The 141,494-nt window shown below is 33.2% G+C and overlaps 17 protein-coding genes, 2 long non-coding RNA genes and 2 pseudogenes across 23 annotated transcripts; 8 read left to right on the top strand and 13 right to left on the bottom strand.

Moving 5' to 3' along the window:
- Window positions 1-3,366: 3,366 nt before the first annotated feature.
- LOC126663078 (allene oxide synthase) lies at window positions 3,367-5,140 on the bottom strand. Its single transcript, XM_050356398.2, has one exon. The coding sequence runs from the start codon at window positions 5,062-5,064 to the stop codon at window positions 3,502-3,504; it is 1,563 nt and encodes a 520-aa protein (XP_050212355.1). The 5' UTR covers window positions 5,065-5,140; the 3' UTR covers window positions 3,367-3,501.
- Window positions 5,141-14,218: 9,078 nt separating this feature from the next.
- Window positions 14,219-18,744, bottom strand: LOC126673567 (protein FAR1-RELATED SEQUENCE 5-like). The gene is made up of 7 exons (XM_056104835.1): window positions 18,719-18,744; window positions 18,334-18,414; window positions 15,629-17,672; window positions 15,477-15,539; window positions 15,341-15,409; window positions 15,128-15,256; window positions 14,219-14,353 (listed from the first exon to the last, which is right to left on the bottom strand). Exons 1-7 carry the CDS (start codon window positions 18,742-18,744, stop codon window positions 14,219-14,221), a joined length of 2,547 nt encoding a protein of 848 aa, XP_055960810.1.
- A 2,977-nt stretch (window positions 18,745-21,721) lies between these two features.
- On the top strand, window positions 21,722-24,024 carry LOC126664705 (uncharacterized). The gene is made up of 5 exons (XM_050357217.2): window positions 21,722-21,930; window positions 22,064-22,094; window positions 22,201-22,542; window positions 23,294-23,634; window positions 23,715-24,024. The coding sequence occupies exons 1-5, from the start codon at window positions 21,847-21,849 to the stop codon at window positions 23,931-23,933; spliced, it is 1,017 nt and encodes a 338-aa protein (XP_050213174.1). The 5' UTR covers window positions 21,722-21,846; the 3' UTR covers window positions 23,934-24,024.
- Window positions 24,025-24,238: 214 nt separating this feature from the next.
- On the bottom strand, window positions 24,239-25,899 carry LOC126664706 (octanoyltransferase LIP2p, chloroplastic-like). The gene is made up of 4 exons (XM_050357219.2): window positions 25,542-25,899; window positions 25,193-25,457; window positions 24,937-25,087; window positions 24,239-24,624 (listed from the first exon to the last, which is right to left on the bottom strand). The coding sequence occupies exons 1-4, from the start codon at window positions 25,670-25,672 to the stop codon at window positions 24,275-24,277; spliced, it is 897 nt and encodes a 298-aa protein (XP_050213176.1). The 5' UTR covers window positions 25,673-25,899; the 3' UTR covers window positions 24,239-24,274.
- Window positions 25,900-27,760: 1,861 nt separating this feature from the next.
- LOC126680897 (uncharacterized) lies at window positions 27,761-29,935 on the top strand. The gene is made up of 5 exons (XM_050376170.2): window positions 27,761-28,920; window positions 29,009-29,086; window positions 29,189-29,288; window positions 29,377-29,510; window positions 29,607-29,935. Exons 1-5 carry the CDS (start codon window positions 28,567-28,569, stop codon window positions 29,814-29,816), a joined length of 876 nt encoding a protein of 291 aa, XP_050232127.1. The 5' UTR covers window positions 27,761-28,566; the 3' UTR covers window positions 29,817-29,935.
- A 645-nt stretch (window positions 29,936-30,580) lies between these two features.
- On the bottom strand, window positions 30,581-32,594 carry LOC126676479 (probable E3 ubiquitin-protein ligase ARI8). The gene has a single exon (XM_050370701.2). The coding sequence runs from the start codon at window positions 32,416-32,418 to the stop codon at window positions 30,742-30,744; it is 1,677 nt and encodes a 558-aa protein (XP_050226658.1). The 5' UTR covers window positions 32,419-32,594; the 3' UTR covers window positions 30,581-30,741.
- A 3,024-nt stretch (window positions 32,595-35,618) lies between these two features.
- On the bottom strand, window positions 35,619-45,320 carry LOC126659519 (exocyst complex component SEC3A). Its single transcript, XM_050352812.2, has 25 exons — window positions 44,993-45,320; window positions 44,450-44,520; window positions 43,821-43,901; window positions 43,580-43,647; window positions 43,324-43,426; window positions 42,619-42,767; window positions 42,081-42,198; window positions 41,710-41,814; window positions 41,243-41,344; window positions 41,023-41,160; window positions 40,420-40,548; window positions 40,245-40,325; window positions 40,071-40,145; window positions 39,746-39,919; window positions 39,515-39,662; window positions 39,337-39,401; window positions 38,602-38,772; window positions 38,435-38,514; window positions 38,015-38,096; window positions 37,834-37,931; window positions 37,624-37,732; window positions 37,464-37,532; window positions 36,196-36,261; window positions 36,026-36,115; window positions 35,619-35,945 (listed from the first exon to the last, which is right to left on the bottom strand). The coding sequence occupies exons 1-25, from the start codon at window positions 45,165-45,167 to the stop codon at window positions 35,835-35,837; spliced, it is 2,658 nt and encodes an 885-aa protein (XP_050208769.1). The 5' UTR covers window positions 45,168-45,320; the 3' UTR covers window positions 35,619-35,834.
- Window positions 45,321-46,796: 1,476 nt separating this feature from the next.
- Window positions 46,797-49,225, bottom strand: LOC126673582 (uncharacterized). Its single transcript, XM_050367785.1, has 2 exons — window positions 48,728-49,225; window positions 46,797-48,665 (listed from the first exon to the last, which is right to left on the bottom strand). The coding sequence occupies exons 1-2, from the start codon at window positions 49,223-49,225 to the stop codon at window positions 46,797-46,799; spliced, it is 2,367 nt and encodes a 788-aa protein (XP_050223742.1).
- A 4,707-nt stretch (window positions 49,226-53,932) lies between these two features.
- Window positions 53,933-54,268, bottom strand: LOC126673591 (uncharacterized). The gene has a single exon (XM_050367798.1). The coding sequence runs from the start codon at window positions 54,266-54,268 to the stop codon at window positions 53,933-53,935; it is 336 nt and encodes a 111-aa protein (XP_050223755.1).
- Window positions 54,269-57,195: 2,927 nt separating this feature from the next.
- LOC126667063 (uncharacterized) lies at window positions 57,196-60,415 on the bottom strand. Its single transcript, XR_007638067.2, has 2 exons — window positions 58,216-60,415; window positions 57,196-58,103 (listed from the first exon to the last, which is right to left on the bottom strand). It is a non-coding gene; the product is annotated as an uncharacterized LOC126667063 (long non-coding RNA).
- An 851-nt stretch (window positions 60,416-61,266) lies between these two features.
- On the top strand, window positions 61,267-64,128 carry LOC126666919 (uncharacterized). The gene is made up of 3 exons (XM_050359837.2): window positions 61,267-62,546; window positions 62,628-63,074; window positions 63,151-64,128. Exons 1-3 carry the CDS (start codon window positions 61,448-61,450, stop codon window positions 63,993-63,995), a joined length of 2,391 nt encoding a protein of 796 aa, XP_050215794.1. The 5' UTR covers window positions 61,267-61,447; the 3' UTR covers window positions 63,996-64,128.
- On the top strand, window positions 64,033-67,171 carry LOC126673597 (serine/threonine-protein phosphatase 7 long form homolog). The gene is made up of 7 exons (XM_050367806.1): window positions 64,033-64,183; window positions 64,230-64,330; window positions 64,410-65,164; window positions 65,241-65,340; window positions 65,418-65,813; window positions 65,888-66,277; window positions 66,369-67,171. Exons 1-7 carry the CDS (start codon window positions 64,033-64,035, stop codon window positions 67,065-67,067), a joined length of 2,592 nt encoding a protein of 863 aa, XP_050223763.1. The 3' UTR covers window positions 67,068-67,171.
- A 748-nt stretch (window positions 67,172-67,919) lies between these two features.
- Window positions 67,920-76,064, bottom strand: LOC126666973 (uncharacterized). Of its 2 annotated transcripts, XR_008789790.1 has the most exons (3): window positions 68,493-75,911; window positions 68,324-68,368; window positions 67,920-68,175 (listed from the first exon to the last, which is right to left on the bottom strand). It is a non-coding gene; the product is annotated as an uncharacterized LOC126666973 (long non-coding RNA). The 2 variants fall into 2 exon arrangements; XR_008789789.1 differs by having other exon boundaries at window positions 68,324-76,064.
- A 2,482-nt stretch (window positions 76,065-78,546) lies between these two features.
- LOC130015168 (uncharacterized) lies at window positions 78,547-79,893 on the top strand. Its single transcript, XM_056104836.1, has one exon. The coding sequence runs from the start codon at window positions 78,547-78,549 to the stop codon at window positions 79,891-79,893; it is 1,347 nt and encodes a 448-aa protein (XP_055960811.1).
- A 2,638-nt stretch (window positions 79,894-82,531) lies between these two features.
- Window positions 82,532-86,500, bottom strand: LOC126666928 (probable E3 ubiquitin-protein ligase ARI1). Of its 4 annotated transcripts, none has more exons than XM_050359849.2 (7): window positions 86,035-86,499; window positions 85,933-85,965; window positions 85,578-85,854; window positions 84,672-85,152; window positions 83,899-84,447; window positions 83,576-83,703; window positions 82,532-82,856 (listed from the first exon to the last, which is right to left on the bottom strand). In XM_050359849.2, exons 1-6 carry the CDS (start codon window positions 86,176-86,178, stop codon window positions 83,580-83,582), a joined length of 1,608 nt encoding a protein of 535 aa, XP_050215806.1. In that variant the 5' UTR covers window positions 86,179-86,499; the 3' UTR covers window positions 82,532-82,856; window positions 83,576-83,579. The 4 variants fall into 4 exon arrangements, with proteins under 4 accessions (XP_050215806.1, XP_050215814.1, XP_050215825.1 ...); XM_050359857.2 differs by lacking the exon at window positions 82,532-82,856 and adding an exon at window positions 82,942-83,148 and having other exon boundaries at window positions 86,035-86,500; XM_050359868.2 differs by lacking the exon at window positions 82,532-82,856 and adding an exon at window positions 82,943-83,139 and having other exon boundaries at window positions 86,035-86,500.
- A 1,490-nt stretch (window positions 86,501-87,990) lies between these two features.
- Window positions 87,991-90,071, bottom strand: LOC126666964 (30S ribosomal protein S9, chloroplastic). The gene is made up of 2 exons (XM_050359905.2): window positions 89,609-90,071; window positions 87,991-88,442 (listed from the first exon to the last, which is right to left on the bottom strand). The coding sequence occupies exons 1-2, from the start codon at window positions 89,945-89,947 to the stop codon at window positions 88,155-88,157; spliced, it is 627 nt and encodes a 208-aa protein (XP_050215862.1). The 5' UTR covers window positions 89,948-90,071; the 3' UTR covers window positions 87,991-88,154.
- Window positions 90,072-94,704: 4,633 nt separating this feature from the next.
- On the top strand, window positions 94,705-96,859 carry LOC126666954 (type IV inositol polyphosphate 5-phosphatase 11). The gene is made up of 7 exons (XM_050359893.2): window positions 94,705-94,803; window positions 94,904-95,048; window positions 95,132-95,262; window positions 95,789-95,865; window positions 95,957-96,082; window positions 96,180-96,367; window positions 96,447-96,859. Exons 1-7 carry the CDS (start codon window positions 94,781-94,783, stop codon window positions 96,777-96,779), a joined length of 1,023 nt encoding a protein of 340 aa, XP_050215850.1. The 5' UTR covers window positions 94,705-94,780; the 3' UTR covers window positions 96,780-96,859.
- A 1,559-nt stretch (window positions 96,860-98,418) lies between these two features.
- On the top strand, window positions 98,419-104,371 carry LOC126666946 (protein DA1). The gene is made up of 12 exons (XM_050359876.1): window positions 98,419-98,918; window positions 99,285-99,416; window positions 99,687-99,777; window positions 100,420-100,618; window positions 101,527-101,647; window positions 101,795-101,878; window positions 102,091-102,210; window positions 102,313-102,525; window positions 103,329-103,391; window positions 103,501-103,619; window positions 103,713-103,771; window positions 103,857-104,371. Exons 2-12 carry the CDS (start codon window positions 99,303-99,305, stop codon window positions 104,162-104,164), a joined length of 1,491 nt encoding a protein of 496 aa, XP_050215833.1. The 5' UTR covers window positions 98,419-98,918; window positions 99,285-99,302; the 3' UTR covers window positions 104,165-104,371.
- A 50-nt stretch (window positions 104,372-104,421) lies between these two features.
- On the bottom strand, window positions 104,422-106,483 carry LOC126667047 (lysM domain receptor-like kinase 4; annotated as a pseudogene).
- A 442-nt stretch (window positions 106,484-106,925) lies between these two features.
- LOC126667053 (putative pentatricopeptide repeat-containing protein At1g19290) lies at window positions 106,926-112,152 on the top strand (annotated as a pseudogene).
- An 18,524-nt stretch (window positions 112,153-130,676) lies between these two features.
- LOC126666948 (probable galacturonosyltransferase-like 1) lies at window positions 130,677-132,450 on the bottom strand. Its single transcript, XM_050359880.2, has one exon. The coding sequence runs from the start codon at window positions 132,297-132,299 to the stop codon at window positions 131,214-131,216; it is 1,086 nt and encodes a 361-aa protein (XP_050215837.1). The 5' UTR covers window positions 132,300-132,450; the 3' UTR covers window positions 130,677-131,213.
- Between the last annotated feature and the right edge of the window lie 9,044 nt (window positions 132,451-141,494).

The raw sequence follows: 141,494 nt of genomic DNA on the forward strand, positions 1-141,494 counted from the left end.
ACCTTCAAGTCTCTGCAGCTATCCGTTTCATGTTCGTAATCGTCGTGAAATTTGCAGTACTTTCTGGTGTCTCTTACCTCTGCTTTCATCTTTGGTGGCCATACCACGTTTTTGACGTTTTCTTTGATCCACATGAGGACATTAGTTCGGTTGGTGTTTAGCGGAGTGAAGTTATTCTCGTCATCTCTGAGATCATATCTCGATTCATATCTTGTCTGGGGGGCGAATCGTCTGTTTTCTTCGGGTCTTCCTCTCCTGTCATCAGGTTTGGACTTGGTTTTTTCTCTGGATCTCTCTTTTGATTCTTTTCCTTTTGCTTCCTTTCCGCGAATCGCCCTTCGCCCTTCGTCTAACTCGAAGTATTTCTGGGCTATGCCCATTAGGTTCGAGAAAGTTATGGGTTTATTGACTAGCAGCTTGTCCACCAGTTTTCCGAATCGCGTCCCTTCTCGCAATGCTTCTGTCGCCATGTCGACGTTCAGGTTGTCTATCTTCATAGCTTGCTTGTTGAATCGTTCGATGTAGCTTCGCAGGGTTTCTCCTTCTTCTTGGATGCAGGCTCTCAGGATACTGGTAGTGGTTTTAGCTGGGATGTTTGTGAGATATCTGTTAAGGAACTCTGTTGAAAGCGAAGCGAAGCTTTTGATCGAGCCTGGTTTTAATTTGTTATACCATCTCTGGGCTGTGCCCGTGAGTGTGGTAGGGAAAACCCTGCAGAGGATGGCGTCTGATACGCTGAGTAGCCCCATGGTCGCTGTGAACCTAGAAGTATGGTCTCGGGGGTCTCCTTCCCCATTAAAAATTGGCAGGATTGGCAGCTTCATGCTGTGCGGGATGGTTTCCTCCATGATCTCGGGCGAGAGGGATGATCCTTTCAACCTGAGGTCGTCTATATCCAATTCTTCAGATTTTAGTTTTTTGAGTGCTTTGGCGATCTTCTCTTCTAAATCTTCTTCCACCACATATGTGGCTTTGCTTTTTTGGGGTGTCTCTGACGATTCGCCCTCTCCTTCTTGGTGTTTTTTCTTAGTTTGCTCTTTCCCTGCATCTCTTTCTTGTCGCTTGCTCCTTGGCGGGGCGTCTTCTTTTTCCTTCTCCCTTCGTTCGTCTCTCTTTGAATTCAGGCCGCTCCGGGCGTCCTCCTGGTGGTGCTCATTTCTGGGTGTCTCCGGCGATTCCTCGTTAGATTTGTCTCCGTTCGGACTTTCCTCGTCGCTGGTTCTATTTTCTCGTTGGTTTCTTGCTTCGTTTCTTTCTCCGTTTCCTCTGGTTCGGGGTTCCTTGCTTTTATTATTTTCTGCCCTTGTCTCTCGTCGGCCTGGGTTTGCGTTTTCTGTTCTTTCTCTTCTTCTGGGAGCTGTAGGGCTGAAATTTTCCCTTAGGATTTTCATAGTTTCTTCGTGCCTGTCGTTTGTTCTTTTGGCTTCGCTAGCCAATCTGTCAAGATTTTCCTGTACTGATTCTAGTATCTTTTTCAGTATTTCGTTGTGTGGATCTTGTGCTGCTGCGTTTGGTGCTTGTTCTCCAGTGCCCAGATTGAAAACAATTGGGTTGCTTCCCCTTATCGGATTAGTTTGGTATTGGGGTGTTGAAAAAGAGGGCCCTCCGGTACTGCTTTTTTCCCCGGAGTTGTGAAGCCCGTCTTCCGTCACGTTGATTATCTCCGGAGTGCTTTTTGGGTCCATTGGTTGTTTGTCTTTCAGGTTTACTCTTTCAGAAGTCATCTTCTTCAATGAGATTTGTTTTTGAGTTCAGAAAAGCTCCTTCTTTTGAAGTTTAGTTAAGCTTTTCCCACAGACGGCGCCAATTGATGGAGTCTGCCTTCTGAACCGGTGAGTAAGACCTGCAAAACAGGGTAGAAGCTAACCGGACGGTGGTTGTCCGATTAACTCTCCGATGCTAAAGTCAGTCTAGAGCTTTGAGCAGCGTTTTGAGTATATGAATGTAATTGTGATTCTAGGCATACCTCGTGCTCCTTTTATAGTAGTCGAATATACCTAGTAGAGTTGTATTAGGCAGGTGAATCCTACTTTATAGGGATTCGGCAATATCGTAGAGATTCTCCTGATTTGTCGTGATCTACCTTAATCTGATAAGAGTCCTATTTAGGAACGTCTTCCTAAATAGTCTTATCTTCCTAAAGTAGAGCTTATCCTTCCATATGTAGTGTTTGTGTCCGAATAGGACAATACTTCCATACTTAGTCGATTACCCGAATCCCGGACCTGACGCGCTTTCGGCGGATCATGTGGGATTCGGTCTTTGTAGGCATATCTTCGAATCTCTAAGGATTCGGTCTTTATTAGCATGTCACCGAATCTTAAGAGATTCGGCGTCTCCTTCATATCTTCGGATCTTCAGGGGGAGTCCGGCATCGCCTGAGAGTGGATCTCCTGCAACTCGGCTCCATTATACTTACAATAGGATTCGGTATCCATCAATTACTCTATAGATGAAGTTTTTTGTGTTTTTGTTGGTTCTATTTTGAAAGCTTTTTGAAAAATCTTGTTTTTTTAGATCGTTTGTTTTGCATGTTAAAGATCTATAATCTAAACAAGATTTTTTTCAAGCCTTTTTGACTTGCATGTCAAAATTTCTTGTTTAGATGATGATTTATGATTTTAAAGCCTTAAATATTGAAGTTTTTCTTCAATATTATATAGCTTAATTGCATAAAAAATCACAAACTTTAGCGTGTTTTGCAAAATTAGCATAAACTTTCAATTTTGGCAAATTAATACACAAACTTCTGATTTTTGGCAATTTTAGCACCATCAATTTTTCGTGAAAAAATGCTGATGTGTACACCGGAATAACCACTATTCCGGCGTACACATCAGCATTTTTCTCTATTTTTTTGAAGGAAAATTGATCAGAGCTAAAATTACAAAAAATCAAAAGTTTTTGTATTAATTTGCCAAAATTGAAAGTTTATGTTAAATTTGCAAAACACGCTAAAGTTTATGATTTTTTACGCCATTAAGCCTATTATATATTATTTGGTTGTTTTTATTTTATATATGGTTTATATAGTTGGTGATTTTCTAATTTTTTGATTCAACTTGAAGGACATGTGTTAAAAGTTTGAAGTTTTAAAGAATTCAATCGGTTTATCGGCTTAATCGATCGAGATTCAGGTTAAGATCCCCGTACCAACGGAACCTTGGTCATCGTTGTGCGTCATGATGGCATCTTAGCGGAAATTTGGCTTATTTTTTTTTTTTCGATTATTATCTTTTACTTGTATTTTTTATTGTTTCATATTTAGTTGTTGAATTAGAGTTTTTGAAAGATTATATAGTTACTTGTTGTTATATGGCTTTTACTCTTCTACTTTGATCTTTTCTTCAATGAATATATCTACGGTTTAAAAAAAAAAAATTATTTTAATATATAAAAATTACATCACCAACATTGACTTCAAAAAATAGAAAGTAAATTTCCAGCAATTATTACACTAGACCTTCCACAATTTTGGCTGAATTTAAAATGCCCATTCTTCTAAAACGTTGCTCTCTTCAAGGACGTAATTGTTACAGAAGCACCCAACGCTGACGTAGCAATTTCAATCTCGAATGAATCATATCGCCGGAAAATTTCAACGACGAAAAGTCTAGACATTAAGACGACAAAATCTTTACCGGCACATTGCTTGTTTCCAATGGTGGGATGCTCCGTCTCAGGCCCATTAGACCAAAGCACATGCTGCAATAATTTCTCTCCATCGCCGACGAATCTGTCGGCAACATACTCTTCGGGTCGGTCAAAAATCTTCGGATCTTTGGTTGCAAATGGTTGGAAGCCGAATATCATTTCCCCTTCTTTAATTTCAAACGCCGCGTCATGACTTTCGATGATTATGTCCCGTTTAGCCTTCCCGTACTGAGTTGGCACCGGCGGGTCGATACGGAAAGCTTCATAAACAGCTGATTTCATCAGAGGCATTTGTTCAAGAGCGGCCATCGTGATTTCTCCACCGTTGGCTTTGAGTACTGATCTGATCTCTTGGGCTAACTCGGTGTGGAGCTTCATTCCGGCTCGGCCGATCCATTTCAATATACTAGGGAAGAAAATCTTCATGCCACCGAATGTATTGAAGCAGGTAGCGAAGAGGAGATTGTGGCAAGCTTCCTCTCTAGCAATACCCATTTTTTCTGCTTCGTCGAGCAGAGATCCGGCAGAGGAAGAGAAGAAGTCGTAGAGGCGGCCGTAGTCTTTCTTGTTTAGAAAAGCGGGTAGACGGAACGTGTGGATGAGTGGCTCCTCAATAAATGCAGGTAGGCCAACAGAGAGAATCGGAGCGAGTTGAAACCCTACCCATTTCGTAATCAACGAAGGTCCGTCAGTTCCAAGCTTACCATCGACTGGATTAACACCAAAGTAACACTTCCCCAAGAAGCTAAAAGCAGCCTGGTCGCCGGGATCGTTAAAACTGACCTTGCCTTTGGATGCTAGATCCTTCTCGAGACCATCGAACAGTTGATTGTAACTCGCGGCGAACTCAGGGATTACATAATCGCGACGAGACTTTAAAAGATAGAACAAGAATTGCTTGAGTTGGGCGTGTTTTGGTTCAGATGGGTCAAGATAAGAAAGAACTCTGTAACCGCCGGTGAGATCAGTAGACGGCATGTAAGTGCCGGTGAAAAGATCTTTCTTTTCGACTTTGGTCACATCGAATAGTACCGGAAAGCTCTTCCCGTCGAGAACAATAACCACCTTTGAATTGCTAGAGATAAAAGGACCAGGTGGCATGTTAACTCTGTACACGGTGGACTGGTACTTTTGAACCCTGGATTTGAAAAACTCGTCTCTGCCTTGATTATAGAAATAATCAAGACGGTCTTTAATGGCACCGAAGAATGGAAGGCCATAGTCACCGGGGATTTTACGAATGGGAAGCTTGGGGGGTTCTGATGAGGAAATAGAGACAGGTGAGTTAGAAACAGAGGATTTTTCAGATACTGAAGCAGTGATGGGAGCAACAGAGGATCGGCGTTTGAAGGGCTTATCGGAACTTTGAAGTGTTGGCAGGAAAGCAGAAGGCAAAGATGAGGAAGTCATTTCTGATTGCTACAGAGAAATTTGACTTTTAAAACTAAGCTTTCGGTGGTGAGGAAGAGGAAGTGGTAGGGAAGAGAGAGTTAATAAGTTAATATATAGTGGTGGGCTGGTGGCAAGGTCTCAAAAGTTTGTGGGGGGTCAACAATGTGAAAGGCATGCAGTTTTCGTTCAGTGGAAAAGTATAAAATAATCAGAAATTCTTAATTACAGCACGGAACATATGGCTGAATAGGTGAGATTTTCTCAAAGAAAAAAGGTGAGAAATGTATTACTATACATTTTTATTAAATCTACAAAAATCTCTCTAAAATTAATTAATTAGTGATAACGGATTATTGTAAGGGCGAAACAACCTCTACAAGATGAGATGTCACCAAGTCCAACAAATACAATAATCGAGATACTAACAAATGAGATACAAACATATAGATGATAGATCTGCCAAGGGCACAACTACTGACACTCAGAGTAATCGAGATATTCTTAGACGAGACATTCTTAGACGAGATATAAACACATCTATCCTGCAAAAATTTATGATGATTGAGAGACAGATATCGAGGTATGAATTTCACGTGTTTGGTATTCATGTTATCACAACAAGACTTACTATCAAGGTATAATCGAGCCGTGTTTTGTATCCCTACTACGAAATATGAGGTTCGTACCTTTACTGCTGAGATATGAAAAAGATCACACATTATTTATTTGACAGGAAAAAAGAAACCACCAAAAAATTTCTATATAAGTCACATGATGATGAAACCCTAAAGGACCTTTTTATCCTTTGAGATTATTTTTTTCTCTTCCTTCTTCTTTCTCTTATAAAAAAAGGTTAACTTGGACGTCAGAGCAAACGCCAAAGACCCATTTCTAGTGTTCTTTGAACCTTTGTTAGTATCTCGAGGGCCTAATTGTTCACTGATTTAAGACGTTTGTGCCATATTTGAACCTTTCTGGACGTTGAGGGCTTACTTGATCTTGAAGTCAAACCTTAAAAGCATAAATGATCCTTTTCCCTTTATAAAATTTTAAAAAATAAATTTAATATACCAATAATATGGCTGTCATATAAATAATGGCCGGAAAATAGTTTGGGCTACAAAATACAAAAAATGAAAAGGTTAGAATTTATTTCATAACATTTTAAACATTAGACCTAAATTGCTAAATAATTGAAATATTAAAATTTATTTTGCCATATCCCTTTCTTAACCTACACACGGAAGGGGATTGTATAAATTTACCAATTTTTTCTTACTAGTCGTTGCTTAATCGAAAAGTTCTATAATCATCATAAAATAATTAAAATTACTAAATAGGGTATTATTAAAATTTATGGATAACAATTAGCCAATTTGATTTGAAGGAAAATGAAAAATTTGATTTGGACAAAAATAAAGCTTAACTATTTTAAAATTCATATATTTTAGCGTGTTTAGCAATTTTCATGGTGTGGTTATTTCAATTGAGCACACGAACATTTGGGTAATTACGCCATTTACTCAAATACAAAAGTACATTTAAGCCCTGACAGCCCATAATAATATAATAATAGATCATAATTGTGACTATAAGAAGTAGAGGTGGCCACGGTTCACAGTCCAGCAGTTCCGGTTCGGAACTACTAGTCCAATTTAAGAAAAAAATAAAACCAGCTTTGAACCGTCTTTAGACTGTTTTCTAGCGGTTCGGTAACGGTTTTATTTACGATTTTATATTTTTTAACATATTTACAACTCTTTTTTTTTTACTAAAATTATATTTTTTTAAATTTCACAAATACCTTTTTTTACTTTTTATTGATTTATTTTCTTTTTCTATAGATTTTTTTGGTAAATTTTTTTCTTCGTGTTTTTTAGTGTAAATATGGTGTATTTGTAGTGTATCTATTGTGTTTTTTTTTGTGTAACTATGGTTTATTTACAGTGTAACTATGCTGTTTTTATAGTGTATCTATCGTGTTTTTGTAATATTTTTATGGTGTATATCATAAAAACACTACAAATACACAATAAACACTGAAAATACACCATAAACACTGAAAATACACCATAGATATACTTGAAAAACAACAGAAATACACAAAAAACATAGATAAACCAAAACAATACCAGAAATACACTATTAATACACCATAAATATATTATAACGTAAATACACTATAAAAACACTGTAAATACACCATAAATCATTCATTGTTATAAAATCAGTAGCATCAATATAAAAGAAAAAATCTATGAACAAAAACAAGACAGAATAATTATATGAACATTATAAATAATAAAATAATAAATCTACAATAATTTATTACAAAATATTTAAATCATCACAAAAAATCTAAAAAATTACAAAAAATATGAAAACGATGTCGAGAAATTCATAGCGCGAACGGAAAAGCGCAAACGGAAGAGAACAGAGAGACGAACGGAAAAGCGATCGGAAGAGACGAGAAATTTACCGGAAGTAGACGAACAGAAACGCGAACTGAAAAGCGAACGGAAGAGACGAACGGAAAATCAAACGGAAAAAAGAAGAAAAAAAGAGAGAGTTTTGAGAGAAAGAGAGAGAAGAAAGAGTGTGGTTATGTAAAATTTTAAGAACAAACTATCAATTCACCCCCTCAACTTGGCACGAAATATAAAAAAATCATTTTGAACGGTTTTGGATCAAACAGACCCGCAACTTGGCAAAATCGAACAAATAGCACCCTCACTCAGAGAGTGTAACACGCTCTTTGGCTTTGAAAGATAAAAAGTTTAAAATAGTGCTTAATATATTTTTTCATTATCTAAATTAATACTTAAAGATTTTTAATTTTCAACGCTTCCCTTACATTTCAATACTTAAAAAACAAATTATTTTTTATGTAAAAATCAAAGGACTTTTATTGACTTTTTTTACATTTTGTATCCATCAAACCCGCCGCCGCCGCCCGCTGGAGGAGCAGATCAGTCTGCTCCTTTTCGCCTGAGAAAGAGCGATCTGCTCCTTCTCAAAGGAGGAGCTTGCTCCTCCTCCGACGTCCGGTTTCAAGTGGGTAGTGGCGGTGGGTCTTGGTAGCGACAAGTTTCAGTGGCGGTTCCAGTAGTCGATGGTAGGGGTGGAGGCAGTGTGTTAGCATTTTTTTGTTGAAAACAAAAATTAAATTAGTGTTAATTTAAGATTTAATTAATATTAGTTAAGATTATATAGAGTTAATTTGGATTAATTTTTTTAATTAGGTAATCCACTCTTCTTTTTTGTGTTAGAAGGGTGAAATTGATCTGTTTTGTTAAATTTTGGGTTACATTGATCCGGTTTTGTCAAGTTGCGGGTCTGTTTGATCCAGTTTCGTCCAAAATGACTCATTTGATATTTCGTGCCAAGTTGATGGGGTGAATTGATCCTTTCAAAATTTTAACCTAAAATGAGATAAAACTTATATATATAATAGAGTATTTTTGTAAATATTTTTATTATTAGTGTAGAGTGAAAATTATAAAAGATAGTGTAAATATGACAAATACTTTTTAAAATAGTGTGTTTGACAAATAATGCTATATTTGATTAGTTATATATAATATATATTATATGATATATTTAAAAATAATATATATATATATATATATATATATATATATATAAGTATTTTAAAATTATTATTATTTTAAAAGGTTGGAATCGGACGGAACCTTCAGTTTAGAATCAAAAGCCGCCGATTTCGGTTTAAAAAAATTTAGAACCGGTCTGAAGCTGATCTTTGCTCGGTTTCAAACCAAATTTAACCCGGTTCAAAGTTTGATCAATTTCGGATCAGTTCACGGACTGAAGCAGCCCATGACCACCTCCAACAAGAAGAATGCAAAGCTATCTTTTCGTTATTTTTCAATTTATTTTTGGATCAAATCCTATCCGTTTATCGTTTTCCAATAAAATCTCGAAATACAAAGACACGTATAAGGAAAATATCACTTGGCTATTCCAAACAAATTTAATATAAATGAACGGTCGCTATAGTGTATGGGAATTCAACCATGATATAAAAATAATTATATAAATGATATCTTTATTTCATGACCTAATCACTACTATTTGTAAACTATTATTAGGGTCGGTACATAAAATTCATTTCCAATAACTCATCCTATTATAATAGGATATGGGTGTAAAATAAACTATAAATAAAATTAAATGGACATCAAATCAATAATTCCAAAAAATTATCCTAATGGTGGGCCTTCAATAATTAATGGATTAACGAGCTCTACATTTTCATTAAATTAAAATAATTCAATTATTCAAAGTAAAGATCATGAAAAAAGATAAAAGAAGATTTGATAACAATAAAAAAAGGATAAGGTACAAAAATAACTTTTTTTTTACTTAGTCTCTTTATATTTTCTCAATCCCAATTTGAACTCTTATATCTTTTTTCTTAACAGAAAAAATACACGAGTTAACGGAAACATCAATTTCCATTAAGTAATGCAGCGTGCCACTTTTTTCCGCCACAAGACTTTAAAATGGTAATGTATTTTAATAAAAAGGTACAAAAATGCCCTATTGTTTAGTATGAGTTTCATTTAGCCACTTAATATTTTCCGGATCTCAATTTTAATACTTTTTAAATTAGATGTCTCTATTAATAAATATGATTTTGAATCAATTTAAGGACTTTTGGGCATGCAAAATTCTGATTTAATTAAAATTAGTCATACAAAATAGACGGTAATTTTTTTATACTATTAATTTTTACCAAGTCGGAATTTTATTTTATGTACAGAAATAAACAACTAAAACCATCTCGATAAAAAATAGTCTTATTGAAATATAATTTACTCGTTAAAAAAAATAAAGTACGGTTATTAAAATAAAAAAATTACATAACTAATTTTAATTAAATTGGAATTTTGCATTCCCATAAATTTTTGAATTATTAATTTTTTGTCTATCTAATTTTTTATTTATTAGTAATATAGTAATTTTTTTTATTTTAAATAGCGTACTTTGATTTCTTTATTTTAGTAAGTAAATTAAAATTTTAAATAATTTTATTTTGCACACATAAATACCGTACTTTATTTTGTAGTTGTTTATTTGCATACAGGAAAAAATCATGATTTAGTAAAAAATAGTTGTTTAAAAAATTTGTCATCTAATTTTTTAAAAATTACTATTTTTTTTACTAAATTAGATTTTGCATGGCTATAAATCTTTAAATTGATGTCACACCATATATACTAGAGTAGACATTTAATTCGGAAAACATTAAGGTCAAAATTTGAGATAAACATTAAGTGGTTAAATGAAATTCGAAATAAACATTAGGATCACTTTTGTATCTTTTTACTAAAAGACATTGTCATGTTGGAGTCTCGTGGTGAAAGAAAGTATAAATAAAACAGGAGAAGATTAAGAATAATAAAATAAAAATAATTCAAAAGCGGCTTACCATTTACCTTTTTAAATCAAAATAACTCGTGCAAATAGAGCTTAAAATATTGGAGAAATAATCTCGAACAAAGATATTTAGACTAGTATTTTAAATTTTGTTATTTTAAAAATATTATGAGCTAAATGTGATCTTGTTTGTTAAGCAGTTTAGCTAAAAAAGGTACCCTAATTTTATTTGTTAAGATTTTTGTATGTTCCTCTCAAAAAAAAAAGATTTTTGTATGTTAACTAATTATGTAGTTTAAATTTTGGAAATATACAATGAAATTTTATATACTATAAGTTATGAGAATACATTTTTAAAATTAAAATGAAAAGCGTAAGCCGAATGTTACAATTCAATTCTTGATTCACTAATATCAAACATTTCGATTTTCGATTCGACAACTAATGATTCAAACATATTTAACAATTGTAAGTTACAGATATATAGAGAATACAACAAGAATTTTAGTCCAGACAAACTCTAGATAACTGTTTTTTGAAATCATTTTATGTGATCTTAATTTTGACGGACTCCATCACCAAAAGTGAAGTAAGAATAGAAAGAGATGGGATTTAATGACAAGAAGATTGGGGTAGTGAGAAATTATTGAGCGCAGAGCTAATGTCATGGTTATTAATATTCCATTCGGTTTATAATATTTGTCAAATTTGACCATTTGACATATATTAAGAAAATATTTTAATTTATATATATTTTTACTAAATTATTCATATTGATTACTATTATTTTTGTGTTTTATTTGTCTTTTTAACCTTATTTAAGTTATTTATTATTAGAAATAAATTTGAAAAAATAGCAATAAATGTTTTTTAAAACTTAAAAATAATAAATATTATAAATTAAAAAAATTGCAAATGCGATAAATATTATGAACCGAAGAATGTAATTTGTTGGTAACTAGTGGAACAAAGAGATGTTAGCTGGCAATGGAAACAGCAAATCAAAGCTCAAACAATTTTTCCGAAAAGATCATAGAGCAAATCAAGAGCTGGAGGAGCAGGCCCGGCCTTAGGCATAGGCCACTAAGGCCTATGCCTAGGGCCTCCAATTTTGAAGGGTCTCATAAAAATACGGGATCCTTTAAAGAATATTAAAAATTATTAAATATATATATTGAAAATGTGTAGTTATTGAATTTTTAGTGGTATGTATTAATTTTTGATTTTAAAAATTAATTATATACTTTAATAATTAAAGTTTTAAATTTTAAAGGGCCTCATATTTATCTTAGGCCCTTCAAAAATATATATACTAAACCTTTCAATATATATTCGGTCCTTTTAATAATAAAAGTTATATGCTTAATTTTTAAAAATTAAATAGACCTCTTAATAATACGTATATATGTTTGACTAATTCCAGTTAGAATAATATTTAATTTAATATAAGTTTTCTTTTTAAATGTACCTTTCAAAAATTTAGCAATGATCTATTAAAAACATGTTTTATAAAAATAAAAAGTGAAAATGAATATATTTTTATGAAAAAATAAAATAATTTTTTTTTATAAATACTTTGATGAAAATAGATATCTTGATAAGTAGTGTAAAAAAGTCGTCTAGGGCCTCATCTCGTTTAAGGCCGGCCCTGGCTGGAGAAATATTCTTTGATTGGAAAATGCAATGGATTTTAGTTGAGCATTGTATCAGCACGTGTTTCTTTTAATTTTTGTTAACAACGTGGTTTGACAAAAATGTTCCATACTCAATTTAATGATATTGAATTTATATTTTATATACTCATTCTAATTCATTTAATAATCTCTCCAGGTCCCATTCCTCAAAACAAACCCTAACACCTTTTACTCCTCGTACCGTCAGCCATGGTAGATGGATTTTGGCAAAAATTCATCTCCTATCCTCTAAATTTTTCAAAATTACAATAAATAAATAGTTTTTCACCATATATTTTAATTGTTATTTCTCTCCTCATTCTTTAGAGGTTTTATCTATTCTATATGAATTTTATAAACTCTATATAAGTTGTTTTCTTTTTCAAATATTGTTTTCTTTTTTAAATAGGGAGTTTCACAAGATATTTCCTCTTAAATTTTACAAAAAAATTTAAAATCTACAATTCGATATTTTATGTTCTTTGAGATCGCTTGGTGGTTTTTCGTTTAGAAGGTTATCATAACAAGCGTGTCGTCAAAGTTTGAATTTTCTTGTGCTTCCGTTCGCGAGATTAGCTTATAAATTTAATTTCTATAGCTTGAATCATATTTTTGTTGTATTTTTTAGATTTATAAACTTTAAGTTATTTAAATTTATTTTTAGAACTAGACTTGTGATATTCTTGGTGGCTGACATATTTAATTGTCAAATAGCCTGATATGCGTTAATTATATATCTAGCCCGTTTTTGTGGTTAGATCTGAAAGTCTAGTAGTTGATTTATGAGCTTTTTATACAACATACTGTTTTTTCTACAACATTTACTTTTATACCATTCTTTTTAAATTTTTACATTTTATACCAACTTTTTTTTTATAATATGTTTTTAAAAAACTTTACTTATTATACTAATTTTCATTTTTCACCATTTAATTTCATTATTTTTTTTCACCACTGTACTTTTTCACTTAATATTTATCATATATTTAATTTTAACTTTTTTAGATTTTGACTTTTTTGACAGTTGACTTTTTTCGTCAGTTTTAATATCAACACAATATCAACAACATTTGATAATATTAATTTTAAATATTTTTTATACTGATTTTTACTTTTTAATATTTTTTTATCTTTATTTTTTGTTCATATTTAACCAGTATCTGTTATTTACCACATATTTAATTTTTTTTCATCTATGAACATAAAATTCACATAAAATCAACAAAAAAATCAACATGTAATAAACTAATTAATTTAAATTTATAAATCTTTTTTGCGCTAATTTTTATTTTTTTCAACATTGTTTCAATTTAATTTTTAGTTTTTTATTTTATTTTACGTACAATATCATCTTTGTTGCTAACGTTAAAATCACTTAAACATCAACCGAAGATCAACACAATATCAACAAAATATCAACACTGTAATATTACAATAATTTAATATTTTTATTACCTTTTCACAAATGCTAAGATCAACAAAATATCAACCGAAAATCAACAAATAAATACCAATAATTTTATTGATTTGCCATTTTAATGATATTATTATTGCTGAGAATTGATCTTCCAACAAAATTGGGAACAAATTAAAGGACAGTGCATTTATATCCAAATTCAAAGTTCAAATCAAAGACACATGTTTACAATAGAGGATCTACATTCTGTTGCTATCAAAAGTTTGCAGATGCATCCTTGAACCTCGTCCCTCATTCCTCCTCTTAGTTAATAGTTGCATATTGTCACCTGCTCGATCATTCTCTTGAGACGGATAATCTATCAATTTCTACTTCACACGCAACAATTTTAGGTTTCTTTCAATGAATAGAATCAAGTACTCTGCATAAATGGAACCAATTCTCAGGTCCTCACCCATTAACATGAGAAGTAACCCATTGAAGCCCGATTCATGAGTCATCGTAGCAAAGTGGGTATGGGTCAGGTTGGGAAACGACCGAACAACGGCGACATTAGCCTCGGCGGTCACCCACCAGCCTCGACGTCAACCGATCTCTAGCCCGCCAGTTTTTTAGTTACCACTTGGTCGACGAGTCGTCGGTTGTCTGATTTCTGGATTTGATTTATTGAAGAAACTTTCACCTATGACCATGAGAAGGAATCAGCAGCGGCACCATCTAGAGTAAACGGCGGCGGTGGAGAAGGAACCAGCAGCGACGGAAAATAAGCCGAGCGATGGCGTAGTAGAAGCACGAGACACATGTCACCACCACTCACCTGCTACCGCCACAAACACCACCACACTCTCCTTAAATTTTAAAACTGATAATTTAAACTAAAACTTACAAATCAAATTTGGAAATTTTAAGAAATTTAAAACAACACAAAATCAGAGATGGAAACAGCGAGCGGTGGAGATGTTCAGCAAAGAATGAACTACAGAGCGGTGGCAGCGTTGGTTAAAGACTGACGGCGTTCGACTGGTGCAGGCGGATGGTGGGAAATTTTTGGTTGGCGAAGGAGGAAATAGTGGCAGGAGCCATGTAAGAGTGAAGAGTAAGAAAAAGAGAAGCATATTTTAGAAGGAAATGAAAAATTGAAACTTATTAAAGATGGAAGAACAAAATTTTCCTGCTATACTTTTTTGCAGGAACTCCTGCAATAGTGGCCTAAATTTTGCCACGTTACTATACAATTTGTTTATAAAAATGGCTAAATGACCATTCAGTTTTGGATAATTGTCCAGTACATGCCAAATTTTAGATGTTTGATTAATTAACCATATCCTTTTAATAATTAGACAATTTTTAACACCCAATATTTATTGTATTAATAACATAAAACTAATAAATACATGTCACCATAAAATATATATTAAAAGCAGAAAATAATTTTACGCTTGAACATAACTTAATCAAAAATAAAATTTTAAAATTTATTCGATCCTTTTCCTCTTGGAATCTGCAATTGCATCCTATAAAAACAAAATTATAAATATAAATAAATTATATAAATAATATAAATAATTTAATTTTTTAAATGATCAAATACCTGAAGAAGCTGAGTATACGAGAATTGATTTTGATTGGAAAATGTATAAGAACAATCATTATGTGATGAACTTTCTATTATCTCTTGAGTAGTAATAAAGTCTTCACATAAATATTTTTCACTTGATTCCTTCAAGTAAAAATAAAATAAAAAATTATTCAAATTATGAATCTATAAAATATGTCTTAAAATAATATCACAATATGCACGTACCTGAGTAGTATTTTCCAATACTTGTAATTCGACGTTCAGATCTTCTTGATCATAATTGATGCATTCATCCTAAAAATACATTAGATAATAAATTTTTATTTTATAAAAAAATGATATAATATTATATACTTCTTACATCAATATTTTTGACGTCTTCCTTCTTTTCTTTGGACTTGTTAGTAGAATCCATACCGCCATCCTATTAAAAAAATAATAATTTAATATAAAATAAAAATATTTAATATTAAATTATATAAAATAACTCTATATTTTATATATAAAAATTACCTGTGATTTAGATTGACGTTTAATTTTTTTCTTTCTTTCTAAAGCACCTTTTATCCTATTACTTGGACGTCCAACAGTCGCTTTTTTCTTGACTTCAGATATAATAGGAGAAAATGTTTTGTTATCTTTTGAATTGGACAGATTAGATGGATCATTACTTACCTTCATTACTTGTAAGTCTTTTAATAATTTTTTGAAATCTTCACATGCATGCTCATACATATCCTCACTTTCTGATGCAAGTGTCAATATTTTTCGAAAATTATGACTCAAAGATGAATATCTTTTTCCAATTGACTCTTGCGGACTACTTCCAACCGCAATGTTACAATTGTCCTCAATCATTCCAATCTTTGCATCTCTTGTCCATCTCTTCAAGATGTATTGTGGTGGAATCTGTTTAATATTTTTCTTATCAAGGATTTTCAAAGTATGTGCGCATAAAATTCCCACAAAAATAAATTTCATACAACTACATTTAACTGATTGTGTTGATGCTTCTAATGTGACCAAATGTTCTTGATCCTTTCTACCACACTGGACTTTATAGCTTGTAATATGTTCAGATTTGTCAACTTTGTACATAATACAATCTAAAATCTTCATATATTCATCTTGAAACATCTTAAACACTGTTGGAGTGTATATTTTTGAAGCATGTCTTAACATCTCTACATCAGCTTGTAAAATTGGAACCCTCTCTCTCATTTTGAACTCTATTAACAACTCTTCATATCGTTTATTTGACAACAACCTGTTATAATTATCAAAGAAATGCATAAAGTTATTCTTTGCATCCAAGTATTTCTTGAGGACATTATTCATTGACTCACTTCGCTGAGTGCTCATCATATCAGCTGTAAACATATGCCGCCCATATACCATAGCCCATTTTTTCCTTACTTCAAAAATTCCATTGCACCATTTATTATCAGTAAGCATATACTTATCTAGCATATCATCCCAAGCTTGAAGCCATTTGTCTTCCTCTTCATAACCATATACACAAGAGCTAAAATCATATGCAAATTGTTTTGATGAATGAAAAACATGACTTAAATTTTTAGCAGCATTCTGATAAATATGCCACACACATAATCGATGATGAGTTTCAGAAAACACTTCTTCAATTGCATTGGCCATTGCGGGGCATTGGTCTGTCAATATTGTCCTAGGATGCTTACCAGACATTGCACTGAGGAAGGTCTCAAACAACCATTTAAATGATGATATTGTTTCATCATATAGTAAAGCTGCACCAAAAATAATACTTTTTTTATGTTGATTAACACCAATAAATGGAGCAAACGGCCTACCATACTCATTTGTTCTATAAGTTGTATCAAAACATACAACATCTCCAAAATGTTGGTAATCGATAATTGACCTCCCATCTTCCCAGAACACATTTAATATGGAATTATCATTATCATCAAGTTGCACCAAATAAAAATAAGAAGGATCTTGTAATTGCATTTTATGAAAATAATCCATAATAGCATGACCATCTCCTTTAATCATTTCTGTTCTACGCTTGGCAGATATATAGTTTCTAAAATCACTATCTAAAAATTCATTAAATTCACGACCCCCACTTTGTGAAGTTAGTAAATCAATAGTGGACTTAGTAGATAATCCAGCTTTTGCAGCATCATCAGCAACAGCTTTATGGGCTGATGTGATTTGTCTTTGTGATCTTAACATGTGCTTCATTGGTGTAGGAGTAAGTTCATGGCTATGCTCAGCATTAAAAGAAATAACTTCAAACATACCGTTCGATTTAAGTTGACATGTCATTTGTGCCAAGCAATTGACTCGGGAAATTGGATGCTCAAACTTCACTTGTTCGGATCTTTTGTCCACACCTTTTTGACCTTGTCTTGAACAACAAAAAGTTCTTCTTCTAACCTGTCCATCCACACGATGCACATATTGTTTTCTAACACTAAATCCAAGTTTATGGGCATAACTTTTATAAAAAGTATACACATTCTCTTCATTATCAAATTTCATACCAACACAAGGCTCCTCGATATCCATAAATCTGATGAAAAAAATATTTATTATATCAATTTTAAATCATTAACTGATTGTGCGATCTAAATTTTTTACTTAACACTCATAAATACTTTTTTTCAAAAAAAAAAATTATAAATAAGATGGATTTTCACAAAAAATTTAGTAAATAAAATAGTAAAATAAGGTTTAAAATAAACAATATAATATTTTTGAACTGAATTAAAAAGTTAAGTACATAAAAATATAATGACAGAAATATATAAAATATTAAAACAGTAATAACATACAAATATGTTTAAAAAAAATACAAGCATTACGTTAACAATTTAGAGATTGTATCATTTAAGAAAAATAATCCAGTGAAGAAATTAATAAGATGCATGTCAATGTATGAGAAGGACATATTAAACATATTTAAAGGATTAAAATTGGACAAAACAAAAAGAAATAGGGTATTCTAACTATAAATATTTGAAGTAAATTTGATGGAATGTAAAAATTCTTTCCCGTGGAATTTTTAGCTAAACTTTAGATCATGATTGAGTTTTATAGATTGTTTAAATTTAAAGGTATTAAGTTTATGATCTAATTATATAAAAATATGAAAAATTTATATGAGATTCAAGCATAAAATATTAAATTATTTTAAATTATTATTTATAAATAATAAAAAAAACTAAAATTACCCGTTTTTCAATGCTTGACCTTCAATTTGATAATTGTTTGCTTGACAAGTTGCTTCAAAAGTCGACAAAATAATAAATAATCTGCATCATATGGTATAAATTAATATTTTTTTCTTAATAAAAAAAACTATCATAAAACTAAATAATATACCTGGGTTTTTTTTTCTGATATCGAACAATGGAAAAATTGCTTTAAATAGAGGTGATTTTTGGTTTGGAATATTTAAGTTAGAGTGTTTGAATAGTATTCAAAACCATGTATCCTAATTACAATTGGAACTTATATCAGTATAGAAAAAATAGCACGTGGATATGCTTAATTAACCATCACTGAGTCATGTATTCTAGAAGCACACAAAATTTGGTTAATTGTTTAATTTAGTACATGAACTGTATCGAATAATTATCCATAACTAAATGGTCATTTAACCACTTTTATAAACAAATTCTATTGTAACGTGGCAAAATTTGGACCATTGTTGCAGGAGCTCCTCCAAAAGCTATAGCAGGAAAATTTTATTCAAGATGGAAACCAAGAGGAAGGAGATGGGAAAGAATGGAAGTCTGTATGTACTGTGGTTTAGGAATGAAAAAGTTGTGTACGTATAAATGTTAATTAAACTTGAATGTTGGTTATTTAGATTAAAAAACTCTTGATTTATTATCTATAGATATGAAACCATCATCTGACAAATTATTTAAAAATTATTAAATATAATGTATATTTATTTCTATATCCTTGTTTTATATTAAATAAATAACATCTATTTAAAATAATTTCTTTCAAAAAATATCAATTGAAAAAGGCTAAAAATATTAAAGTATATATATAAATAATAATTACCTATTGAAATGAAATACTAAATGAATTATTTATTTTTGTACTCCCTACATCCCGTATAAGAAAGAATATATTCCTTTTGCACATGAATTAAAAAATCAATAATGACTATTGTTTTTCCTTGTTTTATCCTTATTTGTTAATAGTACTTTCTCCGTCCCAAAATAATAGTAGTCCTGTTCTAAAAACACACACATATTAAGAAATGTAGTTATTATAGTTAAAACATTGTAATTTTTCAATTATATCCCTCATTATTAATAAATGAGGCTTCATAAAACAACTAAAAGTATTAAATGATGACAGATAAACATAATTAAGAGTATATTAATGATTGTTAAAATCTATATGTTGTAGCTATTTTATGGTTAAAAAAAATCAACAAACGGATTTTTCGGCTAATAATCATCGACGGTCCTCGACTTTTACCCTAAGCTTCCCTAAACCCTCTATACTTTCAAAAGCTTCCCTAAACCCCCCAACCTTTGTGGCGGCGCCATTCACGGTCCTTATGGACGAAAACACCCTTACAAAAAAAAAATTTGGCGGCTGGCGGCGCCACGTCATTTGACATGTCAGAAAAAGTTCAAAAAAAATTAAAAGCCTAAAATACCCCTGAAATAAGCCAATCAAACCAAAACCTAACCAAACTAATCAAACCATACTCAATTAAATCTAACCATTCTCATTCAAACCAACCACACTTAATTAAACCCATTCCGATCAACCGTCCGCCTCCGCCGCCCGCCCGCCGCCCACCGGTCATCATCTCCAAAATCTGTTCTCAAGAACAGATTCAGAATCTGTTCTCAAGAACAGATTTGCGAAATCTGTTCTCAAGAACAGATTTGCGAAATCTGTTCTCAAGAACAGATTTGCGAAATCTGTTCTCAAGAACAGATTCCGAATCTGTTCTCAAGAACAGATTGTTCGTTCTTGAGAACAGATCGTTCTCAAGAACGAACAATCTGTTTTTGAGAACGATCTGTTCTCAAGAACAGAGTCCGTTCTTGAGAACAGATCTGTTCTCAAGAACAGAGAACAGATCTCTGTTCTTGAGAACAGATCTGTTCTCAAGAACAATGGGGAAGATGACCGGCAGGCGGCGGGCGGCGGCGGTCGGCGGTCGGCGGCGGATGGCGGGCGGTCGGCGGTCGGCGGGCTGGCGGTTGATCGGGTTGTGCGTGGTTGGTTTGAATGAAAATAGTTAGATTAAATTGAGCGTGGTTTTATTAGTTTGGTTAGGTTTTGGTTTGATTGACTTATTTCAGGGTATTTTGGGCTTTTAAATTTTTTCTGACATATGTCAGATGACGTGGCGCCGCCAGCCGCCAATTTTTTTTTTGTAAGGGTATTTTTGTCTATAAGGACCGTGAATAAGCGCCGCCACAAAGGTTGGGGGGTTTAGGGAAGCTTTTGAAAGTATAGGGGGTTTAGGGAAGTTTAGGATAAAAGTCGAGGACCGTCGATGATTATTAGCCCGCATTTTTCAAATATTTCAGTTAATGAAAATGAATTTTTCAAGTATTTCACTTAATAAGAGTAATATTTAAATTAAAGTAGTGTAATAATAAGGGTAATTGGGAATAAGTAAATGAAAAGGTAAAGTGAACTATTATTTTAAGATGGATAAAAGTGTCAAATGAGATTATTATTTTAGACGGAGGGAATAATACTATAGGTATATACAAATACTAAAATGTTGTTTCATAAATTTAAGGGCTATATTTATATAAGTCAAATTTAGTATATATTTTAACAACTTATTTTATAACTATAAAATGTAAGTTTAAACACGTCTGTGGTATTTTCAATTTTTTATAAAAATAATTGTAAGAATATTAAATTAAATTTAAATAAGTCTTCTTCATAAGTTAAAATTTCATTGCTACATTAAAAAATTTATAGCTCAGCAAGCGAGTATAAAATTGTCACTCAAATATTTTAGAAGTTGATAAATATAAATGTATTTTTTATTTTAATTTGAGATGATTTCAGATGTTGCTGTACATTTAACGAAATTGTTCACCTACATTAAACGAGTAAATAATTAGATGACTTATAAAATAGACACCAAATCCATATTTGATACCAATTATTTTTTGTAGACACTAAATCGATTCCTTCCTTCTTCGTTTATAAAAAAAAAATCCACACCTTATTATTTTTTTGTATGAAATGACTATAACTAATAAATTCAATTAGAGTAAATTATTTTAGTGCCTTTAAAATTTACAGTTTTGTTTATTTTATTTGAATATAAAATAATATGATCTTTTATTTTTATCTTCGTCAATATTTCAGTTTCTTTTTTGTTTATTTTTAATATTAGTTATCTAAATTTTAATTTGTTATCTCCATAACTAACAACTTGTTAGTTATGGAGATAAGATCCGAATTCATAACCTTTTGATGCACTCGAAGACGTATTAACCATCAATGTTAGTCCACACTTGCAAATTGGAGAGGTTGCGCCGGTTAAAACATGTTCATTGAACATATGGGCCAATTTCGGTGAACTTATCTTTTTCAAATTTAGCCCAACAGTACTGCGGTTTTTTTTTTATCGTGACATCATTTAGGGTTTAACACTCAAAGCTCAAAAAACGTTGAATATGGAGAAACCTTAGCCAGTATTGGCTTAAACCCTAACACAAACAGAAAGGACAAAAATGGAGCTTCAATCAGTTTGTCGTGGATTTACACCTCCAAACCTTACATTATCAGCTCAGTGTCTCTCGTGTCGTCGAATAATTGTAAGTACATTTCCTCTAAATTACGTTTGGATTTAATCTTAGTTACTGCCAATTATTTATCTTGTCTTTATTCTCCAATAATAACAATCTCTCTCATTCTCTGTATCTTGTTCTTATATTCAATCAATTTTAGGTTTCTACCAGGCTTGGAAGCTCTTCAAGAAGTATGTTTTTTGTAGCTGTTGATTTGATCATATGAGAATTGATTAGTTTGACATTCAAATTTTCTAGCTGTTGAAACGTAATACTGAAATTGTTATTTATTGGCAGCATATCGGTCTAGCTTAAGCAGAAGAGTCCTAGTTCACGCTTCAAGTTCTAATTCTAGTGCGGACACAAATTTGCAGCTTTCGTATAGGCAAACTTCAGGTGTGCCTGTTGCTAGTTTTGATGGGTTGGAACCATTTAGAGGTAATTCAGGTTCTGTTTCCTTTTGTGGATTGACTCACCAGTCTGTGGAAGCTAGAAAATTGGTGTCAGCACCTTTCAGTGAAGACAAAGGATCATTTCTTTGGGTTTTGGGACCTATCGCATTGTTATCATCATTGTTTGTTCCGCAGTTCTACCTTAACAATGCAATTGAGTCTTTCATCAAGGATGCCATTCTTGTAGGTACTTACCAAACTCATATTTTTTCTTTCAAATAAACAAATAATTAATTAATTTCTCGACCGATCAGTATCTTTGTGTTGATTTCCCTCACTTCTCTAACCTTTTGTTTGCAGATTATAGGGTTTTGATTTTGAGGTTTATAGTTTTTATTGTTGCATGTCAATTTGACCATGATATTTATCTTGTTCACTTTATTGGTATCTCTGACTTCATTGAGATACTACATCAAAGTTGTATTTTGGATTTCAATTTTCCGTATCGAAATGTAAATTATGATAGAAGTTGGACATGTCATGGAGACTTTATTGAGCTACTAAATTCTTGCTAGTTACATTACAATCCCTTACTCGTAAAATTTAGTAAACCATGAAATTCGTTGTTTACTAATAGATTATGCGTTTCACTAGTTTCCTACTTCCCACTAATGGATAGTTTTGTTGCTTGCTAGTTGCTACATATCTTCGCAATTGATAAGGTGGTTTGCTATCTTGATCATTTTCTATATGCAAGCAATCAGAGTTATCATTGGCAAAAATATACAAAAGAAAGTTATTTTTTTCCATCTTCTGGCCTTAAGTGAACTTGAGTGAGGTTTTCAAAAAATGAGAGCTTCTATTGATTGTGTGATACCATACAAGGGATATCCATATAATTTGTTTCACCTTGATGTAAGTGCACACTGCATTGCTTACAATTGCAAATTGTCAAAAAACAAAATTCTTAAACAAATCTGTGTCTGATGAATATGCAGAAATTGTCTCTTCTTTGTTCTCTGAAGCAATGTTTTACGCCGGTGTTTCAATATTCCTGCTTGTAACTGATAGAATTCAGCGCCCGTATCTGCAATTTAGCCCCAAAAGTTGGGGCCTCGTCACAGGCCTTAAAGGATACTTGACATCTGCATTCTTTGCCATGGGCTTCAAGGTCATTGCTCCTCTTCTTGTTGTATTCATAACCTGGCCGGTACTTCGCCTGCCTGCCTTGGTTGCTGTGCTTCCCTTCCTAGCCGGCTGCATTGCTCAACGTATCTTCGAGATTCGTTTGGACCAGCGAGGTTCATCGTGCTGGCCTTTAGTCCCCATTATTTTTGAGGTATACTATGTGTATCAAATTTTAATATTTTTTTTGATGAAACCAGAGAAATGGTTCGATGATGTGATTTCATTTGGCAGGTTTATAGAATCTATCAATTGACGAAAGCTACTCATTTTATCGAGAAATTGATGTTCGCCATGAGGGAGCTTCCTGAATCTCCACAGTTGTTTGAAAGAAACAATGCCTTAATTGTGATGATAGTCACCTTCCAAGTCCTTGGCGTGGTTTGCCTCTGGTCATTGTTGACCTTTTTCATAAGGCTATTTCCTTCTAGACCTGTAGCTGAGAACTATTGATGTTTGTAAAAATTACTATATGTTGTATTCAATGGGTTTCATGCCTAATTAGCATATGCAGAGTATAAAATAGTTAGTAGAGTTGATATTACTGTGTATGATTGTTTTAGCCTCTTGGTTAAGCAAGCAGTTCTGCACAATTTGAGCACCAGCGGTGTTTAAAGATCATTAGTGTCTGCAAGTTAAATTGTGAATTAAATTGCAAATTGTAAGAGGTGGTCTAATCAAATTAGATTCCAGTTTTTTCGCTTTTCTTTGATACTGGATACTAATCATACAGCAATTAGTAGAGAATGGTGCAATTCATAAACGAGCGTTTCTTTAATTATCACAATAATTGCTTAGTCATCACGTAAGCTTTTGATTGTTGTGTTATCCAAAAACTCTACAATAGATGAGGTTTTGTGACAGACATTAAGCTGAAAAACTTCAGAGAACTCCCTAATTAGAGACTTGCAGCTAATATCAATCAACTCAAGATCATCAAATTGATGCATATCTCCACTTCCACAATCAATACCAGACTGTAATTCTTGTAGCAACCCTTTGATGCTTCCAACTCTTCGGTTCTTGATCCCGCATGGGACTATCCAGTCAAACGGCGTCAAATCCGTGGTGACATTTAGGGCTAAACCATGATAAGCTATCCATTGGTTCACTTTTATTCCAATTGCTGCCAGTTTCAAATCTCCTGAAGCAGAAATTTGTACAGAACAATCAAGAGAACAGTAAACATATACACCACTCTTCTACACAAGCAGTCATCATTCTATACATTATGTTTAAGAATGAGAAGTAAAACAACAAGAAAGCAAATCTGTTGGACTTTTATGATTCAACCATTTTTGACTCTTGGGTTTAACAATCAACAAAACTTATACTAATATTTTCTAAAAATCAATTAGAAGCAATTATGAAGTTCGCGGGGAGAACCTCAAGGAACACAAAACATGGGACTATACACGCGAGCAAAACAATCATAACACAAGGAAACAACACATACCGACCCACACTCCAGTCAAACCCTCAATGCGAGAAGCCTGGATAGAAAATGTTGAAGAAAGAACACGAATAACCACCTCTTCAAGTGCCCTTAGGTACCAATGGAGATCCATCTTGTGGTTTCTAAGATTGATAATGGGGTACATCACTACCTACATTGATAACATAACACTTGATTTTAATACTACTTAACCGCATATCCTCAAAAGTTATAATTTTCAGCAGTCAACTGATCAACATATAAGTAGAGAATTTACCTGGCCGGGCCCATGATATGTAACTTCTCCTCCTCGTTCAGTTCTAAAAATCTCAAAAGGAGCATTCTGTATATTGAAATTGAGGAAGTCCAAGGAACTGCCTGTGCCCAATGTATAAACAGGATGATGCTGTAATACAATCAGAGTATCTGGGCACTCTACATTCTTTTCAATTAAAGCCTTTTTCTCCTTAACTATCTCTTTTTGCCAGTTCCATGCAGTCCTATACGATACCAACTCTTTACTCAAATCGAAAAGCTCACACCTGCAAAATTGATTTTTAACTCCTAGCAATGCAGGATACGTGTTTGTGAAAATGCACAAGAGAGAGAACACACAGTGAACTTACGTTCTCCGATCAGATGCCCTGTGATTGTAAACTTGATTGCGCGAGACAATTTTTGGCGAGGGTGCATAGTGGTTGTTTATTGGCCACGTGGGAATTGAGCCAAAACTTGAAATTTCTGATACAAATACCATAACTTTTCTCTACAATTTTATGACATAAAAATCTTAAATTTTTTCTACAATTGGGGGCGAGAGAGAGACAAAAATAAAACAGCCTTTCATTATAAAGCTCAAATGGGCAAGTTTGGAAGTGTGAATTAGCGGCAGCGGAGAAACCAAGAGTAGAAAGCAGCATCAAGTTTTAGTTCATCTAGACCGTTGGGAGATAGACAGCACCCACCGTTAGTGTGATATGGACGGCCACAAATGCAATGGCGGATATTTGGGGCCAGAGCTTTGCCTCCCGCAAGGGATCTACCCGGCTCGAGTGAGGATTAGTCTGAATGTGGAAGGCTTAAAGGTGCCGTTTCATAGTTGGAACCCGTTCAGGACACCTCATGATCAGATCAAAAAAAAAAAACCCTCTACTTTAGCACTTTTATTCTAAAAACTCCTACTCTACAAAAAATTACATTTCCAATCTCTATATTTGTCCGTTAATTTTAAAATGTATTTTTTTTTATAACCGAAAGACAAAAATCACAAATAGAGTAACTGCAAAAATACAAAAAAAATATGAAAATCAAAATTTGGCAAATATAGAGATAAAGATAATTTTTTCGAGTTAGAGATTTAAACAAAATTGGAAATATATAGATGTCTCAAATTGATTTAACCTTCTCCGAACAACAAAAGTTCATTTTTCCCTTTAAAATAGCATGGCAAATAAAAAGATAAATTTGTAGCTTTTAAAAAAGGATTAATTGTAAATTAAATTACAAAATTTAGCGTAATTTGTAATTACGATACGAATTTTGAAATTTGGCAATGTTAGTTACCAATTTTCATTAGACAAACTGAACACCGATTCCAAAATTCGTTTTGAAATGGCAAATTAAATAAACTAAGTTAAAGTTCGTGATTTAATTTGTAACTAACTCTTTTTTTTTTGAAAAGAAGGACTGACCAAGGCCAGGAAAAACAAGAACTAACTCATTCTGCACATACGAGGGATGCTAACACCCGCCATATCTTCTGCTAACACACTTGAGACTCCAACTGGCATATTATCGTAATAAAACAGACCCCTATCGTGGGAGAAACCAAGGCTGGCCATGCGGTCTGCGCATCTGTTACCCTCTCTATGAATGTGACTAACACGAACAGACCAATCTTTAGTCATCAGGTCCGTAATGGCACGGAGGATATTGGCGTTTGCATTCACTTGACAAACTTTGTTGTTGATGCAGTCCACCGCGAGCTTACTGTCCATCTCTAACAATACTTGCTTAAAACCCCTGCTCCACGCTTCCTGTAAACCATCAAGAGCTCCCCAAAGCTCAGCTTGAAGAACAGAGCAGCAACCAATGTTCCTACTATAGCCGAAGAGCCAATCGCCTTTACTGTCACGAAACAACCCCCCAGAGGTAGCGAAGTTGTTAGGAGTTCGGACAGCTCCGTCGGAGTTGATTTTCAGCCACCTTGAAGGGGGCGGGTCCCAACCGATCATGTGTTGCATTTTAGGACTCAAGCCAGGACTCGAGAGATCAGCAAACCTCTTAGCTGTGATGGTATAACTAACCAAATTAAGAATTGAGCAGGCGAGAGAATTCGAGCAACTCCTATCGTTGTTGAAGATAAAGTTATTACGATGCTTCCACAAAGTCCAACAAGAAATTCCAAATGTGATATTCCATCTATCTCCCTCCATATGCTGATTTCCCTGCAAATTAGAAAAGAACCATTCATCAAACGGTAAAGCAAAGAAATTAGAAGCTAAGTTAGGAGGCAAGATTTTCTTCCACACTTCCCTAGCAAGGACACAAAAACGCAGAATATGATCTCTATCCTCCGTGTGACTGCCGCAAATAGCACAGGACGCGTCGTCACTAACTCTTTAGAAAAACATCAAACTCGACAATTTAACTTGTTTATTCTTTTATCTATAAATTGTTCAATAAATTTGCGTCACCTCAGCTTCCAATCATATATAATCATTTTCTAACACCTTATTTGAAAGGATAAAACGAATGAAATTGTCAAATTTGAATACCATCAAACTTTAAAAAAAAATTACTCAATTTTGTTTGCAAACAAAGGTTTTTGTTATAATCAGTTTCGTTTTAAATTTTTTGTCATTGTTTTTGCGATAAGGTCATTTTCGATATCCGAAACTGGGTGCTTACAGGAGACGAATACTACTCCCTAATTTTGAAAGTGAAAAAACTCTGGGTGAATGTTTCTTTATATACATGGACTTTTGACTGCATAGCTTGAATACAAATTGAATAAGGACAAAAAGAAAAATCACATACACATACTAAGCATTTTGATGATCTTGATGGACAATGCACGATTTTGATCGTAAATGACTCTATCGCAAGACTTTACCGCTGGAAATTTTTGAAACACGGCATCCGCCAACTGGGTGGGTAAGGCTTAATTTCTATCTTGCAACTCAAGAAATATTAATAGCCGTTAGTTGAAGAGTAGCAAACCCAAGAACAAACCCTCTTAATTTACCATGTGTGCCTCCTGGCAGCTGGGCGACTATTATTTCGATACCCAACAAAACATTCTTCCAAGCTGTGAGATTGGAATCAAGCATACCCGAGAACCAGTAAAAGGCCTTCAAATTATATACTCTTTCGACACGTGTTCGTCTTACAACTCTTGTGACCCCACACGCCGATTAAAAATTGAATCACGTGAGGTCAAACATTCAACATATAGAAAAATAGTGAAAATAATGCCAAAATCTCCTGAATTTCCCTCCTCATGCAGCGGCGCCACTTTGATGCTTCGAATCTTCCTTTTATACTTCCCCTATTTACAGAAGAACAATTTAAAACAACATTTAACACTAGCTCTTGTGTAAACAAAAACTCAAAAATCAGGCAAAAATCACCAGAACCGGAAAAACAAAAATGACAGCCACAAGAATCTCACGTTCTTTTAGGCCGATGAGTCATCTTCATCCTCCCGGACCAAATTCTTCTTCTGTTTCGGCGGTGAAATGCATTGCCAACAAGTCGCCGGGGTTGGGCGGAGAAAAGATGCTTTCAGGAGATCATGACGATAAAAAGAAACAGAAAGTATCTGTAAAAGCAGCGGCGGCCATTGCAGAGTGGTTGATTACTTCAGAGCCAGTGGTTGTTGATCGGACATTAATAGATCTTGCTTCTTTGCTCGGAATTGTAGGCAATGCGCTAGTTAAGGTATTGAGACCTGCTGTGAAACGAAGGCCGCAGAAATTGCAGGTTCAGATGCTCATTGAAAAGGTACATAATATTTACTAATATTCAAGAATAATATGCTTAATTATTTCAAGAATAAACAAGTTTATATTTTTGTTGTGGGTTTATGCAGACCATAATAGACTGCAGATTCTTTACATTATTTGCGGTCGGAGGATCCTTGCTTAGTTCAGTTTTATGTTTCGCAGAGGTAATTAATATTTTTCCTAATATAGAGGCATTAAACTCTTCAATTTCGGATATTTTTGGTTTCTGGTTAGCTGATACATTTTGTCATACAACATAAACGCAGGGGTGTTTTTTGATTATAGAGTCATATATTCAGTATTTCAGTTCGTTATCTCATCATTCAGATCAAGGACATATAGTGCAATTACTTATAGAAGCCATAGGTAATAATACACTTGTGCTTCTGTTTTTGTTTTATTGGATTCCTGCATTTATATGTTCCTGAACTGAAATGTTTTTCATTTTGTGCAGACATGTTCTTGGTAGGAACAGCCATGCTTCTTTTCGGGGTTGGGCTTTATGCAATCTTTGTGAAATCAAAGAGTTCAAAAGAAAATGGAAAATGGCTGCCAGAATCAAACTTATTTGGGTTATTCTCTCTAAAGGTGACTGTTTCTTCTTTTTGGAGTTGAATATGAAAGAGAATGCACCGTCGTCATATACAATTAATTTACTATTTTTTTTTGTACCGCCTCTTTCAGAGTCTTCCAACATGGGTGCAAGTGGATTCAGTTTCGCAAGCCAAATCAAGAATTGGGCATTCTGTAATAATGATTCTTCAGGTGGGATTGCTGGAGAAATTCAAGAACGTAGCTCTTGTTACCAGTTTGGATCTGGCTTGTTTCGCCGGAGCTGTCCTGGTTTCCTCAGCTTGTTTATTCCTTCTCTCTAAACTTTCTGATGGCATGTAGATAGCAAATAGCTGCCGAGAAGAAAATCAAATATTCTTTTGTTGGTCATCATACATAAAATGTAATATTCTTTTGTAAATGTTGCAACTTGCGATGCAGTCACTACAACTTTGATCTGATTGGTCTGTCTGGTTTTAAGAACTGTACTACTCAATTTTAAAAGGGACGGTAAAGTGAAGCAAATTAATTCATCAAAAACAAAAAGTGTAGCAAATTAGTATCCATAGCTCCGTTTAAGTACTCGTTGCTCATAATTCACATGGACCAGTCCTTTTTCTTTTTTGAATGAGATTGTTGTTCAAATAGAAATTCTTGTATAAACTTAGTTCACTATATAGAATTGTAAATTAAGTATTAATTACAGGATACCAGTATTAGTGAATGTAATTGCCTAATTAATAAATATCACATTAATTAAATATTTAGAAAAAATTAAATTAATAATATTAATTGATTAATCATATTCAAGGACCTATCTGACTGAATGTAAAAAGCTTAAAGATACCATCTCATAGTTGAAACCTGTTTATAACACCTCATGGCATGGCAATACCAAAAATAATATCATATAAGTATTTTAGTAATGAACATTCTTTTTTATATACCAATGTACATGGTTTGTCTGTATTTTTATTGGTCAAGACCCCAAAATATTGATTGGAAGCAAAAAAAAAAAAACAATAATCGGCTGCAATAAGTACAAAATAATCGAAATAGTTAGCTAATTATGAGTTTGAAAAGTTTAGAAATCATAAAATCAAAGATTAAAATAGGAATGATTTGATTATTGGGTTAACATTTAGTATGTACAAATAGTATAGGAGACAAACATAGTTCTTCCTAAAATGAGTATGTCTCCAAGATCAGCATCTCTGTTCTAATACAGAATCTGCATATAAAAATAAGCAAATCTCTATCTATAAATTTAATTTTCAATATCCAAAACACACATCTGGCAGTTTAACACAGACCCTACATTCGCAAAACTGCAACGATCACAGAACCAATAATCTTCAATTTCATCTGTTTGAATCTCATCCGTTGAGCTGCTGCTGCTTGCGCCATTAATGGATATCGAAACCACATCAGACAAACCATTCTCTAATGCTCTTATCAGCTTCTCAAAGTAATTTCCAGTCACAACAGTGAGTCCACGTAGCTCCCTCTGAAACTTAATAAAATCCTTTGACAATCCATCAGATTCAAGAAACTGTTCTAATTCTTTCTCTGCATAATTATGAAGTTTTTCCAATCCAGACTCTGCTTCTCCCTGTAAATACTCGAAAAACTCTTTCTTACCCAACTCAATCTCCGGCAAGTAATACCCATACGCGTAGCTCCACATCAGCACTCGCCGGCATTCAACCACTTGTATCCATGCTTTTGTGATGAATTCAAAATCATTCTCAGGTATGCCTTGTATCTTACTCAGCTTTTTGAAAGTCACATTCTTGACATTCTGGAAATCTGAAATTGCTTTGAGTTTTGATTTTCGATTAGCGTCCCATCTTTCGAAATAATGAGTGTATTTCTCTAAAGATTGCATACCCATTTCCTTTTTCTTGACGACATTATCAGAATATGCATTACACTGCATGTGATTGTAGTAGGGAGCAAGACATAACCAGCAAAAACTATGACTGCAGATTTTACACGTCATGTGCATGCACCCTGCGTTCTTCTCAATCGGTCGCCGGCACTTCGGACACGGCTTACAATATGTAAGAATGTAGTTAACATTTTCAGATTCCGATGAATTCTTCGAAATCCATTTTTTCACAGTCTCACAATCAACCGGCCGGTGACTTTCCTCATCGCAATTCCAGCAAAAACTAGCAAAACAATGGCAAGTAACATCAAAGCTTCCATCTGTATCTAAAATCTCAACTGCATAATCACAGTTTCTCCCGGGACACCATTTAATTTTTCTGCTCTGTTCAACGTATGATCTGACAAGGCATCTCGAGTATTTACTCCGATCATCTCTCGAAACTAATAAATCAATCATATTCTTACCAACAGCAATATTACAAGACGGGTGAGGGCATTTAAGCATTAAACAACCAAGACCGTCGTTATTAATAGAAGTGGTAACATAACTGGACCAACAATCATTACAATAAGAATGACCACATGCGACTGAACTGACTCTTTCAATCGGGTACGATTCGAAACAAATTCCACAATCGATAGATTCGAAATCAATTGGGAATTCTGTTTTATTTTTCTCTAGCAACCCAACTTTGTCACGTACTTGAGACTCATCGGAAAACCAAGAATCGTAGACTTTAGCGACGGACCAATTAAAGTAACAGAGTAACAGACTTGCCTCGTGTTTGGGTACAGAGAGGACTGCGCAGAGTTGAGTAAGATGATCCTCCATGCGTTGACGTAAGTCGTCTTCTTTAAGGATTATGTAATTTTGTTTATTTAGAGTGATATGATGAGAATCATGAGCATAATGAAGGTGGGATTCAAAGAAAATAGCGTCGTCGGAGATGATGGTATCAGCGTCGTCGAAATAAGCGTCATCGAAGCCGTCGCTGTAGCAGTCAACGGAAGTGTCGTCTTGCGGTGGAGTAGAGGGATTTGGAGTTTGCATAGTGTAATCAGGGAAAGGGTAGAAAAGAAGAGAGTAAAGCTGATTATTAATAAAAGAAAACTGTTATATTTTTGCTATTCGGAAGGAAGGAGTAAGGGAGTTTGCTGTGAAATTGTATTTGGGTTGCGAGAGACAAGGCTACAAAGTCTAACGGGTCAATCAAGGGTGACGAGTTCACCTAAACAATACCAATACTAATACTACTATAATCGGACACTACACAAAATCTGATCTCATTAAATATTAACTAAATTAAACCATACTAAATATTTTTATACTACTATTGCTAGTAGGTGAATAAAATCAAGCTCAATTTACTCAATAAACGGAAATTACTACTATAATTAAAATATAGTCTTTTCAATTCAAACTATAATTAGCAAAACTAAAAGATTTGATTGGAATTAATATAATTATTATAAATTGATCTTTTAAGTCTTTATGCCTATTTAATATAATAATTTAATGGGCATTTGGTTCAGTTGTTTGGAGCTGTTTTTAACTTTTGCTTTTAAAAAACTCCACTTAAGTATTTGGTGAAAGATACGTAACATACTATGTTAACTCTTTGAATCTCCAACAGCTTATTGCTATTTTAATATTATTAATTATTTAGACAAAAATACATTTACTAAAATATATTGTTTTTAAAATGTATAAAATTATTTAAATTACTTTCAAATGATTTAATTATATTTAATATAGTAGCTCTAATTAATAAATTTCTTAAATCAATTATAAAATTTATCAAATTTTTTACGTAAAATAATTTTCAAATTAAATGTTATTTCTAGTGAAAAAATAATTTGTATTATATTTCTATTAAATGTTATATAATGAAAAATAAGAAAACGCAAAAAGGTAAAATGTGTGTAAAATCAACAAAAATAGGCTAAGACTCAAATGGGTTAAATTAAGGGGAAAACGGTAGGCTATTTAAAGTGGTCTAAAGAATGGGTTTTCCTAAATTCCATTTATCACTTTCAAATTATTCAACCTACAATGCAATTTTTCTGCGGACGCAAGACAAGTTCTAGAAGATCACAGGTATTGACTCATACCACAATAAAATGAGATATAAATAGTATGCTCGATAAGGCTCAAAAAATCATCTCATCACATTGGATTAAAAACGAGGTGATTTAAAATACAAACATGGTCAGTTGCTCAAAAGTTTTCTTTTTCAAAAGTTTATAATATAAATAATAATAATAATAAAATAATTATACTCTTTAAAATCATTTAACATACAGTAGACCCTCGAATAATTAATTAATATAATGGATTAAAATTATTAATTATTAGAATTATTAATTTATTAAATACTCCCTCCGTCCCGTAAAGATAGAAAAAGTTGCATTTTCACAAGAATTAAGAAGTTAGTTAGTTATAGTTAATTTGTATTAAAATTTCTAAATTACCCTTTTATTTTTCTAATGGTTTACAAAAACCAAAGCCACTATATAAATATTGTCCAATGAAATTTCATATGTTTAAAGTCACACATTGGAACTATAAATTAATTAATATTGATATAATCAATTCTAAGGGTATTTTAGTAATTTTATATCTAACTTTACATCACTTTTTCTATTTTTATGGGATAAAAAAAGTGGCTACTTTTTCTATCTTTACGGGACGGAGGGAGTATTATATAAGGCGTAATATTGAAGCTGGTTCTTTGAAATTTGATTAATCATTTGAATAATTATTTTATTGAATATTAATTATTAGAGAATCTATTGTACTATCAAGCAACTAATCAATTAAATCTAATAAACATTGACTGAGCTATTACCGGCTGAACCAAACAGAACTTAAATGTCAAAAAGCTTATAAAATACATTAATCTATACTATATATAAAAGCACGGAGGGGGGATAGGCAAATTTATCATGATATCCTTTTTAATTTATTACTAAATGATAACTTAATCAAAGATTTTTTTATCTTTATAAATTAGGATATTTGTTTTATTATTAAATATTGAATACAATTAGAATTAGAGTTTGATTTAAATTAGGAATTAATATATTCGTTTGTAGTTTGAATTCTAATTATGGAGAATAACACAACTGAAATAAGAAAACAATGAGTTTGATTCGAATAAGGAATCAAAAAGTTTAATCTAAATTGAAAAAATGAATACTAAAATAAGTTTGTAAATACTAATACACGGCTACGGCTACGGCTACTAATACACACACGGCTATATATATGCCTACTTACATGTATACATTATACATGCATAACCTATCAATTACTATAGAATTTTGTGAAATGGCCCTTAATTAATACTAAGTTCGCCTGATGAGTAAGTTGTTCAATTTATTTAGTATGTGTAATCTATTAATATAAACCACCTCACAAATATATTTTCTAATCAAACAAAAAATCTAATTAACTTGATGAGTAAGTTGTTCAATTTATTTAGCATGTGTAATTTATTAATATAAACCACCTCATAAATATGTTTTCCAATCAAATAAAAAATCTAATTAATTTAATATTAATCATATATGAAATATATTAGTATAAGTATAATAATAAAGATGTTTTCTAATCCAATTTGATTTAATATTAAGTATATAAAATATATTAGTATAAATTTAATAAATTTAATCTACATAATAAAGTTAATCAATATAATAAATTTTAAATAAATCTCATTAACCTCAATTAAATTTAAAAACTGTAAATTGAGGTATTATATTTTTAAAAAAATTCTAACTAATTTAATATTAATGATAATAAAATAAATTGTTATAACTATAATAAATGTATTTAATGTATAAATTGAAGAGTCACATTACGCGCTACGTGTGTAGCACGTAATGCGAAACTAGTCTGATAAAAAGAAGAGATTAAACTAGAAAAGTGGGTAATGGATACCACATCAGATTTCGATATCATTGTGCAACTTTAACGCCCTAATCTACTAGCTCTCAATTAGTCGGTTTAATTTAATTTGAGTCTTTATTACCACTTCATAAAATATTATTTTGTAGATGGCAATCGTCATTGAACTCAGCTCGAGTGACTACTCATTTCTGTTTTCTATTGTAAATAATTAATTTTTCTATATGTTAACAACCTATATACAACTCAATGCTTCAGAGAACTTTTCAAACATTAGATATAAGCAAATATAAATCAGAAAGTTTTATTGAAAAATCAGTAGAAAGGGAAAAAAGAGATGATTATCAAATCGATGATTGTATTATATAGAGAAGTTCCATACAATGCAATTCAAATCATCTAAAAGTTTGTTCAATGAATCAATAATGATGAAAGTTTAGAAAAAGAGAGAGGATCAAAAAGGAATAATTACATCAGGGTAATGCACCTCTATACTTCAACAGAAAAAAAAAAAACTAAAGGATTATACAACATAATTGTCCCTCTACAAAGCTTCTTTACATTGACGCCAGAAGATCTTTCATTTCTGGCACAGACGGGATGGTTTCATTTGGATATATCTTGGCGACGAGCTGGGCAAAACTTTCATACTTGTCCAAAAACTCTTTCTGCAAATCATAATTCTATGATTAAAACTCGTTACCGCCGAATCGTTTTTAAAAATTAGAGATTAGACTATGGAGCATACCTTGCATTTGTCCCACAAAGATGGTAGTAACTCTTCTGAGGTTAAGTTTTTCTGCAACTTCTTAGACATCGCACTGATGGACTTATCAACCTGCCAGTTAAGCTTAGTAATTACAACCCAGGACAGAAAGAAAAAAAAACTCCTTTTAGAGACGTCAACAGCAGACTTACGCCAGATAGACTCGCTTTCAACATCTTCCGGAGATCCATTTTTGACAATCCTAGCTGGAAAGGTATCTAAAAGAACAAAACCAATATTCAAAAAAATTGACAGGACCCACATAACAGTTTGTTTAAAATTATAAGAATTAAATAAAGAACTAGGATTTAGCAGAGCTTAAAAAACCAATTCTTTGAAATATGGCATGCAAGTTACCTTACAAGCTAAGTGGCTCTAAATACCAAAGAGAAGATCTAGATAAAAGTAAATTTGTGCTATTTTCTATTACCATTTTAAAAATTGATTTAATGTCTCCTAGTATCACATATTAAGTCAATCTTGCATGCAAGTTACCTTACAAGCTAAGTGGCTCTAAATACCAAAGAGAAGATCTAGATAAAAGTAAATTCGTGCTATTTTCTATTACCATTTTAAAAATTGATTTAATGTCTCCTAGTATCACATATTAAGTCAATCTTGCATGCAAGTTACCTTACAAGCTAAGTGGCTCTAAATACCAAAGAGAAGATCTAGATAAAAGTAAATTCGTGCTATTTTCTATTACCATTTTAAAAATTGATTTAATGTCTCCTAGTATCACATATTAAGTCAATCTTGCATGCAAGTTACCTTACAAGCTAAGTGGCTCTAAATACCAAAGAGAAGATCTAGATAAAAGAAAATTCGTGCTACTTTCTATTACCATTTTAAAAATTGATTTAATGTCTCCTAGTATCACATATTAAGTCAATCTTGAACGGAAAGTGGCCCAGCCAACAAACAAGTTTTTTCTTGGCTTATTTGCAACTACAACATAATTTATGAATACAAATATAAAGGCCTATTAATCCAGAAAATCAAACTTCGCTGCTTTTATCAAATTTTACCAAAACTTTTCGTTTTCTTAATTTTAGCCTGATTTAATTGTAACCAAATCTACTCAATTAATAAATTGAGTATGATTTTACTCACGTGTTAGCCATTGAACGATTGTTTTTTCTCGTGTTTGCCTTTTTAATTAGAAAAACTTGACTATAATACATATTCACTCCATGGCTACCACGTGAGCAAAATAAGACTCAGCTAATTCAATTGGAAGGAATTGACTATAAATAAAACAAAATCATTCAAATTATGCTATGATTGACAAAAAAAAAAGGTTTTTACTTAGAAATAATAAAAGCCGCAAATATTTGAATTTTCTGAATCATTAGGCAAAAAGGGTTACTTTGCATATACTAATTTGAAGTTGTCCATGTGCAACAACCAAAATACTGACCTCTTCTGGTGTAATTGTGTACATCAAATCCTCAATCTTGCGGGCAAACTGGAAGAGTCGTTCAAATTGCTGTAGGAGTATTAAAATAGTCCATAAGTATGTCTAATTATGAATAATTTCTCAATTAAATCCAGTAGTAGTAGAAAAATGGCTTTCTTACATAATAGATGATCATACTGATGTGACGAGTGCAGGCTTGTTCATAAGCTTCACTTGCCTGGTGATAAAACTTGGCCAATGTTGGAACACAATTGGCTAGGTCATATAAGCTGAAAAATGAATTGCTTGATCAGGAGGGATAAAAAATCAAAAGGAAAAGAGGTTTAAGTAACCTTCTGCAGTCACAACAAAAAGTGAAAATTATTAATACCTATTCTGAAAAGCTGCATAGTTTTCTAAAAGAAAAATGTCTGCATATTTCGGATCTGTTTGCGCAATTTTTTCCAAAGTTACAAACATTATGCTAACCTGTTCAACAAGATTCACATTGTAAAATTGCACCCAAACACAAGGTTAACAAAATAGTAATATGATGAAAACAGACTACTCACGAATTTTGTGTATGCCTGATCAACCAAATCCCTGGATTGCCCTTGAATGTACTGTTCCATGCGAGTTGCAAGAGTTGCAAACCTTTGCAAACAATGATATTAACTCAATATGTAGAACGGAATTTCAAACATCACATATTTCTTTTTTACAGCCACAAAAATATTTCTTGGTTTACAACCAGAAAATCACGTGACCTTAATCTAAATATGCTACATTTAAGTCAGCAACAGCTTAAATTGGTTCAACTTTCAAAAGAAAAGCTGATTGAATAACCAAGAATAATGAAAATAATTTGGATCGAGCAGCACTTATTCATACTAAAATAATTTAATGAAATTTCATAGTTACTTATTTTAGAAAGCAGAGGATGCAAGCTAGAGTTTCCTTTTTTTTTCCTTTTCTCCTCAATTCTGAATTACCTAGGTATGTAAGATAACACCCCCATCTGCCGCACATTACGCTCATTTCTTTCAATCTGATGGCAAGCTTCATCAACAAACTGTAACAAAATAGCTTGGTAAAAATGAATTATAACTGAAATATGTATGTGTGAACATTACTAGTTATCAGTTCAAGCTAAACATACACGGCTGAATTGCATAGAAATTCTTGACTCCAGGTCACCAAGTAAGAGACGCACAAATCCTGCTGCATCAGCTTTCTGACCAGAGAGATAACGCTCTGTAATCCCATGCATTGATATGCAGCGTAGGGGATCAATCTTGTATGCCCAATCGACAACGGCATAGAAATCTTCCTGAAATCATTACCTGAAGACCTTACAAGTCTAGAATAACAATTTAAACTCTTCTAAAAAGACTATTGATGCTAGTAAATGTATTAAAGACCCATGAAAAGATGATGACCTAACAGACAAAAAATGCAGCAAGCTTTCCGGTGAAACTATTATACCAACGTGCAACACAACTTTTTCGACACCCATTTCCATATCATATAAGGTTGCTACAATTTTATTGAAAAAAAGCACTTCTTATAGACTCTAGTGGAATTATAAGGAGTACTACTCATCACATCATAAAACTATAAATATAGTGACAACACGGTTTGCACCATGATACAAAATGAACACCTCTATTTAGATCATTATATGAACCAGCGTAAAGGCTTTAGTTTGATCTGCCACCACATGCTTAAGATGAAATTGCAATGAAACACCGTCGGAACAATCCAAGTATCATAGTCATCCTTTTGAGAAATTTATGTTTAGTTATTCTAACTGTTCATGAAACTCTCTCTAAACCATAAGCGGGTGCGATTCAAAATATAGACACAAATGAAACAGTGAAGAGGTTTAAATTACTTGGATTCCATCCAGTAAATCCTGAAGAGATTCATTTAGTGCTGACAGATCTGCTGACTGTTTACCTGCAAAATTAGTCACTTCTGATAAACTATTTGCAGCTAGGAAGAGGAAAAAGTGTGTATAAATAATCAAGCACAAACTTGACTGCACAGAGGGCATATTCAAAAACTTTTACCAGCTTTACTGTCATTCTCATCAATGTCCAAAATACCCAAATCGTCATCATCATCGGCCTCATTTCCACCTCTATTACCATTAGCAACACCTCCAGGGGGAACCAACGCAGGAACTTCAAAGCACATGAAGTGCGCGAAAAAAGAGCTCTGCAGTTTGCCATACATGAACTCTTAATCAAGAAAGTAATAGCATCAAAAAGTTCCAGAATACATGCAAAGAAAATAACTACCTCATCTACGAGGAGTGGGATAAAAATTGTCAGCATTTTGGCATAAGCATCTGAAACTGACGACGTATCTGCAGTTTGTGCACTTTGGTTGGAGCCTGTGGAAGCTTCAAGCCATACAGTTGGATTTCTTGACGCTTTCGTACTAGCACGAAGCTCATTAGCAAACTCACGGGCCTGTAAACAAATGAAGGAAACTTCATAAACATGACAAATCAAGCTAGAAAGTAGCAAGAAAAGATGCTTTTCTGTAGAACTCCGAATATACACGTAGATTGAGAATAATTTAACTCAATCATTATCAAGTAAAAGTTATCTGTTCCCTGACCTCACGGCGAAGAAGCAAGTTAAGGGAGCTACAATATGCTTTCCTCAAAGGACCCAAGCAATTCTTATCAAGACTCTGAGAGCAGGATCAAAAACAGAATAGATTCAATTTGGTGAAGTGGGCACATTGGCGCAAGAAAATTATCATAGTTGTTCACAAGATTGGTAAATTAACCTTTAAATGTTGCAAAAGGCGAGCATATGTCCTGCATTTGTACCTTAAGTCTGCATGATCAGGCCTCTTCAACTGCCCCCGCTGTTTCAAGCAACCACAGAAAATATACATTGACCTACCACATTTAATAAATAAATCACCATCAGAATGAAAGTGGCGCAAATATGAAACTTACTTGTGAAAAGTAACTCTTGTCACTTATCATGAAATCCACCAAACTAGCAAAGTAGTTTCTCAAAAATTCGGAAGCTCTCCTAACAAAAGTAGACTTCAATTTCTCAAGTTCTGCTCGCTTCTCTTTAACCTGTAAAACATCAGGCACCAAATCAGGTTCACAATTTTACAAAATCTGTTCATACAGCCCGCTGGAACCAAAATATCACATAGAGAAAAAGTATGAAAAATGAAGGCTTATAATTGCTAAGCGTACACTACCAAACTAGCCTAAGTTTTGATAGAAGGTGAGTTCCATTTATAAAATCCAATTTCAATTTAATGAACATTTTTTTAACAGATTGTCAAAATAACCAATAATGTGTAGTCTGGCTCAATGTTAGTGGGAGCATTTATTCTTATAAATACTTCGGACAATCAAAGGCAAGGAATAAATTTCCTGGAATTTGTCATGAAGTGGTTTGGAAAAAAATGCAAGAACTGAGAAATACATACTCAAACTAAATGTTATGGACAGATGCACTATGTATTAATCTCTTGCAAAAACATAAACAATCTGATTTCCCATTAAATTAATAAGACATGAAAGAGGCAGGTTACGTACAGCACGCATGTTTGCAAAGGTAGAATCGAGATTAGGTACTTGAAGACCACGCAAAGCACCAGTTAACCATTCACACGCTTCAATATTTTGAAGCATGCGGGCCTCATCAAATGAACCACCTGTTAGGCATGCTGCATACTATATCAAATGCAACATTATTAGGAAGCTTAAATGATAACCTTGAATTACTTGAAGAACAATGATGGATAACATATCATACTTCAGAAGGGACACGCAACCGTTCGAGAAGCTTATCAAGTTCTTCAATCAGTGATTTGTTATTTACAGACTGCATCTCCAACTTGTTATTGCGGATTTCTATCTGGACACCGTGAAAGAAACAGTTATACAGCAGCATAAGAAGTCACCAAGATAAACCTAAAGCCACAGCATTCTTCATACTAGCTAATTTGAACTGTCAAAATAAGCACTTATTTTGATAGAATTATTAAAGTCCCTTAACTATGACAAGACATCAATTTTTTTGGAATTATAACAAATAGGAATAATCATCAAAACGAAGCTAGTCTTTTCACTACAGGAATTTTTTTAAAAATTTAGGCCTGCAAAGAAGAATAGCACAAATTATTATGATACACAGCATGATTAGAAAAACTAAAACAAAGGTTTCAAAGGTACATCATAGATTCTATACATGAACCAAATTTTGTGGAATGATGCACTTACAGATTCAATGTCTTCTCTCATGTGTCTAAGTTTCACGTTGAAGATGCCTAACCATTCATCCATGTCATCAACACAATTTGTTGCAGCCTCGAGCCCTTGCAGCACCTAAAATATCCAATAATGAACAATCGTGAACCAGAATAGAGCAGACAATGTTACATGACTTCACAAGTTACACAAATAAGTATATAAGCAATGAATACAAATGAAGCTGCTAAAGGTTGAAATAAATCAACCACAACAGACTTGGGGAAAATTGACAGTTCACAATACGCATACTTCAGAACTCACACTGAATGAATTTCACAGCATAAAATATAGAAGGACGTGCTAACTCATGCACAGAATTACACTACTGAAGGAAATTCCACCTCTTCTATCAAAGGTTCACTTTCTAAGATGGCATGAACATTGGCAGCTTCAAGAGCAAGAAGTTCACGCTTCAACCTTTCCGAAAATGCCTCAGCTTCACCAATACCCATGACATAGCTGCACCCCATTGTATAATTAGAAACATTAGATCAGCACTACTGCAGATACATAAAAAATATGAAAAGCATTCACTCACACATTGACTGATTTTTATTTCACAAGAGAAGACAAAAGGTAAAGAAAAATTAAGAGAGATAGAGAGTTCAGATTCTGCACCAAATAAGGACAAAAGGTAGGGCAGAGTCTACCATACGATCAGCAAATGCTTTACTTAAATTATGAGAAATGTCAATGCGACGAATCATATGTGGCATGGCAGGATCCAAATCTAGTTGTGAAGAACTAAAAATGACACTTAGATTAGCATTAAGAAACACCAAATCTAGCCATGTTTAAGTGGCCACTTCTTGTTAAAACCAGCGCTCTCTACAGTCTTATGCTACTAATATAATTCGGACCATAGGGGGGAAGCCATACGTATCAAGGAGGGCCTCCATGTCCTCTTCCTCAGCTTGGGAGACGAGTTCCTTTTCAACACTCACTTTCAAGTCACTTTCTGTCACTGTAGCCACAACAGGCTTTCCATCTTGCTGACGAGTTTGCTTGGTAACTGTAGGTGTATTTTCCTACATCAAGTAAATGACAGAACATAAAAATTATAGAAATAGAAAAAAAAAGTTCATGCATGATGACCGGTGTCTAATTAGGGAACTCTGACTGCATACAGTACTAAATGGACAAGAACTTCAAACTCAAATATAAAAATCGAAAGAAACGTAAAAAAAGTGACACGATCATAAACTGATTGTCCCCCATCCCACTCCCACTCACATTCTTCTAGCAGACAACCACAGCGGTAGAACTGATGCACAATCCTTCATCAATTAGACAGCATATTAAACTGAACCTTAGTACCAAGTTAAGAGAGAGCAGCTTACATATCAAAAATCAACATTCATTCAGGAGTTAATAGGTTTAAAGTTACAAATGTCCAAATCGACTATTCTAATCAAAAGAGGGCAATGGCCTGCAAGTCGCTTCATACCGGACAAAAAAATGCTAGAGGATAGAATTCTCTTAATTGTCCCATAAGCCCATTCCCAGTGACTCAGTGAGCCATAATTTTTGTGAAGATAAGTTACTGTTACATAAAGATAGAATGCATAAAATCATCACATGTACCTTAGCCCAAAGTGCCATCTCCACGACATCCAAGCCAACTACTTTGGGTAGACGGGCAAGTACATCTTTGCAGATGTTTAAGATGCAAAATATAAGGCGATTCCTACAAGAAAATTTAAATAACAAAAACTAAGTGAACTGGTAAAATAAAATGACAAAGAGCTACTATTTGAGAATGAAAATCTTCAGTTATCATTACCCATTTAAGAAAAGAAAGAGAATAGTAACAGTTGATTTTGATTCCAATCGTATTTACCTATCATCAATATTGCGCATAGTCCATTGGGGTGGAGCAACACTCTGGCTTCTAAGGTTATCAAAACCCTGAAAGTTCAGTAATGAAGTGCAGATCAAGGGATGCAATACAAATTTAATACGCAAACATAAAAGAAAAATATTCCACTTTTTCCTCATTTGCTCACCCTTGACTTAGTTCCTAGACAGCAGATTTACATAGAACAGAAAAAATCTATAAGGCATCGTCAAATAACCCTTACCAGGGTAAATGTACATCCACTAGGATCATTAGCTATGACCTCCACCTTTGAAAGATGCTTCAGCTTGTATAATTTTGCAGGCTGCATGATAAAATCCACAAAACTTTAAAACCCAAACCTTCAAAAAATTCATGACACATAACCCATTGATCAAAAGAGTTTTTGTCATTTGTAGATGTGACTGAGTTTGGATTTCTTTACTTTTTCCAAAATAAACCCCATTATCTAGGATTAGTATGGTCAACCCCTTCAAATGACTATGAAATTGTGTAAGCTTCATTGGTAACAGGTTGAACATTTTAAATGTCTCAGTTAGCAATAAACGCAATGCATTCATTGAAAAATTGATTCTAGTAAATAAATTTAGACTAGCGTCAAATCACCCAAAATGAAATTAATTTATTTTGCTACTATCAGTACTAAGAATGGCCTTCCCTACTTGAGCTTTCTCAAAGGAAGTAGCATCAGGGAGTTTTTAACCAAGACCATAACAATTTTCCAAGCCTAAGAGGCTAGTTCCTTCGACCAAGACCCACTGACCTCATCTGTATTCAAGTAAGGTTGCCCGACAGAAATTCTACAAGCCAATATTAGTGGCGGTGCTGGTGGTAACAAAAAAGTAAAATTACCTCGAGAACTCCACCAGTTGAATATTTTAAGACTCGAAGAAATGATTTAGTCCGTGCACCCTTTGATTTTGCTGCAAAAAGAGAAGGCTTTCACTTACACTTCATGAGATTAGATGACACTATATGCTCCAACAAAACATGTTTGTGACATTGCAAAGAAAACAGTGTGATGCGAGACATAATTTGTTCTAACAACTCGATTTGAGTTTCCGTATAGTACTAAGGTCCAATGGAAGCAAATTTTGAATATAATAATAAAGCTAGAATCAAAGTGAAAGTACAATAGCGTGTTGCAATTGCTAATAGAATGTAAAACAGCATGGTTTCAATTTTTAGATCTACTAATCAAATTAGAAAAGCACATGCTAAATGCTATTGGTACAAACTCATTGAAAAATGAGATCAAACCATAGGACGTCTTAGCTCCAGCTAAATTATTAAGAGTACCTAGAAATGCTCCTAGTGAATTAGCTTGTATAATTGAAATTATTTAATGTCTTATGAAACAGAAAATGAAAGAAAAGAAGTGGAAACTGACGTAACTGGAAAGAGCAAGAACCCTAGGTTTGGCCATTTGACGACCTAATTTTCCAGATTTGCCCCAGATCCCTCTACTTTTAGCGACGCGGATCGACATCACGATCTTCTGCTTAGTGCCTTCAATTGCTGCCTCACAGGCTCTCCTTAGCTCTTCGTCATCCGCGCTCGATTTCGCCATTTTGTTTTTTGTTGTCCTTTTAAGTTGCTCTACCAATTTCTCTGCCGCAGCAGCAGCTACAGATTGGGAGGGACGCACAGAAAAGATAGAATGAAAGAAAATGCACAGAAAGACGAGCAAGCGTGTCTATTTTGCTGGCTTTTTTGTTTTTTCAGTTAATCTTTTTTGTTTTTATTTTGGGAAAAGGGCCATTCGTACCCCTAAAGTTTGGGACTAGGATCAAGTGAGCCATCAACATCCGAAAAAATTCACCTATATCCCTAATGTCTCAAAAAATGAGCAGACAAACCCTTCAATTTGACAACGTCTCATTACTTCCAATGCTATGTTCGTGTCATCCTACGTAGCTAAAAAAAGGGACATGAAATGCTTACTTAATCTTGACCCAAACCTTGATTTTTTTTTTCTTTAACTATGTAGAATCACACTAGCGAGTCTGGAAAGCAATGAGATGATGTTAAAATAGGGGATCTGGTTGTTCACTTTTTTTAGACATTAAAAGTATAAGTGAACCTTTACGGACCTGAAGGACTCACTTGACTTTGACCCCAAATTTTAAGAGCATAAATGATCATTTTTTCTTTTATTTTCTTCATCTAATTCTATTTGATACCTGATATTTCTTGATAGGCTGTTGTTTAGGGCCTATCAGGTGCTTGATTCACATGACTAATTATCTAATATATTTATATTAATAAATTATAAATTATAAATATCTTTTATAGATAAATAATTATATTCTAATTTGATTAAATGATATGCATGGACATTTCACTTCTTACATTTATTAACAAATAAATATATATTTTTCATTTTTAATTATAAATAAATTATTATGAAATTCTATTGTATATATAGTCAAATAAATTAATAATTCATTAATGTTTAGAAAGCCAACAATTATTATATTTTTTTTTATTTCAACTTTTTAGTCGCCACATAAGTTCAAGCATGTGCCAATTAAGGATTGGATAAAATTGAAACGAAATAATTCGTTTCTGGCCAAAATCGACAAAATTGAAAGGTCAGAACTTTTGTGAAACTTTTATAAAAGGTTTGGCCTTTTTACAACATTTGGCCAATATATAATGCAAAGGTTCAATTTCACAAGCATTGACAATTAATAGTAGAGAAAATTACACTAAATCACCCAAAATCTCAAAAGTTTATGTAAATCACTCAACTTTTCTTTTTTAGCAAAAATCCCTCAATTTCTAAAGAAAATTTTCATGTCTACCTTTTAATAGTTGTCATTCCTATTTTATCCCTATAGTATTGTTTTTCCCTATTGTGTTTTTATTGTAGACAATAATTTCCCTTCTTTTTTTATTTGTCCATGCGTGTCATGCTGCTTATTATTCCTACCATATCTACATGTCCATGCATGACCTGCTTATGCATTATCTAGCTATATGTCCCTATTAGATTTTGTATAGGATCAGTAGCCTTTAAAATAACTGGAACATTAGTGATTATGTTAAAGTAAGCAGGGACGAAGCCATGATTTTTTCTTGGGGGGGTAAAAAAAATTATAACTATCATTCATAACTACCATAAAAAATAAACAATTTAAATTTAATTTCACTAATAAAAATAATTTAGTTTAATCCAACATAAAAATATTAAATATCAATCGCGGAATTGCACACGTCTTTTTTTCATATCATAAAATTCATCAATAATTGAATCAGTAGTGAATGTCTTCGAAATTTTCTTCTCAATATAAGTGACCAAGTAATCTGCAAGATAATCATCTTCCATTTTATTCCGTAACTTCGTCTTCACAATACTCATAGCTGAAAATGAGCGCTCTGTTGTTGCAGTAGTCACAGGAAGAGTCAAAATGAGTCGAATTAACCTATCAACTAAAGGATAAATTGTAGCTTTTTTAGTGTTCATCAATCCTTGGCATAATTCAGAAAGAGTAGATAAATTCTTCAACTCTTCATGTTGAGGAACATCAAACTCATAATGATGTAGTTGAATCTTCAAATGTAGCTTCTCTTGATCTGTAAAATCTTCAGGATAATATTTTTCTATAAGATTGTATATGTTATCAGCATTGAACAAACTGTAATTATCCTTCGGATCTAGAGAAGAACTTAGAACAAACAGTTCAACCGCTTTATCATTAAATCTACTATTCAACTCTTGCAATTGCGTATCAATTGTAACTGTGAATAAGTCATACTGATAATGATGACCAATAGAAATATCAGTTTCCTTAGAACGACACCTACTTTGACGAATGGAAAAAGGAGCATTCATATCGGGGATTAATACTTCATACTTCTCACAAAATAAGTTAACTTCTTTAATAAACTTCTCCCATCCATATTCTCTCATATTTTGAATCAATCTTTTTGTGGTAGAAACTAAATCAAGAGCGTTTAAAATATCTTGAGCTTTTCTTTGTAAAGCTTGGCAAAGATCATTAGAGAGTAATAATATATCTCGCATAAGATGTAAAATGAAGACAAAATCAAAAGATGTCATATAATTCATAGCACTATCTGCATCTCCACGTTGAGAATAGTTTCCATCCTTGATGACATTTTCAAGAACAGTGCAAGTTGCATCAAACATGTCAAATAAACTACAAATTGAGCTTATGTGAGAGCTCCACCTAGTATCCCCAGCTCTTTGAAGATTTCCAATTTGATTTTTTCCAGTTCCAGTCTCAATTTCTCCAGTTTCAATCAACTTGGCAATGTTAGTAGCTTGAGCAGCCCTTAGTTCATCTTGTCTTTTGCAAGAAGCACTGACAATATCAATAATAAAAGATAACTGACTGAAAAAATTATGAATGGCAATTACCTCTCTAGATGCTCCAACCAATGTTAATTGAAGTCTGTGAGCAAGACAGTGAATATAATATGCATATTGACAATCTTTCAAAAACAAAGCTTGTAACCCATTCCACTCTCCACGCATATTACTTGCACCATCGTAACCCTGACCTCGAATATTATGAGTGCTTAAGTTGTGATAAGAAAGAATAGCTGATATGTTATTTTTCAAAGTCACAGCTGAAGTATCAAAAACATGAACAAGATCAAAGAAACACTCTTGCACACAACCCCTTTTGTCTACAAATCTCAACACAATAGCCATCTGTTCTCTCTTTGACAAATCTCGAGACTCGTCGACAATGATACAAAATTTAGCTTCGCCAATTTCCTCACGTATTGTCCGACGTACTTTCTTTGCAAAAATACTTAGGATCTCCTTTTGAACATCAGGAGATATATATTTTGTATTTTTTAGAGCATTCTCTAAAACCACTTTATTTACACTCTCATTGTAAGATGCCAACAACTTTACCATTTCACGACAATTACCTGAATTCATTGACTCTTCACTTTCATCATTACCTCTTAAAGAACAAGTTTGAAAAGTGAGCCACCGGACTGCATCTATTGTAGTTTTGAGCCGTAATCGATTATTCGCAACATCTACAGAAGATTGCTTTGAGAGTACATTATCAATATGTTGAGACTGAGCCATCAAAGCGTCACAGGATCTTACAGCATTATGATGAGGAGAATTAGGTGAAGTACCAATATGACATAAAAAAGCACATTTTTTCCATCATTTACTTTCTTCCAATTTTGAAATCCCTTAATAGTGAAAGCATTCCCCCAAAAATGTTCATTAGGCTTGTTGAAGATATAACAGGGAAGGCAAAATGCATCATCCTTACTAGGTGAGTACTCTAACCAACTCGGAAATTTAGAATACCAAGAAGCAATAAAATGTCGAAGACGATTTGTTGGACCTGATAATGGATACTTAGGGAGAATAGGTTGATATGGTCCAAGTATTATATAAGCTCTTCGAATTTCATCACGTTTAGCGACCGGATACTCCAATATAGGACATCTTAATCCCGGATCCCTCTCTAAAGAGGAAACATCAGTTTCACTTGAACTTTTTCTTGCAATTTTATTAGCTGGCTCTTCAAAATCACTAACATTAGAAAGTAGTATGTCATCACTTTCAAAATTAGTCGTACTTGTTCGCGTAAAATATGAATCAATCCTAGACGATTTTCCCATATTAATCAATTTTATTTAGCTAAATCAATTATGCTAGCAAATCACGTATTATGCTAAATAATTATACTGAAAAAATTCACAGGAGAGATTGGTGGGTCACAAGTGGACCACTTAAATACCAACTTCCTAGACAGAATCTAACTCGATATAACTACTTTCACAATAGATAATTCTAACTAGCTTAAATGTTAACTAATAAAGAGAACACTAGAATTTTGTAAAAGATTACACACTAAAAGAAAAAAAACAAACCAAAGTCTTTAAAAGTTATTTAGACTAGTTTGTGTAATGAGATGTTTAAAAAAGAGAGAGTGGCTTCTTTTTAAGGTGAAAGAAGACCACATCTTCCACTCCAAAGCAATGTGGGACAAAATTAAAATTTGTCTATTTTAATATTTTGTTCTAATAAATTTCTTAAATAATCAAATAAAAATTAGGCCTAATTACTAATTAATTTAGTATATGGATAGAAGAGTTTTATAGTGTTAGAATTTGAACGCAATTGAGTATGTGTTTAAGCGGTGGCCTAAACGAATCCTTAATTAGAAACAATTACTGTTTAAAGAAAACAAATTGACTTTTTCCTCTTTTAAAACTACCATATAATTACAATTTGGGCCACTTTATTCATGTGATTCCATGTATTATACTTGGAGTATCTTTAGCCCATTAACATCAACTGTCCTAAACTAACACTACACGTCAGTATTTTTTCTTTTAATTTTCCTTTGGAGGGGCAAGTGCCACTGCTTGCCCCTATTTGTCTCCGTCCATGAAAGTAAGTGCACATGTAACCTACAGTCTCACATGATGGAAGTTTAAATTGATATTTTAAATTTTAATAAATAACAACAACATTTTGCATTAACTGAACATCGAATAATTGACTTAAAATTATTCTAAAGATGATGGTTCCATTTTTTAATTAAGTCACAGGTCAAAAATTAAACTCAACACTTCATGTGTGAGTCGATGAATGTCCACTAAACAGTTTGGAAAATACGTGAATTAGATGTTACATGTACATTAAAAGTGGTCAAAATTATGTCTTTTATGTGTATTAAAATAATTTTTTTTAAATTAATTATAAATTTAAAATTAATTTAGTTTAATTAATTTATATCTCTTTGCTAAATTAAACATAAATTTAATATGACTGAATGTCAACCGAAAGAAAACTGATTTAAACTATATTTTATTAAATTAGTTATAAAATCAAAACTAAGTTAGCAAAATTAAATTCAATTACTAAAATTTATATACTATTAAAAATAAATTTATAGAGTAACAATAAATTAATATTTATAACTATTGAAAGATGTATTTGTTTTTTATTGTTTTTCTTTAGTAAACTTAAGTAAATATCAAGTAACATAAACTTTTAACAAACTAGTTAAAAAATTAAAATTAATTATATAATTTATATATAAAAAATAACTCATAAAATGACAAATGAACAAATAGTAAACTAAATGTAAATTATCTAAGTTCTTACTGAAATAAAATCTAATTTAAATTTAAAATTAACCATGTGAATTCAATGTAAACTTAATGTGAACTTAATGTGAACTTCATATGAACTTAATGTAAACTCAAGATGAACTTAATGTAAACTCATTGTCAACTTAATATAAATTTGAAATTGATTTGGTCTATCAAATTAATTTATTTGCAAACAAAAATAAATTTTCAAAGAGACAACTAAACTAATAGTAAATTGACAATAAACTATCTAAATTTATTGCAGTCGGTATAAATCTAATGTGAACTCAATGTAAACTCAATGTGAACTCAATGTAAACTTAATGTGAACTCAATGTAAACTTAATATAAATTTAACGTAAATTCAACGTTAACTTATGTAGTTTTTTTTATAAATTACTATAAATTTAAAATTAACTTGTCCTAATCAAATTAATTTATTAATAATTTAAAAGTAATTTTTTAAAAAAGACAAATAAACTAATATTAAGTTGAAAGTAAACTATATAAGTTTTATGCGGTGGTCGGTGTAAATTTAATGTAAACTTAATATGAACTCATTGTCAACTTAATATAACTGAATGTAAATGAACAAAGGATCACTTTCACCCCTGGACTTGCGTCAAAATATCAAAAAAGTCCAAAACTGCAAAACCGGATCACTTATACCCTGAACTTGTGTAAACCGGCTCAAAAAGGCCCCTTTGCTGACGTGGCGCCTTAATTGGAGAGTGAGAATAATAAAAATTACAATTAACTCTAATTAATCACACTTAAATATTAATTAACCATATAAATCTAATTAAATTAAAATTAAAAAATTAAATTTTTAACATTAAAAAAAAAGTTTCTCTCTTCAACAGATTGGCCGGAAATTTTTCCGGCCAATCTGTTGAAGAACAGACCCATCTGTGGATCTGTTCACTGTTCATGAACAGACCCACAGATGGGTCTGTTCAGAACAGACCCACCGTCGGGTCTGTTCTTGAAGAACAGACCCACCGTCGGGTCTGTTCATCAAGAACAGACCCACCGGACGGTGGGTCTGTCCTTGAAAGAACAGGCCACCGTCGGGTCTGTTCTTTCAAGGACAGACCCACCGGTGGTCTGTCCTTTACTTTCAAGGACAGACCCGGGTCTGTCCTTGAAAGTAAAGGACAGACCCACCGTCCGGTGGGTTTGTTCCGTTGGCTCCTCGCCTGAGGAGCGTTGCTCCTCAGGCAAGGAGCAGGTGGGGAGGAGCAGAGCTCCTCCTCAGAGAAGAGGAGCAGCTGCTCCTCTTCTCAGGCGAGGAGGAGCTCCTCCTCCTCGCCGGAGACCTATTTTTTTAAAAAAAAATTAATTTGTTTGTAAAAATTATAAAAAGGTTCTCCATTTTTTTAGTTAATATTGATTTGATATATAGAGTTTTAAATAAAAAGAATTATTATTATTATTTTAGACTATTTTGAGTTAAAAGAAAAAATTTTAAAAAAATTTAGGACTATTTTAAACTTTTTTACTATAAAAAACCACTTTGCCAACCAAACCACTATTCAAAACCGGAGAGTGTAGTGCACTTTCTGAGGTGAGAGTGGGGAGGGGGGTTTTTGACCAAAAATACACAAGTTCAGGGTATAAGTGATCCTATTTCTCAGCTTTGGACTTTTTTGATACTTTGACGCAAGTTCAGGGGTGAAAGTGATCCTTTATTCGAATGTAAATTATCTAAGTTCTTACTGAAGTGAAACTTAATTTAAGATTAAAATAAATCGTGTAAATTTAATATAAATTCAATGTAAACTCAATGTGAACTTAATGTAAACTCAATATGAACTTAAAATAAACTAATTTAAATTAATATATTAGTAAACTGATTATAAATTTAAAATTATAATCAAATTAATTTTTTAATATTTTAACTCTAAAAAATCAAGTTATAAAATAACAAATAAACTAATAATAAAATTATCTAAGTTTTAATAAAATTAAATTGAAATGTAAACTTAAAATCAATTTAAAATAAACTCAATGTAATTTTAAGTAAACTAACCTAAAATAAATTATAGCTAAATTGATTATAAATTTAAAATTAATTTATTATAATCAAATTAGTTTATTAAAATTTTCACGACAAAAATACATTTATAAAGTGACAAATAAACTAATAATAAAATAAAATAAAGTATATATGATTTTATTAAAATTAAACCAAATTTAAATTTAAAGTAAATTTAAAATAAAATCAATGCAAACACAATTTCAATTTAAAATAAAACATAAAAGAAATATGAACTTAAAACAAACAAACCTAAAATAAATTATTATTGAATTGATTATACATTTATATTTATTTAGTCTAATTAAATAATATAATAAAATTTTATAATAATAAAAATAATTTATAATTAACCAAAAATAAACTAACTAACTTATTAAATTTGTTAATTTTTAATAAAATTAAATTAAAAGTGAATTTAAAGACTTAAAAGAAAGTAATTTTGTTTATGTAATATTCTATTAAAAGAATTAATTTAGACAACATCAAAGTTGCTCATGACACCTAAGCTTGTTTCTAAGCACTAAAATAAAAAAAAAAGCATCTGTATAGGATTTGCATATATAAGTAGCAGATGTGCTTCCATTTAAACAATAGAGATAAAGTCAAAGTCGGACACACATAAGTATGTTTTGTCTTGATTTTGCTATAAATTAGGCAACAGCGTTATAGTGCGCGTGGGGACAAATCTGTCATATTTATTATAAATAAATATATTTTTGGGTTGTGGGGGATTTGTAAAAACTTTTCTATTTAATTGAGAGATTTCTGCAATAAATAATAATCTGAGGTAAAAATATAAGAAGATAGCACTTTTGGGTGATTTGTGTAAATTATCCTTAATAGTATCAAATTTCGTCTGATCCTATAAAACTCCAAAGCTAAGTTACAATCTCTTTTTTAAGTAAGAGAACTAAAAGAATAGCCAATGTGGGCCTAGACTAAATAGTTAAGGCGTCTCTAAGTGCATCGAGAGGTTGTGGGTTCGAACCACGCCTCAGTAACTAACAACTAACATGAGACTCCAAAGAGTCGATTTCCACCTTTGATAAAAAAAAAACTAAAAGAATATGAATATACTAGTCAAATGTGATAAATAAAAAAACTCATCCACGCCCAAGGAATCATTGAGACCAATTAGGAAAACTAAGCTAAAAATTTACATAGTAAATCGGCAATTCATTGGTTCATGCAAAAGCTGCAATGCCACGAGCAAATGCAAAAGACTCGATTCCTCCAATAACAATAAGTTCTTCTCTATCTGAACGTGAAATATGCTTGGCATGCACGCTTAATAAACTGCCTGAGTAACGCTGAGTATCAAATGTAAGATAAATAACATGAAAAGCGAAACGTGCAAAATGTTTAAATGGTATTATGAATCCTTGAGCATTTCCAATGATTGTTGAAGTATTAGTCTTCGGTTCTTCCGTCGTTGTAGGAAAAAAGAACTCTGGCATCGGCTGAGGGCCATAGCTGTTGTGGGATTGAGCTTGAAGCTGAGATTTGAGGCTGCTGATCATACCCACGGCTTATTCATGTTTTTCGATAATTTATTATGAGTTTTTGAAGAGAATAATGATAATAGAATTATTGAAAGTATTGCTACGATATCTGCTAATTATGCAGTAAGTATTACTAAGATAAATGGTCAGCTGAATCATCGTATACGGACTATGGTTTTTCAAAATTATGGGAGTGTTGTACTGGATTTTAAAATGCACAGAATGTGGTTTTGGCTACTTAATCCGATGATCCCAACTCCATATATATATATTAATCTCTTATTTTAATATGTCAACTAACAAAAATTATATTTACTACATAATTCCCTTTTAAGATAATAGAATTATCCTACATGAACACTGATTGGAGTGATTTAGAACTGACAAACAGGGGGAAATCAGAACTCCAACTTAGAAGGGTCGAATTTTCCGCGTTCGGCTCTATAAAAAAATCAAACGACAATAAACACCCTTCAAGGAAAAAACCGTCTCTATAACCAGCCCTACAAAAAAATACCCTAAATATGTATTATTATTTTTTAAATACGGCAAGGAGGGTCGGCCGACCCCCCTAGATCCGCCTCCGCCCCTGCTGACAAAGTCTAAGACAGTACTAAACTTTCAATTTTATTAAGAGAAATCTAGAGGCTATTTGTTTTTTGTTATAGGATAAGAGGTAAAAGTGTAGACAAAACTACAATCACATGCTTCCATCACAGGACGTCCCAATTATCATGCATAGTCCACTCTCTCAAGCTAGACGGCAGAGAATCATGATAGATAATACCTATAGAATAATTATCACTAATCGACGTCAAATGATCTGCCGCAAAGTTTACTTCTCTATACACACGATATAACTTCACTTCCCAATTTCTTTTAATCATGGAACGAAGGGCCCATAGGATATTAGAGTAATGACCATCCGCAGTGATATTATTAACTTTTTCCACAACCAGATGATTATCCACTTCAAATAACACCTTCTTTAACCTCAAATTCCGACCCAACATCAATCCATGATACACACCTCGGAGCTCCGCACCAAGAACTGAGTCAACTCTTACGGTCATCGAAAAACTTCCTAACCAGTTCCCTGAAGAATACCTAGTGATATCACCAGTCAATTCTAGAGGATAAGAAGAAATCAGCCAATTCGATATAAAGGCATATATATAACCTACATTGAAACTGACGGAAATATAATTGTCAAAAAGATAAGTTGGTGGAGATAGATTATTATCTTCTTCAAATTCTAACGACTCACTTTTTTTCTTTGACTTAGCCGCTACCTTCATTTCTGAAGGTAGTCTTTTGGCCTTTCCTTAGCAAAAAAAATCACCTCCTAGCCCACAAATTGAATTTTTGCTAATTTAATGTTAAATTTTTCAATTTGGTTTCATTTTTTTCTTTTAAGAATTAGATTGAATAAAGGATCACTTTACCCGCCCACCCACCACCCCCCTCAACTTGGCACAAAATATCAAAAACATCCAAATTGGAAAAACTGGATCACTTTTACTTTGAACTTGGCCAAACCGGCTCAAAAACACCCATGTGCTAACGTGGCACCTTAATTAGAGAGTGAGTTTCTAATTACTCATAATTTACTTTAGTTAATTATATTGAAACACTAATTAATCATAGTTACGCATTAATTAATCATGGACCTTTTTCAATCTTTTTATAAAAAAATCAATTTTTTTTAAATTTCGGGCGAGGAGAGCTCCTCCTCTTCGCCGGAAAGAAGGAGCAATAGCTCCTCGGAGCAACTTTGCTCCTCAGGCGAGGTGCTTGAGGAGTTTTTCTTGACGAAGAACTGTTTTTCGTCAAGAACAGGGAGCTATTCTTCACGAATCGTGAAGAACGGATCTTGTTCTTCACGATTCGCGAAGACAGATCTATTCTTCACGAGTCCGTGAAGAACAGACGGATTCGTGACGAACAGAGATTCGATTTCCAGATCTAGATTGCCGGAGAAAATAGTGGCCGAAAAAAATTTAAGATTTCTTTTGTTAAAAATATAATTTTTGGAGTTTAATTTGTTAGGTATATAAAATTTGAGAGTGAATTTATTAAATAAAGTTTTAAATTAAATGGATTATAATTATTTTTTAATTTTTAGGTATTAATTTAAAATGTTAAAGAAAGGATCATTTTAAATTTTTTTCTATTAAAAACCACCTAAAAAAAACTACCTTGAAAATCAAAAAGGGCATCTCTCTCTTGGGTTAAAATGGGGAAGACGGTTTTTTACGCGATTTTGTCTAGTTTAAGATAAAAGTGATTATTTTTCATTAATTTAGATGTATTTGATACTTGGTGCCAAATTAAGGGGATAAAGTGATCTTTTATTCGAATTATAATCTAATCTGGTTTAGTTCTACTTTTTTTTTTAATTTAGTGTATTAGTTGAATTCAATTTATCTAGTTTCAAATCTCTATCATCATCTTCTTGATCCAAGAGGATCAAGAAGATTAGTTTTAGGCGACAAAAATAATATCAGCCCCTTTTATATTTTCTTAATTGTATATAGGTTCAGTGGTGAAAATATTATTTGTATATATTTCTCCATTTTAGTTTTGTGCTAATTATCACACCTTCGGATCCAACCCATGTCACGCACCTGGCATGGTGGGTGAGTGTCAGCGAGAATTTTCTGCAATTAAAAAGTTCGAAGAGAGTCGGCGAAAATTTTCTACATTCACAAAGTTCGAATCCGAGACCTTGCTTAGCAATATCAAACCGCTTACCACTTGAATCAACCCCATTAATATTAATGAATTATATTCTCTGCTAAAAAAAACGATGGACATGTATATGTGCACAAAATTTACTAATGAATAAAATTTACATCTTTCCGAAACCAAATTTATGATGACCACTTCCATAATTCTCTTGGACATATTATAGAAAAATTAACTGCTCCTAACCATCAACGCAATTGAAAAAGATATAAATTTCCTCAAACAAATGAAATGTTACAAATGTTCCTGTAAAATCTTGCTTCAAAAGATCAATATATGTGTAGCGGGTATTCCCATATAAGGTCCCAAAAAATCTCCAAGGTGTCTTCTGCAGAGCGGAACAAACCTCCCAACATATTTAAAATGGCTAATATATATATAAAGAAAAAACACATCATATTAGATTCAGTAATGACCTGCAATCAAGAAAAATAACAAAAAAGATGACTAATAACAAAGTGACCTACAGAACAGTGACATCAGAATCACATTCAGATAACGTGAAGACCGCAAGCCAACAATTGCAACCCTCCTCCTCAATCCGGGCTTGGGACCGGCTGTGTACTTAAGAACACAGGCGGAGTTACATGCATGCAAGCAAACAAACAAACAAACACACACATTGAAAAACAGGGAACCAAAACAAGGTAAAAAGTTATGATTCCAGTCTTGTAAGCAGACAAGCACACAGAAGCTTCTTAACATTCCAGGAACGTTGCATTTGTAGATCCTCAAACTTGACAAAGAAACAAGAAAAATACACATCCACACATGCTCAAAATATCCAAGAACTCTGTTGTCAAACCAGCCCGACTAAATGGATATCATGCATCAATTTTTTGAAAAAACATCCAATAGGCGTAGGCTATTGGATCCACGCTCGAAAGAATCATGCATTTGTAGCTACACAAATCCATAACAGTCCACATTGCTAAAATCATGATATAACAATCCACAAATCCATAGCAATCCAAAACCCATTGAAGAATATCATGTATCTATTGGTAAAAACATCCAGCAGTTGACTAAAGCATCCACACTCCTCGAAAGAATCATGCAACTCTCAAGAACACAAACCCATGATAACCCACATCAATACAGCAAACTGCCACAATGCATATAGCAAAAAACCGTCGATCAAAAAACAAATGGGAGAGCAGAAGGCTGTAGTCATTGGAAAATCACAACTCCTCAACATAGGAATATAAACCACTCACCACAAAGAGCAACCCAAGAAACACCAATAAGGAATCCAAAGAAAATTGACAGGCTTTTATCCCATGACATTCTCCGTCAATTATTCAATACTTGTGTTTAAGTGTTAACAGCAATAGCAACTGAATCAAATTGAAATGTTAACAGCAGCATATAATTACTTGACAACCGATTAGAATGCCACACATAAAACTAACCCACTTTGTGATGCCTAAATCAGATGATCTTCAAAATAACAGAACCAATGGCTAAAATGCATCGACTCCTTTTACCAGAAAATTGATAATGAGAACATAAAACTAGAAATGCCTCTCGCCCTTCACACCTAGAAAGCTCGTTATTAATTCCCATTCATAGTTCTTTAAACTGTCAAATTGTGGCAACAAGATGGAGAAAAGAAGACATTTACACATGAACCACATGTAGGCACAATGCATGAACCTTCAAGAACAATTTTGTCCATTTGCAGAGCTTGCGTGCAAGACATAAGTTGTTGACCAGCAGTAAAATACGCCCTTATTGCCAAAAGTACAACCTCAAAGAGAACTCAATTTGCGGATTGTAGCTTTGTATGCAAAATATAATGATAAAAATCAAATGAAGAAAAATCCAAGATAAATAATTAAACCTCCTGCTCAATAAGTTCCACAGACTCATACCTCTTCTTCAATGCCTGGCAAATACATATGACAAACTATCTCAAAACGGGTTATTTTTCGCATATTAACTAGGGAGTTATATTGCACTCACTGAAAAGACAAGCAATGGAGCTCCCTGATCACACTCATCACTTATGTATTGTCAACTTCTTTTGTACTGTATCAAATCAAGACCATGAAATCTTCCTACGATATTCTCCAGAAGCCGGAAATCCTGGAAAATTACATGGGCTCAGATCAACAACCAATTATGAAAAGCTACAATGACATTGTATATTTTAATAGTTTGAAAAAGAAGAAAACATATTAATGGTCTCACATCCACATCCACATCCACACACAAAACACAAGAAACTGATCAATAGTTCCAATCAAGAATAATTGTAATGAACATTCGTAGATAAAAAATTATAATAAGCACTGAACAAGTCCAAATATAGACCAACACATGTCAAGTCAGCCACAGGCCAGAGAAAAAGCTGCAAGCCATGCGAAACAAAGAGAGAGAATTAAGCGTCACAAAAAAGAAACAAAAAAACAAAAAGAGATGTGTAACATAATTAATTAAGATAGTGGAAAACTAATGTCGATCTTCCAAATCAGATGCAGTGCTTGACAACAATGGAACCTCTAAGGAACTCAAAAAGGAGCATGCTAAAAACGAACCACGAGTTCAAAGTTCAATGTCAAGGATTTGTCAATAGACTAGAATAGTGGAATGCAACAAGAAAAAATAGTTTAAACTGGAAAAGAAAAAGGAGAGAAAGACACCCCCTAATTGATACTCCGGTAACACCGATAGGAGTTGGGAGGCCTGAAAAAGAATAAGGTTAGCAGATCTCAACCAATACTCTCTTCATTCCATGATGAAAAAAATAAATATTTGAAGGCAAAAATACTTCCTAAACTGTACAGAACTTATAAACCAGAACTATTGACTAATTCAACACATAGGTAAACTCAAACCCCCTAACCATAAAATAATGCAGTAGAGCTCTCCAATTACCATCCTAGGAAGCACGGAAACGTTGAAGTCCCAACGTTTCCGCGTTTCCTAACGTTTCCGAAACGGGAACGTTAGGAAACTCCTCCAAAACGTTTCGGGCTCATCTGCAAATAAAAAAAATATTATTCAAATCACCCTTATGTTTCAGAAACCCATATTTTCTTCTTATCGATTACTTCTGATTGAATCTTTCTCTGCTCATCTGAAAATGGCTGCCGCCGCACCAATCATCTGAATTCGGCTTGAAGGAAAGTTTTTGATTTCAATTATATAAATTTCATTTTGGATCCGATTTCAGCCGATAAAAAGATTGGAAAAAGTTTGTATTTGTTGATGAATTTTAATTTCAAAATGTGTTCTGCAATTTTAGTAACAGAGAGTTCAAGAAGAAAGAAGAATTTGGTGATGATGGCCAAATTTGTGATGCTGCGTTATTCGGTTGATTGTAATTACTAATTAATTAGGTTTTGTGGACTATGGGCTTGGGTTATTAATTTTAACAAACTTACTATTTTATATGTATAACTAGGGCTTATATTTGATTTATTTTCTTTTGGGAAGTGATGAATATTAATAATTTAATTTGTATGAAACTTCATAAGCTTTTTTTTATATGAATTTTTCATATAAATTATTTTGGGGTTTTTGATATTTGGGTGCCTCAAAGGCACCCAAAAATCCAGTATAGTGCCTCTTCTGGAATTAATTCCAGAAGAGTGCCTGGGACCACGTGGTCCGCATTCTAGGAATGCGGACCACGTGGTGTTCCGCATTCTAGGAATGCGGAACACATTAATCAGCTGATTAATGTGTAATCAGCTGATTAAAGAGTGTTCCGCATTCCTAGAATGCGGAACACTCTGATTTTACCGTTGGGAGCGCTGACAGCTCCCAACGGTAATTAATGTGTTCCGCATTTGACAAATGCGGAACACATTGAATTCCAAAGGCTATAAAAGCCTTCTCCAGCAGGTGTTTCATTCACAATTTGAACCAAAAAAATACTTAAAACATAAAAGTTCGAGGGAGGGTTATTATTTTGAGCGGAAAAATCTTGAACCGAGGTGCTTTTATTTCGAATCTATATTTTGGAGCTAAGGAGTTATATTATTTAATACTAATTATTTTGGAGAACTACAAGAGGTTAGTACGTTTAATTATTTTATTTATTGCTTTAAATAATTTTAGTATTTGTAAATATTAGAAATGCATGTATAAATTTAATTATAATAGAAAAATATTAAATTTTAATTATAATTTAGAAATACATGTATAAAAAAGTTTATAATGTAGAAAAATGTTATCTTAGCCTAATAGTTATTTAGAAATGTATGTATAATATAAAAAAATTATTATAGTTTATTAAAATATTGTTAATTGTTAAAAAAATTAATTGTAAATTGTTATTGCATACAATTATATTAGGATATGTTTAATTTAATTTTATAATATATAAAAAAAATATTAGAAATAAAGTAACAGTAATTACAATTGATATGTTAACGCTATAAATTTAAGATTAGCATATTAAATATAACGGTGTTAAAATTTGCTGTTTATTAATTAGAAATGACGAGTCCAAATATATCTTTGTTGATATGGTGTGATGGTCGTATTGTGAGTTCTCCGTGTGGAATAGAATACCACGGGGGTCGTCCGGTTAATATGGCGCTTAGCGAGAGAATGAGTTTCGAGGAATTACAAAATATTTGTAGAAGAGCAGTTTCTACCGACGGGGAAGTAGATATTTCAAAAATCTACTTCCGGCTTCCAAGAATAGTTGGGGGTGCGATACGCTCGTACTCGTTGTTTTCCGTGGAGAATAACGAGCATGTGTTTGGAATTTTGAACGAGGTCGTGCGGTATCCGCAACTCGAGATTTTGGAATTGTACGTGGAATACGAGGCCGTGGTTCGCAACAAGACTTTACTAGATCAGTTGGTCTTATGTGATTCAAGCGGGTCTGAGAGGGGTAGTGGTGAAGAGGAAGAAGAGGAAGAAGAGGATTTCTACGACAGCAACGAAGAGGATGTCGAGGAAGACTTAGGAGCAGATTCACAATATGAGTCGCAACTTCCTGAGCATGTAAGAACGGCGGATCTTTGCGACTTTGACGTCGCCCCGGAGGATGATGAAAAGATTATGTGGGATCCTGGGATGGAATTCCGAGTAGGGATGGTATTCCCAAATCGCGATGCCGTCCGAGCTTGTGCGACTACTTATTCGGTCGGGGTGGGAAGAGAGTTCAAGGGTCGCCGGACTACCAACTCGACAATAGTGTTGGCTTGCAGGCAGAACCCTGTATGTAAATGGTGGCTGCGCGCTACACTTCTGCAAGCAACTCAGACGTGGACGTTGACAAAATATATTGGCCCGCACACGTGCAATCAGCTGTTACCTGATCCAAACCATCGGAATTTTGGGTCTGTTGCAATCGCAGACTATATCAAGGGTCAAGTAAAGCTGCAACGTGATATACGGATCGATACCCTCAGAGCTGGAATTTGGCAACAACTTGGAGTTAGGCCTCCGTATAAACGAACCTGGAATGCAAAGGAAAAGGCAATAGCTGATGTTTACGGTGGCTGGTATGAATCATTTGGTATGGTTCACAAGTTCATGAACGAGATGATGCATGTCAACCCTGGATCTTTCTGGGATGCAGAAGGTATACGTAATAACTCTAATTTGTTATATAACGAGTTGCTTCAAGTGATAATTCTAATTTTGTTGAACTTGTGATTTGTAGGCGCCGAGGTGTACACCGACGGGATCCTTCAGCCGAAAGTCGTAACGTTCATCCGAATGTTCTGGACTTTCAAACCGACAATTGAAGGGTTTCGTTTTTGCAAGCCAGTTTTGTTCGTCGACGGTACTCATTTGTATGGCAAATACAAAATGACCTTGTTGATCGCGTCGGCAATCGATGGGAACAGTCACATCATGCCACTGGCATTTGCACTTGTTGAATCTGAAAGTACTGCCAGTTATGAGTACTTTTTTGAACATTTGCGTGAGCACGTGATTTGCGAAAGGAAAGTGGCCATTATATCTGATCGGCACGCTGGAATATTGTCGGTTCTGAAGCGTCCTGAATGGGCCGGTGTCGCCCACAAGTTTTGCATCAGACATTTCTGTAGTAATTTTCAGACCAAGTTTAGGAACAAGGTTTTGAAGAAGCTGGCAGATAAAGCAGGTAATGATTTTTTACGAGTCATTATAAACGCTACATAGGTTATTATTATGCGCTAATATTATGGTTTGCCACATAGGCCGAGCATATCAGAAGCACAAGTATAAACGCTACATGACAGCGATCGAGGTTAGAAGCCCAGAAGCGTATGCATGGCTGACTAAGCAAGAAAAGCGGCCTAAAGAAAAGTGGATAAGGGTGTATGACAAAAAAGGGCAACGGCACAATGTGATGACAACTAACTATGCTGAGTCTGTCAACGCGACACTGAAGAATATAAGGGGGCTTCCGATCACATCAATGCTTGAGGCAATTTTTGCTCGGATGGTGAAAATGTTCGACACGCGTTGGAAGACGTATGAGGAGTTGATTGCTACAAACGTTCACTACACCCCAATATGCATCCAACTACTGAAGCAGAGGGGGGAGAAGGCCCGTTTTCATACAAGTCAGACGTACGACCGTTCTACGATGACATGCAAAGTGGAAACTAGGAAGAACGGCTCAAATGGGAGAGGAGGAAATACCCATACGGTAAACCTTCAGCATAAGAAATGCACGTGCGGTAAATTCCAGCAATTTAAGTTGCCCTGCTCTCATGCTATGGCCGTTTGTGCAAAGGAGAAGCTGAACCCTCTTGAGTTTGTGCATTGGCATTACCAGACCAAGTTTGCAATTCAATGCTGGAACACTCCATTTAAAGTGTTACGTGCCGGCACATACTGGAAGAAGTCCGGCGTAGACGAACCCCACTTCATTCCAAACTCTGAATGGCGTCGAAAAAGAGGGCGTCCAGTCAACCAGCGCTTCAGGAACGAGATGGATCAGGAATACAAGGAAGATCCGAGTCCTAACTGGTGTAGTAGATGTTGTCGCCGGGGTCACAATGCAAATGATTGTACCAATCCTATCCGAGATGAGTAGATTATGACTGTTATCGTGTAATAGACAAGAAGTAGTTATGACTGTTATTGTATTTGTGATGACTGTTATTGTATTTGTGATGATTGTTATTGTTTTAATGAATGTTACTTTAGTAATGTATTATTCTTTTGAATCTCCTTTTAGTAATTCTTGCGAATATCATTCACTAATGTATTATTCTTATGAATGTTTGTTGTAATTTTTAATAACTGTTGTATGTATTTTTTATTTCAGCTATGGCTGAACGTCGGGACTACTACACTCCTGGGCCGTTGGTGCCAGACGTTCTGACAATGCAGGACGATCACAGATCCTCGGTTATTTGGGATAACCAGGTAAAATCTTGTTTTTAATTGTCCTAATTTGGTTATAATTTTTAGTGTCCTAATTTTTATATAATTTTTATATTTTCAGGGCGACGAGTCTTCCTTAGGGTCACGTTCGAGCGCCAGACTTACTCCATTTCACGAGCTAGATTCTCGCATCAGGAATGGGATTATTCAGACTGGCATGTCTGGTTTTCTAGCGATGCGCCAGTTTCCAGTTGACTTGTGCCTTATCACAGCTCTAGTGGAGAGGTGGAGACCAGAGACACACACGTTTTGGTTTCCAGAGGGCGAGTGTACTATCACGCTGCAGGACGTGGCCATCCTGACAGGGCTCCCAGTGGATGGGACGCCCGTTACCGGACCTCGTATACGGAATTGGAACACGGTGTCTGTTCCTCTTTTAGGGAGGCAGTTAGAGGTCAGCCGTCCCCGTAAACCGGGGTCCTCGTGGGTCAGTGGTGCTTGGTTGTCAGCCCAGTTTGGAGGTTGGACGGTATTGCCTGCGGGTGCTACAGAGGATCAGGTCGACCAGGCGGTTCGAGGCTACCTTTGGGCTGCTTTACAGGGTCTGTGCTTTCCGGACTTGAACAGTGGCCACGTGGGCGTGAGGATTCTTCCGCATCTGGCGGATTTAGGCCACTTGCGCGATATTAGCTGGGGATCGGCTGTTCTGGCGTATTTGTACCACGAGCTATGCCTCTGCGCCTCTGCTTCGGCGGACAGACAGAACATCGGGGGCGCCGTGTGGATTCTACAGCTCTGGGCTTACGAGCGACTTAGGCCATTGCGACCCCGTTTGGCCGACTTTACCGTCACGGGGGGATTGCCTTTGGGTGACAGGTACATTTTTCGTATGAAGTTATCTTAATTTTACGTTTTTCAGTACGCTAAAAATATAATTTAATAATATGTGCAGATGGGCGGGTCCCAGACAGCGGGAGCGGGGGACACCACGAGTTCCCAGACACTCAGTTTCTCACTTCAGACTGTTATTGGACGGGCTGCGTTACGACGATGTAAGTTTTAATTTTTTTTTTTGTATTTAACTAACGTCCTGACAAATGTTAACTAAATTTTTAATTTACGTGCGCAGATCGTTTGGCAGCCATACTCCGACGACGTTCTCCAGTCCATCCCACAGATGTACCTGACAGGGCGACATATTTGGCGTGCCCGAGTGCCAATGATCTACTATCACATCGTGGAGTGGCACCAGCCGGATAGGGTTCTGCAGCAGTTCGGCTTACAGCAGCCCATTCCCCTGCCTGCTATGCAAGATCGGCGCCTTCATAACATCCAGTATCAGGGGAACTACAACTTTGATGAACTGCTCTCAGATTACATTCAGATTTGGAACAACAGAGCGGCTTACGTTGTTCAGGGTTACCAGCTCCAGCGTCCACCTCACTACCATTCAGCGTATATGGAGTGGTTTCGGAGCCGCAGCCGGCGTTGGATTACCCATGAGGGCGCAGCGGCCGGACAGAGTGTACGTATTTATTTTATTATTAAATTTCTCTTATTATTGTATACACTGACAATTTGTTTCTTTGATGTAAACAGCGCGACACTTTCGAGATGATCGCCCTTCAGAGAGAGGCGCGTGCGTCTAGGATTGGGACTGCTGCACGCAGTTCTCAATTAGCTTACGGAGAGGAGCGCCGTGACGTCACACTGCCCCCACCAGAGCCAGCAGTTCCGGCTTACGTACTACCTCCTCTCCCTCCCCTGACCATCGATCTGGCTCACATCAGGGGAGCGCGTAGACGGCAGCCTAGAGCCGCCCCGCCTCGCGAGCGCCCGGCAGACCCTATCCCCCCACCGGTCTACTTCCACTTCGATCCTACAGCCACTACAGACAGACGGGGGGAGTACTATGGCCCGACTCAGTACTACGGTTCCACTTCCACTTCAGCATCACAGCCTCCGTGGCATCAGACCTATTTCCCACAGGTTTCATGTCATTTCTAATTTAATTTATTGCTTTTTTAACTCGTAGTTAAATATATATTTTAAATGTTGTGTTTTTAACTTTGTATTTCAGGGACCCCAGGTATCATCGTATCAGGTCCCGCCTTCGTCGATGCCGTTTTTTGAGCCGTCGTACGGACAGACAGCATATACCACTTCTCTGGGCACACCACCGGCGTCTCAGTTCCAGCAGGCCACACCACCGGCGTCTCAGTTCCGGCAGACCACACCACCGGCGTCTCCGTTTCAGCAGACCACACCACCGGCGTCTCAGTTCCAGCAGGCCACACCACCGCCGTTTGCTGCATCAGATCAGTATTACCGTCCAGCGCCATATACAGATGCTCAACCGTTCACGTCTTTCGATCAGTGTTACCGTCCCACGATGCCTTCGGATGATCAGCCGTCGACGTCACATTCGCGGCCATCTTCTTCTCACCAGGCCCAAGATCCATCACAGCTACATTTTACACTATCAGAGTCATGGTTATTCGGTCCGGAGATCGGTTCAGAGGCGTACGAGGAGCTTTTATCACGACCGGATCTCACACCTCCATCTTTTAGACTTCTACCGCCCACACAGGAGGAGACCGGTACTGCACCACCAGCAGCAGACGTTCAGCATTCTGCTCAGGACGAGGACGCCTCCGACAGCGGCGAGAGCCCTCCGGTACCCAGACAGTTTCACTCGATCACAGACAGCTCGCGGCACCGACGAGAGACTCACGGTTTGAGGGTACAGAGACCGAGGACTCGTAGATATGAGGATTAGATTTCATATTTTTCTTTATTTATCGATTTTTGTATTTTAGTATATGTTGTATGTTTACTATATTATGTATATTATATTCGTGTGTTATAATTGTTATTTTGTTATCAATGTCTGTTATAATCATTAGTTAAATAAAATAAATATTTATATCGTCTGTTAAATTTTGTCGTTTATTTATAAGCGTTTGTTAAATTCAGTATCGTCTGTTAAAATCATTAGTTAATATCGTCTGTTAAAATCATTAGTTAAATAAAATAAAATTATTTTATATTAATTTTTAGTTTATAATTATTTAAACAATTTTTTATTTTTAAAAATTTAATAATCAGCAATGATTGGGCATTTTAGTGCCCAATCATTGCTGCCCCAATGATTGGGGAGACAAAACTGTCTCCCCAATCATTGGGGAAGCGTGTTCCACATTCCTAGAATACGGAACACGCTTTAATCAGCTGATTATTAATTAATCAGCTGATTAAAGCGTTCCGCATTCTAGGAATGCGGAACACCACCTGTTCCGCATTCCTAGAATGCGGAACCGGTGGTCCCAGGCACTCTTCTGAAATTAATTCCAGAAGAGGCACTATACTAATTTTTGGGTGCCTTTGAGGCACCCAAATATCAAAAACCCATTATTTTGTATATTAATATTTTTTTATATATATAATATTAATAATTATAAATATATCCCTATATTTTTAATATTTACACGTTTCCCCCACGTTTCGTGTCCTCTATTTTTTAAAACTGCCGTTTCCCCGTGTCCGTTTCGTGTCGTATCCGTTTCCCGTTTCCGTTTCCGTGCTACTTAGTTACCATCAATTCTATTCCTGTAAAAATCAAGAATACTAATAATACAAAAAAGCTAATGTTAAAAGCCAGGGTTATTAAGAACAACAAAATTAAAAAGAGCATCAGAGATATAAGGAAAACTCATTGTTCAATTCCATCACAGCCTCAAAAAGCGGGTGTGGTTCCTGAAAACACAACAAATCACACTCTTATTCCGTGTAGTTGAATGAAGCAAGAGATTAATTCAAACGGGAAAACTAAGAGAAAGAAACCCCCTAATCAATGCTCTGATAACACCAATAGAATTTAGAAGACCCTGGAAAGAGAAAAGAAAATCTCAACTTATGTTCTATTTCCACTCAAAAAGAGAGTTAATAAATTTTTGAAGGAAAAATACTTCTGGCCTGCACAAAACTAAACCAGAGCTATTGATCAAACACACATATAGACTTAAAGTTGCTGACCATAAGAAAATATAGTAGAGCTCTGTCATCACTAGCTGATGTTTCCTGTAAAATAAGAGCAATAAACTCAATTGTCAATGGTTCTGTCTTAGCCTTTGTTCAGTAAGGCTTAAACAGTTCACTGCAACAAGAAAAAAAATCCAGACTGGAAAAAAGAAGAGAAAGACACCGTCTATTCAGTAAGCTGATAACAGCAATATGAGTTGGGAAATCCTGAAAAAGGAGGTTAAGAGATCTCAACTATTGTTCTCCCTTCATTAAAAGATGAAGGAAAAAAACATTGAATGACAAAAAAGTAATTTTAACTTGTGCAAAACTTATACTACACCGCATGTAGAGCAGTTGACAAACACACAGGTAAACTCAGGAAAAAATAATTTTAACTTGTGCAAAACTTATACTACACCGCATGTGCTATTAGAAAATTGAGCCAGAGAAGTTGACAAACACACAGGTAAACTCAGACTCCCTGACCATTAGATAACACAATAGAGGTTTCCAATCACTGGCTCATGCAATTCCTGTAAAACCAAAACTATCAATACTCAAAAGCCAGTATTATTAAAAACCAACAAAATAAAAGAACAGCAGAAATCTAAGGAAATCTCATTGTTCAATTCATATTCAATTCATAGTTGCACAAAGACGGTGTTGATTCCTGAAAACAAAACCATAATCCATTTTCTCTTTCAAGCAATTGTACCGTAAGACTTGAATAGTTGAAAGCAACAAGAGAAACTAATTCAAATCGGGAAAGATAGATGGCCCCAAATCAAAACTCAGATAACACCTATAGGAGTCGAGAGCCCTGGAAAAAGGAGGTTATGAAATCTCAAATTTTTTTCTCTTCATTCAAGGATGAAGAAGATAAATATTAAAAAGCAAAAGTACTTCTTGACATATACCACACTCATATGTGCGCCATAAGAGATTATAAACCAAAACTATTGACCTACAGGTAAACTAAAACACCCTGATCTCACTAGCTGATGCATTCCTGTAATGTAGACTACTAACAGTCAAAAGCCAGTTTCTTTAAGATAAAATAACAAAAACAGCAAAGTTTTAAGAAATACACTTTGTTCGACTCCAAGTCTCCAACAAATATTTCCAGAAACTGGAGTAGTTCCTGAAAACACTATTGCATTTGACTTTCACTTTCAGGCATTTATTCTGCAAGACTTCAATAGTTGAATGCAAGAAGAAAAATTAATTCAAACTAAAAAGAAAAAGATAACAGACAAAGACTGCAGGTATTCAATAATCTGATAACACCAATAGGAGATTGGAGATCCTGAAAAAAGAAGGTTATGAGATCTCATATTTTATGCTCTCTTCATTGAAGGATGAATAATATAAATATTGAAAAAGCAAAAACACTTCCTCACCTGTGCAGGATTTGAATTACGCTATATACCATAGAAAAAATTATAAACCAGAACCTTTTGACCTAAGAAAACACAGTAGAGCTCCCCGATCACTACCTGATGCATTCTTGAAACATCAATACTACTAATACTCAAAAGCAGTATTATCAGAAACCAAAGAAATAAAAATTATAAAAATAAGCAACAAAGATCAAAGAAAAACTCATTGTTCAACTCCAACACATAGCTCCACAAAGCTGGTGTGATTCCTGAAAATACAAACCATAGTTCACTTACACTTTTAAACTTTTGTTCAGTAAGACTCCAACAGTTGAATGCAACAAGTAAAATCAGTTCAAACTAAAGAAAGAGTAACCCCTTAATCAATCTGATAACATCAACAGGAGTTGCGAGACCCTGAAGGAGGAGGATAACAGATCTCAACTTTTATTCTCCCCTAATCGAAGGATAAAGAAAATAAATTTTTGGAAGGCAAAAGTACTTCCTGACCACTTCAGAATTCTGTATGAGCGGTAAAAAATTATAAACCAGACAAGTAAACTCAATCTTGCTAGCCATAAGGGAACACAGTAAAGCTCCCTGATCACTAGCTGATGCATTTTTTTAAAAATCAATACTACTATTATTACTCAAAAACAGGTATTATCAAAAACCAACGAAATAAAATTTATAAAAATGAACAGTAGAGAGATCAAAGAAAAACTCATTGTTCAACTCCAGCACATAGCTCCAAAAAGCTGCTGTGGTTCCTGAAAATACAACCATAATTCACTTGCAATTTCAGACTTTTCTTCAGTAAGACTCAAATGGTTAAATGAAAAAGCTAAAATTAGTTCAAACTAATAAGAGGAACCCATTGATCAATACTCTAATGACAGCATCAGGAGTTGGGAGACCCTGAAAAAGGAGCATAAGAGATCTCAACTTTTATTCTCTTACAAGGATAAAGAAAGTAAATTTTGAGGCAAAAATACTTCCTGACCACGGAACTCTACATGTGCGGCAGAAATTTACAAACCAGAACCTTTGACCTAAAACATGCACGTATGCCGCACATAAGAAAACACAGCAAAGCTTCCCAATCACTAGGTGATGCATTCTTGAAAAATCAATACTAATGCTCAAAGCAGGTATTATCAGAAACCAAAGAAATAATTTTTTTAAAAATAAACAGCGGAGACCAAAGAAATAGTTCAACTCCAACGCATACCTCCAAGAGTTGGTGTGGTTCCTGAAAATACAACCATGATTCACTCGACACTTTCAGACTTTTGTTCAGTAAGACTCAAATAGTTCAATGCAACAAGTAAAATCAGTTCAAACAAAAAAGAGAGGAACCTCCTAGTCAATACTCTTATAATATCATTCTCAATTTTGTAATGGATAAAGAAAATAAATTTCGGAAGGCAAAAATACTTCCTAACCAGTATAGAATTCTCTGTGTGGTAAAAAAATATAAACCAGAACCTTTGACCCAAACAAACAGATAAACTGAAACTCGCCGGCCACACGGAAAGACAGTAGAGCTCCCTAATCACTAGCTGATGCATTCTTGAGAAATCAATACCACAAATACTTAAAAGCAGTTATCATCAAAAATCAAAGAAATAAAATTTATGAAAATAAGAAATCAGAGAAAAACTTATTGTTAAACTCCAACACATAACTCCCCAAAGCTGGTGTGGTTCTTGAAACTACAGCCATAATTCACTTACACTTTCAGACTTATGTTCAGTAAGACTCAAATCTCAACTTTTATTCTCTTACAATTAAAGAGAAATATAACAAATTTGAAAGGCAAAAATATTTCATGACCAGCTTTTGTTCACTAAGACTCAAATCTCAACCATAGTTACCAGATTCGCAGTACAAAAAACGGGTACACTATTCGCTTGTAGACGGGGAATCCGATACTCCGGGGGTAGGACTCTTCGATTCGCTCTTTCGGAAAGCAGTACTCCGAAACAATATTATGGGTTCAATGGTCAATAATATACTAATTTATTCATATATAGCAATTCAATTTATAGACATAAATTAGAATAAGGAACGTTTTTGACTTTTGAGTTGTATGATATATTAATTGTCCATTGAAAATACATGGAGTCGGGTCTAATAAGTTGCCTGCTAAACAAAAATTCTAACTTAGAAAAAAAAATGTTCCTTTTTTGTTATTTAGTTTAGATTCTTATTAGAAAGCCCACTAAATTAAATATAATGGGCCAAAAACTTCATATTTGATAAACAAAAGTCTAAATAACGTGAACTAGTTCTTCTTCTTCTATTTTCTTATTCTATTTCAATAAAAAAACCCTAAAAACCCTGCAACTTCAACTTCAACAATGGCCGGCGAACCGGACTATTTCTCCGACGAAACAATACGCGTCCCAAGACGAATCAGGTCACCGGAGAACAGCAAGCTGGAACGTAGAAACCGATACGCAGTAAGAGGGGAGGGAGATGGAATCTGGTAACTATGTCTAAACTTCTAGTCTCTTATAATTAGAGAGATGAAGAAAATAAATTCCTAACCAGTTGCAGAACTCTATATGTATAGTAAAAAATTAAAAACCAGATGTGACCTTTAACACACAGATAAACTGAAACTCACTGGCCATAAGGAAACACAGTAGAGCTCTCCGATCACTAGCTGATGCATTCTTGAAAAATCAATATTACTAATACTCAAAAGCAGGTATTATCAAAAATCAAAGAAATGAAATTTATAAAAATAAGAGATCAGAGAGAAACCCATTGTTCAACTCCAACACAGTTCCACAAAGCTTGTTTAGTTCCTGAAAATATAGCCATAGTTCATCTTCAGCCTTTTGTTCAATAAGACTCGAACAATTGAATGCGACAAGTAAGATTAGTTCAAACTAAAAAAAGAAGGAATTCCTAAATCAATACTCTGCTACATCAATTGTAGTTGGAAGACCCTGAAAAGGAGGATAAAAGATGTCAACTTTTGTTCTCTCTTAATCAAAAGATAAGAAAAATAATCAAATCCAAAAGCTCTTCCTAACCAGTACAGAACTTTATATGCGCGTAAAAAATTGTAAACCAGAACCTTCAACGGTGCAGGTAAAATCAAACTCACTGAACACAAAAGAACACACTACAGCTCCATTATCACTAGTTGATGGATTCCTGAAATAGCAAGACTACTTTTACCCAAACTCACCAATATAATAACCAAAAGAACAGCAAAGATCTAAAAATATTCATTGTCTAATTCAAACACATAGCTCCAAAAAACTGGTATGGTTCCTGAAAACACGTACACATTTCACTTTCAGGCTCCTGTTCAGCAAGACTAGAATAGTTAAATGCAGCAAGAAAAACTAATTCAAATTAAATAAGAAAAAGAACAGACAAACCCATTTTCAATATAGTCTGATAACACCAATAGGAGTTGGGAAATCCTGAAAAAGGAGGTTAAGGTCTCAAATTCAATGCTCTTTCCATTGAAATGTCTGAAGGGAAAAATACTCACAAACCAGAACTATTGACCTAAAGACAAGTAAAATCAAACTCCCTGACCATAAGAAAACACAGTAAAGCTCCATTATCATCACTAATGGATGCATTCCTGTTAAATCAATACTACTAACAGTCAAAAGCCGATATTAACAGAAACCAGAGAAATAAAAATAAACAGTAGAGATCAAAGAAAAACTCATTGTTAAATTCCATCACATAGCTCCACAAAACTGGTTGTGGTTCCTGAAAACACAACCGTAGTTCAGCTAACACTCTCAGACTTATGTTTAGCAAGACATCAAATACTTGACCGCAACAAGTAAAATTAAGTGAAAATAGAAAAAGAGAAACCCCCTAACTGATACTCTGATAACCAATAGAAGTTGGGAGACCCTGAAAAAGGAGCATAACAGATCTCAACTTTTATTCTCTCTTAATTAAAGGATAAAGAATAATTTAGAAAGGAAAAAAATACTTCCTGACCTATACAAAACTCTATTTGTACTGTAAGAAATTATAAACCCAAACGGTTGACGTAAACATGCAGGTAGAAAAGAACCCCTTCCCTGACTATAATTTGATCACTGGCTGATGCATTCCTGAAATATCAAGAGTATTTGTGCTAAAAATAAGACATTATTATTAAGAACTAACAAAATAAATAAATAAAAATCAAAGACAGCTCCATAAACTGCTGTGTTTTCTGAAAACACAACCACACACCTTCAGATTTTTGTTTAGAAAAACTTGCATACTTAAAATGCAATAAGAAAAATTAATTCAAGTTGAAAGGAAACAAACAGGATATACAATACTCTGATAACTAGCACCAATAGGAGTTCGGATATCCTAGATATCCTGAAAAGAGAGTTATTAAATTTCAACACTTATTTCATTAGTGCATGAAGAAGAAAAATATTCAGAGGGAATTAACTCCCACACTCATACAAAACTCTACACATATCATAAGATATTATAAATCAGAGCTATTGACCTAAGCACACAGGTAAAAACTAAAGCCCTCCAATAATAGGAATTGGTCTATCCCAGAGATCCTGAAAAGGGGAGTTATTAGATTTCAACTTTTATTTCATTAATGTATGAAGAAAAAAATATTCAGAGGAAATTAATTGCCAGACTGGTACAAAACTCAACACGTATCACAAGATATTATAAATCAGAGCTATTGACCTAAGCACACAGGTAAACTAAAACTCTCTAACTAGGAGTGTCAAAATGGGTTGGCGGGTCATGTTCGTGTCGTGTCGACTCATTCTGTTGACACGGTTAGGGTCAACACGAACACGACCCATTTAACTAATCGTGTCAAAATTCCCAATCCTAACACGACACAAATTTTAAACGAGTGACACGGCACAACACGATTAACACGCTAAGATAAATGGGTAACACAATTAACACAATTACACGGCTAACACGATACGACTAACACGACCCACTTAACATTTAAGAATTTTTTAAATCATATAAATATAATTTTAACCTCAAATTTATCAATTAATTTTCAAATTGTAAAATTTTAATATAAATAATTTATTTTTATATTAATATAATTAATTTAGTAATTTTATTATATATTTTTTATAATTATAACTATTTTATTTTTATATTATTATAAATAATAGAATTTATAAACGAGTTAGGTGAGTTAGATGGGTTCGCGAGTCAACCCGTGACACGACCCATTTATTTCGTGTCATAAATGGGTTGACACGTTTTCGACACGAAAACGCTAAACCTCAACCCGGATTCGTCAAACTTACGGGTTAGACGAATCGTGTTATCGTGTCATGACCCATTTTGACACCCCTATCTCTAACTATAAGAGAACACAAACTCATCACTTTGTTCCAATAGATAGCTCCACAACGCTAGCGTGGTTCCTGAAAACACAACCAAAATTCACTTTTCACTTTCAGGATTTTGTTTGGTAACGTGAATAGTCTAATGCAACAATAAAAAATAATTCAAACTGGAGAAAGAGACTAAAAACTCAGAAATCGAAATTATTAAGAACCAACAAAACAAAAGCAGCAATCAGGAAACTCATTGTTCAATTCCACGTAGTAGCTCCACAAAGCCAGTGCGATTCCTCCAACTAACCAAAACTTTCCACCACCATCATGAATCATAAACTGTATGAGTAGCAAAATGAAGTCTTAGAAAATCTATATTCAATTTTATGCATAGGCATTTTCCACAAAATGGCGGTATATGAGTTATCCAAATACTAAATATCATCAACTGATAATTCAAAAGGCCGAATTAAGCACCAATCCCTAACTTTCTAGATCTAAAATCAAAGTTCTCTCCAAGCCGACAGAAAAGATCCCATAATGATGATGTCAAGTCAGAATCTAACAAATAAAAATCGGCAATAGATTAAATCTTCATCGTAGAATCTTCAGAGACACTACGCACAAACAGATACAAATCAATCTCATGTTTACCGTCAGCTGGTGATCTTGAAAGAGTAACTAAAAAGGAACAGATGCAGAAAAACCCTAATTACGGTCGCAACAGCAAAATCAGACTCTTCCATCACATTAACAAATAAAAAATCCAATCGCAAAATACACAAATAATAAATCCAATAATCGAAAAGCGAAGCTATTAGAACATAGCACCCCAGCAAGAAGAGAGCGATGTTACCAAACACGTTGTCGAGAACCTTTGGCTAAGAGCAATTAGTTTAACGAGGTGGGTTTGCATTTATAGAAGAGCAAGGTTTAGATGGATGGACAGGATTAAATTATAGATGGTGACATGGACGTTTATGATCTTCTAGAGAAAGTCGGTTAGTATGATGAAACGCGTTTTCTCTATTGTGTGAGGCGGTGGAAAGCCGATTTTTTACGCGTTTTTATTTTTCCGGATTAGACTAGGACTGAAAAAGTTAAAATAGCAATTCCAGATTGGATGTTTTGTTTATCATAAAAAAAACAATTTCACTATTATGTTGGTGAAATTCATTATTAATTTTGTTTATATAATTTTAAGGCTTAATCACCAAAAAAACCCAATCTTTTAGACCCTTTTCAAATGTACCATGACGTTGCAATTTTATCAGTTGCACCCTAATTCGCACCTTTAGTTTTCTATTTCACCCTCAAATGCTAAATTGATCTCTTCTTCATTTGAAAAAAATTAAAAAAAGTCATCCATTTTTAACTTTTTGTGTGGAAAAGAGTTCAAACAAGTACTTTATAAGGATTTTTATGAATTTTTCCCGAGTGAAAAAGAGTCCAATTTGATTTTGAGGGTGGAATTGAAACTCAAATGTGCAAATTAGGGTGTAACTGACAAAATTGTAACGTCAGGGTGCAACTGAAAGGGGCTAAAAGTTGGGGTTTTTTTTGGTGATTAAGACTAATTTTAACTTGATTTAAAAATAACTTACACTTCAACAATGAATGAGTGTTACGTCAGCAGCGTGTATGAATTTGGAAAAAAAATAAAAGTTGATGTATTTTTATGAGAAGTTTTAAAGAACATGATTAAACTGAGAACTTATAAAATTGGTGAATTTTTATGACATTACCTCATTTCTAAAACAAATACATTGTAAAGCTGTCATTCAAGCACAATAAATAATTAAAAAATTGAATAAATTTCTAACGAATTGAAATAATAGGATAATTTTACAACTTTTGAAAGATTTGTATAAAATTTTTAAAAGTTTAAAAAATAATCTTTTAACTCCATTGAATATTAAAAAAATTAATTTACTATTTCACTTTAATTCAAGAATCTAATTTATTTTTTTATGTTTACAATATTCAACTATAATTATATTATAATTAATCAATATTAAGAAGACAAATCATCGACTATTAGAACGTTATGATGATGTAGCGAGTTTGGCCCCGCCTCGAGTATATTGTAGTAAGTATCCATATTTATTTATTAATTATTTATTACTTAAACATAATACTATTTTATAATTATAACACTTTTTTCATAAAAAAAACATTATTCTTATTATAATATTATTTAATTATATTTTCTTAATTATACTAACTTTACGATTTTGTTCAATAATCAATAGCATTATATGAATAAGAATGAACGGATACACAGAGATAATAATCGAGGCTAGTATGTTCGGCACACAATAATCAACATCAAACATAAATTTTAACGCTTTAGCGAGCAAATTACTGTTGTATTCGCTAGCTGCCAATGCACGACAGGTCTTCCTCCTCAACGTGAAAACCTTGGACTAATGGTTGTTGAATTGATATAATTATTAATAAAATTCATTATTAATTTTGTTTATATAATTATAACTTAATTTAATTATTGGCATTATATTATTTTTATAATAAATTAGCGTTATGGTGATATTTTTTTATTTGATATGGTATCAATTAATTAATTTAAAATAATCAAAGTTAAACCTGATATGCTCTACTAATTGGTTTCTTCAAAAGAAAAAGAACGCTAGTTTAATGGGTGTAAGGTTGGATATTCTTGTTGGCTTGCCGCAACAGAGGTGAGAACGAATTTTAATGATGTTATTACAACATGTCATCATTTTAATGATGTTTTTCAATGTTAGCTTAATTCACAAATGATGTGATGAACTCAGTCTATTTAAGAATTTATCTGATAGGAGAAGATCCATACAAGCAAGCTTTTGTTTTTGAATTTTAGTCAATATTTTTAATTAGGGATTAATAAACTTTTGGTATCTCAACTTTTTAAAAAATCACAATATGACGTCTCAACAAAAGTTTATATCAAACCGCTAAGTGAACTTGTTAAATAATTACAAATTAGTTGTTTCAGCCGGTTTATATAAAAAAAAAAGTGATATGGCATATGACATGGCTGAAATACAGGTGACTAACCGGCATTTTAACCTGCTGCCGAAATGAAACCGACTGGAACAGCTAATTTTAAATTATTTAACAAGTTCAGACACCATTTTGATATAAATTTTTGTTGAAACACCATATTGTCATTTAAAAAAAAAATCAGACATCAAAAGTTTATTAATCCCTTTTAATTATTAAATGTAATTTAGCAATTTAAGGACCCATAAATAAAAACTAAATATAAAGAGACTAAAAAATTAGCATAATGGATTGCCTTAAGTAAACTAAAAAAACGTATTGATTATTATTCTATCTAGGTGTAACCAAACATAAATTTACTAGCTATATAGTATGTATAAGCAGAACAATTGCTAAAAAATTATAGTAATTATATAATTAAAAGATCTCCCTCACTCCATGTCTTTCTTCTCTTAAATAGATAGACATCAAAATCTAGCTAGTCTCCAAATTAATAATCATACTAATAGTAATAAAGACAAACACTTACAGAATGACTTCTCTCTCTGAAGATGTGCCCCCTGAGAACTCTGAAGAAGATCGTATTCCTAAGGCAGATGATCGTTCTACCAAAAAGGCGAAGCTTAGATCTGATGACCCTCATGACAACCCAGTAGGGGGAATGTCTTTCAGAGACAAAGTCCTTCAGTCATCCAGGGGAAAGGAAGATATTTTTGAAAGTTCATTCGAGGATTTTTACCTGTCAGGTGAAGATGTTTCTATGAATTTTGAGGAAGGGCTTCCATCGATTCACTTTTCCTCAAGAGTGCAAGATGAGTTATCCAAACCATGGCTAAAAACGGTGGTGATTAAACTGCTTGGCCGGCCAATTGGTTATAAAAATTTATGTAATCGTCTGGAAAATATATGGAAATTCTCACGAGGTTTCGATGTTATAGATCTTGAAAATGACTATTTTTTGGTGAGATTTTGGAGTGGTAGTGACGTTGAAGCAGTCCTAACGGGTGGTCCTTGGGTCATCTTAGGGCACTATTTATCTGTGCAAGCGTGGAGTCCAAACTTCGATTGTACTAGTGATTGTATTAACTCAATTCATGCATGGATCCGGCTCCCGGGGATGCCAATTCATTATTACAATAAGCAAGTTCTTAGGTATATTGGACAGATGGTGAGAAAGGTCGTAGAAATCGATTATTGTACGGAATCAGTAGAAAGGGGTAAATTTGCCCGCATTGCAGTCGAACTTGATCTTAGAAAGGCACTAGTGTCTCAGTTTGTTCTAGACGGTAAAGTTCAGCGTGTGGAATACGAATGTTTACCCCGTATTTGTTTCTCTTGTGGAAAGTTTGGTCACACTAAGGACAATTGCCCAGAAATCATCACTACTGGTCAGAATTCGAACCAGGCGAATGATGAAGGTAAAACCAGTAATAAGCCGACAAGAACGGAGAAGATGGTGCCTGCTGAAAACCCTAGCTATGGTCCTTGGATGATTGTTAACAAAAGAGGTAAGTCTAAACCTGATTATGGACATTCCAAAGATAACAAATCTTCCAATTCAGTTAGGGATAATGATTGGAGAGGATCTCGATTTCAAATTCTTGAAAATACTGACATGGAAGTTGGCTTAAATGGAGATAATAATCCTAATATAGAGGAGGAAGTTGCGGATAAGAATCTCACTGGAGAAGGGTCTCTTCATGCTAGGGTTTACGATTCTCAAAGTGCAGCCAACGACACTTTTTCTTCTAAGGTTAGTAGTAAGAGTAATCATAAAAAAGACACCATAGAGAAGCCCACTAAAGAAGGCCACCAATTAAAGAGCAGATATAATATGAGAAAAATTGACAAATACCCTAGATGTGTGAAAATATTGTAAATTTTACTAGAGCAAAAATCAAAATTGAATAATGCAGTTACCAAAATTTAAATTACACAAATATCAATTTTAATATAGGAAATACGGTTTGCATGAATTAGGAAATCAACTGTTATGATTTTTAATATCTCCTACAAATGGGCAAACTAACATATTGAGAATATATTTTCAAGAATCTTCAAAATCCATAAAGAGAAATAATATTGCATTTAACAAACTTTCCATATATTATGGAATTTTAATGATTCTTTAAAAACGTACCACCATTCTACAAATAGCAAATCAGAAACTCATTAAGAAATCAAAAAAATGCAGCAAAGAAGACAATCAAGAAATTATCAAATCAAAAAGGTTAGTGTTCTTAAAATCATATTTGATTATATAATTAACTGAATAGGAAGCTTTTTCTGGAAATGATGTGTTTTAATTGGTGAATTACATGTGAATCAATGATTTGAAAGACACAATGACTTTATGTAGATATGATTCGGAATTAAATAAAAAACTATGAACATTTGAAATTATGTGATGAAATTTGGATTTGGAAGCTTGTATGATGAACATAAAAAAGGCATTGTTAAAGCAATTTCGTGCATAATTTATTTAAAAAATAATGCAATCTATATCATATTAGTAAACTGCTGTTGTAAGTTTGTAATATTCACTAACAGAAAATATGAAATTTGTATGTATAATAGCCACAGTTAACTAATAGTTAACTGAAGGTTAACCTACATTAAAATTAACAAATTTTATATATTATCAATGCAGGAATGACCACCATTGAAGGTTGTTATTTACTATGACGGATTTTGGGATGAAGATCTTAACTACTCAAATTTTAAGACCAAGAGAATTTTAATTAAAGACGATGCGGATTTCCAAGAATCAAAAAATCTCAAACTTACATATATAGAAAAGATTTTCAAGAATCTTCAAGAATCATTAATTACAATAACAATTTATTTAAATGTAATTCTCATATATAACGGCAAATACATAATTATTCAAATACATGATTCTTCAAAAATAATACCAATTTATTTAAAGCAACTGTAATTATTTCTTCAAAAAAAACGATTTGAATTTTTTTTTAATAATAAACTTTTACTAATAGTTAACTAATGATTAACTAATATGAAAATTAATAATTTTTTTTATAAATGCAGGAAGATCTTTATGTGGATATTGGGGTTACTTTCAGTTAACTAATAGTATACTACTACTAATTAAAAATATCAATTTGTTTTTAATAACTTAATATTTAGTTGAAAAATAAAGTTAACACGAAGTTAACATGCAGTTAACAAGTATTTTATTATTTTGTAATCCATTCTCATGTTATCTATAAATTTACTACTTCAAAAGTTTGTTTATGAGGACATTGGATTTACTTTTAGTTAACTATTAGTATACTGCTACTCATTAAAAAACATAAATTTGTTTTTAATAACTTAACATTCGGTTGAAAAATAAAATTAACATGAAGTTAACATGCAGTTAACTGGTAGGACATTATTAGTTAATTTAAAATTTATTGATAGTACACATATAGTGCATATAATTTACACACAACACATTAAACCTAAAAAGTTCACTAACTGGTAACCAAAATATAATATATGTTTGACAATAATAAATGTTTTCATAACAAAAAAAAAAAAGACTAGCCTAAAATCAGTGTCACAATTACAACTGTTTTCATTTAATAAAATAAAATTAAACCTAAATCTTCCAATCTGTCAATACATCTAATCCTTCTGCCCCCCTTCAGTTTTGGTTTCGGTTCCACCTCCTCATCGCTGTCAATGTTGCTAGTATGCTAGTATGCTTCATTTTTCTGTAAAAAAAATACTGGTTAACTGTCAGTTTACACATAGTTAATCATTGGTTAACTGCATATAATTAGATCTCTTGCCAACATTCACTTGATAAAGATTACGATGCATAATATTTAATTATAGCAGGTATACATAGTAAAATTCAATAATTAATTACAATCACAAACCTTAAACCCTCCAGTTTGAGAATAATCATTCTCAATGATTTGAACTGCAGATGAATAAACATAAGTCTTAAAAGCCTCCCTGCCTTTAACAGTATCATTTTTATAATCAAAACCCATTAGTCATTACCTAATTAAATTGAGCACATGCCAGTCTGAATATATTAAAAATAGAACTGACCAGAAGATGATAATGATGATGAAGAGAGTCTAGAAGGTGAATTAGAGAGAGATTGAGAGAGAAAAGAAAAACCCAGCTTTAAATTGAGTCTAAAACCTAAACCCATGATTTAGTTTGTTTTATTATAGTTTTTAAGCAGAAAAAAGGAAGAAGAAATGGAAAAGAAGAGTCCATGAAAATGTTGCCGGAGTTTGATAATGAGTAAAAAAATAAAAGTGAATGGAATCGGTGTATGTAATTGAAAGTGAAAAGATTTGGTAAGTGGGATGTGGAGTTATTTTCGGCGAGATTCTCTGAATAATCTATTTGAAATGGCAACATGCAAAATGAACAAGGGAGATGGAGGTTACCATTTCAGTTAATGGCTTTTTTTCTAATTTGAAAAGTATATTATTGCTAATCAAAATCATATAATTCAAAAAATATAAATGGTAACCGTAAAAGTGCAAACTGATATTTGGAATCGTAAATTTCTCATTAAAAATGCCTAAGCTCGTATGTAGGCTAATTATCTCATATAATATCACTCCAGGCCATACTACACTTGATTCTAGTAAACACTCAGTGGTTACAATTGCTTACAATCATTCAAGGCCTAATCCTACTTGTCATGAGCATACTAGCTCAACTTCTAATGGTACAATCAGGCCTCATGTTGGTCATCACGCAATAACCAATTCAAAGTCAGGTAAGGCAGCTATTCCTCGAGTTTTCCAACACCCTGTTGATCCGGACCCGTCTGATACTTTGATGGAAAATTTAAATGATGGTAATATCCTGCGTGAGAATGACGATGTTATGGTAATCGAACAGAATAATGTTTATGATTATAATGTTAGATTATAAGCTGTTTTAGGCATTGTTGCCTCCTCCCTTGTACCAAAAAAAAAATAGATAAGACATCAAAGGATAGAGATTAATAAGTACTAATTTCCTATAGTGATAGTCATTTGATGTAGATCAAGAAAAGCCAGTCTGTTTGTTGGAGCTCACCAATGGATAAAGCATTTCGATAGTAGCTCCGGATATTATCATCGGAGCGTTGAACATCCACCATCAACTTTACGTCCTTAATTGTTTGATTTACATTAGGAACCAGTAAAATTTTATTGATATAATGAAACTTTTTCGTTCCAAATTACAGAATAGTGCTTAATGTAACTTTCTCCATGGTTAAGACAAAAAAGAAGAGGGATAATAAGCATTTATAAAATATTTAGATACTCTTTTAAAGAAGAGTTACTATGGTTTCATTTGCTATATTTTCGTAATTGAAATTTTATTTTTACATGAACGAAATGTTACTATAGCAATGCGTTTGATAACCACACATATTTTGTTGCCACATAAAGAAATTATGACCAAAATTGCTATAATAACCTCCAGTTGATGTAAATATCAAAGTTTAGTTAACAAAATGTAAAAGCAACGTTGTTAACCGTTGTGTAAAAGGTCTATAAATCTAGTTCAGCCCAAAGATTGTGAAATATTCGTACCATTTCATGCCAGTGTCCTTTCATACGAGGGTGTGATGCTTCTGAGTATATTTGTCGACTTGTGCGGAGCTATCTTATGAACGTCACCCTTTAGGGAGGGCAATAAATCATTCTCAATACAATCATACCTGCAAACATAGAATTATTTTCATTATCAATACTTTTAATCATAATTTCATCTTGTTAGAAAGACCGAAAAGAAAAATATCAGCTACGGATCAGTAATTAGTGTCTAGGCTATAGTCGATCATCTTAAGAATTCCACAACCACAACGATAGCATTTTACTAATTAATTCGATTTAAAGTTTAAACAATTACTCACAAGTTTTGGCAGAGATTATCAGTTGACCCAGAAACAGCGATGATCTTTGATCTTAAATTTTGTATTGCATCCTCTTCAAAATTCTCAAACTTCTCGAGTAGAAACGAGGAGAGTTTCTCAATGTTTCCCTCAAACTGCTGCTGCTGTTTCTCAAACAAGTCCTTTTTAATTTCGTGCTCCTTGTCTGTCATCTTATGCTCGAGCAACTCACCATCGAACATGCAATATGCAAATGCATAGGTAACAGAAAGAATTTGCCTTGATCTGGAAAGTAACGGTACTGCATTCGCTATCCAACTGAAATCTTTAGATTTGAATTCCCTCGCTTCCAGTGTGGATATCTTTCTCTCTACGGATAGCTTAAGATCAGATTCAAGCTTCAAAGACTCGATATGTGCCTTGTATCTGGTATGGTAGTGAATATAGCGATTAAGGTGCCTCTTCGCAAGCTCATTTTTCCTCAAATGCTCTTCTTTGTATCGACCACAGCTGTGGTTAGCTATACTCGTCCAAGTATGAGCTGCCCCAGTGGCACCACCACAGAGCCAACTGCATAAACAGCGCAAAGCAAACAATCAGCTCAAAAATGAAGATTAAATAAGCAACTAAAAATTAGTAAGTTGACAAGAACAGAGGCCTAATGCAAATGGCAGCATAACAACAAGATCGTCGACGTAGTATACAAAGAGAGTCATTATCAATATTTTGAAATTATAGAACTGCAATCTTTTGATCATTAAATAAGACAGAAGAGGAGAGATAAGAATTCTCACCAAAATGTTTGTCCACAAACACAGTATACTAGGTTGCATCCCCCATTCTTTTCTACTGCCTTGCAGCATTTTGGGCAAGGCTTTGTATGGACTGTAATCCAATGAACTGTCTCTGATTCATCTTTGCATTTCTGGGACCACATTTCCCAAATTATACACGAGCAAGGTGAGTGTATGTCAGACAAACATCTAAAGCAAAATTGTTTACCACACGCACATTCAACCTCACAAAGCTCATCTTCCTCGACTCTTATTGCATTTCCACAATGGGGAACACTAGGACACCATTTGACTCTTTTGTTGTCATCAATATATGACTCAAAAAGAAACCGATCAAATTTCTTAGCAAGATTAGGATCACTCGCATTAACTAATTGTCTAATTTTTGCATCGTCACAGACAACATTGCACTTAGGTTCCATGCACCTAATGCATCTACTCTGCCCTTCCTTAATCTTAATAGAAAAATGTTGAGTCCAACCTACAGAAAGGCCATGAGAAAAAAACATCTCTGTAAGTATCAGAAAGATAAACGTCCATATAGTTGCACAATATCAGAAAGAGAAACATTCATAACCGTCTGACTGACTCAGAACTTAGAGTTGGAGGAAGTTGAAAGGTAAATTCTTTAAATACTTGATCAAAACTTGATACCGATTTTGTATACAAAAAGCACACACACTGATGATTCATAACTGACCTAAAAAAACATTATTGCTAATTACTTGATCATAATCAAAGGAAACCTCTAGTACGAATAAGTGACTGCAAAACTATGTATAAAGTATAAACCAAATCAATGATGAAATGCTTTTCTTAAGGAGAAAACGCTAGACAATCTAAAACTGCTTTAACGAAAACGAAAACTGCGATGACTCGAAGCTTTAATTAAATAAATGAACTTACAGCTGTTGCAAAAGTAGTGAGCACAGTCCATGGCAGTCATCTCGGTAGCAGATACATCATCAAAGCAAATACTGCATTCAGTAACAGGTAATAGCCGAGACAAGTCATTGGAATGGTTAGTGATTGCGACACCAGCTTCGGCATATAATTTTTCTTTCCCATTCTCTATAAACCGTTCAAGCACCCTATCGACATCCCATTGATGAAATATAAGTAAGTTCCGTGCTTCAAACTCTTTCAGTGATAAAAAGTCACTTACTCTACAAATATCATGGGTCTGCAACACAATAATTAACCCTCTGTTAAGAAAATAATTATGGAAAATAATCTAGTTACGGTGGACAGACACTCTTACCTGTGCAGCCAAGAGAGATTCTTTGGTGATTACCTGTAGAACGAGAGAGGATTAAGAAACAAATTTAAAATAATTCTGTAAGACAAAAAACGAAATTTTGACCTGAGGAAGAGGAGTAGATTTAGCAGGCAGCATCTGAGTGTCAGATTGTGTGTCATTAATAAGATCAGAATCACCATAGTCATAATCAAAATCATCGTAATCTTGTTCATAATAATCGTCGTCGCTGCTCGTATAATCCACCATCCGGGCGAGAATGGCTAAAGCGCGAAACAAGAAACAGAGATCAAGTATTTGAGCATGCAAAGTAAAGAAAAAAAAAAGGGTTTTGCTGAGTCTGCTGTTTCCGGTTCTCCTCTCAAATTGGCGATGGTGGTGCTGAGTTAAAGGCCGTGATTTAAGGTTTAGTTGGGGTTTTTACATACATGCTGGCTGCTGTAAAGGAAGAGTTTTGGTGCTAATGGGAATCTGTTCATATAAGTCGCTACAACTTTCCGTTTACCTTTTTTCTTTTCTTTTTTGAAATTTTTCTTATTTATAGGAAAATTACAATCTCAGCTAACTTTTTCCTATTTAATTTTGGATAGGGATTTTAGCACTCCTTGCTTTTATTTCCGCACTCCACTATATTTTTGCAATTACCTATATTATCCTTGGTGTTTTTTTCTTTTTTTTTATCCCTAATCAAACAAACATATGTTAATTACACCACAAATAATGACATATTTATATACGTAGGAAAAAAAAAAGATATGTTTCTTAATTTGAAAATGTCAATCTCCAAAAAATGTAAAATCTCAACCAAAGATACAGATTAAGATTGGCGGACAAGAAATTACGTTTTAACATAGAGATATTTTATTAATATTTCTATCGGCTACAAAATTAGCTACTTTTTTTTAATAAAATTAAAAAAGAACACAATTTTTAATATTTTAATTATTTCACAATAACATGGATGTTACATAAGCTATAAAGATTTTCTCTTTTATGATTTTATTTTTGAATTTTCCGTTTACTATTTTAAAATTAAAATGTAAATATAGCGACAATTGCAATAGTAATTTTGATATTTTAAAAAATAAATGTTTGATGAGACATAAAATATGTTGAGGATGGTGGTATTTCATGTGGACTAATAACATGAATAAATAAATTTTATAAACAAGAAAAAATTAAAAATTCAATTCAGTAGACAAATTATTTATTTTTTGTTTGTTGCTAAATATTATATTTACTCAAAATTATTTGAGATGAATTATTGTTGCATCGTTATCATATGTATGATGTATTTGTTTTTATTGTTTTATGCTAATATTCTTTGATTATATGTTTTTTTTAATTTAATAAAAGTATTTTAAAAATGTGAAATTTAACTTACAATGTTGGTTGACGTGAATGAAAAAAAAAATAACCCTCCACATCATTGTCTTTTGATAGATTATTACGAAAACAACATAAATGTTTGATAGATAGACAACAGTAATAGTGTCCAGCTGCAAATATAGTGGAGGGCAGATATTAAAGTTGGAGTGCGAGAATCGCTTCCCTTAATTTTAGATGTCTATAATTTTTTTGACTAATTATTTTATTCATTTAAGTGTTTAAACTTGTTTGTTTTGAATCAAATTAGTGCTTATAACGTGTTAGTGGATTTTGCTGGTTAGATGACAATATATTTTGAATTCTTTATAAACATTCATTTAAAGTTAATTTAATTGTTTTATTTTTTTAATGAACACTATGAGAAATTCTTAGGTAGACTCAGTCTACCACGTCATCCGTGCACTAAACCTATCACATTATGACACGTCATTAAAATAATGACACTATCGTAATATTCCTATTTAAAAGTGTAAATAAGTAATAAACAAAATTACGATAGTGCCATTATTTTAATGACGTGTCATAATGTGATAGGGTTTAGGAGACAGCCAAAAATCAAAATTATTTGTAATAAATCGTCAACATTGGTCAGACAGATTATGAAACAAAGCCATATAAGCAGATCACCATTAACATAAATAATTATATACTGACTAGTGAACATGAATGAAATTACAAAAAAAACAATTAAAGATAAAATTTAAATATTATTTGCGTACAGTGTAAACGTCTCAGTTTTTCTACTTCCTACATAAATTGATTAATTTCACATAAAAAAATGTACTAAGAAAAAGGAAGATGGAATTCAAAGGTACAGCAATAAGAAAAACCAAGTTTCAACGTTTGGAGAACTGTGGAGCCTTTCGAGCTTTTTTGAGACCAACTTTCTTCCTCTCAACAATCCTCGAGTCCCTGGTCAGGAGCCCCTCCTTTTTCAAAGGGGATCTATGGTTAGCACTCACCTTTAGCAAAGCGCGAGCAATGCCAAGTGAGATTGCCTGTGCCTGACCTGAGAGGCCACCTCCGTGAGCTTTCACAAACACGTCGTAGCTGCTCTCATATCCTAGAGTAACCAATGGCACTTTCACATATTGAAGCCATAATGGATTGCCTTGAAGATATTCCTGCACAGCATCATCAAAACAACTTACACCTACAGATAATGCAAAATCACATTCTCATCTCCGGTGAAATGGGAGGTTCAGCATTTATCCACATAGTATGATTTGCAGTTAAAAGCCATAGTCCGAAGAATAAACAAAAATGATCCCTTTTCTGTGGGATTTGCATATGGCTGTAAAATGGACTCATTAAGAGCAGAAGCCAGAAAAGAATAAAACAAAATCATATCAGAGCAAATTAAAAATGATTTATCATCCATGCAAAGTTGAGCTGCAGTGATCAAAATCTACTCATTCCTCATGAAAGTCAGATACTGATGCTCGACCTTCAAAAAGTAATATGATGAAAGTCATATAAGCAAGATGGGAAATATAGCTATTTTGTCACTAGAAACTACTGGCAGGATAAGCCATTTTGTTCCCCTGTCTCTTCAACCATGTCGAAAACCAAGTCCATATATACCATTCCGAAATGAATTAGCAGGACCCTGTTCTTTGTAAGGTTGACAGGTTTACCAGCTAAGCAATGAATTCAAACAGCAAAAGTAACAGTGTAACCCCAATGCTTTATCTATTCGAGAATATATTGTCTGCACTGGATTTTTACGAATCTCTCTCACAAGAACTCTACTACACTATGAATCCAGTAAAGGCATGAATTTCTTTATCAGTTCAAGTAATTGACAGCATGGAAGTGAAAAGTACTTATTACATATTCAAATGCACGGTTGTTCAGATGGCTAATCCTGATTATAGACGGGGGGTTTACCTGAATATTTATTAATTAAGGATTCAAAATCCGGGCTAGAACTACTATTATGGTGCTTTAGAAGAAACTAAAACAGCAAGACACATAAAATATCAATTTGTAAAACAGATAATTGTAAATGAATGCTAAGTATTACGCGACGACAGACTAGTTTAATCAAGAGTTCAAAACTAAAATTTACTTCAGATTGTACTTAAAAGACGTAATATTCGTGTTGCGGATTTGAGATATAAATCACATTAAAAGATAAAAACTAAAAACCTACCTATGCAGCAGTATGCAGCCAAATTAAAACACAAAACAAAAAAAAATTCTTATAATTTCTTCAAATCGAAATCAGAATTATTCTAAATAAAATTATGCGCTAATAATAGAGATGGAAAGAGAAAATAAAAGTAACCTTAGCGTCGCGGTAATTGATGACAACTTGTCCGGTGCCTTCTTGAAGAACGACACGAGCAATGGCGCATTTACGGCGGCCGGTGCCGAAGATAGGTTGAGCAGCGAAACCACCGGGAAGCCTCGATTTCACCAATTTCTTAAGGTCGTCAGTTTGTGGTTCAGCCGGAGAAGCAACGGTCGCGGAGACACGAAGCTGAGCAGGAGATGGTTTGAAGGAGACTGAAAGAGATTTCGACTTTGAAAAGGAAACAGAGACATTGTTAGGTTTTTGAGAAATTTGTGAAGAAAATGAAAGTGAAGATAAGGAGGAGGTAAGAGATGAGAGTGCGATTGACATTTTTTCTTTTTCTTTACAATTTTAATTAATTTTTTCCGATTTTAATGGCTGTTTGATGTTATTTAATTTCCCTATCTCCAGTTTCAGTGAGTGAAAAGAAGAACAAAGTGTGGAGGGGATAATGTTGTGCCAATTGACAAAGAGGCCCTTTTAGGAGGATGAGTGTGAGTCGACGACGCCGTTTAAGAACTTCCGACTTCTCAATAAAGGTTCATTTTGCCCCCTAACTTTGGTACAAAATATCAATTAAGGCTAAATTTATGGCTTTTGAAAAACAACATCCCGAATTTGACATTTTTACTCGTTTTATCCCCTCATATAAGATGTCAATAAATGATCAGAGCATTGTATACATATTGGAGCTGAAGTCGCAAAACTTAATAGACAAATTGAAGTTAAAAAAGTCAAATAAATCAAATATCATATTTATAGTTTTTTTTAAAGCTATCAAGTTAACTTTAATTGATATTTTGTGTCAAGTTCAGAGAATAAAATGAATCTTAGTTGGCACTTGCACATATGGGTGAACAACACTGTGTTTTGTTAAAAGCCAACTGATTATAAAAATTAAAGCGGTTTATTTTAATTTATTTGAGCAAAATAATGTTTAAAAACTAAACTAATCAAAATTTTAAAAATATAAAATTTAATCGACCGAATTAGTTGATGAATTTGATAAATATAAAAACAATATTTAAAAATAAATAAAAATATATGAATAATATTAAAATTTTGAAACTTTTAACCATAATCAAATTAAATTTGTTTGATTAGCCGAAGTAATCGGACTACCAAATTAACTGAAAACCTTGATTATAATTTTTGCTCATCCTTACTAATAAGTATGAAGAAGATAATGTATATTTAACTAAAAATTGGTATCAATGGGAAAAGTTGTGTGTCAGACAATATAATTGTGGTTTGAGTTTTCAAAATCTGCAAAATTTCAACATGGATATGCTAGGGAAATAGAGGTGGGGACTTATCTCTCACCCGAACACTCTTATTAGTAGGATTTTCAAAATAAGATATTATTCACAGGGGGATTCTCTTCCAGCCCCATAACCCAAGTTTTACTTAAAGCAGTGTTTGGAGTTCTCATAAAGTCTTGGAGAGAGGTTGTAGATGGAAAGGAGAATATTAGTGTTTGGCATGAACCTTGGTTAAAAAGAAGATATAGTTTTATGGTTGAAAATGCAATTGCTCAGGGTTTTCGAAACATTATGGTGAGTGACTTGTTAATTCCGGGATCTAAAGAGTAGGAATGCTCTTTGAGATTTTTAATGAACGAGACGCCCATGCTATTATAAATATCTCGGTAAGCCTTTAGGATTGGATTGTTTATGACTCGAGGAAGAATGCTTAGGTGCTGTATAAATATGATAGAGTCTCCAGGTCTGCTTGGTCACTTATTCCTTCAGATAGACTGAAATGTAATATTGATGCTGTAATTTTTTGCACGAGATAGACAAGATATGATCATAAGGAATGATCGGAGTCAGTTTGTGGCATGTGCTATCAATTTCAAGATGGAATTCTTATTTGAAAAGAAGCAGAGGCTCTTGCTCTTCTAGAAATTGGTTTGTGGGTTACTTAATTCTCTTGGATATTCTCATGTTCTTTTTGAAGTAGACGCTAAAGATGTAGTGGATGGTTTACAGACTTCAATGGTCGACGAATCTGAGTTTGGTAGGATTATTAAAGACTATTATAAAGATTATTTAATTAGAGTTAAAAATTTCAAAATTCAGTATAAATAAATTAAAGGCTAAACTCATCCTGAGGTCCATCTACTCTTCACTTTTTTTTCATTGGGTCCCTTTACTTCATTTTCTCCTTATAGAGTCCCTTTACTTACGTTTTCGTTGTTATTACACCCTTTTATGGATGGAATTCGGAGAGTGCAACACACTCTCCGTTACTGAGAGTGGCGAAAAATAAAAAATGGCATTTTAATCTCAAAAATAAAATAAAAACACATTAAACCTATTGTATTTAGTTTATAATACAATAAAACCCTTGTACTTATCATACAAAACAAAATCAAACCCAAACTTTAAATTAAATTAATTAATGAAGAAATTAACTCGAAACTTGATTTTTTTCCGAAATAAAATTTAATCCGTAATTTTATTCTCGCTACCCTCATATAAATTTAATTTAAATAAATTAAATTTCAATTTATTCTAATTTTTTCTAATTTTTTTTTAAATAACAATACCAAAAAAAAATGCCCACCACCAAGGTGGTGGCCTTTTTTTCCTCCATTAATGGAGGAAATGAAGGTTTCTTCCATTAATGGAGGAAACCTGCTCGTTTCCTCATGGAGGAAACAAGTAGGTGAATCTCGTTTCCTCCGTTATGGAGGAAACAAGCAGGTTTACTCCAAATGGAGGAAGCCTTTGTTTCCTCCATTTGGAGGAAACCTGTGTTTCCTCCATTAAGGGAGGAGAGACATCTCTCCTCCATTAATGGAGGAAAATAGAAATTCGAAAAAATATTCCAGCATTATTTTTTTTTTTGGAAAAAAATGTTATTTAATCCTTATATTTTAGTCATATTATTTTTTATATTTTTATATTTTGACACATCATTATTTAACAGAAGTTTAATATTTAACGGAGAGTGTAACACACTCTCCACATCTCATACGTTTAGGGGTATAAAAACAACGAAAACGAAAGTAAAGGGACTCGATAAAGAGAAAATAAAGTAAAAGGATCCAATGGAAAAAAAATGAAGAGTAGAGGGACCTCAGGATGGGTTTAGCCTAAATTAAATATATAGTATGATTAAATAAGACGGATATATAGAAAAAAAATGCTTGCATGAACCTAGTTAGCGACGTAAGATTATGAACTATCTATTAAATATGTGATATATGTTATTATCAAATGAAATTAACCAATTCATTAATTAGTAATATTTAAATTAAAATCAAATACTCATTGGTCAATGGTTATGATATTTAATAATATTAAATGTCATATATTTAATAAATAGTTCATCATTTTTACATAACCAACTAAGGCCTCGCTTAGTTCGTTTTATAGCAATTTCTGGGAAATTAACTTCCCGGAAAGTATAGTTCCTGGGAAGTTAACTTCTCAACAAGTTGATAAATATTGTTTGTTTTGATTTTTACTTTCCGGGAAGTACGAAATTAATTTTTAATTAAAAGACAAAAATATCATGTGATAGTTTTTATATTATTAAACAAATAAATATTTTTTTAGATCGAGCAATAAATAATTTAATTTTTACTTATTAACTCTTATTTTACAATTCAAGTACTATTTGAGAGAGTTTTTAAATATTAAAATTTAAAAATTATATTTTTTATTTAAATTTTATATAATATAAAATATTAAATAAAAATATTAAATTTTATTATAAATAATAATTATAAAATAATATAGGTATATTTTTTGAAATAAATAAAAATATTTTTTATATAAATTTAAAAAGAAAAAAAGTTAAGATTAAATTAGAAAAATACAACAAAAATGATATGGAAATTCTACTTTCTTGGGTTTTGTTAGGGCTAGTCAAAGAAAAGTCAAACATCCAACTCCCCCGGAAGTAGAATGTATAAATTAAATCAAGTAAGAAAAATTCGAAAAATACAACTTTTCTAATCTATTTATTCTCAACCAAGCTAGGTCTAAGTTTACGTAACAATATCAGATATGGAACCCATCATTTTCTTCTATCCTCTCATTTGACCTTTTGTTGCTACTTGTACAACATGAATTGCAAATTTATTGGTAGTTATTTGGTTATGTAAACTTGACGTGGCATATTGTGGTTCCTTTCAAAGTTGGACTGTTTGTATTAGTCATTAAAACCTCACCTAACAATTGAAAAATTTGTAATCAAATAAAAGATGCAATGTTGGCACTTAAAATCCTCTTTGATTCGTAAAATTGATAAATATAATAAAATAAATATTCTTTATTTTAGTTTAAAATTATATAAATAATATAATTTGAAAGAACTAATTTGGCCGTTTTAATAGATACATTTTCAAAAAATAATACTATTTGTTGATTTATTAATATAGATAACTATATTCAAAATGTGTATCATATGTTGTATTTATTTATGTGAATTTTACTTGATCAGTTAAAAAAAAAAAACTTCACAATTTTAATTGATAAAATTTTAATATAACTGTAAACTGACAGATAAATATATTTTAAATTTAGGCTTAATGCTTAAAAAAACTCCGACCTTTCATCCTCTTTTCAATCCTACCTTGATGTTGAAAAATTATCAATTTTACCCCAATTTGCATTTTTCATTTCAATTGTACCCTAAAGCATAAAATTGACCTTTATTTATTTGACAAAAGTTCAATAATTTTTTTTAAAAATGGTAAATTTAATATAAAAAGTTAATGTGATGCAAAAAGGGTCAATTTAGAGAATTTTTACCAAATAAAAAAAGATCAATTTTATACTTTGGGTACAATTAAAATGAAAAAATGCAAAATAAGGTAAAATTGACAGATTTGCAACGCCAGGGTAGAATTGAAAAGGGGACGAAAGGTCAGGGTTTTTTAAGACATTATGCCTTACATTTATCTCTAAAAATATAAAGTGTATTTAGAGAATTAAATTTTTATCACTAATTTTGACTTTGATTTTTCTCAAAATGTCAATATTTCCGATTCTATATATGAAAATCTTCTCTACGTCGTTCATGGAAGTCAAATGAGTGAGCTAGCTGTCCCTCTATTTATAACAAAACGAAAGAGTTTCATTATTTTTGCCAAAACATTGCATGGAGTTTGTATAATTGAAGATTACTTGATAAGAAAGCAAAAGAAAAATGGGAAATTGTAGCAGCAGCAGGTCATCATCTTCATCTTCTCTTTTTGTTCTTTCTTGCATGTCGGTGCATGTGTATTTATGATTCTATATTTATAAATATATAAGCCATTTTAATTTGCAGATCCAAAATCATGAGAAAACAAATGGATTCTACCATGAGTGAACATGATGGAATAAAGAGTGTGAAGGTGGATGATCATAATTGCGATTTCTCCAGAAATTCTAATCTTTGCATCTGCATAATCACCTGGAACATGAACGGGAAGGTAATTACAAATCTTGCATATATTTATTAATTACGCTCTCAACAATTAAAGACATGCATTAAACTTTGCGTCTGTTTTATAAGGTCTGTTATCAAGATTTAGTGGAGCTTGTCGGAAGCAATCGGAAGTTTGATCTGCTTGTCGTAGGTTTTCAGGAAGCACCTCGAGAAAACATTGCACGATTATTGCAGACAGTTCTTTTGGATACTCATAAGTAAGAAATTATTATTATTAATTCTTGTTCGCAGATTTAGTATATAGTGATACGAGTTTGGGATTCAGACTTTCTTTTCCCTGGCCTCTTAATCAAAAAAGGTCCTGCAAAACTAATTCATTTATTAATTCATTCTCTTTTTCATGAGATTATGTCTGCGCTTAGTTAGACTTTTATTAATTAATCATAGACAACTTAGTAATTTGCATTATCCAAAACGAAAAAAGATTGTTTCGAAAAATTGATTCTCTATTTTATTTATCTTATCTAGTCATTATACAAGTGTTCACTATATACAATTATATAAAAGCAAACAATTAAATTAAATTTTAAGATTTAATAAATTGATAGGATTTGAGTTTAATTAATTTAATTTAAGTTAGATACTTTGGTGTTAAGTATTTGGTATAATTTAAGCTATCTAATATATTGTTTATAAGATCTTTACAATTTTTAACTGTATTAAGATTTAGTAATATTATATTTGCACCAATAAGTAGACTAATAATATTTGTTGAACTGGAAGATTGGTGAGGAAGGTGACGATGCAATCTCTTCAGCTGTATGTATTTGGGCCATTGAACTCAGGGTCTTTTATCAAAGGTAATCATCCTAAACTTGTAAACATTTTTTTTCTCTTTTTCTTTGTTAGCTCGAAATAAGTTTCAGTTTTGAAATGGTAATTAATTTGCAGAAATGAAGGTGGATAAGCATGCTGTTGGTGGGCTAGGAGGGTTAATTAGAAGAACAAAAGGCGCTGTAGCCATTTACATCAACTACAAAGGAATTCCAATTGTTTTCATTTCTTGCCATCTTTCTGGTACGTACTTATTATAATCTCATACTATAACAGATTTAATTTCATAATTGTTTGTCTGAATAATACTTAATTACATACATGTGCGAAATGCATGCAGCTCATGCTCGAAATGTGGAAGAGAGAAATCGGCAGTGCAGACACATATCACGCAAGCTTTTCTCAAGGAAGTGGAATCCTTACGCTAAACCTGCCCAGATTATTGTATGGTTAGGAGATCTAAACTACAGAATACAAGGCATAGATACATATCAAGCCAGAAGCTTAATTCAACATGACCTTCAAACAGTAAGTTAATTAACCAACTCTTGTTCATTACTAGTAATTAATACTAATATATAAATTGACATGTCATCACTCTATACAGCTGCTGACTGGTAAAGATCAGCTCTTACAAGAAGCAGAAAGGGGACAGGTGTTCAACGGATATAGCGAGGGAATTTTGACATTTAAACCAACTTATAAGTATAATATTGGAACCGGTAATGCTTACGATACAAGTTACAAGGTGAGAGTACCCTCATGGACGGACAGGATCTTGTTCAAGATCGATGACGTGGACAAAATAACTGCAACTTTACATAGTTATGACTCTATTGACGACATTTATAGCTCCGATCATAAGCCGGTGAAAGCTCACCTCTGCTTTAACTTTCTTAATGATCAACAAGCAAAAACTGTAAACTCGGATATTAATTAAATTAAATTAGTTTATTCAGATGTGTTGTTAGTATGCGAAAACAAGAGCAATACATTTTTCTATATGTTTCTTAGGTCTAATTATTCAAAAATTCAAATAATTGCACTTTTTGTCAATTTTAATCAAATATTTTAAATCCATTTAATTTGAAAGATTTATTTTCAATTAGAACCAGTATCTTTTAATTCATTTATTGATAGATGAAGTTATATTTGATTAGTTAATCTACATGATAGTTATGTTGGATTAAGAATATATGATGTGGAGTTAAATTGATGATTAAAATTGTATTATTATTTTAATTAAATACTTGAACTTTAATTAAATTAATAAGGGGAAGAAAAAAGCAAACACGTATGCACATTAGTTCTCACGATAGACATTAAATTGTACACATTTAGCAACAGAGCAACAACATTGATTATGCAAATAACTATTTATTTTATTTATATTTTTATATAAAATTATTGTATCGCTTTAATTTAATTTAACTTTTATGCAAAATTATATACATTTTAAAGAGTTTATAATAAATTTAAATAGACATATGTATTTGAAAATTTAATAGTTAAATTTTAAGTAAATATATATCACGAGAATACAATTTCTTTCATAGTTTTATTTTTCAAAATTTTATAGAATTTATTATTTTTAAATTGAATGAATAGTTAAAATAAATTTATTTAAAATATAAAATAAAACAAAACAACAATACATTAAATAGAAGTCCCCCTAAGTAAAATGTTAAACAATTCAAGAATGTAACTATTTGATTCTATCTCCTAATTTATTTTCTCCCCATTATTTTTTCTTCTGATAATTGGATTAAAAAGATTAAATCTTCTAAGGCAGTTGGCACACACTTTTTTTTCCTTTTCCAATCACTGTTTTAGTTACTTTCAATTTAATTCTTGGTAAGAACTAAACTAACCGGTATTATCAAAAAAATTAAAAAAAGAAACGTACAAAAACCGAAAAAAGATTAATCTTTTAAAGAAAAAAGATCATTTATATTTCTAAAATTTATCTATAGAATTAAATGAGCCCCTAATGTTCGGAAAGATTTAAATATGTCTTTAATGTTTTAAAAAGTGAACAACCATGTCTCAATTTTGACTCATATAAAAGATGTCAGGGGTTGGTTTTCAAAATTGGAGAGTCTGATTGTTCATTTTTAAGATATTAGGGGTTTATTTGAACCTTTTTAGACGTTGGTGATTATTTGATACTCGAGTCAAAATTTAGAAACATAAATGACCCTTTTTCCATTTTGAAAAAATGGGAGAAAAAAAATACAAAAAAAACTCATAGTTTTTATAAAAGTATAAATCAACTCTTTTATTTTTTTCGAATATAATTAAACTCCTTTTGTTTTCAAATAAAATAAATAACCCCTTTCGTCCAATATCAATAGAAGCACTCGTTGATAGTTGATATGTCTCTCATAATCATATAGGAAAAAAATTCAAAAATGGATAACTATCCCAAAACTAAACTAAAAGAGTCTATTTGTTTAATTTTAAAAAGTGAGAATTTAATTGTTTAATTTTTAAAATACAAAGATTTAATTGTGCAAAAAAATAAAAGAACTGGTATGTATTTGAGAAAAAGTCGAAGGTTTCCAAAATTAAACAATCATCAGTGTATTTACGCAGTCTCCAATTCCAAAGAAATCTTATTTTGGGGTCTTCTTGTAGAAACAAAGAGGACCCACAATCGTATTATGTTTTTGCTAATTGCAGATTCATAGTATGATTATAATTAGGTCGCTTCCTTTTTCTAATTAAATTATTACCCAAAACCCAATTGGGTTTTTGATCATCTTTCTTTCTTCGTCTAAACCCTTTTTAGTACTTTGATTTTTCTTTTAATTCTACGTTTAATTAAATTGTCCAATTTTGACTTTTGATTTTGCGTAAAATTCAAGCGCTTTAAGCTACCTACATTCTTTTTTGCGTTTTATTTGTTATTCATTTGTCTTATGCACGTGAAGAACCAACCAACCCTTTCTTCAATCTCAATTCTCCTGAACATAATAATTCTTACTTTTTGGTGCGTAGACTCTTCTTATTTGATCGTTTACGTAATACAGAAGCTGGTCGGGATCTAATCTCATCTGGGTACTAATTTTGTTATTAGGTGAGTCACCTCTCTGCCTGTTCTTTAATTTTTTTTGAAGCTAAAGCTAAATTGTTTTATTATCGAGAATTTGATGGTTTTTATGTGTTCTGTCAGATATTTTGTAGCTGAATATTAGAGTTTTTGTATTTTCCAATGATTAGTAAGACTTAAGAGGAATGCGGTAGAGTTAAATTTAAGTTAGCTGTATTAATACTTAGATTGAGCTGTGCATGCAGCATATCAGAATAAAATTCGATTATTGGATTGCAAGAATGTAATTAGATGATTATGTTGTTTATTTATGGAATGCTTTTCAGCAGCACTGATTTTTATTTTTCCTTTCTTTAATTTGAATTGATTGAGTTGCTGTGATGAACCTTTTAGGTAAAATATTTATTGAACATGAGCAAATGGCTAAACAAATTTTTTAAAGGCTCCAGCCATAATGTTTCAGAAGGCCATTATCGTGGGAATTACGGACGGGATCCTAATTATTATGCGCCTTCCACTTCAGGGGTAATTATCAATGCCACTCCCATGTCATTGGAGCTTTTTATGTTTTCGTTTCTGTGGTATGGGGTTTAAACTGTAAATTTGGAACTTGCATTGAGCTGTGACATAAATCATATAATTTAGAAATTAGCCGATGAAAGCTCAAATCAGTGGATGCATCAAAAGTTATGGTCCTTTACTGGAAGATTCTGAATTTGACATATACTCCGTCTTGAAGCTGAGTTCTGATGTTCTCATGACTTAGTCTTTTTGTTGTTTGGATCTTTAATATAGGTTGAATGGCCAGAGCAGGAGAATGAAGAGATTGATCGTGCTATTGCATTGTCTCTTTTAGAGGAGAATCAAAATGGAAAACGTGTTATTAGTAAGTTTTGTGGCCATTAATTGATGCACTCATGTATGCTCTGTGTATATATATCTTGCTAGCAGGTGTGCTTGGACCAATACATCAGCTTTGCACACCTTTGTTTCCAGAACATATAAATGATATTGTATTTTATATATAAATCTCAGAGAAATATAAAACGGGTACTGGATGAAAAATTTGTGAGTGCTGATTTGAAATGGCTATAAGATGATGTTTTAGAGCTGATTGACATTTTTCTCAACCTATTACCTTTTATTTTATTTTTCTTGTCAGTCTGAGGAAATACAGATGCAGTTTTTCTACCTTCTGAAAATCAAGCATTTAAAAGAGAGGCCTATCAAGAAATTCATGCTAATAAGAAAGTTAGATGAGTGACCCAGTTGCTGTCACTTATGCATTTTGTTGAACATTAATCTTTTAACTTCATTTTGTGCAATAAAGCATACTGGTTAAATTGCTTTGTCAAACAATTTTGTCTGTTACTTTCTAGTTATATATGTATGCTCTTTTAACCAATTATTATTACATAAAATGATTGAGCCTTTTCCATATCATGTCCATAAAACTTCTTTAAATTTTGTGCACGTCATGATGCATTGCAATGTGCTAATGTTTGAACTATTTTCTCAATTTGAGCAGAAAATGAAAATCAACTAGAAGAAGATGAACTACTAGCTAGAGCGATACAAGAAAGCTTGAATGTTGAGTCTCCTCCTCAATATGGATATGGACATAATTATGGATATGGAAATAGAAGTGGAAATGGAAATGGAAATGGAAATGCATATCAAGGAAATGTATATCATCCCACCCCAGCTTATATTCCGACGGGATTTAGGTATCTCGGATCTAATACTGCTTAATATTTCGTAACCTCTCTTTATAAAAGTTGTTGACTCCTATGTTTTTGGTTTTTTTTACTTGATGCATTATGCATTCTGTGAATTGATATATATATTCTGGACTTTATATTAGGTAAAATTACTTTCTTAGACACCATAAATTGATGTCTCAATTCTCCGCTGTTGTATCATTCAATGAAGAGTCTATGTTTGCTGCATTAATTGTATAAGCTTTCTCAAGCTTATGTACTAAAGAAATTGAGTGAGAAAGAGCTGTCCTTTACTGTAAAGTTTATTGGGTTTCAGCTCCAGCCCGAGCTCAAAAAGAGTTTCTTTCACTCATCTGTAATAGGACTTGTTAATACTGAATGTTAGCCTGTGATGTTTTTGATTGTTTGGAGTTTTAAGTGTGTCAAAGCAGCTGTTAAATTAACAAGAGGACCAATAATTTGTTTAAATGTTTGTAAAAGTTGAATAACTTTAGTAAGCTTACGGAGCATCTGTATAATGCCAATTGTTAATTGTTATAACACTAGCTTGAATGTTTAAAATTAAAAGGAGTAAGAGGGTTTCATCGTCCAAGAGAAGTGGTCAAGTAAAATTTGGTGGAATTAATGTTTCCTTAGAGTTCTTTTTGGTCCAGAAATTTTAAAATTGAAAATGCAATGCTAATATTTCAGAAAACATGAGCATCCCCTGAACTTTTAGGCCAATTTCTTAGGCACCTTGATGCACATCTAAACTATCCGTTTTTGCATAGTAGAAGTTATGTTTAGGTAGAACCTTATAGTTTCTTATCCTGATTTTGATGCTCTGATTTTCTTTAACAATTCTGCTATTTATGCTCACAATTTACCGTACATTTCCAAGATTTATGATCAAAGTTTATCTTTTCGTGGTCTAGGATCTGTGGAGGTTGCAATACTGAAATTGGTCATGGAAGATTCCTAAATTGCCTCAATGCATTTTGGCATCCAGAATGTTTTCGTTGCCATGCCTGCAACCTACCGATTTCTGATTATGAGGTGTAATTCATACTCCTGATCCTATAAGTGTAACTTAGTTTATCGCTGATTTTTGTAATATGCAATCCTATCACTGGCGCTTTACTAGATTTATGGTCTGGTGGTGGAGTGCAGTGGCTAACATAATATTTAATCTTTCTTCAATAGTTCTCTATGACCGGGAATTACCCTTATCATAAAACTTGCTACAAGGAGCGGTACCATCCAAAATGTGATGTTTGCAAGTACTTTGTAAGTATCTCTCCTGTAATAAAAAATTTTCTTTATTGATTCTATTGCTTCAGTTGCTTTTTGTACTATCCTAGCAAGGTCCAAAATTTTCCTTGATACCCATATACCATAGTACTTCATAATCATGTAACTGTGCTTTTGCTATAAGCCAACCATTTTGTCATTTCTATTGTTTGCTTTTTTTGATTATGTACATATACATCTTTTGACAGATTCCAACAAACCCTGCTGGTCTTATTGAATATAGGGCACATCCTTTCTGGGTCCAGAAATACTGCCCAGCTCATGAACACGATAGTACTCCTCGGTGCTGCAGTTGTGAGCGAATGGAGGTTGGTCTAATGAATTACTTATACGGGCATATAAATTTTACCAACCTCCATTTTGTATCATTTTTGCACAAGAATTTATGCTATTTATTTCTACATATGCAGCCACGAGACACGGGATATATTGCACTTAATGATGGTCGGAAGCTTTGTCTAGAGTGCCTGGATTCTGCAGTCATGGACACTAACGAGTGCCAGCCCCTTTATCTTGATATACAAGAATTTTATGAAAGTTTGAATATGAAAGTGGAGCAGCAAGTTCCGCTGCTCTTAGTTGAGAGACAAGCATTAAATGAAGCCCGGGAAGGAGAAAAAAATGTAAGGGAAAAGTTTTTGATTTCCTGTTTTGTATCTAATATCTGCTTGAGCATTATAAATTCTATTCCACCCTTGAGTACTTCAAAATTTTGTTAACAATATTGACTTAATTATATACTCCCTCCGTCCCAAATTGATAGGCAGTTTAGGACTAACACAAGTATTAAGAAATTTAGTAAATCTAGGCAAAATGAGTAATTCTATAAAAACATACCACACTTACCCCTATTTAATGCAGTGTTGATTTTGTTTATTAGTGGGGTTTTCTCTCTTTTTAATGTAATATATAACAATTAATGAGGGCATATATGCCATTTAAGCAATAAATTACTGCCTATAATTTGGGACAAAGAAATTCAAAATACTGCCTATCAATTTGGGACGGAGGGAGTATCTTTTTTCAGTTTAAAGTAAAACTGAACTTTCCCACTTACGGCTTCTTTTTTCAATAATATGTTTTCATTTTTCGTTAAAGTTTAACTAAATTATGTCTTTTTGGGATTGTAAATTTTCTACCTCATGATGTTTGTTTGCAGTTGCACTTTGAAGTTGGTAAACATTTTTTTCCACTCAAAAACCCGGGGCCCTGCAGACTTTATTATATTTGAATACATTTTGCAGTTTGATTTATGCTCTGTATCTCTCTCTTAGATAGTTATCATGTTCGGCATTATTGAACATCTGAAAATCGAGACGCGTTTGGCTTTGTTTCTAAATAAATTGTTTATTTGCAACCAATAATCCTTTGCTTTGACTTTATCTACTTGGGTAGTTGGGTTTTGAAAACATACTTTCTTGGACAGGGCCATTATCACATGCCAGAAACAAGAGGGCTTTGCCTCTCTGAGGAACAAACAATCAGCCGGGTGTGTAATTATTGAATTTTTCCATCTACGTTTTGCTCTGTATTGAATAATTTTCGGGTCATATATTTATTGGCTGATAAATTATACTACAATGGGATTAAATGGCCAGGTATTAAAGCGGCCAAGGTTTGGAGCTGGAAATCGATCGGTGGGTATGGTCACAGAGCCTTACAAATTGACGCGTCGTTGTGAGGTGACAGCAATTCTCATTTTGTTTGGCCTCCCAAGGTATATACATTCAAATCTAAAGATCAAAATTGATTCTTGACATAACTTTCGGCTAGATGTCTGATATGGCGCTGGAAATCTCATTTCATGCAGATTACTTACGGGGTCAATCCTCGCTCATGAGATGATGCATGCGTGGATGCGACTTAAAGGTACATCTCTATTCTGTAACGTTAAAGTGGTAGCCGTGTTTGGTTATGTATCTGCAGATTCTGACATATTATCTATTGCGAAAAGGTTTCCAACATCTCAGTCAAGATGTTGAAGAGGGTATTTGTCAGGTGCTTGCGCACATGTGGTTAGAGTCTCAGCTCACATCTAGTTCAGGTGTTAATGCTGCATCATCATCTGCTTCCAGAGCTTCAAAACAGGGTACAGGATCTCCGTTTGAGATGAAACTCGGGGAATTTTTTAAACATCAGATCGAATCAGACACTTCTCCAGTATACGGAGATGGATTTAGAATGGGGCAGCGAGCAGTCCAAAAGTATGGCCTTGGAAGGACACTCGACCATATTAGAGCGACGGGGAGGTTTCCATATTGAAGACCTGAATCCTACAATTTTACCATGTTTAGTTTCGTAATTTACATGATTAAAAGCTTTGGTTATTTCTTCTATAACCCCAAGGCCATACCACACTGCACATAGGAATTGATTTACTAGACTAGTTTTCAGGACTGCTGATTTTTTGAATAGCCACTTTTGGTAAATTTTACAGTTCAATGAGAAATATTTCATTCTTTAAGCTCAGTCTTGTGTTTCTCTCTCATCTCTGTTATAAGTAGCTCACTTTATTAGCATTACGTTTAAAGATCACAATTGACATTTACTTTTTTAAAATAGTAGATAAATACTGTATCTTTTCAACAACTGTAAAAACAGACCTGTACACTAATGTTTTTTCTTTTCCAGCTAGTTTCACCTGACTACAATATCAATGGAGTCAATATTCAATGATTTAGAATTTTCAAAATCTGTTTGAATTTTCACTAGAGTTGACACTACTTCCCTCATGCTTGGTCTGCTCGCTGGCACCTGCGTCAAGCAGGCTAAGCTTACTTCGGCCAGCTTTTTCTCATGACTTCTTGTCAAATTAGAATCCATGATCAAAGCTAACTCAGCTTCCATTTTGTCTTTATCCATGGAAGAACCCGCCTCTGCAGAAATCTGTTTTCCCGCTCCATCATGCATAGCGACAGCATCTTTCTCTGTTATCAATTCCAGCAGAATAAATCCAAAAGCATAAACATCAGGTGCCATGTCATCTCCAGTCCCTTTAACGTGTTCTGAAGCTGTTTCTGCTGCTCGTGCAAGGCTGAAATTTGCAATTTTGGCCCTCAAATTATCGTCTAACAGAATATTGCTGCTAGTGATGTTCTTGTGTACACAGGCGGGTTCCGTAAAGCTGTGAAGATAGTATAGCCCGTTAGCAACATCAATAGCAATCTGTATTTTCTTGCTCCAGTTTCTGATATCTGCATTTCCCTTTTCTGATAACCATTCTCCCAGAGAACCATTTTTCATATATTCCAAGATTAGATAGAAACACCCTAAATTCTCGCATACACCATGAAGCTTAATTAAGTTGAAGTGGTTGATCCTTTTCAAAATGTTCACTTATTTTGATACATCTCCACTCATCTTTTTAATTGCTATGATCTCGCCACCCAACTCACCCCAGTACACTGAACCTTTTATTCTGTGTCTTGAACTGAAATTTTGAGTTGCTTTATTTATGTCCCTGAACTGAAAAACTTTCAGAACTTGCTCAAAGCTCGCAATCTCAGCACGAAGATTTTCGGGCAATACCTGTTTTTTTCTGCAATTTATATCAGGTACCTTGTCGCTTCTTTTTCTCCGAAGCAGAAACAGTACAGCTACAGCTATGCTGAGGACTAACAGTGAACAAGCTGCTGCAATGGCAGTTTTTTCGTATAGTTTCCGTTTCGATCTTCTATAAACAGGACCAGAAGCCGGAGGAGGCGAATCCTCTTGTGGGTCCTTGTGAATTATTGTTTGCGAACTATTAGGTTTATTGATCAACGGTATCAGAATTGTTGTGTCAGGAAATAGAACTGAAGATTCTTCCAGACCATTTGCTTGAATCAAACTCGTTTCGCTTACGTTGAATCTTTCGGCAATATCAGCAATATTGTCATTGTTACTAATAGGATAAGTAAGTAGATACTTCATTCCAATCCTACCTTGGCTGGGAGCAGGACAAGCGCATCGAAGTGGAACTTGCAGCTCCATACCAAGCTCCAAACCCAATTCACCATAACTATTCGCTCTCACAATCGAAGCACAAGTAGACAATCCCTCGTAAACTCGAGTTGCTACGGTATAATATGTCGGGTATTGACTAGTGACACGAAACTTGGTGTTGGATTGGTAATATTGGCCGACACAAGAGCAAGAAACGGGAACAATTACCTCTTTATTGTGAGGGAATTCATCAAGACTTGTGATATGGTTGATTTTTGCTACCTCTTCTTGGTTTGTGGACATTAAAGCTGAGATTGTAGGGACTGAATCATAAGAAAGTTGAGATTTGAAGATAAGAAAAGCTTCACAAGTTGTGTTTAAGCCATTGCAAGTGTAGAGAAATGCCGAAGATGGTCCTGTTTCATCGCTGGTTTTGCAGTCCAGTGCAGAATTTGCTGAGTAATTCTGTTGAGCACAAGTCAATGAAGTGAAGATGAGTATAATAAGTAAGTTAAGCAAGAAGAAGTGATCCATGGAGATAATTATTAAGAAAAATGAGTTGAGTGTATGATATTATTGAAGATGAATTATTGCTGGGATTAGCCAAATAAACGGGTTTACTTGCAATATTAAGCAACATCGTTGACTTGCTAGCTCAGAAACGCGTAATTTCAGAATGTATCTTTATTAATTAATGATAAAAGATTAAAGTAACCTTGACTTGTTCATATTTTCATTTCATCATGTAAATTAAATATGCCGATAGTTTTGAGACAAAAGGAAAGATTAATTGAGCAAAGGGTCAACCCGGTTTAAGAATTTTTACTTCGAAATTAAATAAGTTGTTTTTTAATTGTTTTAGTCAATTTAATCTAAAAGCTTGTATTTTACGATCAAATAAGTCATTTTTACTCTTTTAATCAATTTGACCTCAAACTCTTAATTTTAAGTCGAGTAACCCTTAACTTATATACCTCAAATGTGTGACTTATTTAATCTGGAGACACAAATTTTAAGATCTAATTGATTGAAGCGATCTATTTGACCCTGAAAACAAATTTGAGGACCTAATTGACTTAAAAAATATTAAAATGATCTCAAGACATAAATTCAAGAGCCAAGCGGTAGCAGACCTATGTTCAAGATTAATCAGTCTGGTCCCCGATGTGAAGGTCAAATAAAAACGACAATCACCAGAAAAGAAACGACGTGTCCGGCGAATGTACATAAGCCGCAGAGCAGAAACAGAGTGCTGATGACCTATGATGGGGTAATGGTTTGCGCTCGTTTCTCAGTTTTCCTCCAATGCCCACATTCTTTCCAATTCCTTCTTCTTACTCTCCTCCTTTTATCAGCTTGCACAAATCTTTCCACTGGAAGCCCCGCCACGAATCCAAGCTTACCCGACCCGAACTCCTTGACCGCATCACCCGCCTCCTTATTCTCGGTCGCTGCGAAGCTCTCAGCAAACTTAATTTCGAATTCTCCGATGGTCTTCTCGATTCCCTTCTTCTTAAACTCAAATTAAACCCTAATGCCTCCTTAAATTTCTTCAAATTAGCCTCTCTACAACCCAACTTTAGACCAAACATCAACTCCGCTCGTTCACATTTTGTCACGTGCTCGAATGTACGATGAGACCAGATCATATCTAAACGAATTGGTATCACTTTGTAAGAATGTAAGAATTGGTATCACTTTGTTAAATTTCTTCTATTGCTTGGAATGAGCTTGTTAGGGTTTATAAAGATTTTAAGTTTTCCCCTACTGTTTTTGATATGATACTGAAGATATATTGTGAAAGAGGTATTATAAAGAATGCACTCTGTGTGTTTGATAATATGGATAAGTACGGTTGTGTACCGAGTTTGCGGAGAAGGTGCTTAGAGAGATGAAGGAAAATGAGGGTATTGTACTGGATGAATATGCATATGGTGTTTTGATTGATGGGTATTGTCATGTTGGTAAAATGGATGATGCTATTAGGCTTCGAGACGAGATGTTGAAAACAGGATTGAAGATGAATTTATTTATTTGTAATTCTTTGATCAACGGTTTTTGTAAAAATGGTCAAGTTTGTGAGGCGGAGAAGGTGTTGATGCATATGGGGGACTGGGACTTAAAACCATATTCTTACAGCTATAGTACTCTCATGGATGGATATATAAGGCAGGGTCTTACCAATAAGGCACAGGCTATCAGGATTTTCACTGAGATGCTTCAAGATGGAATGAAACTAACTGTTGCAGCTCATAATACTCTTCTAAAGGGTTTATGTCGTGTTGGCGCCTTTCAGGATGCTTTGCACCTTTGGCATTCGATGATAAAAAAAGGTGTGGCTCCTGATGAGGTCAGCTATTGCACTTTGCTTGATTGGCTCTTCAAGTTGGGAGATTTTTCAAGGGCTTTGACCTTGTGGAATGGTATTCTGGCAAGGGGTTTCGGCAGAAGTACGTATGCTTTCAATACAATGATTAATGGGTTCTGTAAGATGAAGATGGTTGAAGCAGAGGAGACCTTTAACAAAATGAAGGAACTCGGTTGTAAACCAGACAGAGTAACATATAGAACTCTAAGTGATGGATATTCTAAACTTGGAAATGTTGAAGAAACTGTTAGATTTAAAGAGCAAATGGAAAAGGAGTCAATTTTCTTTCAATTGAATTGTATAATTCTCTTATTAGGGGACTTTTTAAGTCTAAGAGAACTAGTAAAGTGATGGATTTTCTTTCTGAGATCTGCATTAAGGGATTATCTCCTGATGTTGTCACCTATGGTACCCTTATTGCTGGCTGGTGTGATGAAGGGAGACTGGATAAAGCTTTTAGTGCGTATTTTGATATGATTGAAAAGGGGTTTTCTCCTAATGTTACTATTTGCAGTAAAATTGTCAGTAGCCTGTATCGACTTGGTAGAATAGATGAAGCAAATATGTTGTTGCAGAAGATGGTGGATTTGGATGTTTTTGCAAATCATCAATGTTTTGATAGGTTTTGCAAGGCAGATGATGAATATCTGGTCAGTCGGAAAATTACAGATACTATGGATGGAAAACGGAGTGGTATAGAATATTAGTTATTTTGGGGCTTTGCAAGTCTGGCAAGGTTGATGATGCGAGAAGATTCATCTCGAGTTTGTTGCAGAGAGGATTTAGTCCAGACAATTTTACATACTGCACCTTGATTCATGGCTGTTCAGCTGCTGATAGTGTGAATGATGCTTTCAAATTATGATGAGATGATGATGAAATGGGGTCTTTCTCCAAACATAATCACTTATAACGCTTTGATGAATGGCCTTTGTAAATCGGGAAATCTGGATCGAGCCCATAGGCTTTTTAATAAACTTCACTTGAAAGGCTTAGCTCCTAATGTTATTACTTACAATATACTGATCAATGAATACTGTAAGAATGGTAGTACTAGAGAAGCCTTGGATTTGAGAAACAAGATGTTAAAAGAAGGGATTTCTCCTTCCGTCTTTACCTACTCTGCCTTGATTTGTGGTTTTTGTAAACATGGAGATGTGGAAAAGGCAATTTACCTTGCAGATCAAAATTTAGCCAATTTTGTCAAGTTGGTTGAAAGTCATATTAAATGTTGTCAAACCCTAAAGAAATGCAGGGTGCATGTAATGTCTGAAGCTGTGTGTTGATGGTTGCTGTATTTTCTACAAAGTTGTTTTGAAGGATGTTCTTTAGTAGAAGTCATGTGGTTTTCAGCCATTTCCTTGGGAATCCCATGTAAGAACCATGATGTTAATATATAATCGTGTCTTATTTGCATAATTCCATTGATGAGTGAATTTAGTCTCCATGCTACAGATCTTAACTTTTGAGTTCCACATTGCTCTTATCATCTGAAGACATATTAGTCTAACCCATCGGGAGGGTTAATAGATTGGAATCAAAAGGAGTACAATGTCTCATCTTCTTATGGTGTACTTGGTGAATATCCTTCAGAGGCTTGTTTGGAACTGAAAGAAACCAGAGCTTGATGTCAAATTGCAGGAAGGAAAATTGTGCTAATTTTGGGTAAGAACTCGATCCGGGCTTATAACTATTTTATTGCGCAAGCAATTGTATTTATTAATGTTCTTGTTGGACTATACTGCAAATTCTCTAGAAATTCTGCTAGTTTAATCCATCTGATGTAATCTCAAATATTTGTTCTTTCCCTGGATTGAGAGGTTGCATATTATTATAGGTATACAGTTATATGCCAAGTGTTTAGTATCAAAACCACAGTTAAACTTTTCCTTAGATAGAGCAAAAATCATGCATGTGTTGCAAATTTGCAATTGAGCACAAACGGCTGGAGCCAATTTTTTTATTATAACATACTCTACTAGGATATGAAACTTTTAGTTCCTTTTATTGCTAAATTGCTTAATGTTGATTTTGAGTTTATAGTAACAGAGTTTTTTTTTCTTTCAAAACATATGGCCTTGGTATCAACATGGTTTGGCATTAAGCACCTTCCTTAAATGGTACTATTTTTCATTCATCAATCTGTGGAAGTATGCAAGAAATGTTCTTGTGACTGGTAGCCTGCCACTTTGTTGTTGTATGCCCACATGTTGGCTTAGTCACACACACTCTTGCTTGAAGGCAGTGGGTTTAAAAGTAAAATTTGCTTAACTTCCTTGCATTCTACTTTGTTTCAGATAGTGGGATAAGGAATGATGTTAATCGACATGTTGTTGCCTTTATATCATTATAATCCTGGTTTGAAATTTTCCTGGCAATCACAGTTTCTGACTCTTATTTTAGGTGCTTGTCCGGTGCAATGAGAAACTACCTACCTTCTGCACATCATTAGGTTCACAGTCAAGGGTATTGTGATATTTTGGACGTGGACTACTTCTTTAGGTATGTACCTGAAGATTGAGATTAGCAGCCCATTCCTGGGACGGACATGATCTTGGTGATAAGATGAAAGGTCTTAGCTTCCAGACGAGTGAGGTAATGCTTGCTTTAACATTCAAAAAAATGCTTTTATAAATTGCAAATTGAAGAGAAAAACTGTTTCATATCACTTTAATTTATTATGAACGCCACTTTATTGCTCTGTGCTGTAGCCTTTTATCGTTCTTTTTGGTTTCGAGTATTGGAGTATTTTATTTTTTTTTCTCCCCTTTTTTAGCCTTATGCTTATACATTTACTCCTTTTAGTGCGAGTTCACTTGTAATTTAACTTTCTGCCTTTTGTAGTTGATTAGCTACATATAAATGTCAGTTTTAGTTGGTCCAATTATGACTGGATATAAATATTCTTGTGCGAATAAATGGTTCTTTTTCTTGTTTTGGTTTTATTTGTATATTCGTATGGGTCATACACTTAGAAACACTTGCTGGATGGAGTGATATGCTTGTTTTTGGAAATAAAGTGGTGTTTCTATGAAACTCGTCCTGTAGGAGACGAACTTGATGGATAGGAGGAGCTAACGAAAGGCTTGTGTTTCTGAGCTTGGTAGTTTTACACAGTTGATGTCATCAGGTATTATAATTTCTTTTTGTTAAACCCTAAAATCTACTTTTTGTGCTCGGTTTACATTCAATCACCAAATACAGTAGTTATCACCTGATTAAGTTATGGAATGTAAGATGCAATGTGACCCAATATCAACATGACAAGGTACTTTAAGATAAAGAAGCTATCTGCAGATTGTTATGTAGTTTTCTGATGGGTTAATTGCATAAAAAATCACGACCTTTACACGAAGTTTTATTTTAATTACGATCTTTAAAAGTTGGCATTTAAAGGCACGATCTTTCATTTTGTTTCAGATCTATCACCAAAGTAAAATTCGGTGTATTTTTTCTGACTAAAAAATCTTAATCTTACATAATCTAACTGAAAGATAATAATATTTGGTGTCAATTTATAATTTGAGTCTTTCATTAATGGTTTAGTGAAAAACTTACTCAACAAAAATACATTGGAATGATAGGTTTAAAAAAAAATGAAAGATCGTGGTTTTATATGACAATTTTTAAAGGTCGTGATTAAAATGAAATTTCGTGTAAGGATTGCGATTTTTTATGAATTAACCCTTTTCTGATTTTGAAGTTACAATGGAAGCTGTAGACTAGATCTCGTATTCATAGTTTGGAATTTTGTGAAGATTATTTTACAGTCATGATTGTGATCAAGAATAGGTCATGATAGTCATTATCTTTATGCTATAAATACATGCAATTTGATTGAGCCTTGTATTGTAATTGTAATTGTAATTACTTGTATTGACTTGTAATATTGTCTCAACTCATGATGTATGTTTGCTTTTTAAATAGATAAGCATCAGGAGGTTGTTTTATGCTTAAATCATAATTGAAAATTTCTTACAATCTGACTTTTAAATGAGTATTTAGATTGTGTGTTTCACGATGTTAGTCATTGACCCATATTGAATAAATTTGCCGAGTCTTTTTTTATATGTTGAACTGCAAATGAATTTAAATTATGTAGTTATTTGATAAATTATGCGATGTTAAAAAATAAATGGATAAAAATGATACATTACGTAGCTGCCCCAGTATCATTCTTTTTTTCTTCCTATGTGAGAATAATATTGTTTGATATAATTGTTGAGTAATGTGTAATGTGTAATGAGGTAGGAGGACTATGAAATCCAGCCTATCAGAAAATTGAGTTTAATAGACGTCCCTTTCAGGTATTGCAGTTGTAGGCGTTGTTGCTCAGTCGCTCTCTTTTACGGCACAATTCATAGCGACTTCCATGACGACGTCTCATCAGACAGACACCATAGGATATTGCTGATTTTAGTGGAAAATTAATAACTTCACCCTAAAATTTACAATTCGTGAAATAGATGTCGAAAGTAAAATTAAATATATAGGCAGTTTAGAACAAATATAAATATTAAAAATTTAGTTTAATTAGATGGAATGAGTTAATTCATAAAAATAATAATCAATGCTTACCTTATTTTTCAGTATCTTGTGTTTTTTTTTTAATTTACTCTATCAATAATTAATGAGGATATGTATGATAATTAATTATACAATTAATAATTGAATACTTATAATTTGAGACAATGCAATTTTAAATAATGCGTATCAATTTGAAATATAGAGAAAAACATTTTTAATATTGTCTATAGTTTTCTTGAATATTTGTTCAGTAGTAAAATATGGAATCTCTGCCAGGATTAGATTTTCCTTGAAGCAAAATATTATGAGCATACACTTTCAAAATTATGCCCGAAGCTGACAATTCCAGATGAATGAATTGATTACAAACCTACCAAACAAGAATTAAAGGGCTTCCTTGCATATCTTTTTCTTAAGATGATAAATTGAACTACACACTCTATTATCCTTTTTAAGGATAATGGTTCCTGATTATTTTTCATGAGTGCAATCTCATATCGATATGTTAAATTTAGAGAAATTTAATTCTTATGTAATGTAGCATTGGAAGAAGATTAAGTTGCTGTATCTCACTAATTATTTACTATCCAAACTTATAAAAAACAAAAACTAATCAGAGTTGGATATTTGTTTATTGAATAAAATTATGAATTTTTACACTCCCTAAGTCCCATTTTAAGTGGTAAATTTTTTTTGATGTCTCGTTCCAATTGATAATTTTTTTGTATTTTACTTTTAACTAAATCCTTTCATTTATACCCCCTTTATTATTAGTTTTAAGATGATTTTTTCATAAAGTGTGAAAAAATTAATGTGATATAGATATATAAAAGTAAAAAATAGACTCTATTTAATGACTCATTTTACGTTTTTTTTTTGGCAATTTAAGTAGGACAAATACGACTTGTAAATAACTATATTTTTTTTATAAATGATATATATATTAGCTCATCCACAAGAATATGGAATGACATAAAAAAAGAAGGGTACAAGATCAAAAGACCAAAAGAATAACTCATCTTAAAGCTAGCTATAAATCAAAAAGTAGTCTAACCTTCTAAATACGTCGTTACCCGAATAAGCAAAAATCTCACGATAAGACGTATAATACGAAACCGGCTAATACAAAAGTAGACTAGAGAAGCAATGTCTGACTCTTCATTCTGAAAAATTCGTTTATACGGGCTATTCTAATTTTCCGAACACTAAAAAAACCAAATTGATTACTAAAGAGAGGGATATTCTTCCTTTGCTATATAAGACCACTGATCAAAAAAGACTTCTAAGGAAAAACCCAATGCATAGTAGCTAACCGGAGTAGCGAGTTCCAAAATTGTCCAGCAAAATCACAATGAAGAACTATATGACTGTGTTTCAATGGAGGAATCAATAGGATAGAATGAACGGTCATCTCTTTAATGGTGAGTCGTTGGTTGTCTTCCTATCTGTTTTGTTATTACTAATAATTGCCTCATTCCACTTCTTCTTTAATCACCAACTACAGTATATGTTCTTTTATTTATTTTAGGGTTTTGTCACTGCTTAGTTTGATAATGAAGAATAGGGAAGATGTTGATGTGGGTTGAAATGCGAAAAGGGCTAGAGAATCACCAACTTTTGAGTGAGTTGTTAATATCTAAAATGTCTAATATTCCACTTCAATTATTAGATTGATAATAAAGTTAAAGAAAAAAAGAACAACATTTGAAATGAAGAACTATTAGTTGATAATGGTAATGCTGGCAAGCACGACCATCTCCTTCCTTTAAGAAACGCGTTTTTTTCATTAAAAATAACAATCATCAATTGAATCCTTAATCTACAAATTCAATATATTAAATTCGTCCTTACTTATCTCATTTACATCAGAAATGCTAATTAAGAAGTACATTTCGTTTTCACCAACTTGACATAACAATACTTTTCATTAAAATATACAAAATTTCTTCCAATTTCGTACATCACATATCCATAAATAGCTATGTATTGGTTCTTTTTATGTATGGTACGTACGGTTTATGCACCAATAACAATTCGATGAGGAAACTAATTTTTTTTACAAAGTCAATGATATTAGATTTTGATTTTTATAGTATAATATATTTTATTTTATTTTTAATCATAAAAATGAACAAGCTTACTACTAGAAGAGTTATAATAGTAAAGTTAGAAATAGGGCTTCTATTAAATTTTAATTATTGACTTAATTCACGAGATCAATTTTTTAGGGATAATTATTATTGCTCCCGAGATTTTATCGGAAATACTACTTTTTTCATGAGTATTGATGGATACCGAATCCTACTGTAAGTATAATGGAGCCGAGTTGCAGGAGATCTACTCTCAGGTGACACCGGACTCCCCCTGAAGACCGAAAAGGTATGAAGGAGATGCCGAATCTCTAAGATTCGGTAACACGCTAATAAAGACCGAATCCCACATGATCCGCCAAGAGCACGTCAGGCCCGGGATTCGGGTAAACGACTAAATATGGAAATCTTGTCCTATTTGGACACAAACACTACATATGGAAGGATAAGCTCTACTTTAGGAAGATAAGACTATTTAGGAAGACGTTCCTAAATAGGACTCTTATCAGATTAAGGTAGATCCCGACAAATCAGGAGAATCTCTACGATACGGCCGAATCCCTACAAAGTAGGATTCACCTGCCTAATACAACTCTGCTAGGTATATTCGACTACTATAAAAGGAGCACGAGGTATGCCTAGAATGACAATTACATTCATATACTCAAAACGCTGCTCAAAGCTCTAGACTGACTTTAGCATCGGAGAGTTAATCGGACAACCACCGTCCGGTTAGCTTCTACCCTGTTTTGCAGGTTCACTCACCGGTTCAGAAGGCAGACTCCATCAATTGGCGCCGTCTGTGGGAAAAGCTTAACTAAACTTCAAAAGAAGGAGCTTTTCTGAACTCGAATACAAATCTCATTGAAGAAGATGACTTCTGAAAGAGTAAACCTGAAGGACCAAAAGTCACAGAGAAAACGAAAGGCAACAGAACTCTCAACTCCTCCTCCAGTAACTTTTGACGGGGAGGACTTCGGGAGAATAGCTGAAGAGCACAACGAAGCTCTGGTAGTGGCCATGATCATCGAACACTGGAACGTTGAGAGAATCCTGATCGATGAAGGAAGCGCAATAAACCTAATAACAAAAAAGGCCTACGAAAGCCTAGGAGGAGACCTAGCGGAACTAAAAAGAAATGCCACGCCTGTGGTAGGATTTGGGGGCTTGCCAATTAAGCCCAACGGAACAATTACTCTCGACGTCAAGCTAGGAAGGACAAGGAAAAGCGAGAAATTACCTACACGGTTTAGCGTCGTAGAAATCGACCTGCCATACAACGCAATACTGGGGAGACCATTCCTCCACGACTCAGCTGCCGTGACAAGCATAAAGGCACTAACCATGAAGATACCGACGAAACAAGGAATTATCACGATACAAGGAAACCGAGCCGAGGCGAAAAAGTGCTACGAGCAAGCAATAAAAGAATCAGGCGAAGCAATGGCAATAGAAGAAATCCTTAATCACGACATTGAAGAAAAAGAAACAGCACCAGAAGGCGAAACAAAGAAACTCCAACTCGACGAAGAGAAAAGAGTAAATCTCGGCGCAAACATGAACCCAAAGATCGAAAGCGAAATCACGGCCATGCTGAAAAACAACGTCAAAACCTTCGCTGCTAACGCATCAGAAATAGTCGGAATAGACCCCCAAGTCATTACTCATGATCTAAATGTAGCAGAAGCGGCGAACCCAGTGAAGCAAAAGAAAAGGAAGTTCTCGGAAGAAAAACAGAAAATAATCGCTGAAGAAGTAGAAAAACTGGAGAAAGCAGGATTCATACGAGAAGTCCACTACCCCGAATGGGTAGCTAACGTAGTGATCGTAAAGAAAGCCAACAGAAAAAATAGAATGTGTGTGGATTACACCGATCTAAACAAAGCGTGCCCTAAAGATAGCTACCCTCTCCCAGATATCGATCAACTCGTGGACTCTACTGCTGGACACGCGATGTATAGCCTAGCCGACGCAGCTCAAGGCTACCACCAAATTCAGATGAAGGAGCAAGACCAAGAAAAGACTTCATTCATCACGGAGGGAGGAACTTACTGCTACACGGCAATGCCTTTCGGCCTGAAAAATGCTGGAGCAACATACCAAAGACTTATGAATTTCATGTTCAAAGACGAGATAGGAAAACGAGTCCAGGTGTATGTAGACGACCTAATCATCAAGAGCGAGAAGGAAGAAACCCATGCAAAAGATCTTGAAGAAACATTCAACATACTGAATAAGTTCGGAATGAAGCTGAACCCTGACAAATGCACGTTCGGCGTACAAGGCGGGAAATTCCTGGGATTTATGATATCTCAAAGAGGAATAGAGGCGAACCCCGAAAAGATCAAGGCAATTATGGATATGAAGGCACCAAGAAGCATAAATGAAGTTCAAAAACTCAACGGGCGAATCACAGCGCTCGGTAGATTCATGTCTTACTCAGCAAAAAGATGCTTGCCTTTCTTCAAAGCCCTCAAAGGAACACAAAAATTTGAATGGAATGAAGACTGCGAGAACGCTTTTGAAGAAATAAAGAAGTTCCTCGTCACCCCTCCATTGCTAAGCAGACCGCTGAAAGGGGAGACACTATACCTATACATCAGCACCACGCACGAGACCATCGGGACAGTGCTGGTAAGGGAAGAAGATAGCGAGATGAAGCCAATCTACTACATTAGTCGAGTCCTGAAGGGTGCGGAGACACGATACCCCGAGATCGAAAAAATGGCACTTGCCGTATTGACCACAGCTAAAAAGCTGAGATACTACTTCCAAAGTCACAACGTTGTGGTAAGAACAAATCAACCATTGCGAAAGGCGATCCAACGACCAGAAACCTCCGGAAGATTAGTCCACTGGTCCATCCAACTCAGCGAACACGACATAAGATACGAACCTCGCCCGACTCTGAAAGCACAAGCTTTGGCGGACTTCGTAGCAGAAATAACTCCAACCGAGACTGGCCAACCCAAACCAGCCTTGGTATGGGAACTCCACGTAGATGGAGCATCGAATGAAAAAGGAGCTGGAGCAGGAGCCATCCTCAAAGGACCCGAAAAAATCAGGATCGAATATGGAGTAAACATCCAATTCGCCGCCAGCAACAATGTAGCTGAGTATGAAGCCCTAATCGCAGGCCTCGGCCTCGCATTAGAAATAAGAACGGAAATCCTAAAGATCTATAGCGACTCCCAGCTGGTGGTAAATCAGGTCAAGGGAGAATATCAAGCCAAAGAAACAGGGATGATCGAATACCTGAGTCAAGTCAAAACACAGCTCCAACAGCTGGAAGCACAAGGAGGACAATGGGAAATCATTCAAATCCCGAGAGAGGAAAACACCGAAGCCGACGCCATCGCCAAATCAGCGTCAGAACTCGGAGATCTATTCACTAAAATGCAGCTAAAGGAAATTCTCGAATCACCAAGCACCAGAAAAACAGAAGTCATGGCAATCGAGGAGGCCGACTCCTGGATGACTCCACTGACCAAATATCTAGACCACGGCGAGTTACCAACAAACAAAGTCGAAGCCATTCGCACCATCAGAAAATCTGCCAACTACTCTTTTCACAATGGAGTTCTTTACCGAACCTCATTAACTCATCCATGGTCTAGGTGTGTCTCGCCTCAGACAGGAGAATCCATCTTAAAGGAAATCCACGAAGGAATATGCGGCGCGCACGAAGGAGCAGTCACCATAGCAAGAAAAACAATACTCCAGGGATACTACTGGCCGACCATCAAAGAAGACGCAAAAGCATTAGTCAAGAAATGTGATAAATGCCAAAGACACGACAACATCAGTCGTGTACCGGCAGTGCCTCAAGGATCAATGGAAAGCCCATGGCCGTTCGCCACTTGGGGGATTGACATAGTTGGACCGTTCGAAACGGGAAAACATCAAGTGAAATTCCTAATCGTCGCAATAGAGCACTTCACAAAATGGGTAGAGGTAGCACCTGTCGCAACCATCACCGCAGCCAAAGTAGAGGAATTCTTCAAGAACGAAGTAATATGCCGATTCGGCATACCCCACACTGTAATAGCAGACAACGGCAAACAATTCAATTGCAAGCGGTTCAAGGCATTTTGCAAAGGACTAATGATCAATTTGAAATTTACTTCGGTGGCGCACCCTCAGACAAACGGAATGACAGAAGTCACCAACCGAACCATAGCACAAGGAATAAAAAAGAGACTTTCTCAGTATAAGGAGAACTGGGCAGAAGAATTATACAGCGTTCTATGGGCATACAGAACAACTCCTAGAAAAGGAACTGGCGAAACACCTTTCAGGCTCGCCTACGGCACTGAAGCAGTAATTCCAGTAGAAATTGGTATACCCAGTATCAGAGTAAACTATCTAGAAGAAGAAACCAATGAGGCTAGAACAAGACTATGTCTAGACCTACTAGAGGAGAGAAGGGATGAAGCGGCAGCCCGAGCCGCTACATACAAGAAGCAAGCCGCAAAATACCATAACAAAAGAATGAATTTTAGAGAATTTCAAAGAGGCGATCTGGTCTTACGAAACGCGGAAGTTGGCAGAGGAAACGCAGGAGTAAAGAAAATGCAAGCTAATTGGGAAGGCCCCTTCATCATAGAAGAAGCTACTGGCAAAGGCGCATATAGACTAAAGACAATAACTAGGTCCATGGTACCCAGATATTGGAATGTAGAACACCTGAGAAAGTATTATCAATAAATTCATGGCTTGTACGTATTTCCATTTTTGAAATAAAAGGCGATTTGGCGAAACAAATCTTATAGGCTCGCTCGAGACCTAATACATACAATTTAACAAGAGTCGTTTGAATCTTAGTTAAAAAAATAATTTAGACTCGTCCGAGTCAAATAAATAAAAGGATCCATTCGGACCTACAAATAAATTACACCAGCAGAAGTTTAGATTAACTTCTCAAAATAACAAACGAGTTTAGATTAACTCTACAACTAAAGAAAAGCAATGGTCAAAAGATCATTATATTAACAGAAGCAAAATTACAAAGGATCCGCCTACGATCCAATACAAAAATAAGGCAAAAGCAAAAAAAAAAAATACAAAAAAGAAGAAAATAAAAATTAAGCCTTCTTCAGAGCATCTTGCTTCTGCTTATCAAGCTTCGCCTTCACCTCCTTCGCCAAAGAAGCAGGATCCAACTGATTGACTCCAGAAAGATCGACGCCTGGATTCTGCTCCCGCAGCTTTGCCCCGATCGCCAACCGGTACTGAGTCATGACTTGGGAATAAAAGCTCCCAGAGTCACCCAATCGCCGGCGGAGACGCTCCTCTTCTTTCTTCAGATCATCCCTCTCCTTAGTGAGAGCACCTGAAGAAGACTGTAGAGACTCGACCTCCTCGGACAAAGTTCGAACCCGAGCCTCTAAAGCGGAAATCTCCCGAGTCTTGGCAGATACGGAAGACCTCAGCTGCTGGATCAGACCAGTCGCCTCGCCAGCCTCCTCCTCCATCTTCTGTCTCTCGGAGAGCCAGGATTCGGAATCCTTCTGAAGCTTCTTCAGTTGATCCACCGCATCCCTTCGGCGGCGCTCCAAAACAGCGATGGACTGGACCACCTGAGAAAGAAAGCAACAAATAAGAAAAAAAAAGAGAAGCAAATCATAATATAAAACAAAAGAAAAAAAAAAGCATACCGAAAAACCGCTGAGACAGGCGAACTCAGCCAAATTATCGCCATGTTCGCGATCAATGGACTCAATGTCCTCTTTTATCATAACATTCTCCATGCAAGCATGAAGAATGGCGACGTTTGAAAGTCGAGGCGGATCCTGCGCGTCCGCCCAAGCCGCAAACCGAGGTGCCTCCTCGAAAGACACCCCAGAAGATTTCTTCTTCTTGGGACGCTTGGCAGAAGCTCCAGCCTGGTCCTCAGCAGGACGTTTCTGACCGCCGGTAGGCAACCCCTTCAGAGAAGGAACTGATTCCTTCGAAGGAAGCAAAGGCGACTCAGAAGTCGCAGCAGGAACTTGATCGCCGGAAGCAAGACCAAGATCCACCGGATTAGGCGTTGGATCCGGTACGGCGACCGAAGACGGATTAGGAACGCCACTGGTGACCTCGCCCATATCTACAGTCATATCGACATGAAAATTGTCAAGCAAATGTTCAAGAGAAGTCGACATCCTACAAAACAAAAACATAACAACAAAAGATTAGAAAAATACCTTCTAAAGGAAGACCCGCCAAAAGTATTTCACGGCGACTCAAATACTGTTCTAAAAGAACGCTGTACTTGGGCTTGTCAAAACGACAATCCGACAGCAAAGACAGGGCGAAGTCCTTCTCCCCATCATCCAGATCAGGTACATTAGTAAGCGAAACCTTACTAGAAGTAAAACTCCGCGAAAAAGAGGAAAAAGAAGAGTGCTGAACCAAGAAAAACTTAGGGGTCCAACCCTTCAAAGAAGAAGGAAGACTAAAAAGAGATCGATTCGGTCGACCACCAGCAAAAATAAATTCCTCACCCTTTCGGCGGGAGAAAACATAAAAATAATTAAAAAGAGCAAGCGAAGGCTCCTGCATCCGAACCCTACACGATTCCATAAAAGAACAAAGAAGGCGAATCGCGTTCGGATGCAGTTGACCCAAAGGAACACCTAAATTATGACAGACCTCTACGATTAAAGACTCTAAGGGAAACCTAAGACCCGCTAAAAGCTGCTCATGAAAAATTACTATCTTGGAAGGCGAATCGGTGCTATGATTCGCCCGACACGATTTTGCTGGTCTCAGAATAACATACGACTCAGGAAAGTAAAATTCCTCGGCATACCCAAGTATCTGTTCTCTTGACAAGGAGCTCCGAGTATATTCTAGCTCGTCACGAGCACCCTTCGCCCCCTCAGTTACTTCTGACATTTTAAAATTTTTAAAATGGGGGGGAAACACGGAATGATGATGAAATTAAAACTCTAAAAGATCAAAAGAAAGGAAAAGACGAAGAACAAGACGAAGAACAAGAAGAACAGAAGGAATAAAATCAAAATTGAAGAACTACCAGGAAATTAAATTAGAGAAAAGGTAAAATACCTCGCAAGCAAATACGCAGGATCAAAAGAAAGGTAAGGAGCAACTTGAAAACGAGGAATCTTGACAGCAGAAGAAGGAAACCCACAAAAAGCTTGAAGAAATCGAAGGTTAGCAGTTGCAGAGAAAGCAAAGGTTGAAAAAGAAAGAAAATGAAAGAAAATGAGCAATTATATAGCCTGAACCAAAGAAACTGAAAAGACGAGATCCCATAATTACAAATACTAATAACGCACGAAGACACTTGTCATTCATCCAGTCATAACCCTCTACTGATGGACAACACGTGGCAACGCAGAATCTTACTAAAGAAGAAACGTCACCCACAAACATATGAAACGACTCGCCCGGAATACAAAACGACTCGCCCGTATAAAAGAACTCAGCTCCAAAAAAGCTAAAATCCACTAAGGCATAAATGCCAAACTACTTCAGCTCACTTGCGGGGGGGCTAATGATGGATACCGAATCCTACTATAAGTATAATGGAGCCGAGTTGCAGGAGATCTACTCTCAGGTGACACCGGACTCCCCCCGAAGACCGAAAAGGTATGAAGGAGATGCCGAATCTCTAAGATTCGGTAACACGCTAATAAAGACCGAATCCCACATGATCCGCCAAGAGCGCGTCAGGCCCGGGATTCGGGTAAACGACTAAATATGGAAATCTTGTCCTATTTGGACACAAACACTACATATGGAAGGATAAGCTCTACTTTAGGAAGATAAGACTATTTAGGAAGACGTTCCTAAATAGGACTCTTATCAGATTAAGGTAGATCCCGACAAATCAGGAGAATCTCTACGATACGGCCGAATCCCTAAAGTAGGATTCACCTGCCTAATACAACTCTGCTAGGTATATTCGACTACTATAAAAGGAGCACGAGGTATGCCTAGAATGACAATTACATTCATATACTCAAAACGCTGCTCAAAGCTCTAGACTGACTTTAGCATCGGAGAGTTAATCGGACAACCACCGTCCGGTTAGCTTCTACCCTGTTTTGCAGGTTCACTCACCGGTTCAGAAGGCAGACTCCATCAAGTATTAACAAAATATTGTTTCTCCTTTTATAAAGGAGGTTTTAGTGGAAATATAAAATTGAGAGGAAAAATAGTTATTTTTTGAAGTTGGTGAAAAAGAGGGTTTTAGTTAAAAATATTCAAATATGAGAGGAGAAATAATTATTTTAAAAAATTTATGCACGAAGTAGTATTTTGGACAAAATCTCATGGAGATAGTAATACTTCCTCCGTCCCAATAGATCGAGTTGTCCACTTTGAAAAATATTGTTATCCTAAAATTTTTGTCTACTTTCAAAAGATAACTAACTTTTACACTCAATTTTTCTATATTACCCCTATTTAAAATCCAGTAATGAGTAAATTGAAAGTAAATTGCAAGTGGACTCTATGTTAAATAGGGTATGACAAGAAGAGTAAGAATTTTTTTACAAAATCCATAAGCAATAATTGTTTTTCTTAAACTGTGTAATAAAGCCAAAGTGGACAACTCTATTAGGACGGAGGGAGTATATTTTTTCTTATATGCTTATACTTTATATATATAGGACTAATGCCTTAAAAAATTCCAACCTTTTATCCCATTTTCAATCCTACCCTAACGTTAAAGTTGGTCAATTTTATCCTATTTCGCATTTTATCGTGTCAATTGTACCCCAATTTTTTAATTTTTGTCAATTTTCTTTACTTAAATGATGAAATAATTCAATTAACTAAGTACAAAGATAAAACTAAATTTATTTTTATTCAAAAAAGTACAAATAAGTCCTTTATTTTTAAAAAAACTAACTAAAAACCATAATCAAATTAAAACTAATTTAAATTTATAATTAATTTAACTAAATCTAAATAAATTTTAAACACATACAATTAATTTATGCTAGACATGGAGAACATTTTTGAATATTTTTCAAATGAAAAAGACGTCAATTTAATATTTCAGGGTACAATTGAAACACAAAAATGCGAAATAGGACAACATTGGTGAGTTTTCAACGTCAGGTTAGGATCGAAAAGGGGTTAAAAAGTCGGGTTTTTTTGAGGCGTTAGGTCATATATATAAAGACAATTTATAATATATTTACTATTTGTTCCTTGATTTGGAGTTTAATATTGTAAGCGAGACGAATTTAAATATTCATTTTAATTTAAAGGTCTAATAATTTTTTAAATTCAAACCTTTGCATCTTTTATCAATTACGACTAAACCTTTTAATTTTACAATTATATCCAATTTAACAGTTTTTTTTGCAGTTATAAACAAAAATTTGAATTTTTAAATCCAAACCTTTACATATTTTATCAATTACAACCAAATTTTAAAAAATTGTCTAACTTTTAAAAGAGTTGATATAAAAGTTTGGTCGCAATTGATAAAAATTTGAAAGGTTTGGATTTAAAAGATAAAATTAAAAATTTAGATCATAAAAAAAACTTTTAATTGAATATAATTATAAAAATTAAAGGTGTGGTCGTAGTTGATAAATAAACGCAAAGGTTTGGATTCAAAAAAATAATGTAACCTAATTTAAATTGTGACTTTCATGGATATTTCTCTGTCAAAACAAAAAATCCTTTAGTAATATCCGATAAAAAAATTCAATTATTGTATTTTTTCTCTTTTTCTATTAAAAAAAGTTACAATGAAATATTCCTCAAAACAAAGATAATTTTGTTTTTCGTAGTTGACTATTGGTTTTATAAAAATAAATTCATTTATGGTGTATATATAGTGTTTTTATGGTGTATTTACGTTATAGTGTATTGCTGGTATTCTTTCGGTGTATCTATATTTTTCTGGTGTATTTGCAGTGTTTTTGTAGTATACATTATAAAAATACCATAGATACATTATATATACACTATTTTTACACTATAAAAACAACATAGTTACACTAGAAAAACACAATCGATACACTATAATACACCATAGTTACACTAAAAAATACGATAAAAAATATACCAAAAAATTATAAAAAAGGAAATAGATCATTAAAAAGTAAAAAAAATTGTAAATAAAAAAGAAAGAAAGTATTTTTCATAGAAAAAAAATAGGAAAGTAAGGACAAAAAAATAATGTAAAATTATTAATAAAATAAAAATAGTACAATATAGAAAATTTCCTAAATTTTTATTTGAGACATTATAAGATATAAAGAAAAAGTTAATGTCAAAAAAAATCACAAAATATATATGTTCTCTTATTTTAATCACGCAGTTTAAATTTTTCTATTTTCATGCACGAACTACCATTTTTTCTCAAATTCGTGCACGGTGCTGAGTTGACACTCATTCATTGGTGTAAAATAACCTCCATTTCAGCTAATACCAATGAAACCGTGACAGCTCGGCACCGTGCATGAATTTGAGAAATAGTGATAGTTTTTGCATGAAAATGAAAAAAAATTAAACTGTGTGATTAAAATGAAAAAACGTGTAAAATTAATGAATTTTTATGATATTATAAAAAAAAGTTATCAAAATATTAAACAAAACCAACTATGTTGACGCTTGATGTTATTTAGGACTCCACAAATCTCCATCAATAAAATGAGTTTTGGTTATGAGAAAATATCTTTATGTCTTTTATATGAAATTCAGTTATGAGGCAAGTTTTTAATTCTTCGATATCCATATTAATTTCATTAAATTGAATAAACTCTTATAAAAATAAAATTATAATTACAATTTTTAAATAACTGTATATAATTCTTCAATATCTATATAAATCCCATATAAAAATAAAATTATAATTATAATTTTACGATCTTATTTAATTTGGGAAAATATTTTACCAACTCAGGATCAATATTTTACGGTTTTTTCTGCAAGAGATAGATCTATTTCTAAATTAGTTGTTAGATATATATTATGTTAATTAGCTTTAACTTGTTTGCGCTAAAATTTAAAACCAATATTTCAAAAATATATTTGGGGGAACTAGCCATTTAATCTAAGTTTCACTGTGCAATATTTTATAGTTAAGTTACTTGATTTTTAATTCAAAATTATAAAAAATACTTATGAAAGTATTGTGATTTTAAATACTCCCTCCGTCCCGTAATTATAGAAAAAATGATGGTTTTACAAGAATTAAAAAACTCATTAATTATTATTGATATATTTTTTTTTAAAAAAATCTATTAATGAAGATAATAATATAAATATAAAAGTCATATAACAATAATTTTTTATATGATCTTTCAAGGTTAAAGCAACCAATAAAAGGCAACAAATATGATACAAGCAAAGATTAAAAAGAAGTCTAATCATGGATCCCGCAAACTTAACACAACGATAAATCGTAGAATGGGGACTTCGCTTTTCTTCTTCCAATGAGACGGAAAATTCGCTTGAAATTATATTTCGATTTTTTTTTTTGCTGATATATTTCTTTTACATTGCCCTTTAAAGTTTTTAAGAGTATAGTATCATGAAATTATTATATTTAATGTTCGTGTGATAAAAATATGAAGTTAGTCTGATAATTTTATTTTAAATTTGTGCAGGACGAGGGAGTATTTTTACATCTAATGATCTGACAGTGAAATTTTAGAAAGCAAAGGGTCCCTACTTTCTTAGACTATTTATGTTCGTAATTGAGATAATGTGCCGTACACAAAGGCTTTTCCTCTTAATTACTTGCCACGCGTCGCTCTTACAGGCACCTCCTTCTTATTAATGACTGTTTTTTGTCTTCACTCCCTCAACTCTACCGACACTAATTTTTTTTTTCCTTATTCTAAAACGTTTTTTATTGTTTGTAATACCAATTCAGAAAAATCATACTACTAAACAATCACTCTTCTTATAGCCTATTAAAAAAATAAATGTATTTTTACTATTAATATTGATCCATATTACACTATTATTGATATTTATCTATAACGTTGTACATCAAAAAAAATTAAAATAACTAACATGAAAAAAAAATGAATATAAATGTGTGGAAATTTCTGAGTACAAATATTTCATATAGGGTGGCATGATTTGATACCTTCAAAACTCTATATAGTTGACTAATAAGCTTTTTTTTTTGAATAAAGATAATAAGCAGTTAATGTCTAAGTTTATATTAAAATCTCTGCTAATGTAGATGTTGAATTTATACTTTATATAGTTTAATTTGGATTTCAAAACTAAGAAAATCAATTCTAGTATTTCTTTTTAAAAGAATGACTAGACATGCTATAATTAAATCATTGATTTTTTAAACTCTTTATCTAGACATGATTAATTCAATTATTCAATTATTAGATATTCCCTAAAAGAAAATACTAGGATACTACTATTTTCCATATTTTTAAAGGATATCAGTTTGGTAAGACAATGAACACATTAATAATTTAATATCATCCAATAGAAACATTACCATCATTTTAATAAGATATTGCATTATAAGTGATTTAATTTACGGTTGACATAATAGACTCGGTATACTTAAAAATTTCTCCACAAACATAATATTTTGTCAATTGGAATTGTCAAATTAATGAAATAATGTGTATTAGTTGAAGGTAATTTATCAAAGAAAAAGCTGGCATGCATAGAGTATTACAGCAGGAGTATAAAAGAGCCAATCCCTTTCACCCATTAACATGACGTTGGCAATATACTTTTCATTACGACAATAATAAAACACAGCCAACTAGGTCATTTGAAATGTTCTACTGTAAACAAATAAATATACTACTTCTCGACTGAAAATTTAACTAGTAAATAAAAAACAACGGTTTGAAAATATCAAACTGAACTGATCTTCGTATTTTTTAGTTGAAAAGACGGATCCAGTCTGGTTTTCAAAACAAAGACTCCGTTCTTAGCATCATCAGTAGATAAAAATTTCTAATTTTTTTTCTGAGTAAAATTTATTATTTAGGGATGCGATTAAATTAAATTGAATGGTGAGTAGAGTAATTTTCTTATTGAAATAAATCAATTCAAGTATAAAAAAGAAACTAAGAATTAATTTGTTAGTATGTATCAGTTGTCAATTTATTTAGAATAAGGAGTCAATTTGATCCCTGAATTTATTATTCAACGCTAAATAGCTCACTCTCAGTCATTTTGGTTGATTAAGTAGAATAAATTCTATTTTTCGGTAAATAAAAAACTAAATTATACAATATAAACAAATTAAGAGACCGGAATGGTTCAATTTTATCTTTAATCGACTTGAAAATACAAACTATTGCTCTTAATTGATTAAAAAATAAAAAGTATTGCCCTTAATTGATCAAATGAGCGAATAAATTATCTAATTTAAACTCACAAATTCAAAAATTAGATTCCCTTTGCTCATTTGTTTTTCAAATCCTTTCATTTAGATCGAAAGAGAAACAACTGTATATTGTTTCCTCAAGTTTTGAGTTAGATCTAGAAAAAGATAGCAGGATCTAATTTTAAATAATACTTAAATCATCATATTGAATTATTGAGTAATAACGAACCTAGCTACCTATTTACGCATATGTATTTAATTATTATTACATTGATAAAGGAATAGTACAAAGTCTTTAAGAATATTAGATATTCAGTAATAATTTAAGTTTGTGTCAGAAATGCATATAGCGTACATCTTTGGCAAAACGCATATTTGGATCCCTGCACTTGTCGTCTTTTTTAATTTGGGTCCCTGCACTAAAAAACATCCATAGTAAATCCCTACACTATCAAAAATATCTATTTCAAGTCCCTATCGGTAAGCGAGTAAACGGAACGTAAATGACGTTAAAAACTAACAGATACAAAATGTGTAATTGAGTCCTCGCACTGTCATTATTTTCTAAACTGAGTCCCTACACTAAAAAATATCCAAATTGCGTCCCCGCACTATAATTGTTTTGGAAATTGAGTCCCTACACTAAAAAATATATTCAAATTGGGTCCTTCTGTCATCAAATAATATTAATAATTTTTTATTTAATTTTATTTTTAATATTTAGAATTTTTAATATTAAAATTGTCTCCGACTATTAACAATTTTTTAAAAATCTAATTTAAAATATTAATTATTTTAAATTTATTAACTAATTGAATTAAAATAAATATCTTCAAATATACAATTAAATTTTAATTTTTTAAAAAATATTAAATATATTAAAAAAATTCCTCAAAACCTAATTTTTATTAGTTTCGAGAAGACAACCCTATTTTTATTAAATATAAAAGAAAAAGAACTCAAATCTATTATTTACATATAAAATACTTTTATGGCTAAGAAAAACAATAACCCTAATTTTCCTAAAATTAATCCATCCCTACACTCTGCCATCGTTGCTCCCGTTGTGCGGCCACTGTTATTCATCAGAGCCGTCACCGTTTGCGACATGATATGGTAATGGAGGAAGGAGACGTGAAAGATGATGTTGGAGCCGGCAAACGACGCTGGAGATGATGGTAGAGCCGGCAGACAAAGCTTCGGACGATGGATTTGCTCGTGACGGTGGGTTTGCTTGAGACGATGGAGACGTTTGGCACTGGTGGAGGCGGAAGACGGAGCTAGAGACGATAGGCATTGACTGATAAGATCAAGCGGTGGTGCAGAGTAGGCAGCAATGAAAGTGTAGGGTATTTTTAATGAGAATAAAATGAAAGTGTTTTTTTATGTTTTTATTTAATGTGTATATTAAAAATTATATTTTAATTTAATTTAATTAATAAAATTATAATTTGATATATTTTGAATAATAAAATTTTTTAATGAAAATTTATAGTGTAGGGACTCAATTAGCAAATAATCATAGTGTAAGGATCCAATTGGTAAAATTGTATAATATACATATCACCAGTCTCAAAGAAAAGCGTTTGTGACTCACTCTCTAACAGAATAAGACGGAGGGACTTACTATGGTCATTTTTGATAGTGCGGGGATTTACTATGGATGTTTTTGAGTGCAGGGACCCAAATTAGAAAAGACGACAAGTGCAGGGACCCAAATATGCGTTTGGCCTACATCTTTGTTTAAACATGCCACAATACTTAAATACTTCAAAATATCTAATTTGAGTGTTTTTTACTTCTTCCATACTGTAATTAAAATATTTAATAATGACAAAACCATCAAATGAAAGTTAAATTAAACTTTTTTCATTTATTAATCATAAGAAAATAGTGATAAAATAACTAGAATTGTAATTAGTTTCCTTAAAGTAATTTTATTGTATAGCCAAAATGATAAAAAATTACTACCTCCGTTCTTTTTTAGTTGTCCATTTAACCAATTTTATTTGTCTACAAATAGTTGTTCATTTAGTGATTTCATGTGATATTAGCTACTTATCTTCCAAGTTTACCCATCCCTAATAAATGACCCTATATTTTAATTTAAAAGGCATTTATTAACTAATAGAGTTATATTACTCCCTCCGTCCCAATAGAGTTGTCCACTTTGCCTTTATCACACAGTTTAAGAAAAGCAATTATTATTCATAGGTTTTGTAAAAAATTTCTTACTTTTCTTGTTATACCCCTATTTAATATAGGGTCCACTTTCAATTTACTCATTAGTAGATTTTAAATAGGGGTAATATAGGAAAATTAAGTATAAAAGTTAGTTACTTTTTGAAAGTGGACAAGTATTTTGGGACAAAAAAATTTCTCAAAGTGGACAACTCTATTGGGACGGAGGGAGTAGTATTTTTCTTTATAAATTAAGACAAAAGAAGCACTATCTTGTTATGTGCAATATTGGCTAAATGGACAACTAAAAAAGAACGGATGTAGTATTAGTTATTGTTGAGTTAAGCAGCAAAATATGAGAAAAATTAGGCAAGAAAATGATTCATATGACCACCCAAAGACAAAGCTCTTTAATTATTATGAAAGTGTATACAACATATCCGAATAGAACTAGACGAATTCCCTCTTCTTTAGGAGACATCGTTCCATGTCCAAAGTCGCTATTCCGACTAATTCGGACCGAACTGAATAGGATCCGTTGATAACAAAATCCTTCCAAATTTTTTTATTAATTCAGACCGAACTGGATAGTATTTTTTTTTTCCTTAGTCTCTGCTTAGCTTTTCTTTCTGGGTTTTTCCTTATTTGTTTCTCACTAATAACATTTCTCCCTATTGAATAAAAAGTAATAACAGAAATATAAATGTTGAGATGTATATGTATATTGACAGAAAACTCCTGCTCGTATAATGATCATCTACAGCACGACGACGTATTACCTACACTTTTCGAATCTGTAAATTCATCTTCGTAATTTCTCTCTATAACTCGACGATGAATCGATCGGCGGCGATCTCTCTTTTTGGCCACGGATTAGCAGGTCTTAGTAACAGATGGTATACACAATTCCCGTCGATGGTCTCATCAAGAATCCAACGCAAAAGGAGTCTGCAAGAGATCATAAGGAGCCCAAAGAGCATCCAAAGGGCACGGCCGGTTCGCGTCCAGTCTAGCCCATGGCTTACCTTTTCCACTCCAATGCAATAGACTCACCGGACCCGGATGTAAATCCCGACATAAACCTCTAAAATTATCTCCGCCGAGGCCGTGTTGATTCCATTTATGATCAACCGGAACAATGTTTCCGGCGAACACTAGCAAAAATGGCGGTAACGAACCCAGTTCATAAATTCTCATTCTTTTTTGTAACTCCATCCATTCTTCGATCTTTGTAGTGTAATCACCTTCTCTCCATCGATCAAGGTCGATCACCATAACTCCGGTGTTGAAGTAGCAAGCTTTTCTGTCGGCGAATGTGAGTGATAAAGATGGATTGGACCAGAAAGTTGGAGTGAAATAAGAAGTGAAATTCGCGTTGCAGTATTCAGGAGCTGCAAGGACTGAGTTATCACCCAGTGGAGTGGCGGCGAGTTTGGCAATGTCGTCGACGAGAACAAGGTCGGAGTCGAGGTAAACGACTCGTCGTACGCATAGAGGGAGGATGCCGGCCAAGTAACTGCGGGCGTAGTTTAATGGACAGTCGAGTGCTGAACGGATAGAGGTAGAGATTAAGCCGGAGACGGAGGTGTCGTCGAATGTGTAGACTTTGAATTTGAGATAAGGGAATGAAGAGGAGATGGTGGAGCGGAGGAGAGTGGCGTTGGCGGAGGCGGAGGCGACGAAGTGGAAAGCGATATTTTGAGGACAAGATGAATGTTGAAGAACAGAGAGAATTGCGGCCATGGAGCCACGGATATAGGCTGTGTCTAAAGTCATTGCCACGTGGACTGACTGATCGGAGCAGAACACTGGGCTGTGATTGATATCATCATCGTCCTCATCAAATTCTGACTCTTGTTGATCAAGTGAAGGGCAATCCGGTGAGTTGTAAAATTGAGGGGCCTCTTTGAATTGCTGAGTAATAGTAACAGTACCGGTGACGGAAGCGACAGCGGCGGCATTGGTGGTGGTTAAGGAGAGAAAGAGAAGGAGGAGGAGGAGTGGAAACATCGGAAAGAATTGTTAGTGTGGAGTGTTTGATTTTTAGTTTTTGGTGAGGTAAAGAGTGAAGAAGAAGAGAGAGAAGTGATTGAAAGTTTTGAGAGGTTTCGATTTGATTTATATGTAAAAGATTAGAGGGAGTGAGGTTGGTCAAAAATTAGTTCTTTTTTTTATTTTTTGTTTAACAAAAAATAATGAAGAGTTAGTTGGTTGAATGAATTTACAGATGCAGAAAGGAAAATTCTAAAGGCCTTTTGGAAATGGGACCCCATGGTGCGGGAAACCTCTCTTCTTCTTGCCAATGCTATGCATTTCTGAGGTGAAATATATTGCATTTTAAGGCTTTTATTCTTTAGTTTAATGGATGTACTATTTAAATTGGCTTAAGGTCTGAAAAACTACCGTAAAATAATTGTATAATTCTGCTGGAAAATAATTTATGTATTGACTATTATGGGCAAAAAAATGAAATTTTGAATTAAATATATATGTGTAATATTTAATATAGTAGCTTTGATTTGTATAAATTATTAATTTATAATATTTCGCTTCATAAATATTGGAAATATTTTTGAATATTATAATTAATTAATTATGATTAACTATTTTTTTTATTTTATATTTAATCAAAGACGAAGTACATCAACATCCAATGATTAATTTATTATACATTAATTTATTGGATGACTGACTTGTAAGATACGAATTTTTTACACTCTTTTTTATATTATTATTTCTCTTCCATATATATCTAATTGCTTGATGTATTAAATTGTACATAAGTATTTTCTGTTTTTTTTTTTGGAAATAAGTATTTTCTGTTAAAAGTTCATTTAATGTAAAAATACAATATAGTAGAAATATGTATCTTGTACATATCAAACTAAGTCAATTCAAATAAAAAATCTCATCGTTTAATTTAGAAAAGACAAGTAACATTTAATTTTTGCGGTCAAATTTTGTATCAAATAAGATAAATATATTAAAGTATACATGTCATGATATATATATTGATGATCATTTATATATTGATGATCATCGTCTCTCACATTTGTAACATTTTTAAATCTGCAATTGATCATAATATGAAAAAGATCTTAATTCTAGTCTAGTGCATTGGAATAAAGAATAATAATGTGTATATATATTTATTCTTGAATTTATGCCAATTGCAAAGAAAAGATGAACGCGGAATTATGGTGCATGTGCCATTATATAATATGGTCCTGCTTTATGATATTTCAATTTTCATAATCTTTTTTAGAACATCATATCGATGGACTAAGCCACCGAAAATAAAACCAAAGTTTTATATTTATATTATACAACATATTATATATTCTTTTCTTAATCTTTAATCAAAAAATGAAACGGAAAAGTAAATTTACAGGGTGTAAGATTATATTCTTTATGAAATAATATTGCTGTAAAAATAAAGAAAAAGTAGATGAATTTAATTTAAGGAATTAATAAAGAAATTAAAAGATGGAAATGGAGGTTGATGGTTCATCGTCCCCAACTATAACTCCTTCACCTTCAGATGAGTTGAACAATCGCCTTCCATGAAAATTATGGTCCAGCAACCCAATTATCATATGCTTTCAATCCAAGTTTTCCATTACTAGAATTCTTCCATTCACACCACGTTTCTTCCTTATTTGCTCTTATTTTTTTAAATTTATATATTGCTATTGCTTTCCACGGTTATGTATTTACCTCATAATTCACACATTTCTAATAAATTTGCTTCAAATTTTAATTTAATCATGGTTCGGATCATTAATCTTCTGAAATTGATCTTTTATTTCGATTTAGAAAATATAATGTGGATTTAAATGAGAATTATATGCCCAAAAATATGATTATATTGAGGGCTTGATATATTTCTAATTATAAATTGTTGAGTTCGATTAATTTTTTTGATTAATGTGGTTAATTCAGGTTGATTAATAAAAATTTCAATTCTATTACGGTTAAGAATTTTAAAATTCAGTTAATTATTGTATATATTTTATTTATTTTTAATTATTATTCTTTATGTTTTTCTCAGTTTACCAATTAATTGACTATTGATTGGTTCAATTTAGTATTTTTATGATTTTGGTTAATTCAGTTAAATTAATTTTAGTTAAAATTAAAAGATTTATATGTTCAGCTAAAAAAATAAATGATTCAATTAATTTAATTCAAATAAGTTAATTGATTTTTAATTGAACCGATCATTTGCTCAATCTTTTTTCTTTTTATGAATGATTATTTGGTCAACCCTAGTTGCAAGAGAACAGTGTTTGATTAATTGTAGTTTAAGATGGAAAAATAAATAGATTTGGGAGTCATCGTTGAGAAAGAAATGAACGTTGGAAATTTTCTTTTCCCAATCATGATTATTAGAGCATAAATGCAATGCAATGTAATTAATTAAGACTATCCACCAACTTCCTTATGCAAATTTTACTTCCCTTTTTCTTTAAGGTTTGGGTGATCTATTGGTGGATAAAAAAATCTTAATGACCTCTAAAAGATCTTTATGAATGACTTATATTAGAGTAATATTATTTGATTTTTGAATGTTCATTTTTTTTTTTTTTTTTTTTTGAAATAAAAACTTCTATTAATCAAAAGCTGATTGATCAGCCAGTATATAGAATTTGATAATCGGAGGGACATGCCCTAACCAATTAGATAAACTAAAATAGTCATATGCTACCATATGAATGTTCATTTATTATTGGTGAATGGTCATTCATATTTATATTGTTAATGCTGCACATTTTATTTAGATTGTATAATCCTCCTTTTTAACCCACTTGACGTGGTAACAAACTAGTGGATTCATTAAAAGTTGTTTTTGAGATATATACTCTTGGAAGAGAATTAGACGAATTAAATGATACCACGTAAGAAGGGACAATAAAAGTGGTACAAAATGGTGGATTAAATAGAATTTTTCTTTTGTTTAATGAAATTTATCCTATAAAACTACCATTTTGTAAAGCTAATAGGTTGAAAAACTACCGAACTTTACTTTTTTTTAATAGCACTATGATCTTATAAAACAGTAAATTTTACCATACGTCGTATTTTTAACTTTCAATAGCAGATTAAATTGAAAAAATTATAGATTTTATTACTATAAGGATGAAAATACTCAAAACAACTAAATTTAAGGGTCATATCATATTTTTTTTCTGCTTGAACAAATTCAAACAAGTTTTTTAATTTAAAAAAAAAATCAAATAAGTCTTAAACAAAAGAGTTTCATTTGATGATTTAGGGTGCTATGAAAAGTCAAAAATACGAAATAGTGTAAACTTGACCGTTTTACAAAGTCGAGGTGCTATTGAAAGTCAAAAATAAAAAATAGGATTAAATTGACAGCTTTACAAAATCGGATGCTGTTGAAAGAAAATCAGTAGTTATTCAACCTATTAGCCTTCTTACAATAATAATAATAAAAAAAACTATAATAGCCAATCTTAAGGCGTAGATGAGTTGGTAAGGCGCTCTTCTAACTTAAGTGAGGTTGCGGGTTTGAACTGTATTCATGTATGCAGCCGTTTAAAACTTGCGGCCAGAGTTTTGCCTCCCGCCAGGGACCTACCCCACTCGAGTGAGAATTAGTCTGAATGTGGAAGGTTTAAAGGTACCGTTTTATAGTTGGAATCCATTCAGGACACCCCATGACCAGATTAAAAAAAAAAATTATAATAGCCATAAGATAACACGGTTCATGCAGTTGATGCAATTGTTGCTGCTACGTATAATACGCAGATATTGTGCAATGTGCATGCTATAATTTGTTGATGATCAACTGCAAGGCTGCAATATTTTAGCAATAATTATTATACACACAATGTGTGAGTCCATATAAGCATCACACATACATTGTGTGTGTATTGAGAGGAAAACATTTTAATATATCGTTTGATTATCCTTTTAAATTACTGATATAAGAAGTTAAGTTAAAATGTATAAACCGTATTTATTAGGGTTAACTTTCACTTTTGCATTGCAAACAAAACTTATCTAACTATAAATCTCTTTGTAAGGTCAACTTATTTGTTTGTTACAGAATCATTTAATAATGCAATTAACCTCTCTTATGATTTAATGAACTTAAAATTTAATAAATATTAAAATTACTAAATTATTAAATTCATAAACTGAATGATAGAAGTACAGCCGATCTATTCAATTTTAAGATAAAAAAGAAGCTACGAGAATTGTCTAAAAGAATTTCAAATAAAAAAAATCACACAAGTAAAATTTACATGTATTTATCTAATAAATTAGTTCTAATTAATTATTTATAAATCCTCTATATGACTAATAATTACAAAAAAGTCCTTAAAAATTATTAATTATTAAATAATAAAAAATTCAATTATACAATATAAAATAAAATTGGTTACTCAAAAATTTATTATTGATAAAATCATTAAAAATAAGGAAAAAGACTATTTAGCATTTTGTAGTAATTTCAGGACACTAAATGATCTTTAACTTAAATGATATAAGCGCTAAGCCGTAAACTGCTAGGTCGTGAGTTAAATTTCTCCTACAAATGCTTCCCTCTCCAACTATCAAAAATAAATAAATAAATTAAAACCGAATTTGTAATGAATTAAACAAGGTTAGGATAGTAAATTATTAAATTACTCTCCGTCTCATTTTTGAAATCTGATTTGCTTTTACACATAGATTAAGAAAACATTTATTATATTTGTCTTTTTTATTTTTTTTTCATGTTTTAAAGATAGTGAAATTTTTCATAGAGTTTATTTAAGACGACTAATTAAAGGATAAAAAGAGAAGTTCAATATAAAAGTATTTTAAAAATAGAAATGGAACTTTTAAAATGGAATATCTCTTTTTTTTAGAAGAAATATAGAACTTTATTCAGCACTAGAAAAAGTATTACAATTCAAGCATATAACTTCTTTCGAATATATTAAGACTTAAGAAACAAGTAAATAAATAAAAGCTGCAATCCTCTTAAACGAATCAATGAGATAAGAATTTTCGATTATAGTAATATAAAATCGAAAATTGCAAATTGTTGATAAAGCATAAAAATGTCTTCTGCAAGCAATTGGTATGGATTTTGTCAATTCGGCATTAGATTCAAAGTACACTTTATCAGAAATACAATCTGTAGCTTTGACAGTTTCAACATGAATTGTTCAACTGAATTATATCTTTGAATGAATCCGATTGAAAAACTAAAAACAAAAATTACATCATAAACGATTCAAATCTGCACCGTATTACAAGATACACAAAGGGAACATCAAATTCCATAAAGGGCAATATAAAAATTTCCACAAAGAGAAATATAAACTCCATAGAAGGAGAGATAATTAGAACAACCAATAAAGTAAATACACAAAATAGTAAAAAACAACGACCAAAATAAAAGATGTAAATAAAAAACTAAAAAAAAAAAAACGAGACCATAAAATATTGACTGGCGGTGGGCTTGAAAAAGGCAAAGAATACTAGAATTTATTTAGGAGATGGCGGCTTGAGGAGAGAATAGGGTTAAAAATGGGGCATCTCAAAATGAAATATGAGACTTTTAAAATGGACGAATGGAGTATTAAGAATAATATTTTGATCAAATGTATAGCGAATTAAATTCGTTGGATGTCTCTCTCTACAATTTGTGCTCTCCTTTTTTAAAAAAAAAACTTCACATATTCTTCATCTTTTAGAGGGTGGGAGAAGACGATTTTTCCAGCTAGTCGGAAAATCATCTTCTCTCCGCCCATATTACTAATTATTATAGATCTACTCTTTATTTTAATAAATTTTTGTTAAAACCTTATTTTCGATTTGAGTTTTTCATTCTATAATGTTTGAATAAAATTTAAGGTCTTCTTTACCTCTTTTGATTAGATTTTTTAGATCTCTCAAAAAATTTAAGTGTTTTTTGAGTTTTAGATTCAAGATCTTATAAATATAAGAAATAAAAAGGTAGGTTGTGGATCTATCTTTTAGAATCTCAATGAAGATGAAAATCGAAAATAGTAGGCTTCAATGGATCGAGCAGATTGAATGACAAATCGGAAAATAAAAATATCAAAATACCCTCTCAATCGGAATGGTTGTGTTAATGTTAGAGATTTATGTTTAGAATTTTATTATTTTCGATTATTTTATTGTTTGTATCTTGATTAATTGTTACTTATTATATAATAGTTTAAAATTTAAAATTTAAAAAATTATATATATATATATATATATATATATATATATCTATCTTTTATTATATGACTTTCACGCATTGTAAGTTTAATCTTCATGATTGATTTGGAAAAACAATTCCTTGGATAGCTGTTGATCTAAAACCATTAATTATGAGCAATTACTAAATCCATTTCTTTTTTGCATTTAATAAAAACAGATCCAAATCAAAGAGTTTAAGTTTGGGTAAATTAATACTGGAATAGTTTTCAAGATTATAAAAATACAAATTAACGAATGCGTAGGAGATTACAAGGGGGTGATGATGAGACGGGAAATTTAGAGGGTAGAAACATTGCATCCATTTAAAGCATTAGTCATAAAATGAGGAACACTCTCCACACTTACCCTACGAGGATGTTGTGAGCTAGCCCATGTCTCTCAAATTGCACTCCCATCACCATTCATTTCTTTCTCATCCCTTCCTAAATACTATGAATACATCCTATTTAACATTCATGCTATACTTTACTTCCTTTATAGTTTATGATTGGAAGTTAGATGACATATATAAAATTAATAGTAGTTTTTTATTTATTGAGTTTATAAACAAGGCCTAAAGATTCAGAAAATTCAAATCTTTTTTATTTTTTATAATTTTAATTAAAACTTTAAATTTTATAATTTCAATTTAATATTAAATATTAGACAAAATGCACTTATCTCTACACAACTTTAGTGGATTTGACAAATATATTATAACCTTTAAATCTTGCAAGTTTGGTCCATCATCTTTTCGATATTTACCAAATAATATCCATGACTTGTTTTGATATGATGTGGCGTAAAGTTGTTTGTCTATATGTAAAAAAATTATTCTTCTTGGCGTGTACAACTTCACGCCATGTCGGCTTCAAATGAGTCGTGAGTGTATTTGACAAAAAATTAAAAAATGATGGATTAAACTGGTAAGAATTAAAGATCATATGAGATTTATCAAAAACATTACAATTTTGGATAGATAACTTCATTTTATCTAAACATTAACATTGATTTTCACATCAATTAATTTAATAGTAGTATATATCTAATCCAACCTGGCCTTCATTCTGTCAAAAAAAAAACCATATCAATATGGAATCCATGAAACATAAATCGGACTGAAATTGCAAGCATTTTAAAGTTTTGATTTGAATTACAAAAGTCAAAAAAAAAAAAGAATTTTTATATTCATTGGTTCTTTTTATGTTGGCATGTTGTTATTATTTTTTACAATGTAGAGGTCACGTGGAATTAGACACACACTATTAAATGAATTGGTGCAAATTGATAAAATTGTTGTGAATGTTTGAAATTATAGTAAAGTTTAAACTTTTTAGTTAGAATTAAAAAAAATACAAAATATTTGAATTTTATAAATAAATGAAGTATGAGATATATATAGAGAAAGCGCATGGCATGGAGTAGCAATCCGAGATGAGAAATAGTAGAAATGACGTAAAAGGTATGTGAATGATGAGCACATCCATGTTTGACAATAACTATGTAGCACTCAGCAACTCTCCTAACTAATCTTATAAATAAATCAAATTCGAATGAAGCTGCCCACAACCTTCGTCTTCCCATCTCAACAATCATCATATAGGTACTGCCTTCACAAATTGGCCACATGGGAACAAATTATATATCTGCCTAAAGTATGAGATAACGGTAAAATAAAGAAAATTGACAAAATAATTTAATTTGATTCTTCTTTTTGTAACATTAGGATTCCTATGGGAACAAAAGCAAGTATTAAGGTTTAAGGTGAAATATAAATCTCAAGTGACTATTCAAATTATGCTCATAGTTAAACTAGCTAGAAAGGGAAAACTAAAAAAAAAAAAACATATTTTCAAAGTATAATTTTTAATGCTTAATCACTTAAAAATACCTCTTCTCAATTGTATTTATCTATTTTTCAAATTTTTAAAATCATCAATTTTATCAGATTTTTTAAATTTTAGTTTTAATTGTACCAATTTTTTTTTATTATATTTGACTGCACGTAGTCTAAATAAATTTTAATTTTTAAAAGATATTAAAATTTGAGATTATGTGCCATGTATGGAGGAATTTGAACTTTTTTCGACGTAAAATATTTTCAATTCGAAAAAAATAATACAATTAAAAGTGACAAATAAAAATTGGTTAAAATTGATGATTTTTTTTTTATATGAAGTTGTAGTCGAAAAATCAGGGATCGCACCCGAGCATCTCAACAAGGTTGACACTCTCTTAGCGAATACATCATTTTTCTCGCTACAAAAATAAATAGAATGAAAAATTACAAAATTCGAGAAACCAATTACAAGAAAAGCTCCGGAACAAAATCCAACCGGAAAATCTAAACTCCCTTAAAATCATAACTAACAGGACTAAAAAGTGCAGAACAAGCATAAGCTCCATATCCATGATAATTATGCTCCAAAAAAGCCAACTCAAATTTGTTCCCAGACCCATGAAATATTCCATAATCAACAAGCAGCAACTTTACTGGACCACCAAACCAGAAATCAAAAATGATAAAGCTTTCAACCAAACTTTTAAGATGACCAACAGCAAACTGGACAAATGAAAACTCATGAAATAACATCAATAGTTCACAAATCTGTAATTCTCATGACCATTTAAGTCATCAGAGATTAAAGAATTAACAAATGAAGGATTTGACTGCCACCAAAAGTCTCCATTACATGAACCATAACGAGCCAATGCATCCGCAACTCTATTGCCTTCTCTATAAATATGTGTCACCACCACTGTCATTCTATCGAGCTGATAAAGACTATGGTTAAAATTGATGATTTTAAAAGCTTGAGATATAAATGAAAAAAAAGTCAATAATGTGAGATATTTTTGAATGATTAAATAATTAGTTAAGACTTAATTATTCAAAAGTAAATAACTTTTCAACAATTTTTTATTTATGGATCAATCTTTCAAAAATGTTATCTTTAACAAATTTCGATAAATACA

Source organism: Mercurialis annua, linkage group LG1-X, assembly GCF_937616625.2.
Source record: "Mercurialis annua linkage group LG1-X, ddMerAnnu1.2, whole genome shotgun sequence".
NCBI lineage: Eukaryota > Viridiplantae > Streptophyta > Magnoliopsida > Malpighiales > Euphorbiaceae > Mercurialis > Mercurialis annua.

What these genes read in the sequence shown, in the direction of transcription:
- LOC126663078 (XM_050356398.2), bottom strand. Translation starts at nt 5,064, where the DNA reads ATGACTTCCTCATCTTTGCCTTCTGCTTTCCTGCCAACACTTCAAAGT.
- LOC126673567 (XM_056104835.1), bottom strand. Translation starts at nt 18,744, where the DNA reads ATGGATAATTATTCGATACAGTTCAT. An exon ending in GGTCAAGCATTGAAAAACGG is followed by an intron (nt 17,673 to 18,333) that starts GTAATTTTAGTT and finishes TTTTTTCATCAG; the next exon opens with ATTTATGGATATCGAGGAGC. An exon ending in CGTATACTCAGCTTCTTCAG is followed by an intron (nt 14,354 to 15,127) that starts GTATTTGATCAT and finishes TGGCGGTAGCAG; the next exon opens with GTGAGTGGTGGTGACATGTG.
- LOC126664705 (XM_050357217.2), top strand. Translation starts at nt 21,847, where the DNA reads ATGGAGCTTCAATCAGTTTGTCGTGGATTTACACCTCCAAACCTTACA. An exon ending in TCTCGTGTCGTCGAATAATT is followed by an intron (nt 21,931 to 22,063) that starts GTAAGTACATTT and finishes AATCAATTTTAG; the next exon opens with GTTTCTACCAGGCTTGGAAG. An exon ending in TAGTCCCCATTATTTTTGAG is followed by an intron (nt 23,635 to 23,714) that starts GTATACTATGTG and finishes TTCATTTGGCAG; the next exon opens with GTTTATAGAATCTATCAATT.
- LOC126664706 (XM_050357219.2), bottom strand. Translation starts at nt 25,672, where the DNA reads ATGGTATTTGTATCAGAAATTTCAAGTTTTGGCTCAATTCCCACGTGG. An exon ending in AGGGCATCTGATCGGAGAAC is followed by an intron (nt 25,458 to 25,541) that starts GTAAGTTCACTG and finishes TCAATTTTGCAG; the next exon opens with GTGTGAGCTTTTCGATTTGA. An exon ending in CATATCATGGGCCCGGCCAG is followed by an intron (nt 25,088 to 25,192) that starts GTAAATTCTCTA and finishes TTATCAATGTAG; the next exon opens with GTAGTGATGTACCCCATTAT.
- LOC126680897 (XM_050376170.2), top strand. Translation starts at nt 28,567, where the DNA reads ATGACAGCCACAAGAATCTCACGTTCTTTTAGGCCGATGAGTCATCTT. An exon ending in ATTACTTATAGAAGCCATAG is followed by an intron (nt 29,289 to 29,376) that starts GTAATAATACAC and finishes CATTTTGTGCAG; the next exon opens with ACATGTTCTTGGTAGGAACA. An exon ending in TTGGGTTATTCTCTCTAAAG is followed by an intron (nt 29,511 to 29,606) that starts GTGACTGTTTCT and finishes CGCCTCTTTCAG; the next exon opens with AGTCTTCCAACATGGGTGCA.
- LOC126676479 (XM_050370701.2), bottom strand. Translation starts at nt 32,418, where the DNA reads ATGCAAACTCCAAATCCCTCTACTCCACCGCAAGACGACACTTCCGTT.
- LOC126659519 (XM_050352812.2), bottom strand. Translation starts at nt 45,167, where the DNA reads ATGGCGAAATCGAGCGCGGATGACGAAGAGCTAAGGAGAGCCTGTGAG. An exon ending in ATGGAGGCCCTCCTTGATAC is followed by an intron (nt 42,199 to 42,618) that starts GTATGGCTTCCC and finishes AATGGGGTGCAG; the next exon opens with CTATGTCATGGGTATTGGTG. An exon ending in CCTTTGCAAACATGCGTGCT is followed by an intron (nt 40,549 to 41,022) that starts GTACGTAACCTG and finishes GATGTTTTACAG; the next exon opens with GTTAAAGAGAAGCGAGCAGA.
- LOC126673582 (XM_050367785.1), bottom strand. Translation starts at nt 49,225, where the DNA reads ATGGGAAAATCGTCTAGGATTGATTCATATTTTACGCGAACAAGTACG. An exon ending in TGCTTTTTTATGTCATATTG is followed by an intron (nt 48,666 to 48,727) that starts GTACTTCACCTA and finishes TTGATGGCTCAG; the next exon opens with TCTCAACATATTGATAATGT.
- LOC126673591 (XM_050367798.1), bottom strand. Translation starts at nt 54,268, where the DNA reads ATGATCAGCAGCCTCAAATCTCAGCTTCAAGCTCAATCCCACAACAGC.
- LOC126666919 (XM_050359837.2), top strand. Translation starts at nt 61,448, where the DNA reads ATGACGAGTCCAAATATATCTTTGTTGATATGGTGTGATGGTCGTATT. An exon ending in ATCTTTCTGGGATGCAGAAG is followed by an intron (nt 62,547 to 62,627) that starts GTATACGTAATA and finishes TGTGATTTGTAG; the next exon opens with GCGCCGAGGTGTACACCGAC. An exon ending in GAAGCTGGCAGATAAAGCAG is followed by an intron (nt 63,075 to 63,150) that starts GTAATGATTTTT and finishes TTTGCCACATAG; the next exon opens with GCCGAGCATATCAGAAGCAC.
- LOC126673597 (XM_050367806.1), top strand. Translation starts at nt 64,033, where the DNA reads ATGACTGTTATTGTATTTGTGATGACTGTTATTGTATTTGTGATGATT. An exon ending in AATGTATTATTCTTATGAAT is followed by an intron (nt 64,184 to 64,229) that starts GTTTGTTGTAAT and finishes TTTTTATTTCAG; the next exon opens with CTATGGCTGAACGTCGGGAC. An exon ending in ATCAGACCTATTTCCCACAG is followed by an intron (nt 66,278 to 66,368) that starts GTTTCATGTCAT and finishes TTTGTATTTCAG; the next exon opens with GGACCCCAGGTATCATCGTA.
- LOC130015168 (XM_056104836.1), top strand. Translation starts at nt 78,547, where the DNA reads ATGACTTCTCTCTCTGAAGATGTGCCCCCTGAGAACTCTGAAGAAGAT.
- LOC126666928 (XM_050359849.2), bottom strand. Translation starts at nt 86,178, where the DNA reads ATGGTGGATTATACGAGCAGCGACGACGATTATTATGAACAAGATTAC. An exon ending in AATCTCTCTTGGCTGCACAG is followed by an intron (nt 85,855 to 85,932) that starts GTAAGAGTGTCT and finishes ATTGTGTTGCAG; the next exon opens with ACCCATGATATTTGTAGAGT. An exon ending in GTTTGTGGACAAACATTTTG is followed by an intron (nt 84,448 to 84,671) that starts GTGAGAATTCTT and finishes CTGTTTATGCAG; the next exon opens with TTGGCTCTGTGGTGGTGCCA.
- LOC126666964 (XM_050359905.2), bottom strand. Translation starts at nt 89,947, where the DNA reads ATGTCAATCGCACTCTCATCTCTTACCTCCTCCTTATCTTCACTTTCA. An exon ending in TCAATTACCGCGACGCTAAG is followed by an intron (nt 88,443 to 89,608) that starts GTTACTTTTATT and finishes GATGCTGTGCAG; the next exon opens with GAATATCTTCAAGGCAATCC.
- LOC126666954 (XM_050359893.2), top strand. Translation starts at nt 94,781, where the DNA reads ATGGGAAATTGTAGCAGCAGCAG. An exon ending in CATTTCTTGCCATCTTTCTG is followed by an intron (nt 96,083 to 96,179) that starts GTACGTACTTAT and finishes AAATGCATGCAG; the next exon opens with CTCATGCTCGAAATGTGGAA. An exon ending in TTCAACATGACCTTCAAACA is followed by an intron (nt 96,368 to 96,446) that starts GTAAGTTAATTA and finishes CACTCTATACAG; the next exon opens with CTGCTGACTGGTAAAGATCA.
- LOC126666946 (XM_050359876.1), top strand. Translation starts at nt 99,303, where the DNA reads ATGAGCAAATGGCTAAACAAATTTTTTAAAGGCTCCAGCCATAATGTT. An exon ending in TATATTCCGACGGGATTTAG is followed by an intron (nt 100,619 to 101,526) that starts GTATCTCGGATC and finishes TTCGTGGTCTAG; the next exon opens with GATCTGTGGAGGTTGCAATA. An exon ending in GTGATGTTTGCAAGTACTTT is followed by an intron (nt 101,879 to 102,090) that starts GTAAGTATCTCT and finishes ATCTTTTGACAG; the next exon opens with ATTCCAACAAACCCTGCTGG.
- LOC126666948 (XM_050359880.2), bottom strand. Translation starts at nt 132,299, where the DNA reads ATGTTTCCACTCCTCCTCCTCCTTCTCTTTCTCTCCTTAACCACCACC.